At 43.1% G+C, this 144179-nt stretch overlaps 4 protein-coding genes across 4 annotated transcripts; 1 reads left to right on the top strand and 3 right to left on the bottom strand.

Moving 5' to 3' along the window:
- Positions 1 to 31031: 31031 nt before the first annotated feature.
- Positions 31032 to 99481, bottom strand: MBD9 (methyl-CPG-binding domain 9). The gene is made up of 11 exons (XM_087373458.1): positions 98240 to 99481; positions 65233 to 65830; positions 57499 to 58695; positions 56685 to 57401; positions 54631 to 54936; positions 54182 to 54517; positions 53861 to 53959; positions 53262 to 53702; positions 50414 to 53020; positions 35371 to 35612; positions 31032 to 32113 (listed from the first exon to the last, which is right to left on the bottom strand). Exons 1-10 carry the CDS (start codon positions 99064 to 99066, stop codon positions 35373 to 35375), a joined length of 7368 nt encoding a protein of 2455 aa, XP_087229584.1. The 5' UTR covers positions 99067 to 99481; the 3' UTR covers positions 31032 to 32113; positions 35371 to 35372.
- On the bottom strand, positions 72258 to 74865 carry LOC147905577 (uncharacterized). The gene is made up of 3 exons (XM_087378470.1): positions 73409 to 74865; positions 72803 to 73240; positions 72258 to 72645 (listed from the first exon to the last, which is right to left on the bottom strand). The coding sequence occupies exons 1-3, from the start codon at positions 74863 to 74865 to the stop codon at positions 72258 to 72260; spliced, it is 2283 nt and encodes a 760-aa protein (XP_087234596.1).
- LOC147905576 (uncharacterized) lies at positions 76876 to 79483 on the top strand. The gene is made up of 3 exons (XM_087378458.1): positions 76876 to 78332; positions 78501 to 78938; positions 79096 to 79483. The coding sequence occupies exons 1-3, from the start codon at positions 76876 to 76878 to the stop codon at positions 79481 to 79483; spliced, it is 2283 nt and encodes a 760-aa protein (XP_087234584.1).
- Positions 81030 to 83409, bottom strand: LOC147905575 (uncharacterized). Its single transcript, XM_087373469.1, has one exon. The coding sequence runs from the start codon at positions 83407 to 83409 to the stop codon at positions 81241 to 81243; it is 2169 nt and encodes a 722-aa protein (XP_087229595.1). The 3' UTR covers positions 81030 to 81240.
- Positions 99482 to 144179: the final 44698 nt, after the last annotated feature.

Genomic DNA, 144179 nt, shown 5'->3' with positions numbered 1-144179 from the left:
CATGCCAGTCGATGAGCCACAAGGGGAGCTAGTGTCAGATCAACAGTATGACTATTGTACACAAGGGACTGAAATGCCATTGGAACAACCTCCCCGAAGTACTACAGAATCATCAGGATGGCTACATGGGCACCACTTGTATCAACAATATCACCAAGACCTCATCACCATCTGTCATTCTCCAACATCAAGCTAGCCAAATGATCCAAATGTCAAAACTATTCACTAGCTTGGCCAAGGAAGAATATGCAAGAGAATTGGAAAGGTGGACTGCATAAAAAATTGAAGGCCAATTCCAAGTAATCACCATAGAGGTCAAGGCACTTCGGGCATAGATAGATGAGAAGGAGGTAGAAGACTTGCACATGAGCCAAGCTCTCCAAGCTAAAGAGAAGGTAGTAAGGGATGTGACCTCCAACCTCCACCAAAGTCAAACACAGCTAACTGCAGCAGTAGAAGCAACAACAATCCTACAGACCTACTATAACTCCTTGACATCTGCACATGTGCAACAGACAGAGGTAGTGGCACAAGCTCGACTCACTCTAATTCACAAAGAAGAAGAGCTCCAAGATTGCAACGACAAGCTTGAAGACATGAAACAATCTTTGGCAGTACGTGCCTTCAACATTGATGAGCTTACAAGGGAATGCAGAATCTTAAAAGACCAACTTGCTACCATTCAAGAGGCCAGCACTTCACAAGCACAAGTCTTGGACCAATGGTCCAATACCACTGAAGACATTCCTCAATAGGCAAAGATCACCTTGCAAATGAGAAAGCTTAAGGAGGCATACACAACCATCTACCATCAATACAAAGAAAAAATGAATGAGATGCACTCCCAAAAAATAATCATCTCCAAGCTTGAACTCCAATTGCTAGTGCACAACAATGAGGCATTGGAAGACAACACCAATGTTGGCTAAAGATCGAGTCATTAATTGGCCAATGATCGAATCCTACTATGGTGTAGAATGTAATATACAAGGCTCAATGGTCCGAGCACTTCAGCAGCATGAACAAATAATGCACGGCAACATTGATCGCTTCCTTTGCCAAAGTGCTATATTCTATAAAACATTGGAATTCATTCTGGAGGTCCCATGTTACCTTGATTCCCATTTGCCTCCACTCAGCTTTAATCCCAATGCAAGGGTTGATGCTTAGATTACAAGCCAGCTCTATCAAAGAGTGATCTTCTTAGAAGCACACCACATATCTTTGTTCGAGCAAATGGTGGATACAGGCTACCTGGAAACTGCACAAAAATTATATGGTGCTAAGGCTTTATAGCAGGATCGACTGGCACGACACAAGTTCCACAGCCACTGGACTAAAAGCATGGCAACCCAAGTACGTGCTTGCAATCAGCCATAACCCAAGGACGGGTAATAAAATGGATCCGGGAGTCTGCTGACTCTCTGCCAACATGGACTTATGTAGAAAGAGAATGTGTTACAACTTCCACATATGACTTCTACATGTAGAAAGAGAATGTGTTACAACTTCTACATACGACTTCTACATGTAGAAAGAGAATGTGTTACAACTTCTACATATGACTTCTACATGTAAAGAGAGAATGTGTTACAATTCCTACATGTAGAGAGAGAAGCTCTCCAACTTGTATAAATACCCCATAATGGAATGAAGCCCACACTCTTTGGGGCATTGTGTTGAGTCTACTTTGGTATTCCAAGCATTTGTCTCAAGTGTCCATGCTTCCTTGCACTCCACATCCAAAAGCATGTCCTAGCCTTACAACTCCTCCTCCCCTCTCCTCCAACCTTGCAACCCATCCTCTCCCTCTCCTCCTCCCTCCTCCTCCCTCCTTCTCCTCGTCCTCCCTCCTCTGCCTCCTCCTCTCTCCTCCTCCTCCCTCCTCCTCCTCCTCCCTCCTCTCTCTTCTTTCCCCCATGCTCTTACACCTTCTTTCTCTCCCACTCCTATGCTCCCCCTAAACCCTTTGTGGAGTAGTGCATTGAGTGAATAATGCCCCGTGAAGACAAAAATGCATCAAACTCCTTAGACATATACTCTCCCTCCCTATCTGTGTTGAGGGTGACAAGCTTGCATCTTGATTCATTCTCAACCATATTCAGCCACCTTTGAAATATAAGAAAACTTCAGATTTGGCGTTTAAGGTATATATCCAGCAATATCTTGTGAAATCATCAATGAGAGTCATGAAATATTTGTACCCTCCAATGGCATTTGTCCTCACTGGGCCACAAACATCACTGTGCACTTGTTGCAATTTCCTTTGTGAGAGTTTTGGACAATTCTTTTGAAAAGGAAACCGATGCATCTTACCCAAAAGACAACCCTCACACACATGTTTGGAAACTATGTGAGTTTGACAAGGTGATAAAGCCCCTTTTGCAAAGTGCCAGTGAGAACTATGGCATTATCATCACGAAGATCATAAACTAGGCATCTATAGCCATTAAAAATAACTCTGAAACCTGAAGTGGTAGTTACTAAAATTGAAATCAAGTTGACTTCAATTCTAGGCACAAAAAGAACATTTGTCATAGTAACAGGATGGCTTGAAATGGATGTGAGTTGCACATCTCCAATTCCTTTTACAGCATATGAAGCATTATTAGCACATGTGATAGTCCCCCCTCGAGGTGCATCAGCTAAAGAATGAAACAACTGTCTGCAAGATGTGACATGTTTGGAAGCACCAGTATCAAAGTACCAAGACTGAGCATCATTAGTAGTAAAGAATGCATTAGCTTTGGAGGGATCAAATGAGCAATGGACAGCCCATGCCCAATCATCCTGAAGAGCATGTACATGTGAAGCATCTTCTAGCTCATGGGATTCAATAGCATGAGAGGCATTAACTGTCAATCCTGCTTTCTTTTTCTCCAAAGCAATTCATTCTGAAATGTCATGTCCAGGCTTGCGACCTCCTTCTAACCTTGGATCCTCCTTTTGAACCTTGGATCCTCCTTCTAACCCTGGACTCCTTCTGAACCTTGGAACCTCCTTCTAATCATGGCCTCCTTCTAAAACTTGGAACCTCCTTCTGAACCCTGGAACCTCCTTCTAACCCTTAAACTCCTCCTAAACCCTACAAGCCCTAATGAAGGCAAAAGCCTTCTTCTTCTATTTCTTTGTACAAGAGTTCTTTTGGCTTTCACAACTGAGAAGAGGAAAACTGTTTTTAGCCTCCACCTCTGTGTGTATTCCCCCATTGTGTATGTGAGAAAGCCGCAAGTGAGACTCCGTCCCTCTCTCCCACTATCTTTACATGGTATCAGAACCTGGTTCGTGGTAAGGAGCTCAAGAAAGCAAACCAAGTTCGCGGTGTCCTAGTAAGAGGACTAGTGTTGCTTTCCTTTTTTGAGTTTGGGAGCAAATCTCTGCAGGTAGCACAGTCGGAAGTGCAAGAGTGCACTGTCTCAGATTGAGACGCCCTTCATGGTGAGGCAAGAGGGCAGTATATGCTACTTTTGAGGCCCATTTTGAAAGCAGAAGTTCTTCACGGGTAGTCAAAAAAAGGCCCTATTTTTGTTGTGTGACCACCGCTCTGCAGGTCGGTGAAAAGTTGCCACAGAAATTGCATCATATGCCTGTGCGCAGAGATATTGGGAGTTGCAGAATCATCCTTGTTGCCTGTTGATGCAAAATCGTCACTAGGAAGTGACTGTGTGGTCAAATACCACTTTTGTCAATTTTGCATATCTACCCGTGTGAGGCAAAAGCTATGTTTTTTGCAATGACAGAATAGATTGTCATTGAAAAGCTTGACAAGAACAACTTCCATGCATGGAAGTTTAGACTAACGAATTTCCTTATGGGAAAAGGCTATTGGGAGTTCATTACAAGAAATGAAGAAGAACCAGTTCTTTTTAATGTTCCCAATCAACAAGAAATGTAGGCATTTAAAGGATGGCATGAGAGAGCCAGAAAAGTTATGTACTGGCTTTCTATCAGTATTTTGGATTCTATGATTGTGCATATTCAGGATGCAAGTATACCAAAGGAGGCATGGGATACTTTGGCAAAAATGTACAGCACAAATACGCAAGCCAGGAAAATGCAACTCAAGCAGGAGTTGCACAATGTGCAGAGAGAAAATATGAGCATCAATGACTACCACATGAAGGTGAAGAAAATTGCAGATGCACTTGCTTCCATTGGGTTGCCAGTGGAAGATGATGATCTAGTTTCTGTGACCTTGAATGGTCTAGGAAAGGATTATGCACAGTTCTGGACATCCATTGCCATCTGTGAAAAATTTCTTGATTTTTAGGAGTTGTTTGCTCTTCTAATTTCTAAAGAGCTGAGAAATGGTGGTGCATCTTCTTCAGGAAAAACTTCAAAAGAAACTGTCTTCTACTCAAATGCTAGAAGAGGTAGAGGCAGAGGTAGAGGAGGTCGATCTGGAGGCCGTGGTAGAAATCAAAATATGCAGCAAACTCAAGAAAACCAGTCCTTTGGAGGAGGACGTGGTAACTCTAGAGGCAGGGGGAACCAAAGAGGTCGTGGTGGATGGCAGAGAGGCTAAAATGCAAACAACAATGTTGAATGCTACTATTTTGGTGGAATGGGTCATATGGCTAAAGACTGCTACCAAAAGCAGAATGACATTATGAATGGAAAATTGCAACAAGGCAATTATGCATCTTCTAGTAGACAGGGTGATGACAGAAATGAGCATCTGTTTATGGTGTAGCACATGACCAATTCTGTGACAAGTGCAGAAGAAAGAAATGATGTGTGGTATGTTGACTCAGGTGCGTCAAACCACATGATAGGTCATGTAGAATGGATGCAAGATGCAAGGAAAATGGAAAGACCAGGATTTGTGGAGACTGGTGATGATACTGCACATCCTATTGTGCAAATTGGTAAAATTCCTTTGTCTATGGTGTAGCACATGACCAATTCTGTGACAAGTGCAGAAGAAAGAAATGATGTGTGGTATGTTGACTCAGGTGCGTCAAACCACATGATAGGTCATGTAGAATGGATGCAAGATGCAAGGAAAATGGAAAGACCAGGATTTGTGGAGACTGGTGATGATACTGCACATCCTATTGTGCAAATTGGTAAAATGCCTTTGTCTATGCACGATGGGAAAAAGAAATACCTGTCTAATGTATTTCATGTCCCGAACATCACCAAGAACCTCATTTTTATTGGTCAAATGGTTGAGCAGGGCTTGCAGGTCAGATTTAATCCTCATGGATATTTTGTTGAGGATATGAAAAATAACGTTCGCTTGATAGCAAAAGGAAAGAAGAAGGGCAAGCTGTTTACGTTGGATGCGAACATGCCTGAATTGAGTGCAGCAATGTTTGCACATGGGACCGGTGTAGTTACAAATATTGATATCTAGCATAAACGCATTGGTCATGTTAATGTACAGTGACTTAAATCAATGCAGGCCCAAAATATTGTTGCAGGATTGCCTAAATTCAAGGTTGCAGAAATGCATAAGCTATGTGAAACCTGTCAATTTGGAAAACAAGCAAGGAAACCATTTCCTAGGCATGTTCAAGAGAGTAAGAAGCCATTGGAATTAATCCACTCTGATGTGTGGACTACTAAAGCTGCATCTATTGGAGGCTATCACTATTTTGTCACTTTTATTGATGACTACAGCAAAAAAGTTTGGGTGTATTTTATGAAATAGAAAAGTGAAGTGTTTGGGCACTTTAAAGCTTTTAAAGCTATGGTTGAAAAAGAAACAGGCCTGCAAATAAAATGCCTAAGGTCAGATGGAGGGGGAGAGTACCTCTCAAATGAGTTTGCAAGGTTCCTACAGGAGCATGGCATAAAGCAGCAATATTCATGCAGTCATACCCCACAGCAAAATGGACTTGCAGAAAGGAAAAACCCCGGGGGATTCACAAGAGGAAACTTATGATATCACGTGAGTGTACAATAGGGGGGTTTTTTTTAATGAGGCATAAGCTTATACATTAGGGGTGGGGGGATTTTTATTTTTTCCCAATATTGAATTTAAGTTAGGGGGGCCATGCCATATTTAAGAGGGGGGGACATAGTATAGGCTACCTTGGGTGAGTAGTCCAAACAAGTTTGGTTTTGTGTATGGTTTTAAATCATCATAGGGAAAGTAATCTAAATTTGCTTATTGTGTGATCTAAATGCTTGAGAAAGAATGTAGATTTAAGGAAAGGGGGGAATAATAGAATTTCAGTGGTATCTTATAAGCTTAAATAGGGGTGTTTTATCATCCTACATGGATCTTAAATAGGGGGTTTTCTTGAAGTTCATGCATGCAGGTGACGTCCCCCTTTCATGAAGAGTGAATCCCCCGGGGGAAAAACAGTCATATTGGAGAGGTATCTCAAGCCATGCTAAATGAAAAAGACCTACTAGATTATTATTGGGCTGAAGCAATTGCTACAGCAGTTTACATAATGAATGGGACTCCCACTACAACAATACATGGCATGATGCCAGAGGAGATGTATACTGGTAGGAAACCAGATATTTCTCATTTGAAAATTTTTGGTTGCATTGCCTATGTTCATGTGCCAGATGAGTTGAGGTCCAAGTTGGATCCAAAAGTTGAGAAGTGCATCTTTATTGGTTATTCTCTACAGCAGAAAGGGTATAGATGCTATAACCCTTCTACTCGTAAGTTTACAGTGGGCAGAGATGTTGTTTTTTATGAGATGAGCAGCTGGTATAAACCAGTAAATGTGATTGATGATGTAGATGCACAAAATGGTAATGCTGCACAGAATTCATAGGAGCAATCACAAAATATTAGTGGACTTGTAGTGTCCTCTAGCAGTGGTTCACATACTTCGCCATGGACAAGCAAATTGAGATCAGGAGAATCTCCGCAAAGCAATGCAGATAGTGGTATGCCGGTATCACAAAAAGGAAAAGAGAAGGTAGATCAGCCCATGTTTGATGTGAATGCAAGTCACTCTTATGTGGATGGTGAATCTAGTGGCTCAAAACAGAGCATTGATGATGAGTTGGGTATTCCTTCTGTTGTTACACCTGGAGTAAGGTAGACCAGGGATGTTTTGAGAGCAGCTGGTAGTGAGCCTATTTTGTGCAGGTCTACCAGAGTCAAGTATCCTGTGGATGGGCTGAAATATGATGGACTTACAGCCATTCACTATGCATATATGGTCAAAGTGATACAGGAACCAGAACCCACTTCTTTTGAGCAAGCCATGGGAAAAGAAAAATGGGAGAAAGCCATGGATGAAGAAATGGATGCCTTGGAAGCAAATGCTACATGGGAATTGGTGCCTTTGCCTAAAGACAAGAATGCAATTGGCTATAAGTGGGTTTATAAGGTCAAGCACAATGCAGATGGTTCTGTGAACAGATACAAGGCAAGATTAGTTGTCAAGGGGTATGCACAGACATATGGCATTGATTATGAAGAAACATTCAGTCCAGTTGCAAGGATGGCAACCATAAGAGTAGTCATTGCTATGGCTGCATCAAAGGGATGGTCTTTACATTAGATGTATGTAAAGAATGCCTTCCTGCATGCTGATTTGTAAGAAGAGGTCTTTATGGAGCAACCACCAGGTTATGTCCATGCTGTTCATCCTGAGTTTGTTTGTAGGTTGAAGAAAGCCTTGTATGGCTTGAAGCAAACACCTAGAGCATGGTCTGACAAGATAAGATAGTATCTTGTCACTATTGGCTTTTAGATTTCCAAGGCAGATTTCACACTTTATGTGAGAAAAACAGAGAAAGGTATTATGCTGCTTGTCATTTATGTTGACGATTTGATCATCACAGGTGATAGTAATGAAGATATCCTTCATGTGAAAATGCTATTGAAGCAGAAGTTTGAGATAAAGGATTTGGGAGAGCTACCTTATTTCTTGGGCATTGAGGTGATTAGATCACCAAGTGGGATACGGCTCTTGCAGAGGCAGTATGGATTGGACATGCTGTCCAAATATGGGATGATAGGCTGTAAGCCTATTTCAGTTCCTTTGGAGCAGAATGTGAAGCTGAGTGCAGATGCAGGTGAGCTTCTGGAAGACCCTACTATGTACAGACACATAGTAGGAAGTTTGATTTATATGATTATCACCAGGTTAGATTTGAGCTATGCTGTTGGATTGGTAAGTCAATTTATGCAGGCTCCAAGGAAACCACATTTGGATGCAGCTAGATGCATACTCAGGCATGTGAAGTCCACATTGCAGTATGGACTATTTTATGAGGTTGGGGTTCATACACAGTTGCATGGATACACTGATGCTGATTGGGCTGGTAGTATTTCTGATAGACGATCTACCAGTGGATATGTGTTCTCTTTTGGGAGTGCTGCAGTCACTTGGAGTAGGAAGAAACAGCCTACAGTTGCCTTGTCAAGCACAGAGGCTGAGTACAGGGGTGCAGCAATAGCTGCATGTGAGGTAGCTTGGTTGCATAAGCTACTTTATGATATGCATCAGTCTACAGATGTGCCAGTTGTCATTTATTGTGACAACATGAACAGTATACACTTGGAAAATAACCCAGTCTATCATGCTAGAACAAAGCACATTGAGGTGCATTATCACTATGTGTGGGACAAGGTTTTACTAGGTCTTATTGATCTAGTTTATGTTAGCACAGAGGATCAGTAGCTGACATATTCACGAAGGCATTGGGCACAGAGAAGCTACGCAAGTTCAGAGACCTGCTTGGTGTGCAGGAATTGGGATTGAGCTTGAGTGTTGAGATATCGAGCTCCACTCGTGATATGCCAGGGTGACCGTTGTGCATTTATGTCACCGACTTGTTAGCTGCAGATGCGGTTGGTACACCGCCCACAAATAATAGTTGGATGAAAGCTATCCTTATGTACTCTAGTTCGTGGCTCAGTTAGTATGCTACCTTAGTTAGCTGAGTTTGGTTTAAGACCCACATATAGGGTTCTTCTATTTCTTTGTACAAGAGTTCTTTTGGCTTTCACAACTAAGAAGAGGAAAATTGTTTTCAGCCTCCACCTCTGTGTGTATTCCCCCATTGTGTATGTGAGAAAGCCGCAAGTGAGACTCCTTCCCTCTCTCCCACTATCTTTACACGAAGATGTAGTAGACAAGCCAGAATGGAAAACTACTATGAATGACAAAACGGATGCTTTGTATAAGAATAATACTTAGGAATATGCGACCTTCCATGAGGAATTTTTGAACATAAATTTTTGAATGAGGCAAGCAATGTGGCCGGCAACGATGGAAAATTGATGCTGTAGCAGGGGACGATGAGAAATCGATGTTGTGGCAAGTGATGGACATTTGAACGTCGATGGATATTTTAATTAACGAACGTTCGGGAGTGGGATGGAGGGAGAGAACAAGGTTGGAAGAAATTGGGATGGGAAATGAAGTAGAAGTACAAGAGAAGGGAGTGAGAAGAAATTGGGAGGGAGCCAACTAGAAGTGTTATACTCTTAAAAAATACAACAAAGAGAAAGTGTCAGAAAGATCTCTTACTTGTGTACTATTGTCGATAGGAAGTCTTGGGAAAGAGAATGTCATGCGTGTTCAGTGAGGAAAGGATGAAAGAATGTTTACAAGAATGTTGGGTTTTTTGTTTAGGAGAATGTCGGCTCTTTTGTTTGTAGTTTAAATCCAAATCCTCTTGCACTTTTAGTTTATATTTCAAATTTAAATCTCTCGGGCAAATTTTCTCCTAAACTCTCTAGAAATTTGAATCCTTCTCATTTCTATTCTCACTTTCCTCGCCTCTTCTTTTCCCAATCTCCTTCTCCCCTAATTCATCGTCGTCGACCCCAACGATCCTAACAGGTAGAGATTTTCCTCTCTCCTCCCCTTTCTCCCCACCTGTTAATCTCCACCACTGCCTTAATCCCATAATCCCCTTTCTTCCCACCCCTTAATCGCCCAATCACCCCCCGAACTTGTGTCGAGTCTCCAAACTTCTGTCGCTCTATCCGAATCTTCATCGCAACACAATGGAAGAGAGGGGATGGGACTCGAACGAAAGGTAATAGAAGGAGGAGATGAGGGAACGTGGATCCCCTCCCCTTATTCCTTGGCGGCTGTGACTGCTGCCAGGGAATAAGGGAAAGGGGGAAGTGAATTTCCCCTCGGCCACTAGGGAATAAGGGGAAGGTGGCTATAAGGGAGGGGGGTTAGTAAGTTAGGGGCTTATAAGGGAGGGGGGTTAGTTAAGGGGAAGGGGGTTATAAGAGCGGGGGGTTAGTAAATTAAGGGGGTTATAAGGGAGGCATGTTAGTTAAGGGGAGGGGTTATAACCCCCTTCCCCTTATATAGGGAAGGGGGTTATTAAATTAATTAGTTAAGGGGAGGGATTATAGGGGAGGATGTTAGTAGATTAATTAGTTATTTAATAAGGGATAAGGGGAGGGGGGTCACTAAATTAATTAGTTAATTAATAAGGAGGGGTTATAGGGGAGGGGGTTAGTAAATTAACTAATCAATTAATTAATTAATTAGCTAATTATTTAGTTGACTAGTTACTTAACTAATTAGTTGTTAGTTAATCTAGCATAAAGTGGAGAGGGAGATGTACCATTTCACCATTTTATTTTTAATTATTTATCTTATTTTATAATTTATGTGTTTACATAATTTTTATCTCATTAGTTTGTATATCATTTTTTATTTAAATCAAAATTAATGAATTTAGTATATAAATTTTTTGTATTTTTGAATTTAAGTTTATCTTAGATAATATATTTATATTTTTAATTTTCAATTCATTTTACATTAAATGTATATTTAATTTAGTTTAAAATATTTTGCTATATATATATATATATATATATACATGAATATATATGTATATACATACATATATATATATATATAAGAGAAAAAAAATGAAGAATGTTTTTTATGTCTATCATTTCATAATTTTATTTTTAATTATTTTACCTTAGTTTATAATTTTTGTCTTTACATACTCTCTATTTCATGAGTTTGTAATTTTTATTTAATCTTTAATTTTTAATTCATTTTACATTAAATGTATATTTAATTTAGTTTAAAATGTTTTGCTAAATTAAATATACTTTAATTATATGTGAAAAGAATCAAAATTTGTTTATAACTCGTCTTGCAGGTAACCTATTAAAATGAATATGAAAATGAAATTATTTCTTGCATTTTCTTCGATTCGACGGTTGGTATAGCTTAGATTAGCATAGATTAGTTTATCCATAGAGGAGAGAACTCCAAAAGAACCAATCAAAGCCATGCTCAAAAATTCTCGACTAGTTCCTAATCGGCGTCAGTCCTACGTTCACATGCGGTTGAAATCACACTCATAACACAACCCTATGAGAAAAGTTTCAGATGATAGATGACACATCAGAGTCAGAGTTTCAGTGGACACAATGTTATTGTTAATGATGGATCATAGTTTTGTTTTTGCTCATCTCATTGTAAAGCCTTATTGACTATTATTTTTTAATTTATTTATATATATTGAGCCTTGTAAAGCCTTTGAGGCTATTTGGATCAGCCATTCAAAGGTTTTGTTAAATGGACACACACTTAATTGTATCAGTGGACACATTACAGCTTGGGCACATTATAGTATGATGGGCAAAATGCATTGTCTTTCAGGTTGGGCACATTACAATATGATAGGCAAAATGCATTGTCTTTCAGCTTAGGCACATTACAGTATGATGGGCAAATATATATTGTCTTTTAGTTTATACTTTAATGCCTTATTGGCTATTTTATTAAAGCATTGTATCTAAAGTCTTGTGAATTATTTTTCATGTAGGGTTTTCAGCTATTATGGAGCACTCTCAAGATATTAGAGCTTTTGTCTCTAGCACCACCTTACATTTCAATGGGAAAGAGTATGACCCTGGTAACTTTGAAGGGAAGTGGACTCACATGCACATGGGAAGAAAACTTTGGTTTCTCATTCAAAGAAAAACTAAGCTACATCTGAGGATGTCAAGGAAAGATATGGAGCAAAATGAGGAGCCATGGAATGCAAGCTTCTCTAAGAAAGATATAACTTCTAGCATGGTTGTGGGAATTACTATAGAACCAAAGAGCCCATACTTGGATATTTTTGTGAAGTGTTCAAAACCTAGTATTAGGGGTTATCATTTTATCTTATCAAGAGGTCTAAATAGGTTCGCAATGCCACCTCCTCCACCATCAAACTTTACAGAATTACAAACTCCATTACAGGCTCACATGGATGAATGGAGTAAATTTCCAAATGCAGAGGCAAGTAGGTTGTGTCAAAAGATTATGGTTGAGTACTTTAATACATCATCACTCAAGATAGAACCTGAATTCAGTTAAGAGCAGGGAGGGCACAAGCAGGATCAAATGGATGCTAGTTTGGTTAAGAAACAAAGAGGAGACAAGTAGGATAAGAGGGCTCCTAGTTTGGCTTAGAAGTAGCCTAGACAAGGAGCCCCACATCAAGGGTCTACACGCAAACTCTTTGAGATAGAAACAGAAGTAGATGCTACGTTCTAACTGAAAAATGAAGAAGCAACACAACCATTGCAGCCTAAAGAAATACAAAAGATAGAGAAAGAGGAAGGATGAGCCACATCCACTTTGGTGCAACCTATCAAAGGAAAAGAAAGACGCAAAATAGAAAATATTAATACTGCAAGGGCCACAGTTCCAAAGGCTAGTTTCACAAAAAGACAACATTCCTCCATTCAAAAAATATAGGTAAAAGATAAAGAGGACACAATTCCAAAGGCTACTTTGAAAGAAAGACAATGTTCCTCAGCTCACAAACTTCAGGTACAAGAGAAAGAGGAGGACAAAGAAAATATAGAGGAAGAAGAGTCAGATCAAGAGGTAGAGGAAGATCAAGATGAGCTCATGTCAATAAAGAATCTCAATTTGCATCTCAATGAGACGATCACAGAAGATGATGTCGGATATATATGGGGACAAAAGCCCTATGGTGTGAATGCTTGAGATGTGGAGTCAGCAACTATTTTTACCAATAATAGGAATCTTGATATATCTTATGCGATGCAAATATTCAAGGCTTTGGTGGATCGCAAGAAACCCATGGTCTCTAATGTAGTCTTATGCCCAATCATGTCATGTCCAAATATAGGTAGCCATGACAATGGAGTTATGTTTGAAGGACCTACCCATTTTGAGGAGACTTTTAAAAAATTCTTCACACAAAGCCTTCGACAAATTCCACATGAACAAGGTAGAGGCAAATTCCAAGAAATTTTTGAAAGAGGCAAAGAGAAATTTCTTGCCGCATTGTAAATTTGAGCCGATTGATGGTCAGCATTATGCATATGCCTGTAATGAACTTGCTAGACAAGCAAGGGACTCCAAAAGACTCACTGCAGAGAAAATGTCAAAGGTTTTTCCCTTCAATTTTTATATGGCTACAATATGCATTTTTAAGCATCCAACAAAATATTTGATTGATTCCGAAAGACTGAATCATGATATTTTTGCAAAACGTAAGATAACCTCAACATCAGAAATCCTAATGAAAGCGAGGCATCTATGGACTACACTTGGTTCTCCACCAACAAATTTGGAAAGAACTACCACAAAAGTGGATGCAGACACATTAGTCAACTGTTATACATGTTTAAGTGTAGTTGTACCAAGGGGAAGTCAAAAACGGGAAGAATCTCTCACAAGCTTCAAGGTAGCAAGAGATAGATATGTTTACTACACAAGTATAATTTTTTGACCTAAGGAGGTGTTTAAGCAAGTTGTGGCAATTTGCAGTGCATATGAGAAGGGTGAAATTACTTATGAAGGTCCTTTGTTACTATCACAAAAGTCAAAGGTTAAGAAAAAAGAGATGACAGTAAGAATGTGGAGGCTCGTGAAGTATTTTCCAAATAGCTATGTAACAATGGCAACAGAAAAACTCCTCAAGAAAGAATGGTTTTTTGGCAGGAAGGACAAAGATCATTGCATGGAGGACTGCATCAACATATACGTGAAACATGATGCACTAGATAGTCTGATTAGATATTTGCTCATAGAAAAAGATATCCCTACTGGTCAATGCAATATTGACCCTAATATTGTGAAGCATATAGCCACTTTATCCACAGCTAAGGAAACAGCATGGGTGCATAAGTGGATGAAGAATCAACAAGATGGGGCTGAAGTAGTCACCTCGTGTTGAGATATCGAGCTCCACTCATGATATGCGTGTATGACTCTAGACATTCATAGGAAGGGCCTACCTAGGATGACTTCATACCCAGGTTGCTGGGTGAAGTCCATTATGACAAATCGAATGGGGTACGTGAAGCCAAACACCTTAATATTAATACCCATTAGAACTCCCAGGGGTTCAGTAGTTATGCCATTGGCTAGCTTCACTACCAGATGGGTCGCTCAAGGGAAGGTTTCCCCCTAGTTTCCCAACATTCTTTGGTGCAAACACTTACACCTGCTCCCCCATCGAGGATGGCCTCAACCTTTTAGTTCTGGTAGGTTATGGGGATAGTTGCATTAGTGTCATCACCTTCAAAGTATTGGCCTAATTTATTGATGGGAACCTTACATAGGTTCCAGCCCTCCTCTTGTGGTTGTTTTCTTTGGGGCTAATAAGTTCTTGGTGTGGGGGTTAAAGATCAATGTGCCTTCACCCCGGTTATGTACAATACTCAAACACATATATAAATGAATAAAAAAGAAGATTAGGGTGGTTCTACACCCACCAAACTTGTGTGGTTCTCTGTCTCTCTCTCTCTCTCTCTCTCTCTCTCTCTCTCCTTCCATTCTTGCTTCCATTGAGAGCACTCTCAACTGGTATCAGAGCCCGGGTGATCTAGCCGAGTGTGCGTGAATGCTTGAAGCTCAACAGCTCTGTGGGAGGAAGGAGAAGCTCTGTCGGAAGCTTTGTGGGTGACTTTACTTGCATCCGAGTGTGCAGAGACCTTGGAGGAACCTTTGGAAAAGTCACTTTGGCTTTGCGAAGTGGTTTTGAGAGCCTGTTAAGTGGTTTCAAAGAAAAAGTCGTTTTTTGAGCTTTTCCCTGTTCCGTTCAATGACAGAGACTCTGTATTGACTTGTAGAGGCAACTATTGCTTGCTTTTGGTGTCCACTTCACTTTAGGAGCTCGGAAACACCTTCATTCTTGAATCCGGGATCATTTCATTGGAATTCTGACTCTCTGTGTCAGTTTCTGCGTTTTTTGCCCGGGTGTTGGAACTCAAGTTTAGAGTAACCATTTGCAGATCTGTCAGTTCCGGTGGACTCAGGAGGTCCTAAAACTTCTATGTTGCTCATCATTCACACTCCGGTGGAGTTTACAAACAGCTCTGTTTCCAAAAACGTTTTTCAGTTCGTGTGTTGGACCCAGTGATTGAGACCACGGTTTCCAAAACCGTCTATCCCATTGCATTCCGGACGCCCAAAAACCCTTACCTATTAGTTCTTGCACGATTCGGTGGAGAATTTTCAGAGTTATAGATCTCTGTGTATTCGATTTCGTCTCTCTGTTATGCATTTTTCATTCTAAGGTTTTGAAACCATAGATTTATGCCACATGGCAGTGGATAAGTGTTGACTCCCATTTCTCACTCATCGGTTGGGATTTTGGAGTTCTGGCAGAAGAGAGATATTTGCAGATTTGCTTGTTGAGTTCGATCATGCAATGGCGCCCATGTTTTGAGGCATCTCAGGTTCTATTTTTAGTAGCGCTCATTACCGTGGGACTATGATTTCTTGAGCATACTTTATGCAGATCACTCTGGTTGCAGTTTGAGCAGTGTGTGCTCATTCGTGGTATGCATTGGGTTGCAGTGGATGATTTATAGGCCATTTGGATGCATTGCGATCCTTATTGGATGCGCTGATAGGCCCAAATTGCCTTGTGGGATGCTATTTTTTATGGACGCTTTGCACATGAATGCTATTTTATGCTGAGGGACAACTTTGGCACATTGCAGGTGATGCACTGATAGTGCTATGCTCTCTTGGATGAGATATTATTCATGCATATGCCAGTGGACGGTGTTTATGCTTGAGTCATTTGGCACTTATTCGCATTTTCTTTTGGGCCAGATTTGCTCATATGGATGCATAGTATATGCACATGAGTCAAATGCATCTTTTGATGCTTTGAGCTTTGAATTTTGGTGATATTTCACTCTATTGTGGCATACACATTTGGGTGCACCTGGTATTTGGTGTGATTCTCTCTTGAGGCACTAGCATTTGGGATTTTGCTTTATTTGCATCATGGCATCCTCTTCCATGTCTGAAAAGGAGTTTTTCAACATTAAAAAGTTTGATGGGACAAACTTTTCTTTGTGGAAATAACAAATAAGGGATGTGCTTATTCAAAAGAAGCAGATTAAACTTTTGGCAAGGATTGAAGCTAAGCCTGCAAATATGTCTGAGGATGATTGGAATGAGTTGGATGCATTAGCAAAGTCTACTATTAGACTTCATCTTGCAGAGTCAGTTTATTTCACAGTAGTAAATGAGCAGACTATGGAATATTTAGGGAAGAAACTGTGTGCCACTTATGAGAAGGAAACTGCCTCTAATAAAGTTTACCTCATGAAGAGGTTGTTTGAGCTGTAGATGAAGGAAGGGGTCTCCACTGCTTCTCGCTTGAATGAATTCAATATTATTTTCAGCCAACTTCAGGCTCAGAAGATGAATTTTGATGCGGAGACTAAGGCAATATTTCTCTTATTTCATTGCCATCCTCATGGGATACCTTCCGTACAGCTGTCAGTAACTCTGCACCTGGTGGAGTACTGAAATTTGATGATGTTGTGGGTAGCTTGTTGGCCGAGGAGATTAGACGGAAGTCTATGGATGGCAACAAGCAGGATGCAGCCTTAAATGTGCAAAGGGGTAGATCACAATTAAGGGGGAAGTCCCAAGAAAGAGGGAAGTCACGTAGCAAATCCAGGGCACGAAACATTGAGTGTTACCATTGTGGCAAGACGGGCCATATGAAAAAGGATTGCTACAAGCTAAAAAGAGAGCAAAAGGATAAGAAAAAGAATGCAAATTGGGGTGCAAATCAAAAGGAAGAGAGTCCAAGGGAGGACAAAGGAAAAGTGAAGATCGAGGAGATCAATGCAGTCACACATGATAGTGACAATGACATTCTCTTCATGTCTAGTTTATCTGCAGAGTTGCTTACCACTTCAGATGATGCATATTCCCAGGATTGGATTTTGGATTCTGGTGCTTCATTCCATGTTACTCCCCATAGGGAATGGTTCTCCACTTATGATAGTGGAAAGACAGGTTGTGTGCATCTTGGAAATGACTATGCATGTGACATAGTGGGAGCAGGTGACATAAAGTTTTCTTTTGCAAATGGGTCTGCATTTGTTTTGAAACATGTGAGACACGTGCCTAAGCTGACGAAGAGTCTTATTTCAGTGGGTCAGCTAGATGATGCTGGTTTTCACACCACTTTTGCCTTTCAGCATTGGAAAATTCAGAAGGGCTCTATGCTTTTGGCCAGGGGTGCCAAGTGTGGGACTTTGTATCAGGGGTATTTGATCATGTTGTTGCAATAACCGAGCAGCCAAGCACTTCATTGTGGCATTGCAGGTTGGGGCACATGAGCTAGAATGGAATGAAACTCTTATACCGTTTGGGTTATGTACCGCATTTGAGTTTCTCTGATTTTGAATTTTGTGAGCATTGTCTCTATGGGAAGCAGACTAAATCAGCCCATAAAAGAAGGGGAAAGAAAGAGTTTGAAATGCTTGATTTGGTGCATTCAGACGTATGTGGTCCCATGCCTACACGGTCATTAGGCGGGGCTGAATACTTTGTGACATTCATTTATGATGCAACTACGAAAGTGTGGGCTTATGCTATAGCTTGGAAGAGTGATGTGTTCCAGGTATTTCAGAAATGGCTGGCCTTGGTTGAGAATCAGTCAAGTAGAACGCTTAAATGCCTACGGACTGACAATGGTGGAGAGTATCTCTCTCATGACTTTCAGTATTTCTATGATACACGTGGGATTAGAAGGGAGCTCATATCCCCTCATACTCCAGAGCAAAATCCAGTTGCAGAAAAGATGAATCGTACCATTCAAGAAAGGTTGCAATGCATGCTTTCCAATGCAAGTCTTTCTGGTGGTTTTTGGGTTGAGGCAATGAAGACTGCAGTGCATGTGATCAATAGATCACCTAGTAAGAGTTTGGATGGTGGTATTCGTGAAGAGGCATGGAGTGGCAAGAAGCCCTCTTACTCTCATTTGTGTATATTTGGGTGTGAGGCATATGCACATGTGCCAAAAGAGCTTCGAAAGAAGCTAGATCCTAAGTCTAGGAAATGCATCTTTCTAGGTTATGGTGAAAGTGGAGAGATGGGCTATCGTCTTTGGGATCCAGAAGCAAAGAAGATCATACGCAGCCATGATGTGGTGTTCAATGAAAAGAAGATGCATAAGGCACCCATGAGGGATGTGGAAATGAGGAGAATCACTTTCTAGGATGTGAATCCACCTACATATGTTGATAGACAGCAAGCTGTCCATGCACCAAATGTGCAAGAAATGGTACCACCAAGTACTCCCACAGGTATACAATTAAGGGTAGATGATGGATCATCCATTGGTGGAAATGATGAGCCAAATGTGGCTAATATGCAGGTGGGACAGCAAGCTGAAATGCCCTTGAGAAGATCTTCTAGAGTGTCTAGACCGCCTGATAAGTTTGTTCCAGGGGTAGACTATGTGATGCTTACTGATTGCGGGGAGCCTTCTTGCTACAAAGTGGCTATGATGAGTGAGGATAAACGCAAGTGGGAGTATGCTATGCAATCAGAGATGAGTTCATTTATGAAGAATAAGACTTGGGACTTGGTTTCTTTGCCACATGGAAAGAAAGCATTGCCATGTAAATGGGTCTACAAAATGAAGGTCACAGGTGATGATGTGCCTAGGTACAAGGCCTGTTTGGTTGCTAAAGGGTTCAAGCAAGAGAAGGGTGTGGACTTTGATGAGATATTCTCTCCGGTTGTGAAGATGACCACACTTAGATGCATGCTTGGACTAGTGGCATCAGAGGATATGGAGCTTATGCAGATGGATGTCAAGACAGCTTTCTTGCATGGGGATTTGCATGAGGAAATTTACATGGTGCAGCCGGAAGGCTTTGAAGAAAAGGGCAAAGAGCATTTAGTATGGTCTTAAGCAAGCGCCTAGATAATGGTATCAGAAGTTTGATGCTTTCATTCAGTCCCAGGGTTTTAGAAGGAGTGAAATTGCTCACTGCCTCTACACTAAAAGGGCTAAGGATAGTAGCCTGATAATCCTGGCACTATATGTGGATGATATGCTATTGGCTAGCAAGAATACTTATGAGCTAGATGCATTAAAGGCCAAGTTGCATGAGGCCTTTGATATGAAGGATTTGGGATTTGCAGGTCATATTCTTGGTATGCGCATCATGCGTGATCGGAGTAGGAAACTCCTTTGGCTTTCACAAAAAGAGTATGTTACAAAAGTATTGCAGCGCTTCAATATGGAGGGGGGGAAGGCAGTGAGTACTCCATTGCCTCCATATGTGAAACTGAGTCATACAGATAGTCCCAAATCAGATGAGGAAAGGGCCATGATGGCCAAGGTTCCTTATGCATTAGCAGTTGGGAGTCTTATGTATGCTATGATAGCTACTAGACCAGACATTGCATTTGCAGTGGGAGTTGTTAGCCGGTATATGGCTAATCCAGGAAAGAGACATTGGGAGGCAGTTAAGTGCATCATGAGGTACATGAAGGGTACTAAGGAGATGTGCATTTGCTTTGGTAAAGGAGACATGCATGTACTTGGGTACACAGATTCAGACTATGCAAGGCATGTGGATAGTAGGAGATCCACTTCTGGTTATGTGTTCACCTTTGCAGGTGGTGCAGTGTCGTGGATGTCTCATGCACAGAAGTGCGTTGCTTTGTCTACCACAGAGGCTAAGTATGTTGCAGCCACAGAGGGTTGCAAGGAGGCTATATGGCTTGATCGGCTAGTGGGAGATTTGGGGATTCATACAGGTGTACCGACATTGCATAGTGATTCCATCAGTGCTATTCAGCTAGCACGGAATCCGGTCTTTCATGCAAAGACCAAACACATTGAGGTCAGGTACCGTTTCATCAGGGAGGTACTTGAGGACAAGCGCATAGAGCTTGTCAAGGTTCATACAGATGATAACCCTGCAGATATGCTGACGAAGAGTCTACCTAGTCAGCGGTTTGAGTATTTCCTTATGCATCAGCAGTTGGGAGTCTTATGTATGCTATGATAGCTTCTAGACTAGACATTGCATTTGCAGTGGGAGTTGTTAGACGGTATATGGCTAATCCAGGAAAGAGGCATTGGGAGGCAGTTAAGTGCATCATGAGGTACATGAAGGGTACCTAGGAGATGGGCATCCCAATCACTCTTGTGAGACTGCATGGACTTGGTCAAAATGAACTTGAGAGTCTTTTTAGTAGATTTGGCTTCTCCATTGCCTCGGGCATAATAGGTTGTAGGGATGGTGTGCAGAATCTTAAATTTATCCTTTTGTAATTGCATGACCTGATGGTCCACATAGAAAATAAATGGATTCTTGAGCAAATAGTGACGCAATTTGTGCACACTGAAAATCATGCCTAGAGCTTCATGCTCAATAGTACAATAGTTAGATGTTGTGGGTGTTAACAACCAACTAACATAATACATCGAATAATCTAGTCTACCATCTGATTGTGCCAATATAATCCCTAAGATATCCAGAGGCATTAACATGCACATGAAAAATGATGTCTCGACGAGGTTGCCTCAAAATGGGTGTAGCTACCGCTCGACTTTTTAAGGTATGAAATACCTCAAACAGCACAGGAGTCCATTTAAACTTAGCATCATTCTTAGTTAAGTCATATAATGGCTTGGCAAAATCTTTTATAAAGCATTTGTAAAAACTGTGAAGCCAACAAAAGAATGTACATGAGTCAAATTTTCTAGCTCTAGCATTTGCTTCTTAAATGGCATGAATTTTACTTGGCTCGGCGGTCCAAATATTGTCTTGTGAAATCACATGCCTAAGTAAGACATTAGTTAACTCGAACACAAAAAACACTTTTAGATAGATTAAGTGAGATGCCTACTTTCCTGCAATGCTAAAACACCTTTTCCAAGAAGCATTGATGATCATTTGTCTATAGACTATATATAGAAACATTGCTATGAACTCAGTCAGATAGTCCCCGAAAGTTTCCACCATGAACCTCTGGAAGGTTGATGGTGCATTCTTTAATCCAAAAGGAATAACCCGCATTGCATAAGCACCCCACTATGTGACGAATGTAGTTTTAGATTGATCTTCTGGAGCTACCATGATTTGATTATAGCCAATGTAACCATCCATAAATGAATACATTTCATGTCCTGCAACTTGATCTAAGATCGCATCTATAAATGGGGAAATGGGTCAGTAGTTTGAGCATTAAATTTTTGGTAATCCACACATACTCGGAGTTTACCATTTTTCTTTAGCACTACCACAATGGGGAATAACCAATTACTATGATTAATAGCATAAATGAACCCTGCTTGGAGAAGTTGATCCAATTCATCTTTCTGTTGGCTCACATAACACTAAGAATCCATAAGTTGACCAAAGGGGAGTGAGCATATCAGACTGCCAACAATACAATAGTGTCATTGGGTACTACCATCAACTAGCAAGCCATCGATTGTGTCTAGTACTAAATAGCATGTTGTGGCATATTTGCAACTAACTTCCCCTAATCACCATCCTTTCCAGTGGTGAGAGGAGATGGAATGCATAGTTTGTAAACACCATGATCCACTCTTTGGCCCCAAACCACTTGTCCTGTGACAATGCAGAATCATACCCATTTGCCAGCCTTGCACAACTAATGCACTGACAACAATTGAAAGGATAGTGATGGTACAAACAAGACTTTGGAAGAATGCTTCCCCCTTTGCCAGCCAGGATGATCTCAAGCTTCCCCTCTACTGGTTCACATAATTTGGATTCAGTCTGTATCTTTGTTGCTGGATTGGTTTGGCATCTAGTACCAACAAAATTCTATGTTGACATAACTCAGGGTAGGATTCCCCGAGGATCAGTGTAATTCCAAAAAAAACATATTTCTACCTGGTGAAAAGTTCTTTGGCAACTTGAAGTTTCTCGAAAGAAAGATTGGCACTTACCACAGTAGTTGTAGGCTTGTCATTGGTGGCAAGGTTAAGTTGTTGTGTCAGCTCTGGAACTAACCGATAAGTTTCAAGTCATGTAATAGTGAGCATCTTCAGTGAAGTTTTTTGGGAACATATCTTTATGAGCTAGTGGGATTCTTCATGTTCTACCTAAGATCAGTGGCCACTTGAAAGATATCGATTTCATCGACAAGAAGGATTTGCAATTCCTTCAGGTGTGACTCCACATCTTGTTAGGCCAATAACTGTGTGGTACTTTTCGAGGATTAGTGTGCATACTTCCTTGTTGCCATCAGTTTTGATGATCATTTCCTCAAATCCCCAATCAGTAGCACCTTAGTACTCTTCGACCAAGTCCATCCCAACAAAATAAGATAGGCATTTTGCTCCATGGCAATCACACTAAGACTGACAGTGTCATGAATGCCTCCTACAAAAATAGCAACATCCTGGAGCATACCTTTGGGATCAACTGGTTGTTTATCTACCATTTACGCTTGGAAAGGAAATGGCTTGGAAGTCCTAAACTTCAGCCTTTTTGCAATGTCTTCAGAAATAATGTAAACCCTTGAATCACCATCCATGATCACACCTGGTATAGTTTATTTCTTGAATATGACAATAATTTCTAGTACTTCTTCATCCAGTACAGACATGTCAATGAGATGGAAATGGTAACCAAAGAATCTAAAAAATTCAGTTGCTCTTTAGATTCCTTGATTTGCTGAGCAAAAAATTCACAGTAATATCGGCTATGTACATCAATTCAGTAAAAGGAATATTTATGTTCATGTTTTTGGATATTTCCCATGCTCGGGCTACTTTGTGCTAGAATTTGATAGTACTTGATTCCTAGTCCACACTTTGCTCGTTAGACTTTGAAGACTCGCTTGGTTTAGTTGTTGAAAGCGATTGGCACTACTCAGATGGCATCTCGACTATTAGTGCCTTGCCCTTCAAATCTCTAGTAATTTTAGCAGCTATCTCCTTTTTTGCCTTCCAATTCATATCTTTGGTCGAAGAATCAATATCTGTAGAGGTTGCAATTGGACCCTTTGACTTGGTGATCACTTGGGCCTCCACCGTGTCTGGTAGTTTGGCTACAATCACTCAACACTCAAGATCCACTTCTTTCTGTTTCATATTAGTTTTAAGGAAGTTTGGATCTTCAGCCCAAATTGGACATTCAAAAGGTAGATGGTTCTCTCCACAACAACAACATTAGATCTTTGAAGGATCTGTATTCTTCTCTTTGTAATTCTTACCTTTGACTTTATTCTGCGTGGTGGCTTGCCACTTGTTGGCAGAGTGTCACTTGTCACCTGATTGGCAAATACTTGATGATTCTTGATATTGAACCAATAATCTGATTCATCATGCCCAAATTTAGTGCAAGTTTTGTAATATTTGGTTTTGCAATCATCTTGAGTGTGTCCATACCTAGAATACTTATTGCACTATTTCTCATCGGTACTTGGTTTCCTATGAATTCCCAGTTCCTTTAGTGCCTTCTTCAGCTCATATTTGAGCTTAGCCTTCTTAACTGGTATTCCTTCAATGTCACTATCTACATGTTTCTTCTTTGCCTTGCCCTAGAAATTCCTCATATAACTTAGCCAGATTTACTATTTTTGGCTTGCGCAATTCCACCTAGGTGCACCCCGTAATCAACCAGGCTCTCATGGACTTGTCATTTGGCACCGTAGTCAATTGATTAATAAGAGCCCACATCTGAAGCACAAGTCTTGGACGGACTCAATCTTATTTTGTTTGAGTTTTCTAAGCTTGGTGTGAACATCTTCCTCATTAATTTCATATTGAATCAATGTAGGAATGCCTTAGACATAGCATACCAATCGGGAAAATACCCAATTGGGAGACCTTTGAGCCATCTTTGTGCATTTTTTTTCCAATGTGCAATGGAAATAGTCCATTTATTCCTTGTCTATTGTGGTACCATTTATATGACACACCCACAAGAAACTTTGCAGATGATTGTATAGATCTTCAACATCGATACCTTTGAAATTTTAAAATTTTGCCTTAATATTGTGCATGGCCTTGGATTTTCCTGCCTGCTCCACGGGATCTTCCACTCAATCAACTCCACTAAATTGGGTATGCATGATGTCCACTCGAAAGAACAGGATCTCTAGGTCTCCAGCTATCATAATCACCTTCATGTGTATCAGGTGCTGACGATTGATTCATGGTTGATCCATAGGAAGAGCTTGAGGCCTTAGAAGTACTGAAGGTCGGTTAAGTGGTTCGCCTTCAGGTCGAATCGGCCTTCTATCCATATGAAGAGGAACTTGGGTGAATTTCCTTCGTTGCTATAAGTTCACCACTTCTGACTCACGGTGATATCTATCTCCATTAGGAGCATGCCTTGCTTCAATTTTGTTGGTTCTTTGACTATCTAAAGTGGCTAGTCTTCCTCGATCACGTCTTTCTCGAAGGTGTCCTTCAGGGGAATAGTCGAGTATCAAAAAAACCTATCTCTTCCTTCATTCTCAAAATCATCATGCTCATGTTGATGGCTAATTGATCCAGGTCTAAACTCTCTACAGACGAGTGCTCGAACTCTATTTGCCATGATGGACCATCACTTGCTGGTGGTTTTCTAGAATGCCTCATCCAATTACCAGTGGTTCCTCTTTTTGGGTCTGCGTAATACACAACTTTCACCCCTTGGGTAGCGAGGCCAAGTCTCTCTCCTCGTGCTCTATGCTCCTATTGTTGGATAGTTAACGGTTATTCCTGCTTCCTTTGGGAACCCAATTTTGATTCTCAAACCGCACTAGCTCTCATGGTTGGATGTAGCTACTCCTTTGACTCAAATATTCTTCATGTCTAAGCCACGCATCTGTGTCTTCTTCCCAAGCATGTATCAGACATTGGCTAAGTCGTGAATTAGTCGATTCGCTGCCTAGATGCTCTCTATAATCCACACTCTGATCTTAAGCACGTCACTAGACTGCGCTGCTCATCTGTGGTCACTCGAAGGTATTTCTTGTAATAGCTCACCGTGCCCAAGAATTGCCTCAATTCATCATTGGTTAGCATAAACCTCTCTCAATGACTGTGCACTCAATCCACTCAATTCCTATAGCTAATAACACATCAATACGCAAATTCAATTGACCCTTCCCTAGGAGAATTGCCAAATGTTGACGGTCCAATTTTTCATTCCCCTTTGGTCAACTTATGGGTGCTCAGTGTTCTATGCTCATGAAGCCTTAACCCCAATCCATGCAAAAGATGCTCACTCTTGCAGACCTCGGTGAGATTTGTGTGCAAACGTGCTCAAGTGTGATGGAGATACACATCGACAAAAACAACTCGGTGGTCAGGGTTGCTATTGAAAGGGAAACCGTATGGGTGTCAGTGTTTTGTGCTTGTGAATACTTAACCCAACCCGTGCAGTGCTCCTATGAAGATGCTCACTCTTGCAGTCCTTGGTGAGATGTGTGTGCGAATGTGCTCAAGTTTGATGCAGATAAACATCAACAAAAACAACTCGGAGGTCGGGGTTGCTATTGAAAGGGAAACCGTATGGTGATGGTGGATTAAGCGTAGAAAATAAACAGAATATGCAATATAGGCAGAATGGAAGCTAACCACACTTGTATTGTATTAAAAGAGACTCTGTTTATGATGAAGCTGCCTCGATTTGAATTGATCATTCAAGTATGCAAGCTCGTAACTTATCAAGCTAGAGAGACTTGTGAAACAACTAGGACCTTCTTTCTATTACAATGCTTTGCTACTTATTAGTCTTACTACCAGACCAACTTCTATTCCTAACACTTGCGGTCTACTAGACCACTGCTCATTATTGGGCTACCGCCCTTAGCTTTAGGATGATTCCTCCTTGGACTGAGAGTCACCACCTCAAATGTTGTTGTCACGGGAAGTTGCCAAAGATGTGCTCGCCGCTCGGCAAGGTAACCAAAGATGTGCTACCATGTTACCAACCAGGGCACCCAATAGCCAGGGTTGGGAGATAGTAGTCCAGGTTTGGGGGCTAGTTTGGCCACCCAACCTAGTCAGCTACACTAACCAGACTGACCCACCTGGGTCAAGTTAGGCTGACCTACTGGTCATCCAAATTGGCTTACATAAGTAGGCCGAATACAAGGAGCGCACCCTCATATATAGGGCCCCTTGCCCCTATTATTTCATCTTGGACTTGTAGGTCTTTCTCCACAATACATGTGAGTTTTTCTATGATCCACGGGTGTCCAAGGTGTCTTCCTCCATATCATTTTTCTTAATGTTCGAGTCTTCTTGACGTGCTCTCAGTTTGCTATTCGCATTCTACTGCACTTTCAAGTATCAAATATGGGTTCAACATGATCTACAATTCTACATCTTATAATCAATGCAAATTCTCAATCTCTCATTCTTTTGTCATAACAATGATAGAGGATAGCCAATCACTTTGGGCCATAACAGTAATTCTTTCCATAAGCAAATGGCCAACTCCTCTTTTATCTTATTAGTAGCATAGTTAATCATGTATTGGTATATGTGCGGGTATGAAAGAAGAGCTAGCTAAAGGAACTAGAATCATCTTGTTGTAGAGATTGCAACAAAATCATGAGAAGAAGTCTGTGTAGTAGAGTTGCTCAGTGTATGAATAAGCAACTTCAATCAACCAAGCCCAGATTATTATTTTTTGTTAATTGATCGTGGACTTCGTGTGAACATCATCTCACAAGATTTGATGAAAAAGATGCAATTGAAGAAGCAAAAACCATTCACTTCTTGAGTTTAAATGCTAGACTAGTGCCTTGTTATAACCAAGGGGATATTGAAGACTTGTGGATAAGTATTTAGGGTACATACTATGGGTACATACTATAGTATGCTATATGAGCTTGCTTGTGATAACCATGGAAGAAAACACTTATCCTCTATTGTTGTTATGCCCTAGCTAAAAAGGTCAAGCTATCATAAGGGATATCGACATGACGACCATCCGAAATGAGTAAAGATACCCACTAATCCTCAATAATTATTGATAATCATAGGCTAAAAGAGATCGAGTTGAAGATCATGGAAAGGAATCATGGAATTGAGAAGTTGGCCCACACAATCTATATTACCCAAAATAATGTATCCACTTGCAAAAGCAACTTTGTGGACTACCAAGATTTATTTGCATGTGAATGAACTAGATGCAAGTGTGTTCCTCTTAACATTTGTTAGCACAAAATACCATTGATACTAGCCATTGATACTAGATGGAAGTCCCAATAAGATCCCTAAATACTTATCCACAAGTCTTCAATATCCCCTTGGGTATAACAAAGCACTAGTCTACTATTTAAACTCAAGAAGTAAATGGTTTTTGCTTCTTCAATTGCATCTTTTTCATCAAATCTTGTGAGATGATCACATGAAATCCACCATCAATTATCAAAACTTTATAAGCTGGGGGTTGGCTGATTAAAGTTGCTCATTCATACACTGGGCAACTCTACTACACAGATTTTTTCTCATGATTTTGTTGCAATCTCTACAACAAGATGATTCTACTTCCTCTTGGTAGCTCTTCTTTCATACTAGCATATCAAGTCAAAACATCTATTGGTTCCCACCTTTGCTAATACAATCCACTGTTGACAATAAGATCTACTCATGTCTTTCACTATTGTTTTGAAGTAGTTACATATGCTCTTGCCATAGCTTACATTCTAATTTCATCTTCAATTAGGGAAATTCTCATTCTTAGTGCTCAATCTCAACAGCAATCACATGTGCCTCAATCGCCTTAAGCACGACCTTGCTAGTTAGTGTTGGGTGGCTAAATCTATCTAAGCCCTCAATCCTCTAACTGGCTTCCACATTTTTTCCTTTTTATAGCAACATTCCTTAGCATACCGTGCTATTTTGCCACAAAATACTCAATAGGGTCACTCAGCATTTATTAGCAGTATGATTAGACTTTGTGCACTTAGCATACCATTTTTCCCTAGGTCTAAGAGTCCTTAGGATACCCAAGTCTTGCAACACCTTGCGCGACATGATAGTAAAGCTATTTTTCATCATTTTTGGCAAGGCATTCTACTCTCATCATCAATGTTGGCCTCTTCTCCCTTAGTCTTCTTTAAGGATATCCTACCTCTTTCATGTAGCTGTGTCTTTGTTAAGGGTATGTTACCTCTCCTTCCTTTTCCTTGTCTTTTTTAAGGGTGTGCTACAATTTACCATGGTAATCACTCATTGGAGTGGCTCTTCATGGCTTTTTGTCAAGTTCAAAGTTTCCATGGACTTCAAGTCCACACAATCCACCTAGCAGCCTTGTTCTCATGTTCGTATCATGCTCTCAACAGTGTTCTCAAGACACACACTGGTGTTCTCTCTTGTTTTGTTTTGAGAACGGGTGTTCTTTCTCTTCTTCCTAGCTTTGTCGTCCTTTTTTATAGGGTCTCCCGGACTCTAGAGAAAAGACTGCGCATTCAAGACAAACGTTAGGTCCTTTCCTAGATAATTCATTAATGAAAAGAAATCTCTTAAACTCCTAGCTCTAGAATGAACATCATCATTACTATTGCCCAAGAGGGAATCTCTTCTTCAAAAATGCTAGCTCTATATGAAAATCATAAATATTGGCCAAGAGGGAAGCACGACTACTTCACCAAAATCTCTTGGCACCATGATTCAATTCTCTCAATCACTCAATTGGCACTACATGTCACGACCAACAACTATGAAATGGATAGTTTATGAAGACAAGAGGGTCACTCAAGGATAAAAGTTACACCTAGCCAAGTAAAAGTATACGACTGGTGGGACTGAAATTGCTCTACTCCTTGCATTTTAGAAAACTATTGGGACTTTGTGTTTCTCTTGCTAGACCTTCAAACAGAAAGACACCATCACCTACACAATGATGCCTGAGAGGCCAAAAAGGAGCCTACCCATATTGCATGAATACACACATCTTTACCACAAAGTAAAGAACACTAGTATGAGTGGGGTACGTGGTCAACGCATACTAGAGTACGTGGTCAACGTATGGACACTTTATTCAGCTCACTTCTATAATTATGATTAACAAGGACAAGCATGCTTACAACCTATGGATCCACCTCCACAGACACTTGACTACCAATGCCTATGTGAGGTAGGGGTGCCCATTGTCCCCCATATTTGAACCTACATTGATGAATTAGCATCCTTTGCGGACACATTAGGGTAGGAGCGCTCATCACAATCCCAAACCCTATTTTGCTATATGCAAATGATGTCTTGCTCTCATAGACAATCGAGAGTGTATGGAAGCATATAGATAATCTACAATAATCACTAATCTCAAATGGTATCTTTACTTGGGGTGCATCTTCATACGACCCAAGAAGGAGTACTACTCAAGCACACCTAAAGGACACTTTCAATCTTACTTGAGTACTTTCAAGCTTATTTTCAACATGTGCATACAAAAATCTCTCTATCCAACAAGATGAGTGATGAAGTTCAAGAGACTATAGGTCATGATGTTCTCATCATCTGGAATAAACCATCCAAGGTGGATTCAAGAGGCTATATGTCATAATGCTCACGCCCAATCTGAGATGAACCATGTACTTCAAACATCATCACTTGTACAACTTGAAGCGAGATTCAAGGTCTACATCATTGTATGTTTGCACAAACGTTCCTAGACATGAGCAAGACCATCGACTACCCAAATGATTGTTGCGCTTCACTTTTTGTTTCAAAGACCACTAGATATAGAGAGAGACTCGTGAGGCGTGTAGTCAGCTTCACTTTTTGTTTCAAAGACCACTAGATATAGAGAGAGACTTGTGAGGCATGTAGTCAAGACAGCAATAGATGCACACTCATTTCTTTCAATGGGTGCCTACGCAAAGGGGACATCTGTAATCCATAGAACCATCACATAAGTTCTAGAAACCCAAGACAACTGCAAGGACAACCTAAACACGAGCATCAACAAGGCTTCCTCAAGGCAGTATACACAATAGTTAACCAAATTTGAAGATGACAAACTCTGCCAAGCATGCACATAACAGACTTAGACGATCACATACCTTCACCTCTCTTCAAAGATGATATACTCATAAGAGGCTTGACATAAGATCTTCCAACTCTTGCTCCATATTTAGTTCACTACTAGATAAAATCTTTGTACTATTGCCAACATCAACCCACTAGTCACTCAAATGCATTATCTGGTGTAATATTTGGAGATGAGACAAGCCATATTGTTGGTTCACCCTAGCTCACAAAGATTAGAAAGGAAGACTGGCAAGAGGTAAGATCAACGACCTGGTGCACGGCATACATCGTTCGAACATGGAGAGTGGTAAAGTCCAAAGACCAATCTGTCCATTGCATTCATCATATACGAATGTGATCCATGGCTACAAACGTTTTAGACATACAAAGCCACCTCTTGTAGTTCGGTTCTTCCATTGCATGGGTTCTATGACCTAAGACAATTGCAAGGACAACCTAAGCTAGATATAGTCTCGAATGTAGTAGGGGAGCACCCATGATGCTTCCACCACACTTGTGAACCAAATTTCATGATGACAAACTTCTCGTGGGCACATACAGGCACTTACATCGATGATCATATATCTTGCATTTTTTGTCTCCAACGGATGGCAGAAGAAATCCCCCCCTCTCCCAATCTCCTCTCCTTCCCTCCATCGTGCACGTGCATGTATTGAATCCCATGCACATGGTTGCAGGAACTTTGTATACCATAATTCGCTTCAGAAAATATTCCACTTGAGACGTTTGCAAGCACCATGTCATTGCAAATCTCAAGAATGCAATGGCCAGGCCATCATTATATAGGAAATTGAAGGCAAGTATTATCTATCGGTAATCCTAGAGAGTACAAATAACAATTTAAAGATTTTAATTAAAGAATTCGAGAAGTTTCAGCATAGTATAAACAACAGAATCTGAAGGGTAAGGCGGACATTGGTCCCAGGGCATGCCAAAAACTGGTCAATTTCAACCAATTTGACTCCATTTGAGATAAATCTTGAAAAGGTTTTGGTTGCTGTTTTGCTGTGGTGGATGATTTCCACTCTTGATGCCCAGTAAAATGACCGGTTTCTTTGACTCTGTAATTCTGCCAATCAAAATTGCTGCCTCACAGCTGAATTTGGCAGTTATCTGTACATGGAAAAAATTCTCATCTGGGAAATCTTGAAGAGGTATTACTTGCTTCAGGATCAGAAGTAGCTTGCCTTCAAAAACCGAAGATCCCACTCATACTTTGACCCTTTTGGTGTCACCCAAGCATGACAGCTTACGTCATCAATAAGAGTCAGCAAAAGCCATGAGAAAATTCACTCCACAGGAGGCTTGGTGGGGACAAGACAAGTGTGAAGCAATTGAAGGTGTTTGGTTGTGTTACATATGCCATGTCTTGATGGAGCAGAGAAAGAGGCTGGAAACAAAGAAACGGAGTGCATGTTTATTGGCTTCAATGACCAATCAAAAGCATAGGTAGGGATATAATGCTTGCAGCCCATTCACATGACGATCAGAATGCCATCCACTGGAACAGTTGAGGTTTCTTGATGGGCAGCCCATCCACTGTAGTGCAGCAGAAGGAAAATGATAGAGAAAGATGAGCATGAAGACTCGAGAAGAAGAGTATGCAGTTTGAAAGGAGCTTGAAGACGGCAGCAAGCTGAAAATGATACACAGCCATTTGAAGGCTTGGAAAATTTATAACACAATACCAGCCAATAATTTTTTCCTCTGTGCTCCTGCCATAGGTGTTTCTTCGGTCTTAAATGCAACATTGCTTTCTTACTTGATAGCTGCATCAAGGGAGTACATTCTTAATGCCAAAGAGCCACGTGTGGTTTACCCTGGAAGAGATGTCCAGCTACACCATTTGTCTGTCACACACTCTGCCTTCAGCACTTGTTCAAGCAGCATGAAAGCTAGCATCAACCTGCAAAAATTCACAACAAGACATTATTGCAATTGTATGCACACCTATACATGAACCCAAACCAAAAGAGCTAGACAAGAACACAAAATACAGCTTGCCATTTCACGAAGTTCAAGCCAACAATTTCAACCGATAGTTTTACAACAAGACCAAAAAATTGGTTAGTGTGGATTGCTATTGCTAATCAAATGGCTACAATGCGAGCATGTTATTTGGTTTATGCTGTCTCCATGTGGCCCTGTCTTGTCCGGAAATACAAGCACAATTTAAAACTTCATACATTAGTAGTTAATTTGCTAATCTTTGCATAGCCAAGATTTACGCTCACTATTAGCATCCACTCTCATATTATCTCCCCTCCCTCCACTCCAATCTTGATGAAGGTATGAGTGCTTCTAAGTTGACCAAATTGCTATGTTTCAGAGTATTTGGTACGTGCAATAAATCCTGCACAATATCCTTGCAGTAGATGGATGGCATTCCAGGTCTAATTCGGTTGAAAGGGGAGTTCACATCACAGCTCATGGAAATTCAAGCCACATTACGCAGAAATCCTTAATTAACATCGACACATGCACATGCAAAGATCTTAGGCCCTAAACTCTTTGTGATACACGAGGTGGGACCATGGAGCGCGTCCGAACGTATGCCCCAAATAGTATGGGATCTAAAGGTGGTATCACTGCCTTTTCTTACACAGATATGGGTAGAGTCATTGGCCTTCCCAGACTCAAGATGTGCCGCAGTCTTTGTACACGACTCAGGTGTAGAATCTTGAGACCCAACCATGTGACACGGCCCCAAACAGCAATGACTTCTTCACAGGAGAAGTGGATATCAAGACCGAGACCCCAACACTCAATCACACCAAGTCAGTAGGAGACTGGACACGGGTCTTGCGAGCACCCGTCCCAGTCAAGGTACCATCATTGCGGCATCATGTGAAGCTGCCTCATCTCGCCCACTAGTACATCCTACAGAGAGAAGTCGAAGATGCTGACAACAGATCTCAAAGTTCTTCCAAAAACACTGCACCTCCAGATGGTTGGGACCATGTAGAGCTCAAGCAACTCATGGACGACACATGACAGGACATGATAGGAACTACTCCCAACACATAGAGTTTCTTTCCTGTAGTTCCTAGTTCACTAATAGTTTCTTGGAGACGAGATAGACACCTCTAGTTCCTCACATGGGAGATGTACTCTCATGTTGACTTCACACTGTAGGTGTGTGCACTGTAGAGCCCTATACAGGCTGAGGGCTGCACCTTAACTGAACTAACAACAGGCCCTACAATGGGCGTTGTATAGGCGAAATTCCTGAATTCGACAACTGGCCAGTCTGTGAGCCTGCCCTGCCATTGACTTGGTGGAGATTGCAACTATATTCATGCATGCGCTTAAATTTGTGGTAGAGATGCCCCTTGCCTTAGCAAAGTGTATGTAAATATGAAGTGTATGGTTAAATGAACGTGTGGCATTAGTAGCATATTGATAGGTGAGCAACCTTGAGGAGGTGGGCAGTCAATCAATGGGAGCAGCTTACACATTTACCAAGAGTTTAAGAAAAAAGACCCTCCTTTATGATGTAAGGTGGTAAAATAGGATAGAAGAATCTGGGTGTTTCAATAAAACCATCCTCTATGAACTGAAGAAAGTGATCTATGTATAACTTATGCTTTGAAGTGTAGTAGATGGCTCAATTCAAGACCAAGCTGCAAGAAGTCTGTTGTTACCTCTCTATTCTTCTCCTGCCAAAACAGGCACCTGGTTCACATATCCAAGTTGTACTGCAATAGGTGAACCATGCTTGGACTCTTGCATACCAACACCCCTTGCTCCCGTCTTGTGCAAGCTATGGCGACGAGAGCAACACCAACACAAGAAGCCTATTGTCATCTATCACCATGACCTTTGTATGTATGTGATGATTTGAAAGCCACATCCAATTGCAAAGGTGGTGCTCCAAGCTCATGTCTACAAAGTAATGTGAAATCAAGGGTTCTTTACACATGATGTAGAACGGCATTTTGACCCAGAACCTTTGTATCTTATCTCAATCTTGGGTCTCATTAGGATCAAGTGCTAGTTGCTGATGTGATTAGTGAGTCAACAAAGAGGATTTTCATATACATTTCTTCAAATTGTGTCTAGAATCAGTGGTACTTCCATCTAGCATGACTTTTGTGTTCCTAAGTGGTAGGTAGCTCTTTCCATGGAGAAGTAAACTCCAACATAATCCCCAAGTACATATGCTTGACTGGCTCTTTAGGATATACAAAGACCTTGCAGGTGGTTAAGCGTTGAAGAGCAAAACCTTGGTTTTACCAAGTTTGCCCTTTGCGTCTTTGATCACAAACATACCTACACAACCTTATTAAGGTCCACATACTCACAGGACCTGCACTATATTTTGCATCACATACCAGCTTACGCATCAGCTTTTATTTTGCCAGGGAATGATCAATGGATTGCATAACGCATCAGCTTTTATTTTGCCAGGGAATGATCAATGGATTGCATAAAGGCCTTGTCTTGCCATGTTGCCAAGGCAACCTAGAAGGATTTTCTTTTTGCATCCATTAAACTCACCAATAAGGAGACATGGATAAAAGAAATGTCATTAAAGATGTTACTTTCTTGCAGTGAAATGCACATTAGTGCTCACATCAAGCTTCAAGTGTATTGATTTTTATAAGGAAGCGTTTTTCCCCCTAATGGCAGTGGTTGAATAAAACACTCTTTGACATAGCCAAATGCATGCTGCAAGAGAGGATATTCTCCGAACCTTAGGTCGAAACTAAAAATACAGCACCTAATATCATCAATATGAGTCCTACAAAGGCCGTTAGAAATGTCACTCCACAAGAGAGCACAGGACAAGCATGAAATGCATATGAGGTAAAAGCTTGCAGAGAGGTATATTTGGTTGCATTGCATATACACACGTGCTCAGGGAGCGCAGAGAGAGCGAGGCTAGACAATACAGCAACAAAAAAGGTGTTATTGGCTTCAAACCAATCAACGCCGACAGGAGGTCTGGAGAAGTGAGTATAGATGCGATGCTTGCAGCCCCTTCACACAAGGTGGGAAGGACATTCCGCTTGCAGGATTAAGTGTTCTTGATGAGTAGCCATCTGATATCGTAGAGTGAAAGAAATGCCAAAGAAAGATCAGCATGGAGACTCTGAAAAAGAGGACATGAAGTCTGAATATGAGCTTGAAAGGGATAAACAAAAGATGATAACATGATACCTTCAGACAATCTGTGTTTTCTTTTTCCTCCCTGATTTGGCTGCCTTATCAGTATCTCCAGTCTCCAATTCTATCATCGCTTTCTTATACTTGATAGCTGCATCAAGGCAGTATATTCTCAATGCCAAAGAGCTGAGTGTGTTTATCCTTGCTCCGGCTGAAAGACATGTCCAATTACACCATGTTTCCCTCAAGTAATCTGCCTTCAGCATTTGTTCAAGCAACATAAAAGCTTGCACCAACTGCAAATCAAAAGATGTCATTATTTTCCATTACATGCAAAATTACACATCAACCAAAAGCATGCCACAAAAATAACGTGAAAATGCAGAGTTGTGACATTTCAAACAATTTCAGGTTTCCACCCCAAAATCCATCACATTAGAATTAAGCAAGACAAGCAAAGGAAAATGTGTTATTGTAGATTTCTATTTTCAAGTGTGTACAGTGCAAAACATAGATTGACAATCAATAGTTTAAAAAAATTCTAAATTAGTTACTTATTGATTTAAAGAAGTTAAAATTTTAATATTTGAAGTCCAAGGCCATGGGGATTGCCTATGCATTTGCTGGGCGTTTTTGGCATCAGTCAAAAAGGTGTCTATGGTGTGGTGATATCTAGCTAAAGAAACAATTTGATATCGACCTCATGACAGTCACCCACAAGGTTGAAAACCATGAATTCTACCATGCATAGCAGCAATTAGCTACCATGGCATCCCACTGATGACATCAGTAGCATAAACATATACCTTTGTAAGACTAGAATAAGTCCAATCATACAAATTTAGAGTTTTTGTTATTCTAAAGACCAAAAATCTACACAGAAAACAAAAGAGAAAATGAAAGAGAAGAAAAAAAAAAAGAAAGAAAGAAAGAGGTAAACAAAAACTTTTATGAAAAACAAAAGGAAGACATACTTAGCAAGCAAAGCAACACTTATGTCGTCATCAGTGCCCAAGCATAAGCAACTATATTGGGTTTCTAAAGACCCGCGGAGTCTCTTGGGCAAACCCTGTGCTTACTTAAATACGTCAAATAAACAAAAGAGAAAGAAAACAAGAAAGGAAGAAGAAAGGAAGAAGGTGACTAAGCAAAAATAAACAATCAAGTCAAGAAGCAAAATCTTCCAAAAAACTGGAATTCTCTCTCTCTCTCTCTCTCTCTCTCTCTCTCTCTCTCTCTCATTCTCATGCACTCCGGATTGCCATTGGCCAAATGCGAGTTTCCTCCCATCAGCTTAGAACTTGCCCCAGCCCACAGAGGCTTGTATGAGATCTTTTTTGATGTTGTATCACTCTGTCCCATAGACCCGCGAGGTCTTCCGAGGACGTTAATATATCATTCTTTCTTTCTCTCTTATTTAAAACATAAAAAGCTAAATGGACCCTTTAAACTTATGTATCGCTTCCTACAAAGAGACAAAATTACAATCCTAACTTAGAAAGCACAAGCATACTCAATCAAACTCTCTTTTGAAACTAAAAGAAAAACAAGCTATTCAGCTCCCCGCTTTTTGTTTTCAACTTATGTTCAATCATTCTAAACATACCTAAGGCTGATACACCATAGATAAAAGACTTCATATCTAAGAATAGTAAAGTGATCAAATTACTACATTGAGTGATAAAAGACTCCTTAGTGGTACAAAGGCAGGAAAATCTATGGAATTGGGAAGAATGACTTCATATTTTGCCAAATCAAAAATGTTTGAGTCAATGCGAGGCATTTTTATAATGTGTAAACCACTATATTCAGGTTGTTCACATTTATCATATATATCAACCTCTAATCCTATTGTAGATTGAGAAAGTCTAAAATCTAAGAAAACACAAGAATCCCCTCTTGAAGTGCAGTTCAATTCACAAGAGTCACGAGGATAGATTCCTTCTCCAAAAGCACAAGCATCTTTGTACATAAAGTCTTGAAAGTCAGGAACATTTGGTACAAATAAATCATCTATAAAACGCCTAACTTGGCTAAGCTTATGTAAAATGATAGGGCATGTATTGATAGAAATAAGACGTTGCATAAACTCAAATTCATAAGTTTGTTAAAAAGATGGCACAATTAGTGCCCATGGGGATTCCTATAATTTGTTGAAACAAAGAATCACCTATTGTGATGTAAAGATTATCTAAAAGAAAATCTATCTAAGAGCAAACATCTTCAACACTTAACTATCTTTGTGTATCTTTTCTTTTTAGAACCGATGTCATGATCTTTATTATTTAGCCACAAAAAGTCAAAGCATAAAGTTGTTTTCTTAACTTTTAGCACTTTGCATCTATCTTTGTCAAATCTCAGCTTGAAAACTTCAGCCACTAGCTTTTTGATTCTAAACTTCAGGTCTTCCAGCTCGATCTTTGTGTAAATTGTACCTTCCATGATCCATGGGAATTTATTCACGCGAAGGGAAATCTTTCCATTGGAGGCCATACTTCGTATTCATGCAAGATGCCTTCACCTCAACCCCTGTTATGAGTCTCTCGGATTGATCCAAATCTTGCCGAATTTGGGTATGTGGTGCAGAGTTGGTCAAAAGAAAACAACAATCATCTCTAGTACATTTGACTAGATAGCATTGTTTGGTTGTTGAAAGCTATGTGCATACAATTGAAGTGTCAACCCAATGCATTGGTGCTATGTTTGCTTTTTCGGGGGGAGGAGACTTTCAATGGTTATGCCTTTGATGTGGACCTTGGGCGAAATGGTGCCTCCACTTGTAAGTCTCTAAAATCGGTCCAAATCTTTCTGAGCTTGGATATGTTGTTATGGAGTTAGTTAGAAGAAAACAATAATCCTTCTTTATGATTGTTGAAAGGCTATGTGAGTACATTTGACTAGACATCATTGTCTCGTTGCCATGTGAGTACACTAGAAGTGTCAATCCAAATGGATCGAGTTTTTTTTTTCTTTTTTGGGAGGGGGAAACAATGGTTATGGCTTTGATGTTGCCTTTGAGGGAAATCTTACCTCCACTTGTGGGTCTCCAAAATTGGTCCAACTCTTGCTAAGCTTGGTTACTGAACCTACTTCATTCTTGAAGGCTAAGCTTGGGTAACTGAACCTGCTTCATTCTTGAAGGCATCATATGCCTCATCAAGAAAAAGTAGTCCTAAATACCGAGGTGTTTGCAAAGAAAGAACTTGGTAAAGATATCCACCGGATTGTCCTTTGTAGAATAATAGATAATCTAAATTTGTCATTCTCCAAACTGTTGCTTCACACAAATGATGTGATGTTGATCTCAGACATAGAAAAGGGATTACAGCTGCATGAGACATCTTTGTAAACCTTTTTCTAAAAGTCAAAACATGATGGTTTTCAGGTACATTCCAAAGATACTACAAACTTCCGATGGGACCCTTGGAGCTGTTGTTTGCTAGATCGCTAAATCTACAACGTACAGATGATGCAACAAGTTGCTGCATTAGGAGCTTCATCAACATGTTAAGCAGCCCTCATGCTATTTGGACACTATATTTTAGAATCAGCTATTGGCAGAGCTTGCTTGGACACCAGTCCATTTAAACAAGAGACTGAGAAAGCATACAGAGAAGCACATGATGGTGATTAGCAATAGTATGGTGGCTAATTATGCGCTCTTGAATGTGTGCTTGCCTATTTTTGGAGCATGGTTTGTGTGGAAAGCAAGAGTTCCTTTTTGAGTAGTGGTACTATAAATCATATCTCACAAAGATGATCTCTGTCGAGAGGCGTGACAGAACCTCTTCATTGCAATACGCCCCCCCCCCCTCCCTTGTTGGGGGCTTCAACGCGAGGACGGGTAAATATCAAGTATCACTTCTTGATTTCTCAGCTCCTGGATCATGAATTATCCTGAGGGATCTAGAATGATCAACAAGCAGTTGTTGTGCTAAGGGCTTTGTGAAGAGGTTCGCCTTGTTGTCCTATGTCTTGCAATACGTCAGCTAGATCACGTCATCGAGAACCTTCTCTCAAACATAGTGGTACTAGATCTCAATGGGCATGAAACACAGGGTTCCAGGCAAGACCAATACAACTCTGATTGTCACTGTGAATGACTCTCGGGGATGTCTGTGGGAACCCAATCTGTCCGAGCAACCGCCGAAGCCAAACTGCCTCATAAGTGGCGGAACATGCAGCACGATACTCAGCCTCAGTGGAAGACAAGGTTACTGTCGGTTGCCTCTTACTGCTCCAAGTGACAGCGGCTGAGCCAAGAGTGAAACAGTACCCAGTGGTGGAATGAAGAGTGTCTAAATCTCCTCCCCATTTGCTAGCATGCATCCCAAGGCTCCTTCTCTGCTCTAGAACCCATGGCACGCATTCCCAGGCTCGTTTTTGCTGCTATGCGGTGATTTTTGTGACTGGCATGCACCCCGAGGTGGTTTTTTGAAGCTATGTTGACTGTCGGTGCACCTCTCGAAGACCTGTTGCTGATGTTCTAGCCTTTTTCTCGTGTTTCTGGCCTCTGCACTCTGAGCCTTGCTCTTCTTTCTGTTCTCAACTCCAAGAATGTGTCTCTCTCTCATACTCTCTCTTTTCCCTTGGCTGGGAGTCATTATCTACACCCCTGGGGGCCTGGACAGAGGAGCTGGATCTTGGAATGATATCTGGATTGATAGAACAAACCTCGATTGCGAGACCCTTGAAGATAGCGAAGGATCCGCATACCAAGGCCCCAATGGTTCTTTTTAGATGTCTGCATGAAGGGACTGAGAAGACTAACAGAATAACATAGATCTAGTCTGGTATGGAGGAGCCAAATCAGGGAACCAATCAACTGGGGGTATTCGCTTGCATCTACTGGATCACTGGGGTCATACTTGGACAATTTGGTACTCGGGTCCATGGGTGAGGAAATGGCACCACAGTCTCACATATGAAAAGCCTCCAGAAGCTCCTGAGTTTAACGTTTCTGAGACACAAATTATCCTTCTGGTGGGGGCAATGCAGGAACAGAATCATCACTGCTGTCATCATCCACGGTCTCTGGAAGAAGGGGTAGATCAACATCAACTATTGAAGACAGAATATGCTCATCAAAGATAACATCCCTGCTAAGGATAATCTCCCTTTTGGAAGGGTCATACAGTCAATAACTTGCAGATTGAGAATTGTATCCGACAAAGATCGTCTACTGCTTCTTTGAAATGTGTACAAAGGCGTCAGACCCAAACACACGAAAATAGGAAACATCAAGCTTCTTGCAGAAATAAGCTTCAAAAGGAGTTGCCTTGGGAACAGCATACGTCGGAGAATGGTTCAAGATATGAACTGCCATGGCAGTGGCCTCAACCCGAAGAAGTCGAGGAGCTTCCCGGTGACCCAACATGGTCCAAGACATCTCAACCACGGTACAATTCTTTTGCTCAACAACACCTGCTTTAGATGCAGTGCCGATATTTGGCAAACTCCCCTTTGCCACACAAAACTCCTCAAATCGATGAGAACAAAATTCACCACCTTTGTCAGACCGAAGGGTTTTCACATGAAAGTTAGATTCATTCTCGACTAAGGCACACCATTTCCAAAAACGAGAATACGCTAGAGACTTGTGGTGTCAGAATTATTAATATATTCTAGGCAATGGCCAATGTAATGTAATGAGTGAGTTAGGGGCACTTTTCCCTCTTAGAGGTTTTTCCCCCTAACCACAGTCTAATCTCTAACTATGGTTAGTGATTAAATAGGATTTTGTCACTTGGACAAAAACCCTTATCTCTTTCCTTGTACTCACACTTCATTCACTTCAGTTCAGTTGACTTTAAGGAGTGAACTACGTTCAGCTCACTCTCCATCTTGCTCACTCTTGCTCTCTCGCTTTTTCTCACATTTGGTATCAGAGCACTTCCTTCCCAAACCTACTCCTTGCTCCCAGCCTCTTGCTTCAGCTCCCGCATTTCTGCTCCATCGCCAAGCTTCAGCTCTCGGACGTCCGTATAGCACCATTCTGTCCATACAGTCCGTACAACTGTACAAATTCCATACCGTGCCCGTCTCCGTTCGTACACTACGCATTCTGTCCGTACAATCCCGTATGACTGTACAGATTTTCGTACTATGCGTCAGTTTTCATCTGTACACTTTCATACGACCGTCCGTACATTTCCGTACAGTGCGCCAATTTTCGTCTGTACAGTTCCGTACGGCCGTCCATACAATTCCGTACTTTTGCGCCAATTTTGTCCGTATAGTCGATACAGAACATCCGTACGATTCCGTACAGTTCTGTACTTGCAGATTTTTTGCAAACTGAAAGTGTTCGGTGTCCGTCATTTGCAGGCTAAGTTGTGCATAAGCCATTGTTTGGCTTCGCTTTTAGAAGCAAATTTGAAGCTTTAGCAGACATTGCAGTAGATCTGCAAGTTTTGGAGAATTTTTGGGGCTTTTGCAATTGCATAGCAATCTGGCAATGAAATTTAGGGCTTTTGCAGGCAGAGTGCAATTTGTGCAACATTTGGGGCTTTCACATCATTTGCCCTCTTTTGTATGCAATTTCCTGCAAGAAGTTGGGGCTTTTGCATTTGGGTTGCAATTTTGCAGGTAAAAGAGCATTTTGGAAGTTTGCAAGCAGTTTTGGACTCAGTATGAGTCCATTTGCAAACTTTTGCCACTCTTTGCAAATTCTATTTGCAGATTTTTGGGCATTCAACAAAGCATTGAAGTGCATTTTGAGCCTTTGATAGGCTGTGATAGTACTTGTCACTGTGGGTAGATTTTTTTTGCAGATTTTACTTGGCATTTTACATCCCAGGAAGGGATTTTACTTGGTCAGTTTGCTATGTTTGTCAAGGTGCAGACACTTCGCACAAATCGAGGGGGAGAGTATATTTGAAGGAGAAAGACATCACGCATCAGCTTACAGTGAGGCTTACACCTCAACAGAATGGCAAAGTTGAGCGGAAGAATCGCACTACCATGGAGATGAATAGATGCATGCTTACAAGTAAGAAGTTGCCTCACACGTCTTGGCTTTGAAGACAATCACTCCCTATGAAACATGGCATGGGAGAAAGCCTTCAGTGGACCATTTCAGACTTTTTGGTTGTGTTGCATATGCCCATGTGCCTGTGGAGTTTAGACACAAGTTGTCAGATAAGGCACTTAAATGCATTTTTGTGGGATATAGTTCACAGAGCAAAGGCTATCGTCTCTACAATCTTGCTACACGCAAGATTTTTGTTAGTAGAGATGTTATATTCTCTGAAAATTCAGCATACACATGCTGAATTTCAGATTCCAGCTTCTTCAGATCATGTGTTTGAGGGGATGCTTCCTATAGCATTTGGTTCCCCCACTAAAACTCAGAATTTACAGCAACCTCCACCAGATCCACATGCCCCAATTCAGCCGTCGGCTGATTTTGTACCACCTCAGGGTGTGGATAAAGTTGTCAAGCAAGAAATTCAAGAGATACACGCAGCCAAAACAGTCCCGAATTGATTGCTCCAAACTCTTAGGGAGAGTAGGCTTGAGGCCCCATTGCCTGGCAGGACTCATAGTGCAGTAAGGCACGCAGGGGGGGCTCTTTCAGTTGAGACAGCTTATGCAGGGACTCTTCTTGATGAAGAGGAGCCTGACTCTTTTGAAGAAGCAAAGGATAATGTGCATTGGATGCATGCCATGCACAATGAGTTGCAGTCCATAGAGAAAAATCAGACTCGGGATGTTGTGGATTTGCCACCAGGTAAGCATGCCATTGGTACCAAGTGGGTTTTCAAGCTAAAAAGAAAGCCAGATGGACCTATTGGTAGGTACAAGACACGGCTGGTTGCCAAAGGCTATGCACAGAAGAAGGGCACAGATTATGAGGAGACTTTTGTTCCTACATCCCGGATGACCACCATACGGTCAGTTATTGCAATGGCTGCAAATTTTGTGTGGAATTCCATCAGTTGGACATAAAAACAGCTTTCCTTAATGGGGACTTGCAGGAAGAGGTTTATGTCAAGCAACCTCCTGGATTTGAACTTTCTGGCAATGCACTTCAGGTATGCAAGCTTAACAAAGCTTTATAGGGGCTGAAACAAGCCCACGTGCATGGTATGCCAAGATAGATGCATTCCTGGCAAGTAAGGGATTACACAATACTCCTACGGAAAGCACCCTCTACATCAAGAAGGATGGGGGGGATATTTTGGTCATCATTCTTTATGTAGATAACATGCTGCTCACGGGTTCAAATGAGGATATAATTGCAAATTTCAAAGCTGAGTTGAAAGCTGAATTTGACATGACAGATTTGGGCATGTTAAATTTTTATTTGGGGATCCAGTTTATACAAGACAAGCGTGGCATTGTTATGTCTCAATCCAAGTATGTGCAGAAACTCTTGGATAGGTTCAACATGCATGATTGTAAGCCTATTGTCACTCCCATGGAGCCGGGGCTGAAGCTTACTATGTATGATGCTGGTGAATCAGTGGATGTCACACTTTACACCCAGGCTGTTGGATGCCTCATATACTTGTGCAATACCAGGCCCGATATTCAATATGCAGTATCTCACGTGAGCAGATATATGCATAGCCCAAAGACAACACATTGGCAGGCTGTAAAACGCATCTTCAGATATTTGTAAGGCACAAAGTCTTTTGGCTTGATGTTTCCCAGGGGGGGTGACTTGCAGATGCATGCTTACAGTGGTTCAGATTGGGCTGGAGACTATGATACCAGGCAGTCCACTAGTGGTAATTGTTTCTTTTTGGGCAACGCTTGCATTTCTTGGCTGAGCAAGAAGCAATCTACAATGGCTACTTCCTCATGTGAAGCTGAGTACAGGGCAGCTTTCACAGCGACACTTGAGTGTGTTTGGCTACGACGTTTGTTCGCTGATCTTCGTCTCATATTGGAGGGTCCTTCTCCTATTCTCACTGATACTCTGAGTGCTATTGCAATGGTAAAGAATCCTGTGTTTCATGCTCGCACGAAGCACATTGAGGTTCATTATCATTATGTCAGAGAGAAGTTGCATGCAGGGGAGATCAGTATGATCTATGTGTCAACACATGACAATGTTGCAGGCATCTTCACCAAAGCACTTCCACGTGAGAAGTTTGAGGCATTTCGCAGTGCCCTAAACTTATCTCCTTTGGGTGATTGATCACTACCTTGTACACCACATTGGCACTGCTGGGGGGTGTTAGAATTATTAATATATTCTAGGTAGTAGCCAATGTAATATAATGAGTGAGTTAGGGGCACTTTTTCCTCTTAGAGGTTTTTCCCCCTAACCACGGTCTAATCTCTAACTACGCTTAGTGATTAGATAGGGTTTTGTCACTTAGACAAAACCCTTATCTCTTTCCTTATACTCACACTTCATTCACTTCAGTTCAGTTGACTTTAGGGAGTGAACTACCTTCAGCTCACTCTCCATCTTGCTCACTCTTGCTCTCTTGCTTTTTTTCACATGTGGGCCAAAAAATATATCCACATATACCTGCTGAAGTCATCAACCAATAGCATGAAGAGCCCCACCAAGACTGGCAACAGTCATCGGTCCACAAAGATCAACACGGACCAAACCAAAGGTAAGGAAGCCCGCTGTGAGGCCTGCTTCGGGAACGAATCCCGGTGTTTCTTTCCTCGAATACATGACCGTGGCACTGACCGTGCTTGCTGTTCAACTCGCTAGTCCAAGGATCATTTGTTCACTAGCACCACATCTGAAAGCATCAACATTCAAGTGACCAAAATGAAAGTGCCAAAGATCACCTTGAAGAGAAGACGTGATCGTGGAAAGCACGCACAGAGTGTAGATGCCATGACTAACTGTACTAATTTGTACCACTTGACCGGTAACCTTATCTCGAACTTCCACAAAGTGTTCATCAAATAATATTGTGGTTCCAAGATGGCAAGTCTCATAAACATATAATAGATTGAATCCGAGAGAGGGAACAAACAGAACTCAAGAGGAGTGCATCCCTCCTTTTCCATTGGGAATGATGTCGAGGTTGCCTGCACCAAGAGCTTTGATGACAGAGCTATCGCCAATACAGACATTACCACCGAAGATCACAAAATCCTTCAGCACAGCTAGAGAAGGGCTCATATTCCGAGATGCCCCGCTATCAACGATGAAGTCATTGGCTTAGACAGACAGAACCCCCTCTCCAATAGAGGACACAAGAGAATCAATCATTTCAATATGCACAAAAGCGGGAGTGATAGCACCAAAGGAAGAACCTGGACCTCTGGAAGAACCGGGACTTTTGTTGGTAACCCGATAAGGACACTTCCTCTAGTAATGACCTTTCTTGCCGCAATCGTTCCTCCTTCAGTGCCTCCTTCACAGCTTCAGTCCTCGTATCAGGGGTGCGACATCCTTGATTCTTGCCCAACTGTGGGGTTGCTAGAGCATCGGAGCCACCGCCATGCGGGGAACTTTGAAACCGCTCCTCTTGATCCAGCACCATAAGCACCAACTCTTCCCAAGTGAGAGTACTCATCCTGCCACTAGTGATCAATGAAGAATAAGAAGCAGAGTACTCGGACGTGAGATGAGAAAGAAAAGTAATGGACATATCTTCATATCTCCTTCCCTACCTGAAGTATCTCCTGTTGAAATTCCAAAAGCTTATTGATATGTTCCCGCATAGAAAATGACTTAGCAGGATCTAATATCCTCATCTGAACCTCAAGAGAGATCCTCTTCATAGGGGAAGTCCGGTTATAGAGGGAGGCCAGATGCTCCCAGATACTCTTTGCAGCCAACATGTGCTTTACATGATTAATAATCGAAGGAGTACAACTCAAGAAGATGAATGAACAGACCCTTGCATTGACATGGTCCCAAATCTGAGCCAGATTCTCGGCCTCCTTCTAATCCAGAATGCCAAAACTTGCATCAAGGGGATCTGGCCTTGTAAAACCTACCAGGATGAAGTCCGCCAAGCCGTAAGGCTGTAATACTGACTCCATCATAAACACCACACGCCATTATTGTTCCTGTCCAATTGACGGTCGACAGGGAACGGGGGTAAAACAGGGATCTTCAACTTGTTTTCTGCCAATTCCTGTAGAGAAGCCATGGGATAGAAGTGGAAAGAATGGGGAAGATCGAGGAGGAGGATTAAAGAAGGGAAATGAAGGACGAAAGAGAGGAGGAAGGAGAGAAGGCTGAGAGGATTCTTCCTTCGACCTCCAAGTGACTAGCCTTCACACAATCCGCTCCTTCGATATGAAACACCCTTCAAAGTAACTACCCTTCTATGTAGTCCAAAAAGCAGCCTGCACCTTCTCAGCTTCCACTACGAACAGCTCCCAAAAAGTCATCGTAGCTTGCTGATTCTCCTCTCCACAACTTAGGTCTTTTAAGCCAACCTTTGGCTCTGATACCATGTGAGAAGTGCAACGGTGTGGAGCAACAATGGAGGAAAACAGCAAACACTCACACAGGAAAACTGGGAACAAGAGACACTTGCACAAGGATCTCACAAAATACCTCCTCTACTCCTGGAAAAAAACCTCAACCAATGAGAGATCACCTGCTGATAAGATGCCAAACAAGGGAGGGAGGGGGCTCTATTATAAGGTCACCCCCTGCCCCAATAGGGTCCGACTCTGGTCTGCTGGAGAAGACCAACCAGATAGGTCGGCTGTAGCAGGCTAGTGTGAGGCCAAATGGCCCGCCAACCAGGCACACACGTGCGGCCTGGTGGCAGCCCCAAGGCAGGGTGATGGTGCCTCCAAACAGGCCTCTAGCAGGGACCTGCAGACCCCTGCACCCTCCACATCAGATGGCGGCCCCTCCAAAGCCTCGGAATAGAGGCAAACAGCCCCGCACAGGTCCATGTACATGCTGGCCTCTATGAACCCCCTCTGCCTCTCCAGGGCGGACAAACCCACAACAACGGGCTTGACACTCCCTCACATGGGCGGGCAGACCCACAACCAAGGCCCTCACTCAATGAGACAGGAGATGAACTCTAACAGGATGCACAGGTTCATCCGTGATAGATATGGCAACCTACGATAGTACACAGAAAGTAGAATCAAGTAACAAAGGTAACAAGTGAAAAGCTTGCCAAAAAACTTTAAATTTGGGTCGGAGTAGAGCCTTCGTAAAGAGATCCACTAAGTTATCCTCCGTCAGTACATAGGACAACTGTATGTCTCAAGCTGACAGTTGCTCTCGAGCATGGTGAAAGTGAACCCCTATGTGCTTGGTACGCACATGAAAGACAAGATTACACACAATGGCCAAAGCACTCTAGCTGTCCGTGTAGATGGTAGTAGAAGAGGTCTGGAAGACATCAAGATCTGCAGGTAGCTTACAGAGCCAGACACACTCCATTCCTCATGCTAGGCTGATACAATCTATAGCCTTTACTTTGTGAGCTGTAGCCCAAATATGCACTTCACTGCTTTGTCCTCCAATTCGTGTGTCAACTGAGAGGGAACATGTGCATAGGCGAAACACCCAAATACCCACATGCGTGACATCACAGGCTTCTGGCTTGTCCATGCTTCAGAGGGAGTTATTTTCTTCAATGCCCGCCTGGGTGCTGGGTGCCCTATTGAGCACAAAACTTGTTGGGCAAAGACTTACCCTACGCATCCACCTAGCCGTTTCCATCAAGCCTCGATTCTTCCACTCATTTTGCTGCGGAGTGTGACCCACCAGGGTACACACAAACCCACCTCCCCCACTCCATGAGGATATTGATAGGGTAGTTCTGGGCCTCGTCATATTGTCTCCGTATTGAGAGTCGTCGGACTAAGGGCATGCCCAGAAAGGGCCACATCTGCACTTTGTGTGAGTCCCGAGATTGAGTCAGAGGAGCATTTCGCTTTCAATGCCATCACAAACTACGATATCAGGTCACTATCACTACCTTTTTGAAATGGTCTTGGAGCCCTATCCAATTTCCTATCCTACCCAAACCAGAGAAGTTTGATGGCCTTCATCCATGAGGCTGCCCAATACATGGAGCCCTGCTTAGAGCACGTAGGGGTGATAAGGACACGCAGCCAAACCCACTCAGAGTATGATCACTGAGTTTTTCTAGCTAGACAGCACCGACCAGCAGGACCCTCAGAGACGGCAGCTGCGAGGACTTGAGTCAAAGCTAGAGACACGCCAGACTCAACACTGAGGAGCAGATCACATTATAGACCTTCCATGCTCATCAGAACGAAGAAGTGACGATGGTACTTGTCCGCCGTAGAGCTATAGCCAAGAGACCACAACGGACCAGACACGCTGACAATTGTCAGTGATCTATCACAGGTTATATGCCACCACATCAGCCTCGTCCATCGACGCCCCCCTTCCCAGCGTTGATGCCCCCACTAGCTCCCATTTCACGGGCCCAAAGAGTTCTCTCTCTATGAAGCGACGCCGTTACGTTCAAGATTATGGATTTTCCTTTGTATACGTCATGGGTGTTGATGCCTACTAGTGGCTCCATTCCTTAGCTCATTGTATTAGTGTCTTTTAGTCTCATAGACCCTTTTGTCTTCCGAAGGCTTTTAATGAACTGTCTTTCTTTCTTTCTTTCTCAAACTCTTTGCAGCTGCTTTGTGCTAGCAAGTACAATTTCTCTTTCACTCACTCTTCTCATATTGTGAGACTTTTCTCGCCCATCCCCAAGGCAGAGCCGCTGGGTCACAAGTCACTTGCAACAACCCTTTTTTGTTGTGTGCATTCAATCGCAATTCATAAACCATTTACTGATATTATTCGATGTAGTTATGGACTGTTTTTGGCTCCTAGAGCATCATCAAACACTCACACAGCTAAAATTCTGCCCAATTGTTTAATATGTTAAGCAACAGCATTCCCTTTTCTACGTCACGACTTCTTCAAAATGTAGATTTGTAACTATGCAAGTTGAATGGACCAAATCTGAAAAACATTGGCTCTGTATAAACCCAACACTAAAGGATGAGTTCATAATAGAATCTTGCTCTCAGGCCTACCAAATGCATGCACATGCAACTTCTCCTGGGAGATCTGAAACCCAAGGCTCAAGAAAGTACTTCTTTGCTCAATCTGATATTGTCGATTATGGACCACACTAGCTGCTGACCTGTAATTCAATACTTCTTATGTCCACTACCATCACAGAATTTAACAATAATCGGATTGCCGACTCTAGAATGTTTGCAAAATGCTGAGTTAACTGCAACCAAGATAAAAAAATTCAAAAGGCAGTTTTACAAATATAGCACAAAATTACTCCATACTTAGAACACTAGATTTTGAAAACGCTAAATTTAGCTGCCTTCTTGGGAAACAATGAAACACTCATATTTTCTCCCAAAATCAGCACCATAAAATCATGAAGATAATGCTGTATTAACTTCACGAAAGTTGGCATTCCACTCACAACAGTCTGAAACCTAAGTTTTAACATGCTTAACATGACATGCATGTTATGGTATCTCCAAACATGTCATTGGTACCCTGCATTTGACACAAGTTACCTACATGACAACATGAGCATATACAAACATTTTGGATTATCCAGAGATGATGGGAAGACTCCACCATGACCCATTACTAAAATTATCACTAAAGACTAAAGCTCATCAATGCAACCTTACAATTCACCCTGCTCTATAGACAGAAACACTTTCACACCATATACTAACAGCCATGACGTGGATTACACATAAAAATATTTCTTCAGTAGCCCATTTCTGATGCACTCTGAAGATGTAAAGAAGTAGCAGAAACCAACGGCCAGAACTTGCACAATATTTAGCCTATTTCTGCATGTTATAACATGGGAGGATGACAAATAAGTGAAAAAGCTAGTTATCAGCAAAGTAAAATCACAAACTCCAATCAAATATTTGGGTATTGACTTCACAAAAATCCAACCATGAAGGTTAATTCCTTGAATTCTTAAGAATAGCTAGGACACTACGCAATGGCCCTAGATTAAAATATTGTTGGCTATAGTAACAACTCCCTAGGATCAAGGGAAGCTCAAAGCGATGATGAAACCTAGCAATTTAACATGATCAAACTGAAATCCAATGGCGTTTTATCATCACACAGCACCATTATAAGAAATGGAAACAGCCACCGACTCACCTCAGAAATTGAAGCTGTTGATTTTACAAAAGACCGCCAAGCCCGCCGTCGATTGGGCTGACTTCTTGATGGCTCCAAGGCGTCTATGGACAGAACAGATTCAATGTCAAGCAAATTTGCTTTAAGCCTTTTCAAAATCCACAATTTCCTCCCAGTCAAAGGCTGTGCAGATGTTGATGCATTCACCCTCATTTGAGGACTCTGAGCATCTCTTGCAGAATGCAACTTGGTATCTTCATTCGCCACCCTTGTCGCTCCATCCACATGTATAGGAGAGCCTGGGGCAGGAACACTGCTTGAAGATAAAGTAACCTTTGAGCTATGCTTACTGTCACATAACATTGATGAATTATTTACAGCCTCTAACAATTTGTTAGATATAGGACCTGTAGGCAACCCATTCCGTTCCGCATCTTCATTAACCCTTATTACTGTGCCAAAAGCTACATTAACAGGAGTTTTGGACAAAGAACCATCATTGCTGAAAATACTGCTGGAAGAACTGTGGATCTTTGAACCAAGGTTTGTGATGTCTGATAACAGAAGGGCGTCTGAAAGTGATGATGTATGTGTCATGGTAAGAGAGGGGTCAAAGAAAGGAGAAATAGAAAGTGCAGGAGTAAAAGTGGGTCCCTTATCTGCAATGCATCCAATTTGGAGAACCCTTTCCCGAGTTGAGGTTCGGGCAGAGAAAAGTTTCACCACAGCAGAAAGGTCTGGAGGAACAAACTCTTGCTGTTTACTTTTTGCTTTCTTAATCTTTGACCGAACTGTGGCATTGCCCTCTCGCTCCTCAGCAGCAGATAAAATCAAGCTGCAGGCACCATTATTATGACTATGGAGCTCTGTAGGAGAGTCAAATGTTTCATGACAGCACGGACAGTGGCCTCTTGCTGTCCAAACCAATTCCAAGCAATCACATCGAAATAGCCTCCCCTCGCCTAAAGCCTTTTTCATTCTTCCGTGCTTACGACCATGGACCTCACTGGGTCCATCTGGCCAGCAGATTGGACCAAATTTCTTCACAAGAATAGCTGCAGCCTTTGTGTTTAATAAAATGCCAGCAGCAGATCGTGACTTTGGTAGCTGTTTCTTATCTAGTTCCCTCCCAATTCTGTGACTCCATAACGTAGACCATTTAGTAATTGCAGATTTCAAGGCCCTTTCAATGCTTAAAGTTGGCTTGAACCATCTGAGAAGCTGCTCAATACACTCATCACTTTCATATGCAATCCATTCCTGCATGCCTACCGCTGCCTTTTCATTCAACCAGGCACCTTCAGCACGTGAAATATCTGCCTCACTTACCTTACTCACGCCTAATCCAGCAGGTGGGTCCATTTCAGCACTTCCATCAAAAGTGTGGCTCCTTGAAAAATCTCTCTCAGGATATAAATTTCTGGGCTCAGAGGACTGTCCTTCAACCACTAACCAAGGGACTTTACCTGCCCAACCAAGGGCCCAGTAGACCCTTCCCAATGCATCTCTCCCAAGACACTCTCTTCGTGCGGCTGTTTTCATTATCTCTGCCTCCACTTTCTCAATCTCTGTTTCCACTGGCTCACGAACAGACAGTGCTTGAGCATCCAACAGCAGAGAATCTTCTTGCCCAATGCTCTGCTGGAAAGACGATGCCGTCAAAGGTAGCTGATACCTACCTGTTCTAGCTTCAAGATTCCTAACTTCGAAAGCACCCTGGATTCCCTTCTCATTCTCTTCAGCTGCAGGTGAATAAAATGGATCAGGCAACGATCTCATCAATGCATTATTAAGAGGACTGCCACGTACCAGAACATTAGCTTCCATATTCCCTATGCCTTTGAAAATCTCCCCTGGCAACTCTTTTGCAGCTTCTTGTGCTTGGACAGCTAGATCTTTAGCTCTGTCAGCGCAAAAAACTAATGGATCCTTCTGTTCTGTATTGCTTGATAAATTTTGATCCTTGATTTCCTCTTCTGGTTCTTTTAATATTGCGACTGCAGTGCCTGTTTGGCGCACATCTGAACCAACGTGACCCAAATTCTGCATTTCATAGATAGTATGTGGTTCTATATCTCTGTCCGCCCAACCTCTTCTCTGTCCAACCTCAAAATCTCTTTGATTCACATCTGAGAACAATGTCAGACCAGTCTCTGACTGACTGTGCAAGGACCTCTCTCTCTCCCCACCTTCGAGAGCATTGATCCTACCTCTTGTCCTTGTGAGATTTTCCTCATACCCACTCAGTTGCTTTACATGACCTGGACTTTCTTGATACTCAACAATCCCAGAACTACCAGGTTGTCCGGCCTGCAGCTTTAGATCTTCCCATGCCATCCCACTTCTGTCAGTTTCCTCCATTACTGAGCAGAAAACACTAGTTTTCAAGCTTTTGCGTCCTCGTTTCTTGGCTATAAATGCATCCTTGCTTCTAGCTTCTGCTGCATCCATTACAAGACTGTCATCCATAGCATGACCTCCTTTGCCTATACAGCTTTGTCTCTCCAATAGAAGGAGGCGCAGCTTTTGCTGTAGTTCCAATGATACCTCAATGCTCTGGTCAATGTGATCTCTTATTACTGCTGATTCCAAACCTTTGTCACACAAAAACTTTAAAAGTAGCATTCTCTGGCATGTACAGGCAACAAAACGTCTGTTAAAAATCACCCCAGAGTCCAGACTCACAAGATATTTACATGCAACAAAAAGTGTGTTAGTAACAGAAGGAAATCACCACCAACCCACAAGACAAGGTAGAATGACAAGCTAGACTAAAACCAATTTAAAAAACCAAACATTGACAAAAGGAATGAAACTCTGGCAACCAACGTCTTACAAAGATCAAAGACCAGTAAATCTGTATTCCTACCTCAGATCCAATTAAATCCCAGTAATCCCTTCCAGCCATGCTTGCCATCAACTCTGGTAGAATGCTTCCATCATCCATGGGCTTGCTTCGATGGACCTGCCTGGGAGCTGTCTTGTTTGATTCTCCAACAGCAGAGGCATGTCTACAAAATCCTTGCTCATCAGCAACACAGGACGGACAATACCAATTACCATCTGGAATCTTGGAAAGAGGGGGCTCCAAACAGTATATATGATACTCAGCATCACATGTATCACAGAGAAGGACAGTGTCATCATCCTTATCAATTCCACAAATTTTACAGACTCCCTCCTCCCAAGGAGCTTTCATAAGCTCCTCATCTGGTCCTACTTCCTTTTCGATATCATTCTTGGATTCAGATGTTAGCCTCCGGCTTGATGTTTCTTTTGCTTCCTCTTTTCTGTTAATCAACTTTATCACCTGCATGGACGTTTGTAACATTTGTAATATTAGAATGAGCATGCTGAATTAGCTGCTATTTCTCTATGGTTGCGATAGAAACAAGTGATTGGTATGGACATTGTCTCGACAGAAAGCTAAACTAATAAAAACACAGTTAACATTGTTCATCTGTATACCTTCTCTTCATACAGAGTTTCGAACCGCTGAGACATAGATTCGCCCACTTTTATCAAATCTTCTCGGTTGTGGAAAACAATGGGAACATTTCGAAAAAGCTGCAAAGAAAAACAAAAACAACACAAAAAATCACTACATTGCCAACTTTCTTTTAATAAATATTATCAGTCATCACCCTCAAAACATCTTTGCTCCAACATTTCAAAGGTGATTTTGGGATGACTGGAACACTCAAATCTCTTAACAATGTGTTTATTAATCCAACAATGTTTCATTTTTTGCATTCAAAGGGAGCTTCTAAGTTCAGATTTAAGAAAAACCTGCTGCATATCTGCTGCATATGATTCATGTGAATCCCCATATGCCCCAGCAGCCAATCTTGAGTCGATGATTCTAAAATCAAGAGGACGAGTAACCAGTGGTAGTGGTACTTCAATGTTGTCTTCTTCATTTTCAACATAGCCCAAAACCATTCCTCCGAGGGAGTTGCAGAATATACGTACGTCATCTGTAGTGATGATTTCACGCAAAATTACACGGCACCGTCGCATGACAAGAGCTGGAGTGGGAACAACATACACTACCTTCGGCTCTGCTTTTGATGGTGGTCTCTGTTTTTCATCATTTACCTGCTCCAGCACTGACAAAACAGCTCGCTGAAACAGTACAGCAATCTAAATCAGTACAAGTTCTCAAAAAGCCATGCCTGAAAGTCAACATAGCACATTTAAAGAGTTGGTTAAGCTCAGCCCTACTAACTGCATGTTACCTTGGTTGGACCTGATGCATTGCCTTTATAAACGTCTTTGCTGATTGACCATTCTAGCATCTCTCTTGCCCAATCTGGAGGATTCAATTCCAGTGCATCTCGTATACAATTCCTAATTCTTGCACCAACGTTTGTAGCAAGTTTCCGAACAGGTTCTAGAGCATTCGCCCAAGGAGGCTTCTTTGAATTGTTTCCCGGAGGCATCTCCTGTGGTTCCTTCGTGTCGAGAGCTTCTGAACCACATTTCTGGTCTGCTTTTATAAGTTGTAACCTGTGAGATACCCGCTTTTCTGCTTCTGCAAGCATCTGAACAGTAAAGCAAGTAGAAGAGAGAACAAATGAGCGAAAAGGGACAAAATGTCTAAAACTAACACTTCTTTTACATGTTCTCAACATCATTATAAAAGCCTTTGATAAACACCAGAATAACATTAATGAAATTTTAGACTCCATTTTTTCCCAAGTACATCCCAACAAATAAATGAGCCGAAAGAGAACACACTTTCCAATACAGCCATTACAAGTCAAAGAGTATAAGATTAGCAATTGTTTGCACCTACAAAGCATGAGAACATATATGTTCGAGAAACACCAGACTACCTTGATGCCGACTCCATACTATTTGCTTGTACTTCTAACCATTTCAACTAAGTTCCAACCAAGCGAAACAAAATCATTTATGTGCCAATCAGAAATGATGGATGAGAAATAGGCTTGTGGCACCTCTATTCCCACACAAGTCTGTAACTCATAATATCCAGCACATTTGCAATTAAGTTCCAACCAAGTAAAATACTATCATTTTATCAAATGACGGATGAAAAATAGGGTCATAGCACATATCAAAGATGAATCCAGGACATGCCCAAACTCGTCCTCTTAAAACACACCACAGTGTGCAGTTTCAATCTCATGATAGTCACTCATAAGAATGAAAACAATAAACTCCATCACGCATAGCAAGGACTAGCTCCTATGACATCCCCACTGACATCATCAGCGCCCAACAGTGGGTGTAGACCATAGTATAAACATACACTCTCATGCATACTCCACACACCCACACATACTTGAGCAACCATTTATACAAAGGTCTTCATACTCAGTTTCTGTCGGCACTCCAGAGGTGAAGGGCAAACTTAGCCGTGACAGAGGCTAGCACTAAAGGAGAAGGCTAATCAAAAAGTAGTCCACATTCTCTATCCCCAACAAACTCTTGACTCCTAATAGGTTATAGCACCAACAAGCTCTTAACTCCTAATATTGAGCACTCACAACTTTAGAGATTTCCACATCTCTTCCCTCCCCTGCTCCCTGAGTGTAAGTATACCAATGTCTAGATGACTTTATGACAGCTTTACATCTCACTTTTCCCAAAATGCTGAAATAATGTATAGGCAAGATAGGTGCCTTTATGGACAGAAATGAAAACACAGATGTGACTCATGTTTGGGAAATATTCAATGAAACACAGATGTGACTCATGCTCTAAGAATATTCAACATATTATGTACAGAGTTCCAAAATTGTAGCATCCTTGGAAACCCATATAAGCATGAAGCTTCTGACTTGGTTTCAATAATTCCGGTTTGAGTACAGGAAAGAATTGGGTATACTGATGGCAAAAAGGACCGTTGATGGAAAGCTCATAAATTTCCACAATATATTGAGCACAAACAAAACAGATGGTCATCGATTCAAGATAGTCTGCTCATGAAGCTTTAAATTGTTGAATTTCATCATGCAGTGGCATTATGTCATCACCAACCAACCCTATGTCTGAGCATAGAGCATGATTACTTTAGAATTCATAACATTAGACAAAGACCAACAAGCTGACCTTCTCTTTCTTTCCCGGAGGCAGAAAGCACACTTGCTATGACCAAAGTAGTTGTTAGGCATTTAATCAAAGGAAAAAGTGTCACCACACAAAATAACATAGGATTTCCAAATTGATATGAAGGGGAAAGGCAACTTCCTTAATATATAAGCAAATCCTGTTAGCCTTATAACCGAAGCAGTGATTTGACAAGGAAGTCCCAAAGAGAGTTCACCTGAGTGTCAGCCTCAATCGCCGCCACACCATCAAGGGCACCACAAAGCACCCCACCGTCTCCCTGTATGCATCGTAATATCTTCCTACGCTCCTGGACATTCATCTCAGTATTTTCTACACAATTACTCAAAGCTAACAAGCCAATGACATATCGCCTTGCTACTTCAGGCCAGGTTAGCTCATTCAAAGGGAGTAATGAGCCTGCTTGTCTCTTTGAGGCCATCCCTGATTCCCCATCCTTCTTTTCTCCATCCTTCTTTTTACCTCGCTTTGTTTCGATGTTCAAATCAGGAACACTGACAAACACCTTTTGTTGGAAATCAGACAATGCTATCTTCAATAATGAAATGTGCGAGGCAGCCGATGCCACGTTACAGAAACCTGTGGTCATAGAAGAACTATTCTTTGAGAGTCTTTTTGACTTGAACAACTGTACACCTATCTCAGAGCTCGACCCAACTTTTCGATCCTGCACCTCATTGGAGCCCTTTGTCGCCAAATCTTCTTTAGGACAAGGATCCAAAGCCTCCGATAAGTTTTTTTTCCCTTGATCAGCAAGCTTTCCAACAGTCAGAATATTTTCTTTCTTGTAATTACCATTGTCCTTTGCTACACCAAATTGCAATGGATCAGATATGCTTTCCTCTAGCTCTTCCAAAGAAGGAGGATCCTTTTGACCAAGAACTTCTGAAAAACGACATAGAAACTCCCAAATCTACAGACAGACGGAGAAAGCAGGTAAGTCTAGAATTAAAAAGAAAACAAGAAACTCCTATAACTCTACAACTAGACTTCATAAAATTACAAGTTACCTGAAGCAAATCACCAATAAATTCTGCCGGCACTTTTTGACCAATGGGCAACCCATGCGGTGGTGGAGGGCGCACTGCTTGCAATCTAGTTTTTGCAGCTCTGAGATAATTCTGCACAACAGGAATATCAAAACCAAATCGGTCTTGCCCAATCCATCCCTTCACATTAGAGCAAATTGTCTCAAAGTCATCTTGCCCACCTCCTGGCCTTCCTCTAATCAAACCTTGCACAAAATCAGGCAAACAGAACCCCAATGGACTTGACAACAAACTCTCCAAATGTTTGCATCCAAACTGAAATCCTGCTTCTCCAAATGATTTATTGAAACGTTCTAAAAACTCTACAGCAAATAATCTCCATGCTCCCAATGAGGAAGAGCTCTCCACAACTATGTTTCCAATTTTATCAGACATCAATGGTGCTTTGGTATCTAGACTCCCAGCACAGTTTTCTAGTAACGGCTGTGTTTCAGCCTCAATTCTTTTGTTTTCCATGACATCTTCCTTACTCCAGTCAACTGCACTCACATAGTCTGACTCTTTGTTGCTGGCACATTTTGCAGGCTTCGGTCCCTCCTGGTAGTCAGCTCTTTCTTGGTTTTGATGTTCTTCATACCACATTTCATTTCCTGCTGTCCATCCTAAGACCTTTGGATTAGAAGACATATAACCTGGAGTAAAGCTGCCAAGGGTCCCGAGGAGGATCCTCAGTTCATCCTCCTCATCATAGACATGCTTGTATTGCACGTCCAGCTTTTCTCCATCGAAAGATTTCGGCCTAGAAGTAATCCCCACATCTACAGCCTTGCCCCTACCTATATCTTGGCATTTTTGGTATTTCGCAACATGAACATCTGGTGCAGTATAGCAGTTTCCTGGCAAGCAGTCTTTGGAATTGAAATTATTTATTGGGAGTTTATTGATGCTTCTCTCTGGCCGATCAGTATATTCCTGTTGTCGGATGTTATTGCTGTTGCAAATATCTGAATCAACAAAGCACGGCATCCTCGTAATTCGGAATATCGGGGAAGATGGCCCACCATCTAGTACTTCAGAGATGCAGATAGAGCCAGTTACTGCATCATGCCATAGGCAACGATACCCTACAGGCCATATATTATTGTCGTCATAATATCCAGGTCGCAGTACAACAACACCCAAAGACTCAACCTTCAAGTCCATGCACTGTAACGGTAGCTGCAATCCAAAGCGCCACCAAAATGGAGGGAGCAAACGCTTGTCAGAGCTAAACCCAACAACATCATTTCAAATGCCATCTGCTGACAGGCAAATTGTTAAATCCACAAAACCTGGGAAATCAAACCGACTTACTAAAGACTTTGAGACTCAAAAATAAGCAATGCCATTAGATTAAATTCACACATTTAAAGCAAATAGAATTTGGATGATGGCTAGCATGGCCCACACAGTACATACTTTCTAGGATAAACATGTATCTTATAGTCATTCATACGTTATAAATTCGTCTCACAGAGTATTTCAAATTTTATGGTAAAGAACATGTATTTCACAGTCTACAACTTAGTTGTGAAATAGCCAGCCCATATCAACAACATATGTTGCATCTATTTCTGGACACTACAACACCCTTATACGTCAGCAGCCTCGGATAGCTTCATATAATGGCAATTTCTAAAGGCTATCTTGAAAGCTATTGTAACTCCCCACTATTATGACACCTTGTCAGTCATCAACCACTACCAAAGACGATTCCATAATTTTAACAAATTTCTCCTTGGGAGCTGCCCTGTGTCCTCCCTACGCGGACGTATTAGCTGTTTTTTTAACTGTACCCTAGACCTATTGGTCTCCCATGGACATTAATGGATTCTCACTCTCTCTCTCTCTCACTCTCTCTCTCTCTCTCTCTCTCTCTCTCTCTTGTCCCATCAGCTGAAAGCCACTGGCACTCCTAGAGAGCAGCAGACTTGCAGGTTATGCACACTAGAGGAGGTGGAGACAAAGGAGCGTCTGCCTAGTTTATTATCGGATCCGAGTATGGTACCACTGCCTCTTCCAAGAGGGGCATGGGTTTCGGCTGATTCAATTTTTTTTTCCCCAAAAGAAAAGGAACTTCTATTTATGCTTTTAAAACACCCATACAAATCAGCATAACCAACAGATGGTGCTGACCATGGAAAGAACTGGTTGCTCACCATAAAAGGGCCAACCTATTTCCTAAGAACCCAACATAAACCTAGGGAATCTCTAGAATAGGGGCTAACAACCATGGTGGCAGGCTATACAACCAGCGAATACCTCTCACAGTGAGGATATAGAAAATGCCTACATGCCAAGCCTTGCAAAAACGCTCCCACCTTTCGGCGGTCGCTCTAGAATTCAGAGTCCCTAGCTCCCAAATGGCCCAAAGGGTGTAGATGATGTCCTACCAAATGGCGAGCAAAGGGGCCACTAGAGTAGTCTGTTGTCCTCCCATCACCCAACTGCAAGGGGTAACCCAGAAATGCTGGGTAGTGATGCTAGCGAGGCTGTTGGCTAGGAGAATCTTGGCCACGATCTGGCCCTGAATCCGGAAGGCTGGAGCAGTGGGATCAAAAACGCATGCCCTCCCTCTATGAGCCACGCGGCCATCCCCTAGGTGAAGTCTCGCTCCATTCGATGAATGCTGGCCACTAACCTCAAAGCTACTGACCAGATCCGCTACGCTACATGGCAGCCACAGAGAGTAAGAGAAATCGTCTCCATCACTCCGTCCATACAGCAGCGGCATTTGCCGTCCACCCGCATCTGCTCCGCAACTTTTACCATTCAAAAGAAGTTAGAGGTCGCATGCTACTCCAAAGGCACGACTTGATACGGGAGATGACCTCTCTAGGCACCTCCTACTCTACCCAATGGCACTCCCTCGAGGGAGTCCAGGCTGCTACCTGCAACTACAGGTGGCGGCCAATACGTGTCGTGTAGGAGAAGAAAGGCACCTCCTCCACTTTGTCTGAAAGCCCCACGCAAGCGGGGCAAAACCACTGGATCCCACTGGATATCCCTAAGGGGACGGCACCCCCACAACCAGAGTCTCCAGTGTAGTCCCTTCTTGCCCCAACCATGCACAATCCAGATCCGCCACTGCCAGGTAAGTCCCTCCTCATCCCAACAGTCTCTGTCAAGCTCTGTTGTCAACAGGTCCCCCCTTGCCTACCCAGTAATACCTGCGCCAAAAGGAACCCGATCTCAATTGTTTGCTTGAGAAATTGTACCCTAGGAGGCACTCCATCCCTAGAAAACTACCCCGACCAACAATGTGGAGTCCATGTGGTGCTCAACCCCTCCCACCATGAGTCTGGTATCGTTGCATCTATCTCTACCGCCTTGGCACCTACAACTCGCATATAAGAAAGTGCCTACTCTTGTCCTCCTCATCCATAGGGAGCTGCCTCCACATCCCAAAAGATATCGCAATGCTGTTATCCACTGTGCCGAACCAATATGTGTCCGCTGACCCAAATTGCATTCATCTGAATCCCGTACCTCGGAATGCCACAAAAGTGGTTGTCTATCGAACTACTCAAGACAAGTGGGGCTGGCCCAAATAAGACCTGGAGACGAGCACTTCCAGACCCTAAAAGGCTTCTCATCAAGGGAGAGTGAGCCCTTCCCCGTGAGAGGAGCCACTGAGAAGATCCATCTATAGGACGTCTGTCAATGACCACCAGTGCGGGGAGCATTCCTGAGAAGCCCACGCTGTCACAATAGCTTCTAGGTCTCCTGGCCTGGAGTGAGTCCCCGTACCACCAACTTGCTGAAGACTCTGCTCTGTGTCTCTGGATCAATAATGCCTAGATCCCCCCTAAAACCGGCCTTCAGTAAACTAAAGGGAAATAAACTATGACTAAAGGGATATCCACATCAATTACAGCCAGCTTACATATCTTTCAGCCACTTCATTACACACCAAACCACTTAGAAATAACTTTGAAGAGAAACTAGTTGGAGGCTAGAGTGCCCCTGCTCAATGGAACCAAACACGAGACACCATGCCCCAAACACTCTGGTGCCCCTTTCGATAAATCTTTCAGCCACTTCATTACACACAAAACCACTTAAAAACATTCTTTGAAAAGAAACCGGTTGGAGGCTAGACTGCCCTTACTCAATGGAACCAAACACGAGACACCACACTAGCCCCAAACACTTTGGCACCCCTTTCGACATATCTTTCAGCCACTTCATTACACACAAAACCACTTAGAAACAACTTTGAAAAGAAACTGGTTGGAGGCTAGAGTGCCCCTGCTCAATGGAACCAAACACAAGACACCACACTGACCCCAAACACTTTGGCGCCCCTTTCGGTATTTATTTAATTCTTCAAAAGTGGAATTCTGCATTACAACAAGGGCGCACCCTTGTACCGTTCTTGCATTTTCCACTGCCAGAGCCAACACTTGGTCTCTACCTGCATCCAATTCCAATGCACCACTAATACCGGAGTGCCAGGGTCGGCATTTTCCACAACAGTGCCCAACTAAGAATGTTAAGGCATCACAACTAATTTCCAAAAATGCTCAAACAGCCTCAAGGCTTGAAATGCATCCAAACTGTCCCTCTAAGGGTCTGGCAATCCCACAATCCACTAGCCAGCCTCTAGAGTCTCAAGGCGACAATGCATCAACACACTTCTCACACTAGATACGTGACCTCAATACAGGAAGAAATCCACACACTGCCCCTCTTGCTCCAATCTAGTTACACCCTCTGGCAAGAGAGACACCACATTGGCCCCAAACACTTTTGGCGCCCCTTTCGATATATCTTTCAGCCACTTCATTACACACAAAACCACTTAGAAACATCTTTGAAAAGAAACTGGTTGAAGGCTAGACTGCTCCTGCTCAATGGAACCAAACACGAGACACCACACTGGCCCCAAACACTTTGGCACCCCTTTCGACATATCTTTCAGCCACTTCATTACACACAAAACGACTTAGAAACAACTGTGAAAAGAAACTGGTTGGAGGCTAGGGTGCCCCTGCTCAATGGAACCAAACACGAGACACCACATTGGCCCCAAACACTTTGGTGCCCCTTTCGGTATTTATTTAATTCTTCAAAAGTGGAATTCTGATGTACAACAAGGGCGCACCCTTGCACCATTCTTCTTGCATTTTCCACTGCCAGAGCCAACACTTGGTCTCTGCCTGCATCCAATTCCAATGCACCACTAGTACCCGAGTGCCAAGGTCAAAACTAAGGCATTTTCCACAACAGTGCCCAACTGAGAATGTCAAGGCATCACAACCAAATTCCAAAAATGCTCAAACAGCCTCAAGGCTTGAAATGCATCCAAACTGTCCCTCTAAGGGTCTGGCAATTCCACAATCCACTAACCAGCCTCTAGAGTCTCAGGGCGACAATTCATCAACACAGTTCTCACACTGAACAAGTGACCTCAATACAGGAAGAAATCCACACACTACCCCTCAGGCTCCAGTCTGGTTACACCCTCTGTAACTAGGTGTCTATTCACAACCTGAATGGACAAGAGGGGGCTTCCCACAGCAAAAGAGCAACAACAAGCTTCCAAAATGACCAAATGCAAGTAAAATGAAAGGGATAGGGACACGAGAACTCAAACCATCTTCAAATCACTCCAAATGGTTCCAAATCAGCTCCAGGTAGCTGAATTCATCCCGAACACCTCCAAGGGTAGCAAATCCACCAGGCAAGGGTATGCATGAGAAATGAGCAGCTAGGAGGGAGAGAGAGAACAAGCTGGAGTGAGAGAAAGATAGAGAATGCAGGAGGACCACGGGCAGGAGAGAAGGAGCATACAGAGCCCCAACAGGTAGCCAAGAGAGAGGATGCTCGTTTTTTGCATTCTGCATTGGTGTGGATGCTTCTTTAGTAGCTCCACCCTCACAACTCGTTTGTACCAGGATTTTCACAGTCTCATAGACCCATCAGTCTTGCAAAGACTTTAATAAACTTTCTTTCTTTCTTTCTTCTCAACTTTAAAACAAGTGCAGGAATGCAAAGCTGTGGAATTTGGGAATAAGAAAGTTTCTATACACCATGCTTGTACAAATAGTGATACTTTATGGGTGTCCAGCATGGTCTCCCAGGCTCTCTAGGACCTACCAGAAAAAAATAGAAACTTTACATAAAAGATTCCTCAGAGGGGAATTGGGGGATAAGAATTAGACACCCTACCCCATCCTACTAGGGAGACCGGCATGATATCTCTCGAGGGATAAAGTTAATGCCAATTCATGGCTTATTTCAACAAAGTTGAGAAGATCGATGCTAGCAAGATACCTCACAAGGTATTGGAAGCTACACAAACCACTAGAAGGCACCGAGAAGAGACGAAATGGACGGAATTATGGGGTATAACAGCTGCTGATATATCAGAAGATACATGTGAGATCAAAGAGCTTGTGACTGAAAAGATGCTAAAGAAACTATGGCAAGACCTAGCTGCAAAAATGCAGTTCTATAAACAGGAAATTAATCCAATGGATAGCTATGGGATGCAGAAATACCTTGGGGAAGACATATTCATGTTCAAAAGGCATCTGATACCTAAAATGAGAACCAGCTCACATGACCTGGAAGTGGAGAAGGGAAGGTGGACATGACCAAGGGTCCCAAGAGAAGGAATAATATGCAAAATCTGCCCCACAAGAGAGGTGCAAAATAAGCAGCATGTATTCGTAAGATGCCGGGCCTATGCACACATTAGAGAACGGTATGATGACAGCAGAGGCAGCCTGAAAAATCTATTGGAACAGCCAGCTACAAAGCTAGGAAGCTATCTAAAAGAAGTTTTTGGAGCACTATAACGAAGTACTTGGGCTAGCACACAAAGTAGCCCGACAAGTACTAACTAATAGCAGTCTAATATTTCACCGGATGTAAAATATCACTATTTGTTGATAGTGATCGGTAGTACCATAGATCCTGAAGGTCTCAAAAGGACTTTCATACAATCATATCATGTGTGTGTGTGTGTGTGTGTGTGTGTGTGTGTGTGTGTCCATAAATATATGTATATATACACATACATACATAGAAATACACACACGCACATGTATGTATATATGTATGTGTGGAGATATAAGTGTATGTATGTACGTACGTACGTATGTATGTATGTAGATATATATAACTCTAAACTTGAAGTAGCAGAATGATTAGAGGGCACGCTGATTTAAAAAATTGCACATCAAATAGAATCGTGGTCATGAAGATACTGAATTTTTGAATATTTGAGACCCATTAGAATCCATTAGAACTCATTTTAAGACAAAGGACATGGACTACCCTCTCTTTTACTTTTATTCTCTCTCTCTCTCTCTCTCTCTCTCTCTCTCTCTCTCTCTCACACACACACGTATATACATACATATATATACTGTATACATATAGACATTGTGTATGTGGATATGTGGACATGTGTGAACATCTGTATATGTAAAACATATGTCACACACACACACATAGCTCTACACGTACAAAAACACAAAAGCAGGAATGTACAGTATTAGATACGTAAAACATGCAACAACATATGTAAACATATGTATATCCTCACACACACAGACACACACTTTTCTTTTCTTTTTTCGTGAATACACACACAGACACACACACACCGAGTTCTACCATTTCAAGCATACAAAGCAGGGATAAGTCCCAACTGCTCAGTATCAGATACAAGACTTTATGCAAGCTATGACAAGGAAGGATCACCTGAATCTCCACATCAGTAGAAGGATCTGGAAATTCAGAATCCCGAGGTGTCTCACTATTTCTGCATTTTGCAAGGTCGAGAGATTCATCATCACTTTGGTCATCCTCCTCTGACAAATAAGCCTGTTTTTGGCTCCTTGCCAACTCCTTTCTTTTCCTTGATCGAGGAACAGGAGAGGACCACTCTCTAGAATTCGTGTCTCCCCTCTTCTGCTCTAGAAGGCCCAAATATCTGGCAACCTCCAGCCTAGACCGAAACTTTTGCCCATCTGGAGAATAGAATGTAACATCATAAGCTTTCCCAGAACTCATCCGCTTCTTGACGGCCACTTTCCAGTCATCTTCAAGAACCCCATGATGCTGTGACACAAGTTCCTTAAGCTTTTGCATGTGCTGCTGACAAAGCTTCTCTGAGTCCATATCTTTAGAGGAAGCCTCATTATCATCGTCCTGGTATTTGCTATGGGTGCTTAAGCTTGTTTGAGGAGAGTCTCCTTCACCTGTCTGGCCGAATTCCACAGCTTCTGCCTTCTCCACATTTAAAAAATCTGATACCTTCAGGTGTCCGTCCTCCTTCCAGCGAGAGAGAGACTTTAATCTGAAAATAAAGGCCCACTGTCATTATTATGTTAAAGAAATCAATATTTGAAAAATATCACGTACCTCCTTGTAGCCTGGAGTTAATGATTTTCAATGATAAATCTGATGAAAGCATCAGGTTTTCGCAACTTTATCATCACAACAAAAACAAATGTGCTGTGGTCATCAGATTTCAAACAAGAGTCTCACTCAAAAACTTCAAATCATAACCATGTTGCATGCTCTGAAATCTGAAAGCCAGTTGCAGCTCCCCATGCTTAAATATATGTTCACATTAAGATAGTGAGTTTCTTCATTCAAATAGACAAAGGGTCTTCCCTTCAAATCAAAACGAACCTATGTGCACTAACATGAAGGCTGATAATTGCCCCAGATCTGCACATATCGACCCCACAAAGAGGTAAGTATCCCAATTGCCAAAACCCGGCTGGGAAAATACCAATGTTTGAAGGGTGGCCCTGGCAATAATTGGAGGGGATGGTGGTTGAACGCCTAAGGCAGGGTTGTAAGGCCCTTGTGCCTCCATTCTAGTGAATCACCCTAATGTGATCATGGTGATGATCAAGTCATCTACATACACAAAGATGGCCATCAAATCTTGTTTCCGTCTTGTGCAAGATGTAGGCTCGCATCCAACAAATTACAAGTGGGACTGTGAAGTAGTTCTAGTAGCAAGCTCTCCAGGCCTGTTCAGCCCATACATAGTCTTGTGAAGGATGTCTCTCTCTTTCTAATCCAAGAAGAAAAATCCATGTGTCTGCTGCACCTAGACTTCCTCCTCCAAGTTTTCGTATGGAAAATTGCAGTCTCTCACATTCCCAATTGCCGCTAGAGCAATAATTGGGAATGCTGTTGATCACTCATTCCATGTCTTTTTCCGTCTTGTTCTCACCAATCCCAGTCTCACTGATCTAGTTACCAAGAAGGCCTCTTGACCAATTGTCTCAGGCTGAAATTCAATCTTTTAGAAGACAAGATCTATCCACACCACAATCTTCTTGCTAGAGCTACCCAATGCCTCACTCGTCTCTACACTGACTCCACTCCTTAATCCACCTCACACATCATCAATCTCACTTAAGTATACAAGGGACGCTCTCAAACAGCCAAATTCAATCTTCTAGAAGACACCATCTTTGCATACCACAATCTTCTTGCAAGAAGAGTAAAGTCCCACAGCACCTATAGCTATATTTAGCTTAACTAATAAAAGTAACCCAAACTTTCCCTTAGACGCCTACCAAATCAGTCCTTAGCCTCAAGGGTTAACTATTCATCATGTCAAGTTGAATGCATCACCAAGGGCCAAAACTGTTAGATACAAGCAAATTAGAATTAGCTCAAGACGCAACATCCTTTAAAAACGACAAACTGAAACTAGGAAATCCATAACCAATACAGTTTCTTTCTTTTTTTTTTTGCAAAAAGAGACTTCTATTAAGTATTAAAGAAAACTGTTAGAGCAAGCTCCATATGGGATACACCATGCAATGCATGAAAAGCTCAAGAGCCAAAAGAAAGGATTGGGGCTGATAGTGCCATCTCAATCTAGTAGAAACCTCTGAGAAAAAGGGAGAACCCCTCCAAACTCGAAGATATACAGTCCTCCTAAAAGAGGCTGCCCATGAAGGGCCCTGCATGCTAGCCCATATGGCTATCAAAGTGTAAACCGTGTCAGTCCAATACCCGTGAACACCTCTGATGGGTGTATCTGGGTGCCATCCAAGGCCTCTGTACATCTGGCTCTCCAAATGTGCCAAGAGGAAATGCTAGCCAAAATCTCCCAAGAGGTGTCCACTGAAGCATGAGAAGCTCTGAAGGGAGTAAGTGGTACATCATGAAGAGAGCAGGGCTCTATCACCTGTCGGCGGACCGAGAGTGCCCAAGAAGAAGGCTCACCCTCATAAAACACCTGGGGCCCAGTAAGTAATAACCATGCGACCAAGCCCCAAGTCATGAAGAAAGGGGAAGTATGAAAAATGCTGAGTATCCGAGCAACCCCTTTCCAAACAGTCCTAGCCTGACTGCAGTCCCAAAGGCAATGTCGCACTGACTCCTCTACAGAATGACAGTGAGGGCAAGTGGGATCAGCCCTAAATCGTGATCTCCACAAGTTCACTGCAATCCCTCCATGAATAGAAAGCCAAAAGAAAAGAGTGATCTTTCTATTTCTGAGGGATTTCCAAAGCCTCCTCCAGAAATTCCTACACAAATCTACGGTGATAAAGAAGCTGTCCCAGTGGGGGGCTCTTGAGGGAATCCAACCCCTACTGCTCAACTGAAATCTCCTGGCATTACCAACCATGAAACAAAAGAAGGGAATCCCCCTCTCTCGGTGCCCATGATCTATCCACTCCCACTCTCCTCGGTCCCACTACAAGCACCTGATAGGTGCACCTCCATATAACCACAACCTACCAATATAGTTTCAAAGACCACATACACTTTAATCACACAAACAATTTTAATTTTAATAGAAGATGAAAGGTCAACCGTTCAAGCTGGACTAGTTCATCCTTCGAGACAAATTGTCCCCTTCACCAAGCATTATTTTTAACCTGATTATGTGACAAGCTAACCCTAGCGGCAAAAACTAGGTGGGAAGCTCTCACACTACTCACTCCAATCTATCAACCCACAAGTGCACAATGCAATGAAAGAGAATCGATCAAATTTGGAAACATACAATATACCTAGATGAATCTAGGAACATTCCCAAACTCATCCTCTAAAAACACAACATAGTGCAGTTTCAATCTCACAAGAGTCACTCATAAGATTGAAAACCATAAACTCCATCACGCATAGTAGGGACTAGCTACTATGACATCCCCACTGACGTCATCAGCGCCCAACAGTGGGTGTAGACCATAGTATAAAAGTATGCTCTCACATATACAAAATCCACACACCCACACATACTTGAGCATCCATTTATACAAAGTCTTCGTACTGAGTTTCTGTCGACACTCCGGAGGTGAAGGGAAAACTCAGCCATGACGCAGGCTAGCACTAAAGGAGAAGGCTAGATCTGGAAACATACAACACCAAAAGATCATACTATCATCTCCACCAATACGCGAGCTTAAAGTAACAAACAACTGCTCATGCGTGCAGCCAAGTGCTCCTCAATATCTAAAGCCAAGTGCTGCAAAATACCTTCACACCGCTGGTACTTCTCTCCTCTCACATGCTCATCAAAGAGCTTCTGAGAGAGAGAGAGAGAGAGAGAGAGAGAGAGAGAGTCTATTAATGTCCACGGGAGACCAACAGTCTTTGATGCACTGAGTTCATCCGCATCTGCTTCGAATAAAACTTCACCTCTTTTGTCCACAATGTCCTCCAGCTTCTCCTCGGTCCCAATCACTATCTTCCACAGCTTCCGTGCCAACAAATGGCTTCGGATCTTGACTTTCCAGATTGGATAATTCATCCCATTGAGCTTTCCAGCTTCACCAAAATTGGGAATAAATGAAGAAGGAAGATGACTGGAGAAGGAGGAAGGAGGAATGAATCACTCAAACCTCCACCCAAGATCTCTCCAACTCTTACACACACTCAACTCAGATAGATGATCACAGATGCAACAAACACTCTCTCAGAAATAAATATGGACGGAGAGAGAAAGAGAGTATATTCATCCACCAGATGGTGGGCAGAAAAATAGCTCCAAGGGAGCAGTACAAAACACAGCAAAGTGCTAGAGAATATTGGTGGACTCTCTCTCTCACCAACTGCTCCAGATCTAAGTGCTTGGCAAACATCATCAAAGGCGAATAAAACTGGATGTAGGCGACTAGAATTGATTGAAATGTGCGATAATGGACATGCAAAGTCCATGTTGCGAGTTTCCAGTACGCGAACATGAGTTCATCAAGAACATGTGTGTGTGTGTGTCCCCCAAGCTCCACTAGGGCACCCTCGCAACCCTATGTGTGTGTACACACACACACGAACGTGCGTGCGGTACACACGTGTGTGTGGGGGGGGTGCGCGTGTGCGCATGTATATTGATATAAGTGCATCTCTCCAGTCTTGCACTGGATGCTGGAATGAATGGAGGAGTAGGCCTTTTATAGGCACTGCCCAAGCCCCTTGAGTTGACCGACCAGCAGGGTCGGTACCCTGTCTGGTGGCCGACCACATGGGCCCTAGAAAACCGACCAGGGTTGGCCTTGGTCGGTGGCCCTGGTTGGGCCGACTTGGCCAGCCACAGGCCCTTATTTAAGGGCGCCCTGGGCGGCCAGTCAATGCTGCTCCTGGTGCCTCTATGTGAGGCCTAGAGCCCCTTTATTCCTGCTGTTGCAGACTACAACCAGCCCGTGTGCTGGTTGCCTATGATGCCGGCCTGAGTCTCTCTCTCTCCCCAGCCCTCCTACCTCTCACTGCCCCTTGTCTCCTCAAATCGGGGGCTCACAAGTAGGCACAGTGAGTTTCTAACACCTCCATCCTCAGCTTACGAATGCCGTCTTCCTTGCTTTGAACACCATTCCCCCCGTGGTCTTTCAAGGTAAGAAGGAGGGCGATTTCTCATATCAAAAAAAGGCGCTCATTCGAGCAGCTAACGGGCATCAATTTATTGTCCTTTTCGATATGGGAAGTTCAAAAGATGCCATCCCCCCTCAACTTGCCAAGACAGTGGGGTGCACCTTGGTGCCTCACGAGCTTGCAGTGGACGGGTTCATGGCCGGCTTGCGCACACACATCACGCATAAGGCCATCCATTTCCCTATTTTAGTTCAGAAGGCCATGTTTACGCGGGATTTTATTTCGACTCCTTTGATGGGGTGCAACATGATCCTCGGGATTCAATGGTTCCGTGAGCATGTACCCACGCGTGATTGGCAGCAGGACACCTTCACTATTGTGGAAGGTTTACCTGAGCCCGCCGTGATACGCGACCATCGGAGCATACTAGGGATTCCATTAATCTCGCATGTTCAAGCAAGTCGCGCCACTTGCAAGGACGCCATGTGTGCACTTGTCTACGTCCAATGCCAAATCACTGCAGTTCAAGCTGCTCCTCCGATGGGACAAGCAATGGTGGATCTACTCCAAGAGTTCCAAGACATCATGCTCCGAGATGATCTGCCACCCCAGCTTCCTCCCAACCGACCGAAAGACCATCACATTAATCTACTTCCGGACTCGACACCTCCAAGTAAGTTCCCGTATCGACTTTCTAAGTCTATGGAGGGCATAGTTGCCAGACGTTTGGAAACACGTTTGCAGACGTTTGGAAAATTTTCCAAACATGTTTCGTAGCAAAATTTTGCCCAAGCGCCTGTTTTACTATACGTACACATTCCTGGGACCTAAAATGCATGATTACAGGCACTAATGGCACCCAAAACAGTGAGGAGCATAGAGGAGAACACTTCAGCAATCTTATATGTTCATACACTCAGAAGTGAGTCCAAGAAGGCGTTTTCCAACAAAGCGCGATGGCGACAGCTCCTTTGATTGTTTTGATGAAAAATAGGGCAAAAATTTGACCTTCAAAAACCACTGCCAAAAAAATGTGTTTTTTATTTCCAAACGTTTGGCAACGTTTGAAAACGTTTCAAAAAAGAAAAAACGTGTTTCATTGCAACTATGATGGAGGGGGAGCAGCAATTGTCTCAATTACTACATGCAAGGTTTATTAGACCTTCTTCTTGATGGCTTTTACAAGCTATGGAATGAATTATTGATTGCATGCAATGCAATAGGCAAGTATGGTGATAGCGCAATCATAGTTCAATGAAACGTTTCAGAACGTCGAAACGTGAAACGTTTTGAAACGTTTCAAAACGTTTCAAAATAATAGGTGAAGTTTCAAAAAACCAAATTGTATTTTTTGGGTCCAAAAAATATAAATTTTATGCATGCATACATTTGGTATGCCAAAACTGTGCAAAACTAGCTAAAAACATAGAAAAAGAGTCAAGACTTGACAGAAAGCCTATAATGGCCAATGGTAGAATAGATTATAGACTCCAGAATCCAGATTAGAAAACTCAATCAAGCCTTCAACTTTATCAACAAGCCTATAATGGCCAATGCTAGAAATTAGAATAGAGTGTAGATTACAAAGCTCAATTAAGCCTTTAAATTTTAGAAATTAGATTTCAGTTGAGTAGATACTAGAATCTAGATAGGTCGCAAAAAATCAGATTTCAGATTACAATTTACAAGCTCAAGAGTCAAGCCTTAAACTTTATCATATTTCAGTTTTCACAAGTTCAGGAATCACAACCATGGAGTCTGGACATAAATCAAGTTCTCAGTTTCACTCTTGTAAATAGTCTGCTAGTCTATAGACTAGAACCTAGATTACATAACTCAAGAGTCAAGAGTGAAGGCATCAACTTTAAATTTCAAACAAAACTAAAGTTCAAACTCTACTGAAATCTGAAAGAAAGTAGCAAGTTAATCAGCAAGAATCAAGATCTGTAGGTGCTTGGGCTGCGGGCATCTTCTCCCTGGCCCTCAGCCCCCTCCTCCTCCTCCTCCCCATCATCACTATCAGAATCTGCAGAAGTGGATGAATCCTCTTCTGATGATGAGGAGGTCTCCTGTTCTTCTGGAGCGGCTGCTATTAAAGTTGGTTCTGTTCTCCCTGCTCGTCTGCCTGCCTGAGATCGTGTGGCACGTGCCAACGATGCCCGCTCCTCAGCAATGAATGCATATGCATCATCATCCTCATGCATAGGATGAAGCATTTCATCCTCAGGGACTTGCACACGTATCTTATCAGGATCCACCTCCTGTGGACCTTCAATGGTCTTCATTCGTCGAATAAGTCGTAGATTGGCATGGACATATACAAGCCTACCATACACCAAATGAATTAACAGTAAATACATGTAGGTTGTAGCATAACTATAATTCAAATGCTAATAATGAGCTGTGTGCTGAGTGCATATATGATATAAAAGAAAATAGATATGCTGAGGCCGGAGTGCTCACACACAAAATTATGAATTACCTGTCAAGTTGTCCAGTGCCTAGTCTATTCCTTTTTTTAGTGTGTATAAGTGAGAACACACTCCAATTCCTTTCACAGGCGCTAGATGAGCAATCTTGTGAAAGGACTCGGAGGGCAATGCGCTTCAACTCCGGCGTGCCCCGACCATACTTCTCCCACCAGGTAACAGGCCTCAACTGACCATCACGGAGACATGCACGAGCTGATCCAAACTCCCCAAAGGAGTTCCTAAATGAGAGGAGTTGGTCCTCCAAAGCATCTTGCAATATTGCATCTTGATATGCACGTTCAAGGAAACCTGTCCACCCTGCAGTCAACTCAGCATCATCCGATTGGTCCTCCCTCCTCCATAGAGGATGCAAAATGTGTGCTACTGCATGAATAGGCCTATGGAACCATGTCCATCTTTTTTCCCACAAGGCCATAATCTCTTGCTCTCTGTAGGGTGCAAATGAAATATATTTAGGTTGCTGCAAACCTAGAATCTAGATTCTAGATTCTAAATACAAATGTAACATCATACATGCAATTCCTTAAAGCTGCAAATAAGAAAATTAATTGCAGCCAACAGTGAATTGAAAGCCAAGATTCCTGATTTGCATTTACCTTGTTGCATCAAGCCATGTGCACCCTTTCAATGCCTCTCCAACCTTCTCCAGGAACTCATACACGAGTCCAATTGTGCATCCTTCTCTATCAACAAGTCGAAGGGTACTGAAAAGGGGCTGCACAATCCCCACAATCTCCTCAGCTGCATGCCAAAAATCACCATCAAACACAATGTCCTCAAAGGCACGTGCCTTTGGTTTGCTGGACTTATCCCAGCTCAACCATTCCTCACTGACTACCATGCGCCTTAAGTTAGGCTTCACCTTTACCAAGCGTGACAAGACTATAAAGAGATAGGCAAAGCGGGTCTTTGAGGGCTTCAGAATCTCATGGGAGCTATGTTGCCGAAAAATTGCAAGGGCTCTATGCTTCCTCGTCAAGAAAGTCACCATGCTCCGTGCCTTGTCAACCACCGAGGAAATCCAAGGAAGCTTCCCTATGTCCTCTATAAGAAGATCCAAACTGTGGGCAGCACAGGGAGTCCAAAAGATATGCGGATAGTCACTCTCAAGTAGCGCACCCATGCGCTGACAGTTACTTGCATTATCTGTAACCACCTGTACTACATTCTGAGGCCCCACATCCTCTACTGCCTTCTTAATGTGGCTGTAAATGTACTCACCTGTATGAGATTCATTTGATGCATCTATGGATCTCAAAAACATAGTACCCACGCAAGATGATACAAGAATGTTAATGAGCGGGCGCCTCCTGGTATCTGACCACCCATCACACAAAATGGAGCACCCGTATCTAGCCCATGATGCCTTAATAGGCTGCAGCTCCTTCTCAACTTGCAAGACCTCTGCTTTCAGCTCCCGAGTGCGTAAAGTCTCTGAAGATGGAGCCCTAAATGAAGGGCCAGCCTCAGCCACTGCCTGAACGAACTCCTGAAAAGCTGGAGTACGAGCAAGGTTAAAGGAAAGGTCACACTCATAAAAGAGCTTGCGAGTTGCCCGACGAGCAGATGCAAGCAAAGTTGTGACCCAACTAGCTCGTAAAGTCCCTGGCCTGGGTGGTAACCTGGTTGAATTTGGAAACCTTGGAGGCTTCACAACTCGCACTGATGCCCGTCTAGTGGAAGCACTACCAATAGAAAAAGAAGCCCCTTGTGTAGGTGGTGAAAGTGGAGGAGGGGGTCCAGATGTCACAGATAGAACAGGACTCCTGGGAGGAGATCCAGGACGTACTAGTGTTGATGAGGCCTCAACTCGTGCCCTCTTTGACGGGCCACTTGGTGTGCCTCCCAAGGAAAGAATTACATCATCTGGAACTTCTCCTACACATGGATTCACACCCTTTCCAGTGATACCAAGAAGATGTGCCCTTACACGAGGTGCACTACCACAAAATGAGCCACCACAATGCTTACACTTCCATTGTTTCGAACCCGAAGCACCATACTGTTGCTCCACATGCACTTGCTCCCAAACAATGTCCTTTGCTCGCCCCATCTCTAAGCTATACTACCTGCAAGACAACCATAGATCCCTTTGATTATTTGTTGCTTCAAGCTTGCAAGACAAATTACAATAAATTTTGTATTGTGAATCGTGAATGTTACAAAATTTATTGTAATTTGTCTTGCAATAAATTACAATTATTTCGTGCAAGACCAACCAACTGCTTCCAATGCTCATTGCTCACAGCATCTAGCTAATAGCTAGCTAGCTGGCAATTAGTAGCATCATGCATGCAGCATGCAGCTTGCCACGCTCCAACGCAATGGACAAAAGGGGCTACATAGTACAGGCTTCTATCGTGAATCGTGATTCGTCATGCATGTAAGCAGCCAGCTGCCAGCTAATGTACCTGCGTCACGCGTCCACGATGCACTTGGGCCTCCTGGGACCTGTTCGTCGTTCAAACTTCAAAGGCGTTGGAGTAGACTGTAGAATGTGAATATCGAATCTCGATTGCTGCCTTGAGCCTTGCGTAGGGGCCAAGGCGCTTGGAGCTAGCAGCTACCTAGCGGCGCAGCCTGCGGGTGTCCTGTCGTGACTCGTGACTCGTCAAAAAGCCCCTAGCCTGCAGGTGTCGTGATTGTCGTCCAAAAGCCCCTTGCGCCGCGTCGCCGCCGTACGGGAGACGTACAAGAGATTTGCCCTTGCAAACTCTTATGTAAGCTTACCCTAGCCACGTTTCATTGAACATGAAACGTTTCGAAACGTGCTGCACATTTCGAAACGTTTCAAATTCAATGAAACGCGTTTCATTGTGACTATGGTCCATGGTTAAAGGTTATTTACCTCATGTTGAGGTCGACATGAATGAGCACGTGAAGGGAGACTATCTGAGGTGGTGTTGATTGATTGGCTCATGTGGGTGGCCCAATGCATGGGCAACGTGTGGCAAAGCAACTAGGAGGTTGTACGTGAGGCGGCATGCAGAGAAGCGTTGAGGCGGCAGTAGCGTACCTACAAAGACGACACGAGAAGCATGAAGTCCTTCCTTTTGTCTGAGCCTTCGAGGCTCTCTGAGTTTGTGTGCGTCTGAGCAGCTGCTCATTAGGGTTGATAGCAGAGTCCTTTGTATTGGCAAAAAGCCCGGTCGGGATGAGCCTTAGTAGATAGCGAGTCTGAGTTTATTGCAATAAAAGGCTTTTGTGTAAAATTCATGAGCTGAGTCGGTTGTTTATTCTTTGTTCATATAGTAAAGCAAGTCGTATGTTTTGATTTCAGCTTATTGCGCTCATAGTCACAATGAAACGCGTTTCATTGAATTTGAAACGTTTCGAAACGTGCAGCACGTTTCGAAACGTTTCATGTTCAATGAAACGTGGCTAGGGTAAGCTTACATAAGAGTTTGCAAGGGCAAATCTCTTGTACGTCTCCCGTACGGCGGCGACGCGGCGCAAGGGGCTTTTGGACGACAATCACGACACCTGCAGGCTAGGGGCTTTTTGACGAGTCACGAGTCACGACAGGACACCCGCAGGCTGCGCCGCTAGGTAGCTGCTAGCTCCAAGCGCCTTGGCCCCTACGCAAGGCTCAAGGCAGCAATCGAGATTCGATATTCACATTCTACAGTCTACTCCAACGCCTTTGAAGTTTGAACGACGAACAGGTCCCAGGAGGCCCAAGTGCATCGTGGACGCGTGACGCAGGTACATTAGCTGGCAGCTGGCTGCTTACATGCATGACGAATCACGATTCACGATAGAAGCCTGTACTATGTAGCCCCTTTTGTCCATTGCGTTGGAGCGTGGCAAGCTGCATGCTGCATGCATGATGCTACTAATTGCCAGCTAGCTAGCTATTAGCTAGATGCTGTGAGCAATGAGCATTGGAAGCAGTTGGTTGGTCTTGCACGAAATAATTGTAATTTATTGCAAGACAAATTACAATAAATTTTGTAACATTCACGATTCACAATACAAAATTTATTGTAATTTGTCTTGCAAGCTTGAAGCAACAAATAATCAAAGGGATCTATGGTTGTCTTGCAGGTAGTATAGCTTAGAGATGGGGCGAGCAAAGGACATTGTTTGGGAGCAAGTGCATGTGGAGCAACAGTATGGTGCTTCGGGTTCGAAACAATGGAAGTGTAAGCATTGTGGTGGCTCATTTTGTGGTAGTGCACCTCGTGTAAGGGCACATCTTCTTGGTATCACTGGAAAGGGTGTGAATCCATGTGTAGGAGAAGTTCCAGATGATGTAATTCTTTCCTTGGGAGGCACACCAAGTGGCCCGTCAAAGAGGGCACGAGTTGAGGCCTCATCAACACTAGTACGTCCTGGATCTCCTCCCAGGAGTCCTGTTCTATCTGTGACATCTGGACCCCCTCCTCCACTTTCACCACCTACACAAGGGGCTTCTTTTTCTATTGGTAGTGCTTCCACTAGACGGGCATCAGTGCGAGTTGTGAAGCCTCCAAGGTTTCCAAATTCAACCAGGTTACCACCCAGGCCAGGGACTTTACGAGCTAGTTGGGTCACAACTTTGCTTGCATCTGCTCGTCGGGCAACTCGCAAGCTCTTTTATGAGTGTGACCTTTCCTTTAACCTTGCTCGTACTCCAGCTTTTCAGGAGTTCGTTCAGGCAGTGGCTGAGGCTGGCCCTTCATTTAGGGCTCCATCTTCAGAGACTTTACGCACTCGGGAGCTGAAAGCAGAGGTCTTGCAAGTTGAGAAGGAGCTGCAGCCTATTAAGGCATCATGGGCTAGATACGGGTGCTCCATTTTGTGTGATGGGTGGTCAGATACCAGGAGGCGCCCGCTCATTAACATTCTTGTATCATCTTGCGTGGGTACTATGTTTTTGAGATCCATAGATGCATCAAATGAATCTCATACAGGTGAGTACATTTACAGCCACATTAAGAAGGCAGTAGAGGATGTGGGGCCTCAGAATGTAGTACAGGTGGTTACAGATAATGCAAGTAACTGTCAGCGCATGGGTGCGCTACTTGAGAGTGACTATCCGCATATCTTTTGGACTCCCTGTGCTGCCCACAGTTTGGATCTTCTTATAGAGGACATAGGGAAGCTTCCTTGGATTTCCTCGGTGGTTGACAAGGCACGGAGCATGGTGACTTTCTTGACGAGGAAGCATAGAGCCCTTGCAATTTTTCGGCAACATAGCTCCCATGAGATTCTGAAGCCCTCAAAGACCCGCTTTGCCTATCTCTTTATAGTCTTGTCACGCTTGGTAAAGGTGAAGCCTAACTTAAGGCGCATGGTAGTCAGTGAGGAATGGTTGAGCTGGGATAAGTCCAGCAAACCAAAGGCACGTGCCTTTGAGGACATTGTGTTTGATGGTGATTTTTGGCATGCAGCTGAGGAGATTGTGGGGATTGTGCAGCCCCTTTTCAGTACCCTTCGACTTGTTGATAGAGAAGGATGCACAATTGGACTCGTGTATGAGTTCCTGGAGAAGGTTGGAGAGGCATTGAAAGGGTGCACATGGCTTGATGCAACAAGGTAAATGCAAATCAGGAATCTTGGCTTTCAATTCACTGTTGGCTGCAATTAATTTTCTTATTTGCAGCTTTAAGGAATTGCATGTATGATGTTACATTTGTATTTAGAATCTAGAATCTAGATTCTAGGTTTGCAGCAACCTAAATATATTTCATTTGCACCCTACAGAGAGCAAGAGATTATGGCCTTGTGGGAAAAAAGATGGACATGGTTCCATAGGCCTATTCATGCAGTAGCACACATTTTGCATCCTCTATGGAGGAGGGAGGCCCAATCGGATGATGCTGAGTTGACTGCAGGGTGGACAGGTTTCCTTGAACGTGCATATCAAGATGCAATATTGCAAGATGCTTTGGAGGACCAACTCCTCTCATTTAGGAACTCCTTTGGGGAGTTTGGATCAGCTCGTGCATGTCTCCGTGATGGTCAGTTGAGGCCTGTTACCTGGTGGGAGAAGTATGGTCGGGGCACGCCGGAGTTGAAGCGCATTGCCCTCCGAGTCCTTTCACAAGATTGCTCATCTAGCGCCTGTGAAAGGAATTGGAGTGTGTTCTCACTTATACACACTAAAAAAAGGAATAGACTAGGCACTGGACAACTTGACAGGTAATTCATAATTTTGTGTGTGAGCACTCCGGCCTCAGCATATCTATTTTCTTTTATATCATATATGCACTCAGCACACAGCTCATTATTAGCATTTGAATTATAGTTATGCTACAACCTACATGTATTTACTGTTAATTCATTTGGTGTATGGTAGGCTTGTATATGTCCATGCCAATCTACGACTTATTCGACGAATGAAGACCATTGAAGGTCCACAGGAGGTGGATCCTGATAAGATACGTGTGCAAGTCCCTGAGGATGAAATGCTTCATCCTATGCATGAGGATGATGATGCATATGCATTCATTGCTGAGGAGCGGGCATCGTTGGCACGTGCCACACGATCTCAGGCAGGCAGACGAGCAGGGAGAACAGAACCAACTTTAATAGCAGCCGCTCCAGAAGAACAGGAGACCTCCTCATCATCAGAAGAGGATTCATCCACTTCTGCAGATTCTGATAGTGATGATGGGGAGGAGGAGGAGGAGGGGGCTGAGGGCCAGGGAGAAGATGCCCGCAGCCCAAGCACCTACAGATCTTGATTCTTGCTGATTAACTTGCTACTTTCTTTCAGATTTCAGTAGAGTTTGAACTTTAGTTTTGTTTGAAATTTAAAGTTGATGCCTTCACTCTTGACTCTTGAGTTATGTAATCTAGGTTCTAGTCTATAGACTAGCAGACTATTTACAAGAGTGAAACTGAGAACTTGATTTATGTCCAGACTCCATGGTTGTGATTCCTGAACTTGTGAAAACTGAAATATGATAAAGTTTAAGGCTTGACTCTTGAGCTTGTAAATTGTAATCTGAAATCTGATTTTTTGCGACCTATCTAGATTCTAGTATCTACTCAACTGAAATCTAATTTCTAAAATTTAAAGGCTTAATTGAGCTTTGTAATCTACACTCTATTCTAATTTCTAGCATTGGCCATTATAGGCTTGTTGATAAAGTTGAAGGCTTGATTGAGTTTTCTAATCTGGATTCTGGAGTCTATAATCTATTCTACCATTGGCCATTATAGGCTTTCTGTCAAGTCTTGACTCTTTTTCTATGTTTTTAGCTAGTTTTGCACAGTTTTGGCATACCAAATGTATGCATGCATAAAATTTATATTTTTTGGACCCAAAAAATACAATTTGGTTTTTTGAAACTTCACCTATTATTTTGAAACGTTTTGAAACGTTTCAAAACGTTTCACGTTTCGACGTTCTGAAACGTTTCATTGAACTATGCCATGGACCTTAGAGAAGCTAACTATTCTCCCATAAGGATAATCCAAAGAGAGTCCAACACTTCTTCGCCTTTTGATGCACTCATTCTATTTGTGGCAAAGAAGGATAAGTCCGCACGACTATGTGTCGACTACAAAGAACTCAACAAGCTTATAGTAAGCAACAAGTTTCCTATGCCCCGCATCGAGTACATCTTAAAACAACTCAATGGTGCAAAAATTTTCTCAAAGATTGACCTCAAGAGTGGCTACCATCAAATCCGGATTTTTTGAAGCTGACATCCCAAAGACAACTTTCCGAACAGAGCGAGCTCATTACGAGTTCGTCGTCATGCCCTTTAATTTGAAGAATGCACCACTAACATTCAACAAGATAATGTCACAGGTGTTTGCAGAGTATATTGGGAAGTGCATGTTCATCTTTCTCGATGATATCCTTATCTTTTTCGCTACAGCCGAGCAACATATTAAGAATGTGCGATGTACCCTACAGTTATTACGTGATAACCCCGTATACCTCAACACAAAGAAAAGTGAATTCGGCTTGCTGGAAATTCAGTATTTGGACTCATAGTTTTTTCCATACGTTACCATACGCATACGTCATACGAGTACGGAAGTATGATTGGAGTATGGTTCAGCCCTTGGGGCTGAAACATACGTGACCCTAGTTTTATCCAAAAAATTTCAGAAAAATATAGATTGATCATTGATCATTGTACACATTAAATTGACACAGAGGTATTAAACTGAAACTTGAAACTTGTATAATTGTATTAATTTTAAAGTCGTCAATCATGAGTCATGAGTCATGAGTCGTGAATCGCGATTCTTCATTCATGAAAGACTCCAGCCTCCAGAGACCGTAGTCATCTGGATTCTAGATTTTGATACATCATAGATGGAATCATAGATCATAGATCAATAATCAATACTACACCAAATTTCAAAAGGTCCAAAACATCACCATCAAACTTCAAAGGAAGTAGGTACACCGTATTAGTAACTACACCAAAACATGAAAGGAAAAACATCATAAAGAAAAGGCTGCCAGTGTGCCACAGCCTCAAGCTGCATCTTCATTCTCATCCTCTTGCTCATCCTCATCCTCATCATCATCTGCATCAATGCCTGCACCCTCCTCATCCTCCTCCTCCTCCTCATCACTATCATCCTCATCTGCCTCGCCATGGAACTCCAAAAGACTAGAGCTGCTTGAAGCTGCAGCAGCATCCATCGTTCCTGTAAGTGTAACAATAGGGGCTGCAATGTCTTCTCCCTCTGTATCTGCTTGCCTCGCTAGCAGCCTATCATCATCCTTCTCCTTGTTGATCATTTCTAGGGTCACTTCTATCTTCTCAAATCCCCTTTCCTTGATTTTGGAAATGAGACGCAAATTAGTATGGATGTATACTAATTTCTCGGTATTCTTTGGAAGCAGCCTATTCCTTCTTTTAGTATGGATAAGAGAGAATGTGCTCCAATTCCTCCCACAAGGAGAAGCACATGTGCCTTGCGAGAGCACTCGAAGAGCTAACCGCTGTAAATTTGGTGTGTGAGCCCCAAATGTCTCCCACCATTTCACCCCTTGGTGCATTCTCTTTTCATCCTTTGCAATCGCACGAGCAAATGTGCCTGACATGGATTTGTAAATATCCAACTCATCACATAAGGTGCCTTGGCTGTCAACATCATACTTGGTGTACCGCTCTATGGCATCCATCCACCCATCGTGCACCTCCTTGTCACTATCTGGATTTTTCTCTCTTCTCCAAATAGGATGGAGAACAAACGCTGCCGCATGCAATGGAGAATGCAACATATTCCACCTGTCAACACATAAGGCTCTAACATCAGCCAGCTTTGAGGATTCAATCCCATCAATAGTTGCCATCTTCTCGACCATCCGATCAGTGAGTTCATATACAAGTCCCATGGTAGCCCCTTCCCTATCAGCCAGGCGAAGGATCTTCAAAATAGGTGCACAAAGCTTCACAATGAGTCTTGCATCTTGCCAAAATGAAGCACCCAATATAATAGAAGACACCTGTTGTGCTTTCACAGTGCGTGACACCTTCTTCTTGCAATACTCATCACTGACAACCATGCGACGCAATCCATTGTATACCCTCTCATCCAACAAGTTTGCTAACATGATAAACATGTAAGCAAACCGTGTTTGTGCTGGCTTCACCAATTCCTTCTTGCTGAATTTTCTATACATTGCTAACACGGTGTGTTTCCGGGTAACAAATGTCACAATCATGTTAGCATGTACCAACACTGGCTTTACCCATGGAAGCTTTCCAATGTCCTCAAACAAGAGGTCAAGGCAATGGCATGTGCATCTAGTATAGAAAATGTGAGGCCACTCTTCCTCCACCAATTCTCCTGCCCGCACACAGTTAGATGCATTGTCCATACACACCTGCACCACATTTTCAGCCCCAACATCAAGAATGGCATCTTTCAGTATCCCAAAGATGTACTCCCCTGACTTATACTGCCCACTTGTGTCCACGGACTTCAAGAAGGCTGAACCATATATGCATGAGACCATAATATTGATTATAGGCCGGCGTCGAGTGTCAGACCAACCATCACAAGTTATGGTGCAGCCATATTTTTTCCACTTATCCCGAAACTGTAGCATCTCTTGATCTATGCATACTACTTCATTAGTTAGCTCCGTTGTGCGCAAAACATTGTAGGATGGAGGCTTGAAGGTAGGCCCAACTTGGCCAATGGCACGAACCATCTCCAAAAAATAAGGGCTCCTCACCTTCCAATGAGGAATATCCTCTGCAAAGAAAAAACGACGGAGAGCAATGTATGCATCCTTCCCTGCTTGTGACTCCCATGCCTTTTCCAAGGTTCCCTTTGACGTCTTCAACTTCTTTTGCTTTGGCTCATATGCACTGCCAGATGCATTTCCACTTGCAGTACCACTCACTGAGGCATCTCCCAAATCAGCCACATCTTCAACAAGCTGTTTTGCAGCAGTTTTTAGGGGCACCTTTGCCTGCAATCTTCGACAAGTATCTTTCACATTTTCAGGAGGAGCAGTACACTTGTCAACCCCCAAGCCTGTGATCCCAAGAAAATGTGCCCTTATACAGGTCGGTCCTCCATCCCATGAATGAGGGCAATATTTACATTTACAAGTGAATTGGCCCTTCCCCAAAGGCTTCAAGGCCTCTACAAATTCCCATTCTGGTCCTTTTTGTCTTCCCATTTGTAAGATCTGCAAGCTGCAAATTTGCAAAAGAGGGCATATAAATTATAAGGCAATGGGCATTGGGCAAAGGAACAATTTCCAAAGAGGGCTTGAAGTCCTTGCAGGCTGCCCTGTTAGATGGCATCAACTAAAGAGAGAGCACTTGCTGCAAAACAGGAAAAAAAAGCAGCCATTGCATTTACCTTGACACTTGGAGCAGGTAGAGCGTAGAGGCAAGCTGCGGGCTGCAACTGTACGGTGACCACTCACCTCCAAAGCAAGTATAAGAGGGCAAAGGGCTGTCTAAATAGAGGGCAGCAAGGTGCTGAAGAAGAGGGCAAACTGAAGAACTTAGAACTTAGAAGAGTGAAGGGCTGAGGGGACTCGGGAGTCGGGACTGAAGAAGAGGGCAGCACTGAGCAAGGTGCAGAAGAAGCTTAGAAGAGGGCAAAGGGCTGCAGCCTGCCTAAATAGAAGCAAACGTCAGCCTAAATAGGCTCTTGAGGCAGCAATGGTCGGTGTGCAACGGCCAGCCTGCAGGCTGCAAGCAGAGCTGAGAGCGTCGGTCGACGGTGATTCGTGAACAGTACGTACTACGTACTACGGAAGCCTTCGCAACTTGCAATATTTTCGTACGGAATCCGGATTCGAATTTCGAACATCGCAGCCCAGCAACAATATAAGGTACGCATCCCGATTTTTTAACCCCAAAAAAAGCCACGTACGGAAATCCGTACGTACGGCCGTACAGAATCCGTACGGAAAAACTGACCGTACGCGTACGGTTGCAATCATGTTTGGACTACATCATTAGTGCTCAAGGGATTCGATTGGACCCAGAGAAGATTCAAGATATCACAAGTTTGGCTGGCCCCACGATGGCTCACGAAATCCGATCCTTTGTGAGTTTGTGTCAAGCAGCTCACACATGGATGGTTTCTCGACACATGCAACCCCTCTTATAGATTTACTCAAGGGGGTAAAGACACGCACACAAAAAGTTCAAGTCACAGGCACAGCTTTGCAGACCTTCCATGAATTGCAATGGCTGGCCACGACAACACCAGTTATGAAGATCGCCCCTTAGGAGGATCCATTTCTAGTAATCACAGACCCTAGCAATGTCGCCATCGGGTCAGTTTTACAGCAAGAAGATAGGCCCGTGGCATATTACAACAGAAAGCTTAACGATGCCGAAAAGAACTATTCAGTTTATGATAGAGAGCTCCTCGGTGTCATCCAAGCATTAAAACATTGGAAGCCTTTCCTATATGGACGGACTTTCACAGTTAAGACAGATCACCAAGCCCTTAAGTGGCTTCAAACAATGCCTAGTGCGCAATGGAGCGATCGGCAACAACGGTGGAGCTAGATATTCTAGCAGTTTGGGGAATGATCAAGTTCGTTCCTGGCAAAACCAACCCCGTTGTAGTTGCAGACACTCTCAATCGGAAAGGTTCCATCCAGACTATTGAGCAGACCACCGTGCTCGAAATCTAAGGAAAGAATCTTGATAGCATGAAGACACAGTAGACGGAGTCAACAGAGTTTGGCATGCAGTTCCAGTTAGCCAAGACGCTTGCTCCACGCCATTACTCATTAGAGAACAGTTGGCTTTTCTATAAGAAAAGATTATGTGTACTCAAAGATAAACGGCGGTTGCTTCTTCATGATGCCCATGACACCCTTACCGGTGGTCACGGAGGTATCAACGGGACTTTGGAGAAGTTAGAGTACTATTTTTATTGGCCAAAGATGTGAAAGGACGTATACGGCTATCAGATATGCCAAAAGGTCAAATCTTCCCACAAGAAAGCGGCAGGCTTCCTTATGCCATTGCCAATCCCCGACGGTCCTTTTCAAGACATAGGTATGGATTTCATGGGACCACTTCTAGCATCTGCAGGTATGCGTAATACTCAATGTCTTACTATTGTTTATCGCTTTAGTAAATATTGTATGCTTATTCCTTACAAACAAACGGCCAGCGCTAAAGATGTAGCTCGTTTAATTATCAAGTATTGGTATCCCATTGGAGGGTTGCCAAAGACCATCACATCCGACAGGGGCTCCAAGTTTACGTCTAACTTTTGGCGAGGCTTATTTGATAATTTTGATACTAAGCTACAGATGTCCAACGCTTTCCATTCGCAATCGAACAGCGAGACAGAAAAATATAATGGTATGGCGTTTGATATTTTGAAAGCATATTGTCATGATGCTCAGGGAAAGTCAAAGCAGTTTCTTCCACTTGTGCAGGCCATTCTGAACGATACCTAGTCTTCGAGTATTGGTAGCACACCTTATGAAGCGGCATTTAGACGGCAGTTTACATCACTCCTCACCCAAAGGGTGTCTCCATCTCTTGAAGCCAACAAAACCACCGAATCAATGGCAGAGATTACGAAGTCCGTGAAAAGCCGCATCGCCAAAGCTCAAGCATCGTATGCGCGCCAGGCTAACAAATCAAGACGAAATGTCAAGTATAAAGAGGAACAAAGGGTGTATTTACGCATTATCAAGCAAAGATTAAAGCAGGTCGGCAAGCGATGCCCTAAGCTGTCCTTCAGGAGCTTCAGACCATTCCCTATTATTCAAAAGATCAACGATGTCTCAATGAAGTTACGCCTTCCAGACAGTTGGACTATGCACAATGTGTTTCATGTAACTTGGTTGAAGCCATATTTTGGACCTCCTCTTTCAGAGATTTTCAACGAGCAACAACCTGAAGTTCTTGATGAAGCCGAAGTTTTGCAGCCACAACAGATCCTTCTTCATAAATTCCAGCATGGGTCAGGACACAGGATCCGGGAGCTTTACACCAAGTTCCATGATCAAGGTACCCGTTAAGCAGTGTTGTTAGACGAAATTTTTTTCCAAGAGTTTCCCAAGATATTGGCAGACTACTTGGAAGCAATGAACCTACCGCCAAGTTAAGGAGGGAATGTCACATGCACCCCCGCACTTGGGTGCAAAGTGACACACTGGCTACATCGACAAGTGTGTAATAGTTCCCTAATAGAAGATTTTGTCGTATGTTGTGACCCCTTTGTGAGCCCTTGTCCAGGGACAGTCAGGCACAAGCTACGTAAGTCAATCTCTCAGCCTTAAGTCAAGTCGGAAGATCAGTCCTTGTTCACTACTACCCACTCGACAACCATAGGTAGTGTTTCCGTCTTAGGTTTAGGGATAGGTTTAGGTCCAGCCTAGGATAGGAGCCCTTCTGGGCCCCCTCAGGGCTAGAACAAGTGACGAGAATGGCAGGGGAAGGGCTGCCTTTATAGGCTACCCTGCACCCCTCCCTAGGCTGCCATTTATGGGGCCTAGGGCTGCCTTGATGGGGCCTAGTGCTACCATTTTTGGGGCCTAGGGCTGCCATTTATGGGGCCTAGGGCTACCTTTATGGGGCCAGCCAACCAGCCCCAAAAGCCCTATAAATAGGGGGCCTCCAAGCCGTCTTTCCTCATTCAGTTCCCTCCCTCCTTCAGCCTCCTACAGCTCCTCCTCAGCCCCCTCTGAACAGCCTGACACTCACCCCCAGTGGCCCTCTGACCAGTCTCAGCCTTTGGCATCAATTCAGCCCCCTAGGAAGGTGTTCACACAACGCATTAGACGGGGAGTCAAGACAACGAACGGAGTAAGGTTTTGTTAGAATTATTGGCATATTCTAGGCAGTGGCCAATGTAATCCATAAGTGAGTTAGGGGCACTTTTCCTCATTAGGAGGTTTTTCCCCCTAACCACAGTTAGTGGGTTAGTATGGTTTTGTCACTTGGACAAAACCATCTCCTCACTTGTACTCACCTTATCTCTTCTATTGCAATCCTACATTTTTGCTCTTGCTCTCACACTCTTGCTTCTTGCTTCCTCCACTCTCACATTTGGTATCAGAATAGGTTGTTCCTACATCTGCTCTCACTCTTCCACGCCGGCATCTCAAAGCTTCAGCCAATACCTCGTTGCCTGTACGACTGTATGGAAATCTATCACCATTTTGGCCGTACAGTCCTATACTCAATTGTCGTACTGTCCCGTACAGCCCGTCCATGCAGCACCGTCCGTACCAGCATTCTGTACGCCTCAACATTTCCGTACACGCTGCACAATCAGAGCCGTACCACACATGAGAGATCGCCCGTACATTCATGCAGTTCGATCGAACGCCCGTACACCGTCCGTACAGTCGTCATACAGCATCAGCCATACAGCCCGTACGGCTCCAGCTCCAGCTCCATACATTCCTACAGAAGCTCGCCCGTACAGTCCGTACAACTGTACAAAAACCACTCGCCATGCGTCCGCACACACCTGCACCATACATTCGTATGGATTTCGACGTACAGGCCGTATATGCATGTACTGTCCTTACATTTACTGTACTGTCAGTTCAGTACTTTCGTAGGAGTTTGTACTTTGACCAAGTTTTCTTTTCCTTGCAGGTTTTCCTTAGTAGGTGATTTTGGCAGGTGCACTTTGCACATAGCCATTGTCTGGCTTAGATTTTGCAGAGAATTTGGGGCATTTTATTTGTTGCAGGCATTGCAGTCAGGTTGCAGAATCTGCTCCAGAAATTTGGGGCTTTTTGGTTCTGCTTGCAATCTTGCAAACAAAATATGGGGCTTTTGTAGATAATTGTAAAATTTGGGGCTTTTGGTCGATTTGCCCTCTTTCAGTTGCAATTTCTTGCAGGAATTTGGGGCTTTTGCATTAAGGATACAATTTGGCAGTGGACAAATCATTTGGGAGCTTTGCAAGCAGTTTTGGACTCAGTTTGAGTCACATTGTAGACATTTGCCACTTTTTGCAGATATATTTTGCAGATTTTGGGCATTTGCAAAGCATTTTGGTGCATTTCAAGCCTTTGATAGACTGTGACAGCAATTGGCATTTTGGGCAGATTTTTTACAGATTCCAACTGTGCATTTTACACCCCAGGAAGGGATTGCACTTGTCTAGTTTGCTGCATTTTTTAGTTGTCTGGCAAATATGGCTCAGAACAATCCCAATGAGGTCTTTGGAGTCCTCACATAGGAGGATAAGTAGGATGGCACCAACTACTCCTTATGGAGCTTTATGGCGCGCAACATTCTAGTTGGCAGACATCTCTAGGATTATGTCAATGGAGATGAGACAAGGCCAGAAACTATGGCTACACCTGTCACTCCTACAGATGGAGGCAAGGCTAGAGGTCAAAGTGCAAGACAAGTGGTAGGAGCAACAGATGTTACTTTGGTGGCTCCCACAGCATAACAGAAAAGGTGGGATTCACGAGATGCACAGGCTCTTTTAGTTATTTCCCTTTCTATCAAGAGGTTTATCATTCCTCACATTCGGTCATGCGCAAGACATCGAGGGCAGCTTGGGATATTTTAGAGAGCATGTTTGCAGCAAGAAATGATGCCAGAGTCTCATTCCTAAAGAGAGCGCTATCTCATACACACATGGATGAGGGAGATTCCATGAATGCTCACCTCACAAAACTCCAGGATTTGAGGGAACAGTTGCTGAATATACATGAGATTATTCCGGATTCAGAGATGAATACCACCACTCTTAATTCTCTTCCGCAGTCCTATCTCGGTTTCCATACCTCACTGAATTTGTCATTGAGGGGGGGTAGCAATCCTCTCTCTTTTCACGAGTTGGTAGAACTCTTGTTGCAAGAAGAGCAAACAAGAAAGAACATGGCCACACGGACTGGTGAGCATGCCATGCTTTCAAGTTCCTAAAGGGAAAGGGCAGCAAAAGCAACATGGAAATCAGCCCACACATCAGCATAAAGCTGATTCTGGACAGCCCTCTCATAAGGCTAAAGGTGATGCAGAGAAGCCAAAGAGAGAGGGCATTTGTCACTGCAAGAAGCTGGCTCACTACATTGGTGGATGCAAGAAGCGAATAGCAAAGGAAAAGAAAAAGGATTCCGGTTTGGCTGTCTCAAATACATCAGCTCCTAATGCACATGATGGAGGCTTTGTAGAAGAGGATTATGCCTTTTTGTCTTGCATATCAGATTTTCTAGTGGCTGGTCTAGATACTACAGCCACTCTTGAGGATGACTCGTATACTTTCTTGACTTGCAGCTATGACCCTTCAAAGGATGCATGCTCTTTCAATGTCAATGAGACACTAAACACTTGGTATTTTGTAGTGGTGCTTCCAAGCACATCACTTCAAGGAAGAGTCTTTTTGCATCTCCGCATGACCACCCGCTAAAAAGGTGACATGTGCAAACAATTCTTCTTATTCAGTGTGTGGAGTGGGTGACATCATACTCACCTCCACGGATGGCACAGATTTCAGAATTACTGATGTTCTTTATGTGCCAAGTATAAAGAAGAATTTACTTTTAGTGTCCTCTCTCAATCGCAAGGAGGATTTCAGGTTATATTTAATGATGCTAAGTGTGCAGTCCGAGACAAAGAGAATGATTATGCTTTGATGTTGTCTGGCAATTTGTATCAGGGTCTTTTTCAGCCTGATATTTATGAGAAAAGATCCGATCTTGCACTTTTAGTGAGCACTCCCACTGCTACCATGCAGAATGTGGAGTTATGGCATGCCAGATATGAGCACATGAGCTATGGCAGCTTGCTAACACTTCGGAAGCACGCTATTCTACTAACTGTAGTTAGGGGTCCTAACTGTGGTTAGGGGGGGAAACCTCTAAAGAGGAAAAAGTGCCCCTAACCCAATTATTAGTCATACATTGGTCACTACCATGAATTATGGCGATACAGCTATGCCTAATAAAAAATGCATTTGATAACTTTATCATCCAACTTGGTGTGTGTCTGAGAAGGAACATGGTCATATGCCAAGCATCCAAAAGCCCTCATGTGAGAAATCTGGGGCTTATGACTTGTCCAAGCCTCATAAGGTGTGATGGTCTTCAATGCCTTTGCAGAAGATCTATTCAAAATGTAATTAGCACACATAACGGCATCAAGCCACAACTTGTTAGGCAAGTGCTTGCCTTTCAACATACACCTGGCCATCTCCATCACTGATCTATTCTTTCTCTTAGCCACGAGATTCTGTTGAAGAGTGTAAGGCACCGTGCACTAATGATGAATGCCACGTGAGACCAATTTTCAGCCCACTCTCATTCTCAGCCAAGGCAATAAAATGCTTGAAGCATGCAAAAACTTCATATTTAAATCTCAATGCGAAAATCCAAGTATACCTGGTGAAGCCATCAATGAATGTGACAAATAATAGAATCCCCCAAGAGCTACAACCCGCACGGGTCCACAAACATCACTATGAACTAAATAAAGCTTGCATGAGGCACCAACTCTCCCATCCTTGGGAAATGCAAAACGGTGCATCTTACCAAACAAACAAGGTTCACAAACATGCTTTGAAGGCATATGCATTTTGGGAAGATCAACAACCACACCATCCTTATGAAGCTTCACCAAAGCCGCCACAAATGGATATCTGCCATGGTAGAGGAATCAACAACAAAGGCATCTGCATCTTCAAGTCCAGCATCATCCAAGCATCTGTCATAGGCATCAAGTCTATACAGCCCTCTAGTCAATGTCCCAGTCAAGACCATGGTAAGGGCATGTGTAGCATCATAGACTTCACACTGAACACCATCAATGATCAAAGAGAACCTGATAGCCACAAGTAGCTATGGCTGAAATAGAGATGAGGTTCTTGCGAATGCCTGGAACATAAAGCACATTCTCTAGAGTAACAAGACCACCAGAAACAGAAGTAAGAGCAACTTGTCCAACACCTCTCACTGTACATGAAGCATTATTGGCACATGTGATTGTCCCCCCCTTAGATGCATGCTCAAGTGGGCTGAATAACTTCCTGCAAGAAGTAATGTGCTTGCTAGCACCACTATCAAAGAATTAGGCATCAAATACATCAAAAATTGTCATGCATGCATCATGAACATTAGGATTCGAGTAACATGCCACAAGAAAAGCCCAATGTTGGTGCTGTGCAAAGTTAGTTGACTCATGTCGATCATTTGGACTAAGGAACCAAATACTACAAGACCAGACTCTTTCTTCTTCTTTTCAGATGCAATTCTCTTCCTGCATTCAGAAACGTCATGCCCGGGTTTCCTGCAACAGTTGCATCTCTTCTTCTTCTTCTTATCCCCCGAAGCAGAAGCAGCATGGGAGTGACCAGCATGTGAATGAGAGGGTTTATCAACTGAAACCTTGCCTTTGACTTTGTTTTTATGCTGGGCAGCAAAGGCTTGATCACTAGCCATAGAAGCATTGCGGTTTGCACGGCTTTGTTCCTCCTGAAGTAAGAGGACAACTACCTGGTCAAAGGAATAATGGTTGGCATTGCCACCTGCAACCAACCTCAATGTAGTAGCAAAGCCTTGATAAGTCGGGAACCCATCAAGGTATTAGAAACAAGTTGAGAACCCATCAATATTAGCCAACTGCTCTTTCAAATCTCACACATTGGTAAGATAGGCATCCATATTACCACCCTCTTCAAGCTTCAAGTCCTGTAACTGCTTGCGGAGATAGGCAACCCGCGCCTCATTCCGCACTTGAAATAAGGATGTAAGCTGATCCTGAAACCGACTCGCTACTGAAAGACAGCCATTACCACTCAAAAAAAGACAGTAATTGTGCTTTCATAAGCTCTCCCTCACTCCCTCTCTCTGAAGATGCACTAGGGCCCAGGACAAAACGTCGGGCTGGACCCCCCCGAAGGTTTTTATTCATGAGAGAAAAACTGTTACAGAAGTTCAGCGTAGTGCTGTCTGGAAACCTCTACATTTCAAAACGTGAAAAATCCACTTTATTACAAGAGCTTCAAGCTCAATTCAAATTGGCAACATGCCACTTGTCTAAAATCTAAACTAAGTCCTATTACATGCCACTAAGGGCCATTCTGGAGTCTTCAAAGCTCTCGGTCACACGAACCGCCTCCTAGATGCTTGTCAGGCTCCCGTTACGCTTAGGAAAAAATAATTCTTCCTAGTACCTGCAACAATTAATTAAAGCGCACCACCATGGCACCCATTAATTGTTAGCGCTTTGCATGCAAATAACACACTGTGGACTAATTCTAGTCACGGTGGGCGTCCCCACTGAACACGTGCACATCTAAACAAATATATATATACAAATAAATATATATATTCTCTGGTTGACCGGAGTCAACACTCTTGATTATAATTAAAGAGCTTTGACCGGTCAACACTCTCTGACCGTAGTAAGCTCTGTGGTTCTCTGGTTAACCGCAGTTAACCCTCTTGGTAATAAACCAAGTCTCCTTGACCGAAGTCAGGTTTACTTGACTAGAGTCAAATATCTTTGACCATAGTCAATCCTTTGACCATTAAAATAACTCTTTGACCATGATTAACACATATAAAACTCTTTAATTATGATCAAATAAATGGTCAACTATACTTTGACTTAGGATATTTACATTGTGGTGACAGATCCCATGCTTGCTTTGCTGTCTTGCAAGACTGGATATGAGGGATAATGACCCTTTTAACTGAAAGAGCAATCAAGGCACATGCTTTGGCATCATGACCATCCCACTAAATCTGCTCCTGTGTAGGAGGCAAAGTACCTGTAGTAGAAGATGCAACTGCTCCTGAAGTAGCATTAGACCCATCAGTACGTGTAGTAACAGAGGCAATGGTTGTAGCACCAGAAGCAGCATTACGAGTAGGCCTGACCTCAGTGCCTGAAACAATGTTCGACAAATTCTTGGCAACCAAAACATGCCCCATCATGTATGCCCACATGGGGTAGTTTGTGCCATCAAGCTTGTCCTCAGTCCCAAGCATTCCAAACTTGCTGCTAGTCATGGTGCTGAAATTCAAGGCAAATGCACCAACTGGCAAGGCAAATGAGAGGAAGGCAACCTCTCAAAACCAAGTAGCAAAATTATGCTCAAGCTTCAAAGCTTTTCACTGCAAAAGACTATGTTGTCTCAAGGTGTACCTGTTGCCCAAATTCCCAAAAAGGCAACACGAGGCCTTCCGGCCTTTCCAACATGCAAATGAAGAAGAAATTGGAAAGAACCAATGCAACAAAGGCTTACCCAATGATGTAGCCTGAAAATACAACAGGGAAAAGGCTCCAAATACGAGTAGAGGGATTCACCCTTGAAGGAGAGGTGAAAATGACAACAAATGGCAATCAAAGATGCCAAGAGAGGGCTGGAAATGAGAGTTACAACAAGAGAGAGTGCTCCCATGAGGAGGAGAGCACTTGGAAATGAGAGGAGAGTGCTCCAATGGAGGGGAACTCGCAGCCCGAGACAAAGGGAAGCCAAATGCGAAGGAATGGGCTCAAGGACAGACCTCCAGATCACTTCAGCAAGCTCCAAATGTCTTCAAACAGCAGCACTCTTCACGAGACAGCAAGAAACAGCCCTGAATTGCTGGAGAGAGCTTCAAACAAGCTGGAATGAGGTCCGTACAGCATCAAAAATTGGTGTCAGCAAGTCCGTACACCTCCATACTGCATTAAATGCTCCATACAGCCACCGTACAGGCCATACAAGTCTGCAGACGCATTAAATGCACCATATAGATGCTCGTAGAGGCCATACAGCTGTACGAAATTCTGTACAGCATGCAGCTACCACACTTGTGAACCCGTACAGCAGTAAATGCTGATAAAATGCACCAATTTCTGCAAAAAGTGCTCCAAAACGTTGATTTCCCGCGCCAAATGCGAAGTTCTCGCTATGGAAGTGCTTGAAAGATATACCTTTGTAAGACTAGAATAAGTCCGATCATACAAATTTAAATTTTTTGTTGTTCTAAAGATCAGAAATCTACACAGAAAATAAAAGAGAATATGAAAGAGAAGAAAAATGAGGTAAACAAAAACTTTTATCAAAAGGAAGACATACTTACCAAGCAAAGCAACACTTATGTCCTCCTCAGTGCCCAAGCAGAAGCAGCTATACTCGTAGAGTCTCTTGAGCAAACATCCCTAAACCGCTTCAGCTCGCTGCAAATGCCTTGAGAATGAACCAACTAGTAAGAATGAGAGCTCCAAGGGCTGCCAAACAGCTTGGAAAAGCTGTCAATGGCTGAGGGAATGGATTCCCGACCTGCTCTAATACCATTGTAGGCTAGGGCAAGCAATGGAAGCTCAAGAAATGAAGGGGAGAAGACAAAAACGAGCTGCTGCAATGAATTGCTGCAACAATGAGTGGAGGCTCAAGAGAGAGCCAACATAACAGAACCCTAGGGCTAAGTGCCCTAACTGGACTTAGTGTCCTAACTGTCCTAAGTGGTACATGTAATAACTGTACCAGCTGACCTAACTAACTGTAACTAGGCCTACAAGGCACATACCAAGGAATGAGTGGCACCTATGGATAGCCCATAGAATGGCCTACATTCATGCCATTGGACTTCGAGAGTGCAGTGCCTCCACAATAACAGCCCAATCAGTCCTCAACAGGTCATGAGGATAGCAGGCAGTTCTCATGTCCAGGAGCCTATCAGAGTGCCATACCACCCGAGGATTAGGAGTTCGCAATAGTAGCATGGTGGGATGAGTGGCCTCAACAGTTCGGCTTCCAATCTTCATGATAGTACCGGTTCTCCGGAGCTTTTATTGAGCCGCCATGTTATCATAACACAGCATTCGTTCCTCAGCCTTTTGGAGCAGTACTAGACATAGTAGGCGAAGAGTTTCGAAACGGGTTTCGAGGTTTCGAAAATGTTTCGAGGCAAACCCAACATCTATAAAAACCTTTCGTGCATAATAGGGCAATTAAATATATGTTTTTCCCCAAAAACATTAAAACATTCTAGATTATTATCACTAGAAGTCCAATACTTGAAAAAACTCATGAAACATAGTGCACAAACGTTTGATGTGTCACTTAGAACTTGAAATTGGATGCTTGAAACATATTACTAAATCCCAAATCAGAAAATTAACAACACATCATGTAGATTCAAGCATGAATGGTCATATTTCAAAATTGAAAAAGATACATGGAATCATGAATCATGATTTACGTCCATGCTACACCTGGACGGGCTAAAGAAAAATGTATGGGCTGAAGGTCGCTTTCAGGATACGGGTGGCAATTTGAGACGTACGGGTGGCAAAAATGCAACCCAACACCAGATTTCCCAAAATTAGGGCAAATTGGGATTTTTTGAACATTGTGGGTTTTTTGGGGTTCCCGAAACGCGAGTTTCAGAACTGAAACGTTTCGGGCTGTCCCGAAACACGTTTCGAGCCTACTACGGTACCAGATCAATCCCAATGCCAGACTGTTATTCCCTAGTTCTTTGGGAGCACAATCAAGTTTTGCGCAGCAATTGGTGGTCATCACGATCACATTCGCTTTGCATATTCACTCAGTCCCTCAGTAGCTATCATCATCCAAAATTTAAGCAGGAGGGAATGTCACATGCACCCCTACGCTAGGGGACATGGTGACACAGTCTGACCCATATGTCGAACCCCATGACCCCATTGTGAGCCCTAGTCCAAGGAAGAGTCAGGCACGAGCTACGGGGGTCTGTTCCAAGTTCGCAAAGTCACAAGCCACAGCAGAGCAGTTCAGGTCACCAAGGCAAAGCGTTGCGAGGTATCCACCTAGCAACAAGTTCAGAAGAGGAGAATGCCACATGCACCAGGTAAAGCCCAGGTGGCAGTGACAACCGGATGCATAGTCAGCAAATCGCAGCATATCTGGCAAGCTTTGAGGGTTCCCAAGGGCAGCACACAGTGTGGCCGAAAGCAGAGGTTATGCTGTGATTTGGGCTTGTTGTAATCTGTTTTCAGTGAAATAAATAATAAAGAAATACCGCAAGGGGTGCCAGTTGTTTTGGGGCCAATCGGTGTACTGTGTCTTCGAGCAAGAGCATTCTAGCTCCCTTGTGTTTTGTTTCTCCTGTGGGTGTTTTGCCAGTGGGATAATACTTGCTAAGTTGTGATTTTACCACCCCTACTTTATCATAGGCCGGTTGCAGGGGATGTATGTCACATACACAAAAGTCAACAGACCCCCCCCCCTCGGCGGCCGAACACTGCCCCCCATCACAACCCTACCCTGCGTGCCCCACAGCCCCGCCAATGTAGCGGCTCGGTCAAGGGGACACCTCAAACCTTCAAGAGCAAAGCGTGAACCATGAATGTGTTGGGAACGTGTTGCTAGACAAAGAGCTGCATGTGAAGGGTCAAGGAGCTGCCGTCATATGAAGAAGTCCAAAGGGGTCAAGTACCTGTATCTTGTGAGCCCTGACTCTGATTGACGAGCTGTCCAAACAGGGTGGTGAACAGGTTTACGTGTGTGTCTAAAGGGCTGAGTCCAGACACTCCAAAAGGGCATACAAGGGGCAAAGGGTGGGACCAGCAGTAGGCAACAATGAGGGCATTACACGTACCTCTCAGTCTTATTGACTGAAGAGACCAACCTCCAATAGGAGTCTGAGGCTGTGGCTTTGGCTAACCTTGAGGAAGGTGTCTCCACAGCCTAGTATGGAAGATGAACTTGGAGCAAATCTACAAAGAAACTGGCTACATTTGAAAGAGCCAATTGGAGGATGATGATAGTAGGACAATATTTGGAGGAGTCATCGCATGCTGTGAGGCTTTGTTGGTATTTGCCGCTGGTTGTAGGCTATTTCAGATTCGAATATATAGCAGCCCAAGCGACACGCAATTGTAGTGGAACCAGATCCACTTCGTATACACGGTGAGCTCATGTACCTTATATGCCATTAAGTTAATGAACATCTGGAAAACTTCAGTCATTCTTTTGGCTACGGATGTAGTACGTGCAATTGGTCAATTTATACATAGTAACCTTTGTTTTGGGCCTGTACAATGCAGCCCCCCTGTCCTCTTGAAGGTGTCAAATGGGTGTTTGTACAACAATAAAATCCACATGCATTGCTTTCTGTAAAGGGTGGCAGAAATAGATTTTGTCCTCATGAGAACTTTTCTTAAACCCACACCTGGCACTATATATTTGGGCATCACTTTTCCCAATTGAAGCAAGAGGAAACATGGTGCCAGTGGGTAGTATATTATATTCAGCTCACAAGGAGGACGAGTCCATAGAGTCAGAACAGAAGTCCAAGAATACATTCAAATATTGCTGTCCATTTTGGAATAGGGCATCTTGAGTCGCAACTGCAATCAATTGCGATGCTGAGGACAAAGTACCAGGGATGGTTGTAGTGAAGACCAAAAGTAGGGTTGGCATGCTTGTGCTCCGAATTGATGCTTGGCATAGTTTGTTTATCGTAAGCCGATTTAGGCAGTACATACTGTGACCAATGCAATCAGTGGTAGGAGCTTTAGGTTCACGGCCAGGACATACAAGTTGAGTACAGTTGATTCCTGATCCCTATTTGCAACAGCAGGTAGCTCTTCAATGGTTCCTGATCTCTGCTTGCAGCTACAACTTTAATGGATTGTCAACTCCATAAAGTTGACGCAGTAACTACAATCTCTCACAGCAATCTTGGAAGGGATCAAGCCACCCGCTTCATTGAGCCTCTCAAACACCCACAATGGCAGAAATATCCCAAGTAGGGATTCAAGGATCACTCTGAGTACATCTGCTATTCGGAGTGTGCAAACGTAAAAATGAGAAGAACGTATGGGGGGAATCAATGCAGTAGGAGAGCACGACCAAAGCTGAAATGAACTATGGTGTAGTAGCCCTTTGCAGGTGAAGTCCACCTTCCATTAACGTTTTCGAGGGAACAGCTAAGGTTTAAAACAAAGCTTAGCATCTCCTTACTTTAAAACAGCATGGATTTTGGAGACACAACATAAAAAGGCGGAACTTGCAATTTTTCAATCACAGTCCAGAATCATGAAAAGACGTTTCACGTTTTGCATACTTGCCTGGGACTATAAAGATGATCTCCAGCTTCATCTGGGACACTGTTGCCAGTTCCGAACGGCTTCTTAACAGGCGTCACGTCAGATCCCACGTCCCCGTCTCTTTTCAGTCTCTTGATTCTCTCGCGTTGGCTTCCACTCAAAGAAACAGCCGTCTCAATATCGCCCGATTGCTGATTGCCAAGGTTACCATCTGCATTTCCATCTTTAGCCTCAACATCTCGCTTTGATTCAATTCTTCCTAGAGGCCATTGCTGTTTTCGCTGGGCTGCGACGCATGCCATACAAAGCCACTCATCCAGTTGACTGGCCTGATTCTCTCGAAGCTTCAGACACTTGAGATGGAAGCTCTGTTCGCACGCATCACAAATCAAGGTCTTCCTTAAAAGCTCAGGATTACCGCAACATTTACAATACAAAGGCTGCCCATCCTTTGCAGCTCCTGCCTCCCCAAGAAACTGTGGAGGCGTTCCGGCATTATCTGTCCTTAGTCGAAAAGCCAAGACCACATCCATCGTGTCTGGCTGTCTGCCAATGAACTCTTTCTGCACACTCTGCATCGCATCTTTTCCAGCGGCTTGCACCGATGCTTGACTGGAAGTATCAGACGTCTCTGTGATCAAGCGACGCATTTGCGCTACGCGAGCATTTTCAAAATTCTCTACAGAGCCACCTGATGCTACGATTCCGTGCGTGATCCTGATTGTTTGGCCTGCTTCCAAATGGTTAGCATAGTCCACCGGGTCTGCAGTCGCGCTCAAATCGATAGTCAGCCTCTCTTTCTCAGCCATATTAGGCTTGGTGTTCAAACTTCTGAGCCGAGAATTCATCGTAGACGGCTTCGAAATTTCCTTAATTCGGCCATTTCCGAATCCACGCACTGCTTCGGCCTCTGAGGCCCACACGCAAGAGCAGCCAGGGCAAGAGAACCAAAAATTCCCGCTTAGAAAGCGTGGGAGACAGCTCCTAAGCAGGAATCGCTAAGGGGGGGAGCGAAAAGGAGCCGTTTTACATGATGCGGACTGAGGGGGGGGGAATGGAAAGGGGAAGAAAGGCTGGAGAGGAGGGAAGGGAAGGGAAGCGGATCTGAGGAAGAAGAGAGGGCAGGAGGGAGGGCAAGGGAAGGAAGAGATTGAGATGCTCGAGGAAGGTGAAGTGTGAGATGATGAAGAAGAAGAAGAAGAAGATGAAGTTTTTGGCTGCCCTCGTCTCCTGTTTTCCTTGTCGTTGCTTTTTCGGCTCCTTCTCTTCTTCTTCGTCTTCTTCTTCTTCTTCTTTTCTTCTTCGTCACTAATCTCCTCCCTCCCCTTTACTCTCTAACCCTCCCTTAACCGCCCTACTTAACCTTTCCAAATTCCACTAACCCTTCTCCGGTAAGGTCATGTTTTTGGTCTCCCACTTGTCACGGGAAAGCCTAATTGATGTCGGCCCAGCTTCGAGAAGCAAATCTCATTTCCAATCCCTTTTTTATCCCCTAATTTCTATGTGATCTCCACCTTTTTGTCGCTCTTTTCCTCTCCACGTCCCAGCTTACTATTTCGCTCCCTGCTATTCCTCTCTGAACTATTGGTGGACTCCCAACTTACTCCATAGAGCAAGCCATTTGAATGACAAAAGTCATTCAACTTGTTTGAATCGGGAATCTCTCTGATTCGTCCACATGTTCAGTGAATTGGCCACATTTGGAATTTCGCCGCCCGTGCAGTTGTTGCCGGCTTACCTCAACCCTACTGAACAACTCGCCAGCATTCAGCTCCATCATGCTAAGCCCGAAATGAGTGCATTCAATCGTAGATTCTCTTGGCACATTCCTGGGCAAGCCTCTTGAATGTGTTCACCTTGTTCTTTTTCAGTCTTACTTTGTTAATACCTGTTACATTCGAAACCCTTACATAATGGCTTTCAACAAAGCGGCAAAAACGCTCGAGCTTTACTCGCACACACTGAAACCAACACTACTTTGCCTCTACTCCCTAGGTAATTTTCTAGTTTGCCTTACCATCTCCTCATTACAGTAATCCTCCCTTGTTTCACTCATTTAACCTAACTCCTCAAAGGCCTTCTTTGTGAATTTCCACATGTAATTGAGTTGGCCTGGCCTACTTTTTATGCAGATCATTTTGGAATTCTTTTACTAGGCTAAACTGCCTAACACACTAAAACAAACATTACTTTACATCTGTTTAAAAAATCTAATTTGCCTTAAACACATCCTCATTACACTAACCCTCACTTAACCGCCCTTCTTTAACTAAGCATCAATGCCATCTTTGTTCCTTCAACCTTCCACATAGCCTTAATGTTTATCAACTAGAGCATCTAACCTACATAAAGTAATGTTTACTTTACTTCTTTTCTTTTTAAGTTATATTAAAAATGTTTCATTAGGAACCCTTAAAGAATGGCTTTCAATAAATCCTGACTATAATTCCAAGTATTACTCATGCAAAAATGAAGACATTCCATGAGACTAGTATAAAGCCAAGGATCATACCCTTGCCAACCAAAGCATCTACCCTTAACCAAAGAATGTACATCCATTAATAATGCCTTTTGATAAACGACGACGATAAAATTCTAAGGGCATGGACCGCCATCAAATGATTCCTAATCATTCTAGCCTATGCAAGGGAAGGGGGACTATGTTCCCCCTCATATCGAAAAATGGGAAATTCCAGTAGTAATAGTTCGTCCACCCCGCATGAAAAATTAAGCTATTTCGTATTGTTGGTGTGAGATTAATGCAGATAAGGTAAGGCACCTAGTCAATTAATATGCCCTTGCCCTCCTATAGTCCCCCTCTTCTCTCAACTCTTCTCCTCCGCTTCCACCTTCATCCTCCTCCATCTGCTCCCCCTTCATCCTCATGTATCTCTACTCCAGCCCATCGATCTTTCTTCCTCTAATAGCTCTTCATCTTCCTGTATCTACTTCCCCTTTACTAGCCCGTCTATCTTTCTTCCTCCAGCATTGCGTCTATCTTTCTTTCTACCTTCATCCTCCTCTATCTGCTCACCCTTCATCCTCCTGTATCTACTGCCCCTCCACTAGCCCATCTGTCTTTCTTTCTCCCACAGCGCGTAGGTCTTTCTTTATGCTACGCTGACGAAAGTCTGTAGCATATCTGCCACCCAATGAAATCATTGATTCTAAAACCTGTTCGATGAGGACATATTTTCCACAAATGCAGGTAGAGCATGAGATTTCCAAGTCTTGGTATCCTCAGACATACATCTTTGAGATTAGTTGCGACTTCTCCCTATTGGATGACCTTCTATCCCTAAATCTTTCGCTTCCATTGCTTTTGTTTTAGAAACCTTGGCTTCCATTGTGCTTTACCGACAAAGGTTTTCCCTTTGCTCACTGTTGATAGCCTTTGTGAGTGGCCACCACTAGCAAATCCATGAATTGAGTAGGCACTTGGCATACAATTACAAGCAAGGGGCTTTGGGTAGGCAACTGGGCAGATAATGGTCCTGCAACACATCTAGGTGAGGCAGCCTTCCCTAGCTTCAAGGAATAGGAGGAGAGGAGGTAGATGGAAAGATGAGAAAATGCTTGGGACAGGTGTGAGAAAGGAGGGGTAGATCCAAAATGAGGCCATGAGGGAAGAGGAGGGCAGCAAGAGATTCACAGGAAGCGGGTGCTACTAGTATTGTAACGAAGCAAATGGACAGGTAGGATGAGGAGAGGTTGAGGCAGAGGGGAGACAATGAGGTGAGGGGAGGAGACAATGTTAGGCTAGTTGAGTGATGTTAGGTAAGGTTAGGTTTTTGAGGTTTGGTTATGTTAATTATAACTGTTTATGTAAGCCTATGTTAGTTAGAATCGCTTGCATTAGCTTGCGTTAATGAGAATTTATGAACTTTATGGAAGATTATGCATCATTGGCTGCTGGTGAGAGCCAAGTTGGCCAAAAGCTTCAATGTCAACCTACTCTTCACTTTATGTGGAAGCTCTCCGGAGGTATTGTAACATCTAATGTGGAAGTGTCCAGTTGCTAAAAGGGTGTGGCTAAGAGTTGAAAAGGTGGTTCGTGATTCAGGCGTAATGGCTAGATTCATCATCGGTGCTAACTGGAAGCTCACTCTCTTGAGGGACACCATTGGCTGCTTCTCTACGGTTGCAGCTACTTGGCCTTGTATTCTTTGCGCAGTATGCTATGCCATTTGGCTAGTATGCAACCGTGCAGCCTTTGGAGATAAGTCAACAGTCAATCTGAGGGAATCCCACATCGTTTAGTTAAAGCCTTTATGGTTGACCTTTCCGTGATTTTAAGTGATTCTAACGTTGTAGTGAGTGGATTTCTTGTTGAGATCAGCTCGGTCTTGCAGGGGTGACTAGAAATTTTGTGGTTGAGGTTTAGCTTTGCTCTTAGAGCATAGGCCTAGGGTTATGCCCCTTGGTGGGCCAAGTTTTGTAAGGGTCTTGTAGGGGATTGGCCCCCCCCCCCCCCGCTTCACTTTTTCTATTTTTAATAAAAGCCAACTTTTGTTTTTTTTGTTTTTAAATAATAATAAGATTTAAAGAGAAGTATGTTTTGGGCATCTAAATTTTCTTTGTAAGAAATAAAAAACTTGATGTTTGAATTATGTTGAAAGCATTAGTATTAAGAAAGTTATGAATCATGGTGCAAGGGAAGGGGGAAAACACTAAAGGAAGAAAGTTTTTGCTTTTGGGATGAATAGGGGTAGTGGGCACAAGAGGGAGATGTAACCTCTACTATTCGATTCTCAAAACTCATTCATTGGGAAGTAGTAAGGCATTTGAGTACCCTCAATTAGCAATAACAAGAGTGCACAAGTGCAGTTGGACACTACCTCCCAATATAATGTTTTTGGATACAAATCAACCCAACTCAATTAACTTTTTTTAAATTTTACATGTGGAAATTCCCAAAGGAGAATCAAACTCTCCACTAAAGCACTTGCTCTAGTTAGCAAAGCCCCCACATGCCCCATAACTTGGAGTTCAAGTTTCCTATTTGCAATTAACTTATTAATTTCACTTCAACCTTATATACTTTTTATGGAGCATATAACCTTTTACATTTATGTGTTGTCTTCTACTATTTGATACTCCATAAAGTAGCACACTTCTTGATTGAAGCCTTGTAACATGAACTCGAGCCCTAGTCCATTATCTCAGTCACTTTGTAATTGTTTGAAGCCTTGTAATACGACTCTAGCTCCGCCTATTTCCAATATCTCACCCACATTGTATATTCACTTACTTTGTTCCCAAATCTTCAATTTTCTCCTAGCATGAATTGCCTTTGTACCCCTCTAATGGCTCTATCTAATTCTTCCATTACTCATCTAGCTATTCTAGAGGCCCTTAATCAACAAATTATCCCATATATATAGCTTAATCTCAAGAGGAATGTAATGGAAAGGACATTTATTTTTCAATGCATAAATTCAATTAAATTCTTAGGTGGAGTAATTCCAATTAAGCTAAGGTTAAAGAGAGAGTTTCAAAACTTAATGCAAAGAGGGGACTCGAACTCAAGACATCCACTATTAACTCTCAAGGTGTTGGCACTAGGCTAAATGTTGTACAAAGAAGTCCAAACCTTGTGGGGTAATGTGCTAAATTTATTCTTTTAGCCTTCGTTGAAAAAAGAGCAAAACATTGACATTGTTTTTGTTATGTAAGAGACTAAAGATCAATTCACCATACTCACATTAACCATATTTTACAATATCAAAATGCAAGGTTAGGCAAGAATCCCAAGATCTATGTGCGAAACAGAGCTAAACAAAATGTTGCAATAATTTCTATCTAACATTCCTCTAGCCAAGGACAAAAAGGTGCATATTGTTCAATACAAAATGCTAGGTTAGGAGAGTCAAGAGACCCAAGGTTTATGTGCAAAGCAAAGTTTGTGAAGCTAAACCTTGTAATTATTTCAATGCAACATTTTGCCTAGCCAAGTATGAAAAGGTACAAAGATGGAAATTCCTTCGTGGGATTTAATGTAAAGCGTACATGAAGATATGCTTTAGAAAATCATAAGCATAAATGGATCTACACATTTTAGCTTGGGAATTCCTTTGTGGGTTATCAATCCTACATGAATATACTTAAAAAAATTGTAAGCACATAAGGACCTAGACATTATGAGCTTGTGTCAAAAACTTACATCCCTAAAAGCAAATGGATAACAATTATACCATTGAAACAACTCTTACATTGAGTCTACTGCCAAGGTCATCTTCACCAAATAGCCTATGCAAGGGAGGGGGAAAACAATAAAGGAAGAAGGTTTTTCCTTTTAAGATGGCCAAATGGGATGAAAGGGAAGGCTTAAAGGGTATTGGGAGCGAGGGGAGGCGTAACCTCTAGTGTTCATTTTTAAAAACTCATTCATTGGGGAATGGTGAGCCATTTGAGTACCCTCTACAAGCAATAACAAGAGTGCACATGGGCATTGCCTCTTGTCATACTGGTAAGTTGCACTTTTGGATGAAAAGAAACACAACCTACATTTTTTAAAGAATTGCAGGTGGGAATTCACAAATGAGAATCTAATTCTCCACTATAGCACTACCTCTAGGGAGGCAATGCTAACAAGAGTGCACAAGCGCACTCCGGCACTGCCTAGTGGTATCCTAATATAGTGGTAAGCTATAGAAGTCTTGTAATATGAACTCTAACCCTATTTCTATTATCTCACCCACTTTGTATATTCACGCTTCTTGATTGAAGCCTTGTTATATGAACACTAGCTCTAGCTATTTCCAATATCTCACCTACATTGTATATTCAATTATTATGTTCTCAAAGCTTCACTTTTCTCCCATGATGTTTGTCTTCATAGAACCCCTAATTACACTAACCTAATTCCTTAATTAGTCTGCTCATCTTTATTCTCCATCTACCTATTCTAAAGTCACTCAATCTCAACAAATAATCCCATATAAAATAACTTAACCTAAGCAGAAAGGTAATTGAAAAGGCCTTTATTTTTCAAGGGATAAATTCACTTGATTTCCTAGGTGGCATACCCCTTGATTTCTTAGGTGGAGTACCCTTGATTAAGCTAAGATTAAAGAGGTAGTTTTAAAACTTCATGCAAATAGGGGCTATGCACTCTCTAGATCTTACCACTAGGCTAAATGAAGATGTTGTGAAAGAAGTATAGTATAGGCATGATAATTGGGGAGAGGGGCCCCACCCTCATAAATAGAGGGAATTCTTCATTAATCACTCTAATCTTTACCCCTCCCTTGCCTTTTCACCCCTCCCCTCCTCATCTTTTCGCTAATTAATACATTTTTGAATTCTGCTCAATTGGGGAAGGTGGAGTACCCTAATCAAGGTAAACTCAAAGGGATAGCTTCAAACATTCATGCAAAGAGGAAACTTGAACTCAATACATCCAATATGCACTCTCAAGGTCTTACCATTAAGCTAAATGAAGATGTTGTGAAAGTTGTAGAGTATAGGTATGATAACAAGGGAGGGGGCCCTCCCTTAGGAAGTAGAGGGATTTCCTCATTAATAATCACTCTCATATTTACCCCTTCTCCCTAATTAATAAAATTTTGAACTCTTTTCAATGGTAGAGACCTACCCTATTAACACATCCAAAGCCTTTGAGAATTGTGTGGTGACAAACCTCATTCAATGTTAGGAGAAGGTCTAGATAGATAACTTGTCAAAAGGTTTTGAGAAACCCTTCTCATCTTAGTCCAAAACTTATGGGGTAATGTGTTAGAATTTTTTTTTTTAGCCTTCTTTGGAAAAAGAGCAAAAACACCAACAATGTTTTCATTATGTAAGAGACTAAAGATCAATTCACCATACTCATGTTAAGCATATTTTACAATATCAAAATGCAAGGTTAGGAGAGCCAAGAAACCCAAGATTTATGTGCAAAAAAATAGAGCTTGTGAGACTAAACCCTTTAATCATTTCCATCTACCATTCGTCCAGCCAAGGATGAAAAGGTGCATATTGTTCAATACCAACATGCACGGTTAGGCGAGTTAAGAAACCCAAGCTTTACGTGCAAAACAAATTTTGTGTGACTAATCCTTGCAATCTATGTAAGATTTTTCTAGCCAAGCATGAGAAAGTGCAAAAATGGAAAATCCTTTGTGGGCTATAAATCCTACATGACGATATTTTAGAAACTATAAGCATAAATGGATCTACACATTTTATGATTGGGAATTCCCTTGTGGGGTATCAACCCTACATGAAGATATCCTTTACAAATTTATAAGCATATAAGGATCTACATAGCTTGTGTCAAAAACTTACGTCCTTGAAAGCAAATGGATGGCATTGATACCACTAAAACAACTCCTACACTGAGTCTGCTACCAAGATCATAATCACCAAACCATGTTCTAGGAACCAAACCAAAAAGCGCATCATCTGGAACTCATCACCCAACCATAGGTTAGTAGTAGATGACTCAATCCCATACCACAAGACCTGACCATAGGTTAGTAGATGACTCAATCCCATACCACAAAAGTCCCACCCATGAGGGGAATCATACAACACCCAGCTCTTCTAGTGTGCCTTCCCAATGAAACTTTTTGAGAAGTAATTGAGTTTGATTTTCTTGCACACAGATGCATTGACCTAGCTCATCAGATACTATCATACCTCTAGTAGGAATCACTATATATGGCCATAGTCAATAGCCTTAATTAGCAAACAACATGCCCAAATGTGTTTCTAGACGTCCATCCAAATATATCACTCTAGTAGGAATCACTATATATGGCCATAGTTAACAGCCTTAATTATCAAACAACATGCCCTAGTGTGAGAAGAAGAAGAGGGAAGGGGGGTGAGAGGCATCCATAAAGGCAAGAGCAAGAGGAACATGAACAATACTCTTGGAAAAGAGAGAGCTTGTATTTTTCAACCTTGTAAATTTACAACTCCAAACCAAAGTCAAACTTTCAGCCTTTTATACATAGCACCTTCTGAAGGGTGGGCCAATCCTATTCCTCCTGCCATTCCCTCTATTATGTATTTTAACAAATTGCTTGGGCACATCCAGCTCTAACATATGATGGTACTCCCTATCTTTGTGTTGGCTTCTTATGGCTCCGCTCCCGTTGTTGCTTTCCCTCTCTTTGTCAATGGCATTTGTGCTATTCGATTATGATTTGTCAAGGCAATCATGGCAATATGCCATGTTACACCTTCTTTTAGTAGGCCCAAGTGCCCAAGCATGCTCGTCTTGAACAAGTGTTGAGAATGAAACTTGTGATATCCTGACCTAGGCAACTCTTTCGAAGACCTCAACAATTGCTTAAAAAACATGTGCAACTATTTTGAAACTGCCCATCACTTTGTATAGTGCTTGTTGGAAAAGACATGATATAATGCATCCCCAAACTTTGAACCCTGAATAGCCATCCCACAACTACACGTTTGGTTTAAGAGAACTCCACAACTGGCTCCTTTGGTAGCCACTATGACTCTGCTAATCCAAGTGGTTATTATGCCCCCCTTCCTATAGTTGATCCATTCATGGATCAAGAGGTGCACAGAAAGCATGTTGTTTGCATTGTTTGGACTAGGGAGTGTTGATGAAATAGCCCCACTGATAGATCCGACAAAATGGAAATTGGGGCTGTCAAAATGCATGTCGTGCATGTCCTCAAAGGTGTAGATATGGGTGTTTGGACTAGGGAGTCTTGATGAAATAGCCCCGCTGATAGATCCAACAAAATGGAAATTAGGGCTATCAAAATGTGTGTCGTGCATGTCCTCAAGGGTATAGATATGGGTGAGCATGGAGATTGTGCACACGGAGATACATGCAAATGACGTGCTTGTAGGAGGGGCCCTCATCCAGATCAATAACTATCTCATGGTGGATATTTAGTTGCAGCTCTTCCATCGTCGAAAATTGTTTGAGAACGTCCCTAAATAAAATGATCAATAGTTGAAAAATGTGGATGGAGAGAGTTTGATATGTTTTGTTCAACACTTAGCATTTTTACTTCAGTTTGGTTTGTTTTGGACCCTTATATTACTTTTCCCCAATACTTTTGGTCAAGGGTAGAGAACTTTTGATGTAAAAATTTGGCTCTTTTTGACTTTATAATATAAGCCCACATTTTTTGGGGGAAAAAAAAGTGGATGGAGGCCATGACTTGTGGATTTGGGACTTCAGCATACATGCCAACATACTGCTACATCTGAAAGGTGAGACCATATATCGTGGTGATTTTTGGGAAGTTAAAGGCCAAAAAATTGTGTATTACATTAGGGTCACTATCCTATATTTGCCAGAATATACTCCATTTCCATCTGCGGTGTAGGGGCATATAAGTAGGATGGATCTGGTAGGCTTGGCACACATTACAAGACGTTCTCTAATACTCAGGTTTCTTCAAACATGGGATCCTCTAAGCGGGTTATAGACCACCATTTGCATCCGTGAGGGGGCACAGCTTGGGGATTTGGATCCGCATACCCTCCTCAGGTCGTTGGTTTATTAGATGCCTTCCCCTTCTTGAATGTCTTTGCGATGAATGTGTTAGGGCTCATACTTTCATAAGGTCGACCACCATGAGATCAAAACTTTGTAGTTTGCCCTACCACAGGCTTGGTGAGGTCCTTGAAGGGCCTACAGTTATGCAAAATGCAGTAGCACTTGGGGTCGTCAGGAGGAATCTCTTTGAGCTAGTCATGCCCTTCACTTGGAAAGTGGTCCGTCTTTGTGGAGGGTTAGTCATATGGAGGAGGCTTCGTAGGCACAAAGGCTAGCCATCGTAAAATGGTGGTGTGGACCTGTTCTAGAGTAAATTTGTTTGGTAGGTCGTGAGTGTCTTGGAGGCATCTCTGATGACCCAATGTGTGTGTTTGTGGAGGACTGTGAGGCAGATGATTGCTTAAATGGGGAGGAGGTGGTGGTGGGGTTGGGGAAATTTAGGTAAGTACTAAGACGAGAAGAAGGCGGGTGGTTAATATTTGTGGAGGGGCTTGGCAAGTGAGAAGTATTGGGATGGGCCATGGAGTTGAAAATGGCTATAGCCATATCAGCTTCTTCCTCGCTATTAGTCTAGGATAGGCAACATGCTTGGTTTCAAAATGGCTAAAACCTTCCTCAATCATGCGCTCTATGGCTTCCAGAATTTTATCATATAAGACAAGAATGCCAGTCGGGTGGTATTGGGTAACCCCGTTGGCCAAAAGATATTGATAGATTCTTTGCGCTTCCTCCCTATTGTGTTCTTGCAAACATTCGACCACAAAATGTGGAGTGCAAGCCCATGTTGGGAGGTAATGGGGCTTAGAGAGTTCAAGGATTTTGGATTCCGTGAGAAAAAGGGAGAATTTGATAATACACCTACATCAACTATGAAAATTTAGGAGAATAGGATGAAGGGTTAGGTGTTGGATATCAATGCTAAAGAATGCCATAGACAAAATAGGATACATGTGAAGGGAATGGCGGCGCATTACATAACAAAATGTAGGTTGGGTGGCACTACTCCCTTTTTAAAAGAAGGTTCTTATGGTACTACCAAGCTTGATGTCATAGTGGAATCCACAATGGAGCCGAGACTTAAGGATTCTCCTTTGGGAAACCATTGGAGCTCGCCAATTGCTTTCGCTTCCGACTTGCCTTGTGATGTAGCACGTTCTTGTGTCTCTATCCCTTTTTAGGAGAAGTTTCCTATGGGATTACCACAGTTGTTGACGACGTTCTCCCTTGTAACATAAGGATTTGAGGGCATAGTGATGTCATTTGTGACCTTGCTAGAGTGATATTTTATTTCAATGGGTGAGCAATAGGTTGAATCCATAGTGATGTCATCTGTGACCTTATTAGAGTGATCTTTTCTTTCAATGGGTGAGCAATAGGTTCGTGTGGGGCTACCTCCTTCTTGGAGGCAGGTTCTTGTGGGTCTATTGTTGCCCTACCACTTGATGAAGCTAGAGATTGCATTGTGTCTTCTAGTCTCCATTCATAATGTTGTGGGGGGCTAGATTCTTGTGCCTTAGGATGGTTGATGGAAGTTAGAGTAGCCTATGGTGGGTCTTGGGTACCCAGATATAAGCATTAGCTTTTAGTAGCCCTTACGTTTTAGTAATCGTTTAGGAATCCACCTTGGGTCGACGTAAGGACAGGAGCAAAGGTGCATGTTGACGCCCTCTGTCTCGGTTTTTGATAGTGTTGGATTGGTGAAGACCCTTTGGAGCCCACCAATGATCTTCCTTGTGTCGGCTGTGCTACTGACTCGAAGAGGCAAAGGCTTTGACCATTGATGTTGTGGACATAATGGCCGGTGATGGCTTTGTCTTTCCTCTGGGAGACTTAGTGGGTGTGGTGGTGACATCCTTAAAGGATGGAAGCATTGTTTAGTACTAGCTTTCCCATTTGGAGTAATGGCTATGGCATGGGTGGTGGATGACGAAGGCTCAACCTTGCTTGGTGGGTTTCTGGTTTTCTTGCAGATCTGGGTGGATGATGTGTGGACTTATATGTTGGGGAGATATTTGAATCCATGACTCCCAAACAAAGTGGAGTCACATATGTGCGACTGTTGCTTGTCAACATTGCTTTTCATCCTCGCTAGTCAATCCAACAATTGAGGCCCATCACCATGTTCTGCCAAGTATTACCTATTTGTCAATAGTGCCTGCAAGCATCACATAGAAGCGGGTTGCCACACTATGGTTATTCACTGAGACTTGCACCTCCATGTATAAAATCATGAGTGTGCCTTGACCATTTACAACTCATACAAGTACAAGAGTGGGTTCACTAGTTACCTTTGATATTAATTGGTCGTTGTATACTTTGTGGGAGATCAAGTTATGGCTCACCTTGGGGTCCATAAAAGCTTCGACGGAGTGGATCATTTCCTTGTAGACTTGAAAATCAACTAGAAACCTAGCAGGGGAAATGGTTAGGTCTTCCAGAGGGTCTTAGCCCTTCTACTATCGTGTTACAAATCGTTATTAGCCCTAGTTGCTCCATTTTCACTTAGTGGGCCAAGGCCTCCTCTATTGCCTACCTCTTCATGTGGGAAACCTCTTTTTTGAGTTCTTTTTCTTGATGGATGGCCTATAAGGTTTGGAGGGTCAGAGGGACATAGTAGTGTTTAAGCTTGTTCTCATTAATGAAACTATCCATTTCGACCCCATCGAGGGTCGCAAAGTAGCATGACCCTTGTAGTGTGATCTCCAGAACCTGATACAAACCCATTCCATGATATATAAGCTTTCACTTAGTGTTCCTTACACTGTATAATAGCACAACGTCACCTTCACCAAGGTCCTTATTCTTTAGTGCCGTATGCTACCCTAAGCCTTGTTTCATCAAGCTTCTTGAGCTCAATCAGCCTCTCAACGATGGTCTCTTTAGATATTCTATCTCAAGCTCCACCCTTAGGCTTAACACTATGAACTCCAGGGGCATCACTACTTCTATCCCAAACCTGAGGCTAAAGGTGTGCAATTGGTTGCAACTTTGTATGCAGTATGGTATGTCCATAATGCAATGGTGAGTTTGTGTCCCTAGCCACTCTGGCTAGCCTCTATCATGTAGGTCATTGTGAAGCATAAAGTTTTATTAGAGCTTTTGGCTTGGCCGTTTGCTTTGGGATAGTACAGAGTGTATATTCTATGGATTATTAGGAAATCACTTATTAGGATGTGAATCGCCTCATTGATGAATTGAGTCCCTTGGTCTCTCACAATATCCAATGGGAGGCTAAAGCATGTTATGACATTCTCATTAAGGAATCTAGGCATCACTTGAGCGTCAGCCTTCCTAGTTGTCTTGGGCTATGCCCACTTTGTGATGCTAGGATAATGTATTGGGGTTATGTTCCTTTCGTTTTGCTGGATTGATAGGTCCTATGAAATCGATGCCACATTTTTCAAAGGGTTGGTCTGTAAGAACTCCTATAAGAGGCATATAGTCTTTCTTGTGAGGTATGAAGCTCTTTGGTAGGGGTCATATTGCTTGGTGAATTTGATTGTGCCTATAAAGAGAATGAGCCACCATAATTTGACTTGTAGCACCTTACAGGCTGTGAGCTCTCCTCTGAAGTGTCCTCCTACAATGCTTGAGTGTGCTTCTTCTAATACCTTAACAAATTTTTCCTCATGGATGCAACAGTGTATTATGCCATCCTTACCCATTCGGAGCCCATCCAGTATAATTGGCTGGCTATTAATTGATATGGTGCTATGTCCTTGATCAATTTTTGGCCCTTATCTTTGTTAAGGGCCCTATCCTGTGGAAACCCATTGGCCAAAAAATGACCAACCTCCTGAGCCCATTTCGGGATTAGGTCTACAAGCAATAGCAAGGCATCTAGAAGATCTTGTTAGCCCTAATTGTAAGCTCTCCATTGGGAATCCCATACATGTGGTCCACTTGTGATACCTTGTGAAGTGTCCTCCTACAATGCCTGAATGGGCTTCATCCAACACTTCAAACAATTCGTCCTCATGAACATAGCGGCACATTATGCCATCCTTACCCATTTGGCATAATTGGCTGGCTATTAACTGATAAGGTGTTGCATCCTTGATAAGCTTTATGGCCCTATCTTTGTTAAGGGCCCTGCCCTATAAAAACCCATTGGTCAAAAAATGATCAACCTTTTGAGCCCATTCCGGTATTAGGTCTACAAGGAATATTGGGGCATCTGGGAGATCATTGTCCACACCAGTTTTGTAGGCATTTGAAATTTGGGACATATGGTCTACCATAAAATGTGTGCATCCCTTGCAAGCTACCAATTTGAAATCAAATTCTAGTAGGATAACCATCCACCGCTTGATGCGTCCGATCATGTAAGGCTTGTTTACTAGACAAAGAAGCCCCTGGTGGTCCATGAAGAACACGCAATTGGTCTAGCAAGTAGTGGTAGAACTTCTATGGCATAGACCATTGCAAGGCCTTCCCTCTCCATAGTTGTATAATTCATTTCTACATCATTTATTTGGTGTCTTACAAAGTATATAGGATAGTCCAGGTTATACTCTCCTTGATATGCCAACACACACCCTATTGCAATCTTGGAAGCATCGATATGCACATGGAATACTAGATTCTAGTTTGGTGCTCACAAGATAGGGGTGCAAGCTAGGATGACTTTAAGAGTTTTATAGGAGGTTTGGAAGGCCTCCATCTAGTTGAATATGATCAAGAGCTTGTATAAAGGGCAAGCAATATTGGCATAGCTATAGACAAATCTTTGATAATAGCCTGTTTGCCATACATACCCTTTCCATTTGTAGGGGGTGGTAGCTCTAAGATGAGTTGGATCTTCTTTAATCTGTGGAAATCTCATTTTTGGGTACAAGATGGCCTAATATTACCCCATGTTTAACCCAAAATTGGCACTTAAGAGGATTGAGGAAAATCCCTATAGAGGTGACACCTCTCAAAAACTAGTCTAAGGTATTTGAGGTATTCATGCCATGTGGAATGTATGCATAGATCATCCAAGAATACCTCTATGAACATCACTCTTAAAGCATAGACTCCCACGAGTGCTATTTGATGCTAATCTATCACTGCTATGGACAACTGGTTGTACCGAGGGAAACCATCCAAGAAGCTATAACTTCCTTTCTTGTGACTCTCTGTGGAGGTGATCCAAAGAGCAAAATTTCTCACCAGATCATGCTCTTTGCACTGGGAACCTCAGATGCTCCATGAATGGCAATGGATAGTGATCTTTACACATAGCAGCATTGACCTTTTCTAGATGGACATATACTCTAATTTTGTCGAAACCGTCGTGATACCTTTGGGGTAGCCAAAGAATTAAAAAAGTTCCAAAACCTCAATTCAGCCTGAATGTGCTCAACTAGAGGCATCCCACATGCACTTGAGGTCTGGAAGAATTCTACCAAGGGAGCCCATACCAAAAGAGAGTGCTTCGAGCTATGCTCAACCCACCTTCTGCTCTAGCTGGGGATCCGAAAGATCGATCCCTAGCCTCCAGTTGTCAGTAGGTCCCCGACCAAAAACTCTATCTAGCTCCGATGAAACAGAGAGCTTGGACGAAGTGATGCAAGACCCCTCTGGTCCAAGGGCATCTAAGGCCCCCTTCACAAGTATAGCTTCTCCTAACTCGCCTGCACCTTCGGTTGCATCCAGGCTTAGAGGAACATTCTCCAACATGTTGGACGCTTAGGCCGAATAGAGTTGGCAGACATGGAGAACCCCTTCGTCAGCATGTCTAGAGGGAGGGAAGGTCAGCACCATCCACCTTCGAAACCACAGACCGAGATAGAAACCACCTTCACTGATCCAGGACCCTCTGTCTATGCAAGACCTTCCCAGTGGAAACACATGGATGATGAAGATCCATGGATGAGGGAATTCCAAAGGCAAGACCCTAGCCGAGGGGATACTAGCCTCCAAGAAGAACTCGACTCAAACGAAGAATGGTCGTGCCCATTTCCAATGCACATTGAAGTTAAAGAAAGAAGGACGTTGCTTCATATGCGAGGAGTGGGGCCACACTCAAAATGATTGTCCTAAGTGCAAGAACAAGATGCAAGTGTCGGGAGCGAAGCTCCATGTGGGACAAGGTACCAAAGCTAAGGAAGCTAATCAAGTTTTGATGACAGGTATTTCTGTAAATGTCATTTCCTGCCCACTTTCTTGTAATTGCACTTTTAATAATTCGTTATTTGGCCCCCATGACCTTTTTCAAGTTTATGGAGAAGTAAGGGACCAAAGAATTCACATTCTCTTTGACTCGGGCAGCTCTCACAATTTTGTTAATTACAAACTTGTGCAGAGGATGGGGCTGTCCATGATACCTAGTGATCACACCTATGAGGTGCAGCTTCTAGCTGGGATTCAGCTGCTCTTACGTGCTATGTCATGCACTTGGAACATGTGGACTTGTTAATCGAAATAGAGTGGTTTAAAACCCACGATATTCAGATTGGATGGAAAGAGCATACACTCTCTTTTGTGGATAAGGACACACAATTTTGTATTCAATGTGATAATATTCCCTCTTCTCAGGGACCTATTATATCTATGATGGAGCTTCGGATGGGGAATACCTAGACCATATATTTGATCTCATAGATGGATCCCACATCGATGAGTTTTTGTATTTCCTCCCTCACAATCATTACGTACCTCTGCTTGAGAACATAGGCATGTAAGCAAGTGGATCATTTTGCATGTCAAGTTCTTGTGGGATTAGCTCCAATTGATCCATTGTATTAACGGTACAGATGTCAATGTATTGGGGTTTGTCCTCTGAAAGTTCATCCCACATTGGTTCCATTGTGGAATGTTGAAATTCTTTTAGTGATGATGCCCTTTTTGTACATTGGTAGTTTGTTGATGAAGTGGTGACCTTTGAGTTTTACCTTGAAAAATTGCCCAATAATCTTCAAAATTGATATAGAACTGTTGCATTTAAATGATTGAACCTATTGGTGATGAACGCAAACAATTTTGATATGATTTGTTGAAGTTATGGTGATTTTTTCTTCAAACCAAACCTTAAATCGGTATAATAATTGGCCTTGTCCAAAATCAGGTCAAGTGTATTAGAAAATTGACACAAAACATAGCCTTCAGTGGTGAAATTTGGGCTTCAACAGGGTCCAATTTGGCCTTCAAATGACCAAGAAATAGTGCTCTAAAGTAAGGGGAAAAATAGTCAATTTTTGAATAAGGGCCTCCTTTAAAAAAGAAGAAGAAGACCTAATTGAACCTAATCTATTTTGGTTAGTTTGACTAACCTAAGGGTTAGTTAGTCCTACCTAATCTCTCTCTCTCTCTCTCTCTCTCTCTCTCTCTCTCCCTCTCTCTCTCACTCGCTCCCGCTGTGTGTGTGTCTCTCTCTCTCTCTCTTTGTGTCTCTCTCTCTATGTCTATCTCTGTCTCTGTCTCTGTCTCTCTCTGTCTCTATCTGTCTGTTTGTCTATCTGTTTGTGTGTGTGTGTGTGTGTGTGTCTCTCTCTCTCTCGCTTCTCTCCCCTATATCTCTCTCTTCTCCTATGTGGCGGCCCATGGATGCTTTGTCGATAACATGCGACAGGTTGGGCATGGTAGAGGGGATCGATCGTGGTAGCGAGGGCATGTGCAGTGGTGGCAGTTTAACGATGGCAGTGTGGCGATGGCATGGGCCACCTGGTGGTAGCGATGGTGAGGGCTCGAGTGTCGCACTGTGGGTGCAAGCGTTGAGGCATGCTTTGCCTAAGGTGTGTTGCAACATGGGTGCGGCGCCAAGGTGAGGGCATCAAGGCACATTACCCCAGAGGTTCAAGTGCCAAGGCAGAAGCATTGAGGCATGTTGTGCCACAAGCAGCACTAAGGTGCATACCATTGAGGCATGTGGTGCCTAGGTGCCAATGCATGGACGTGCGCGCTCAAGGCATGACGCCAACGTACGGGCGCCAACATGTAGGTCATCACCCAAAGTGTGGGATCATGTGAGGGGAGGGGGGAAGAGAGAGGGGGGGTTTAGAGAGAGATGGTAGAGAGAGGATTAGAGAGGAGACATGGTGGGGTGGAGAGAGGATGGAGGGGGACGAGGGGTCGTGGAGTAAGGATGGTTGGTGGTGGAGAGACAAAAAGGGGTGGGAAAGAGAGGAAAGTAAGGATGGGTGGTAAAGGAAGGGGGGTGTGGAGAGAGAAATGGGGTGGGAAAGAGAGGCAAGTGAGTATGGGCGGTAGAGGCAGGGGGTTATGGAGAGAGAAAGGGGGTGGAAGAGAGAGGAAAGTAAGGATGGGTGCTGGTGAAGACAGGAAGGGGTGTGTGGAGAAATGGAGTGGGAGAGTGAGAGAGATGAGCGGTGGGGAGATAGAGTGAGTGGAGAGGTTTAGAGAGAGAGTGTGGAGGTGAGGGAGGAGAAGAGAGAGAGAGTGGCAGAGTTTAGAGAGAGAGTATGGGGGTGGGGAGAGAATCAATGGGGAGGGGGTTATGGAAGAGGGGTGGTAAAGAGGGGAAGGGGGTGGTAGAGAGAGGAATGGGGGTGGTGGAGGGGGGAATGGGATGGTAGGGAGGTGGTGTAGATGGAGGGAATGGAAGATGGTGGGCAAAGAGTGGGTGGTGGAGGTGGTGGAGATGGAGGGGCAGGTGGTGGAGAGGGACAAAAAAAGAGCTAGTGGAAAAGGGGATGTAGATCATGGAATGTGGAGAAGGAGGTGGTGGAGCTAGAGGGGGGTTTAGCTTAGAGCTAGCTCGAGCATGGGAAAAATTCAAGAGCATGCAAGTCAGCTTGACATTTGCTGAGTTAATGTGGATAGCTCCATATTGTCAAGATTTCTTTACCCAATAGATCAAAGAGGCATCTGAGAAACCAAAAGAGATAGATTCTTTAGCCACTATACCTATTATTGAGACTCCAATAGTTGATGAGGAAGTACCAGTGATCACCATCAAAGTTAAGAAACAACCTATACCAGAATTGATACTTGATGGTGGTTTTGGAGTGAACATCATATCTAGAGAAATTGCTAAGAGGTTGGAGTTTAAGTCCTACAAACCATCACCTTTTCGAGTACATATGGCAGATCAATGACCAATTGACCCAAAAGGTATGTTATAGGATGTTGTTATCTCTAAATGTGGAATCTATTATATAGTCAGTTTTATTATGATTGCTTTGGAGTAGCATGCCTATCCAATACTATTGGGACAACCTTGGCTTAAAAGTGCAAAATTACTCCACGATTGGGACTCAAAAAAGATGATCATTAAAACAAATAGTCACGATGTATGCATTCCTACAAATCCTCGAAAGGTCCTATTTAGTTGACCAAAGAATTTGGAGGTTACAGATTTGTTTCCTTAAGATGCTGAATCACACTGATGGAATTACAAATCCTACTTGTGGTGGGTGAGATTGATATTTTTGAAGTAGCTACAGATATCAAACAAAACCTGAAAGTTGAGTAGATTGCTAAGCAAAAAGATCTCCTTTCAAGTAGCTTCAATTAAGATATTGAAGGCGAATGAGAGCTAGCTGAAGAGCCAAAGACTACTCCAAGACTTAGTACGGAGCAGTTAGTACCAAAGCCAACACAATAACTAAATCTCAAAACAGAAGATAAGCTGGCAATGGTAGAGGTAAGTGCCAATCTTTCTTTTAAAAAACTAAGCGTTACAAAGGGCTTATTTATTGGGTATAAGGATGCTTTTTTCTGGAATTACACTGATCTTTCCTCTTGAGTTGTGTCAACATAAGATACCTTTGGTGCTAGATGCCAAACCGATTCGACAACAGAGGTATAGGATGAATCCCAACTATGCTAAATAGGTAAAAGCCAAGTTGGATCAACTTTTGCATGTTGGTTTTATCTATGCTAGTAGTGATTGGTTATTTCCTATTGTAGTTGTGCCTAAGAAAAATGGTAAACTTCTACATGGACTATCAGAATTTGAATGGAGAGACAGTCCCTGATCCGTTTCCAATACCCTTCATTGATGGAATCTTGGACCAAGTTGTAGGACATGAGATGTACTCATTTATGGATGGTTACAATGGCTATAATCAAATCATTGTGGCTCTAGAAGATCAGTCTAACACTGTGGTTATAATCAAATCACTATGGCTCCAGAAGATTAGTCTAAAACTACCTTTATCATAGAATGGGGTGCTTATGCAACCCGAGTAATGCTCTTTGGAATAAGAAATGCCCCATCAACCTTCCAGAAGTTTATGGTAGAAACTTTCTGAGATTATCTCACTAAATTCATTGCCATTCACTTAGATGATTTTTGTGTTTACTTTAGACAGATCATCTTGGTTATCTAGAAAAGGTCTTTTTGAGATGCACAATAAGTGGGTAGTTCACTCAACCTGGCTAAATGTGTATTCTATGTCCAAGTGGGGATATTGCTCGATCATGTCATTTCTCAAGATGGTAATACAAACTAAGCCAGGTAAGACTCAAGTCATACAACAAATGCTTGAGCCTCAAAATCTAACTCAATTGCATTCTTTTGTGGGGTTTATCAGCTTCTATTGCTGCTTTATCAAAGATTTTGCCAAGATTGTAGCTCCATTGAATGAGTTTACAAAGAAAGATGCCAAGCTTGAATGGACTACTAAGCTAACTATGGTTTTCCATGATCTTATGAGTCGAGAAATGGCTACTCCTGGGATGTTATTTTCCATGTCCATGTAGATGCCTTCTAAGTATGCCTTAGGCATTATTTTGGCTTAGCCAAATGGTCGGCTAGATTATCCCAAATATTATGCTAATGAGTTGTTGATGCCTATTGAGTCCAACTATAGCACCACTAAGCGAGAAGCTTTGGAAATGATATTCAGTGTGCAAAAACTAAGGCATTATTTACTCGACAACCCTTTTTGTTTTATGTGGATCATCTAGCATTACTTTATATGATCAATAGAACTGTTATTATTAAAGGGTGCCTTGTGCATTGGATGCTTCTTCTTCAAGATTCTGACTCACAAACTTGGGAAAATCCATGTGGGAGATAACTATTTATCTAGACTTCCTACACCCAAGGTTAATCAAGGAGTCACTAGTGAACTTTTGGATGCTGAACTCTTTGCAGTTGATTATTGTGAGCATGAATATGCCAAGTTGATGGATCATTTGTCTAATGGTACATTTCTTGATACAATGACTCATGACAGGCGTAAACAACTGACCTTGAAGGCTTGGAAATACATTTTGATTAGTGGACACCTCTATTGCTAGTGTGTAGATGGAGTTCTTGAAGATGGATTATGCCACACGAGTGAGCAATTCTTTTGTAGGAAGTGCACTTGGGTCCTTCAGGAGGACATTTCCAAGGGGAGTTAACTTCCCTTAAAAGTATTATAGGTGGGAAACCTTGTTCAAGGATGCTTAAACTAAGTTTATGCACTATGATGCCTATCAATGCATTGGATGATTATTGCCAAATCAATGTATGCCATTGCAACCTACTCATCCTTGAGAGGCTTTTTGAAGATGGGGTTTGGATTTTGTTGGCCCTTTCAAACCTCATAAAATAAATACATAATTGTAGCTATTGACTATGCTACTAAGTGGGATGAAGCCAAAGCACTCTAAGATGCTCGTCTTAGAACACTACTAAGTTCATTTTTGAAAATATGATGTGTAGATATGGATGCCCTTTGTAGCTTGTTAGTGATCAAGGTACAAATTTCCTTGATGACATGGTGCAGTTGCTCAAGACCGAATTCAAAATCATGCATACAGTCTCCACTACTTATCATCCTCATGGAAATGGTGAAGCTGAGTCCACAAACAAAACACTTAAGCTTATCCTCACAAAAATAGTGCAATAATCCAAGAATGAATGGGATAGCAAACTTCAAATTATGCTTTATGGGCATATAGAATTGCTTATAAGGTCACTACAAATCTTACTCCTTTTGGTATGGGTGGAAGTAGTCGTTCCCTTAGAATTTATTATTCCCAATCTTGGTATTGCTACCAAGCATCACTTGGATGAGTTAGAAGTAATCAAGGGGCAATTGCATCAACTAAGCCACTTGGATGAGTTACGGATCCATTGTAGCCTGGTCACAGTAGGTGATATAGTGCAAAAGAAAGTCATGGCATGATAGGCATGTTATGCCTAAGAATTTGAAGAAGGGTATGCTTGTATTACTATAAAATGATACGTTGGGACCTCTTAAAACAAATTTCAAATTGGGATGGAATGGTTCCTACCGGGGTTAACTGAAGTTTTGTCCAATGGGATCGTTAGACTTGAAGATTTGCAAGGGAATGTATTACCCAAATTGTATAATGGGAGTAAGGTAGTGCCATACTGAGTAGCAAGTCCCTCGATCAGGAAAGACTCAAATACAGATTACTCAGTTGACAATGCCTTGGTGAATTTTATGCCAATAAGAGTGCTAATTAGTTGTTTAGTGGATAGTGGAAGAGATGCATTGCATGCCGACATGTGGCAATGTAAATGTTATGGGCACGTTAATGCAATGTCCAAGAAAGGGAGACTCTACACTATCATGCAGCTAGTCATTTGGCGGGATATCCAATTTTAGATTCTTTTTGGCTACATTGGGTTGGGGGTTTCCGTCATCATCTCCAATTGCTTTTACAACTTCCTATTGCTCTCATATCTCCGTTGCTTGCAATAACTTCTTTGTTGCCATTGCACCTAATGGTTACTACATTTACCACTCTCCTTCTTGATCATCCCTATGTGTTATTAGCTTCTATGCAGATGTGCCAATTGTTAGTTAGGTCAACCCAATCAGGTGGTAGGTCTGTTAGGGCTAACTCAGCATGGTGTTGAATTCAGAGCTAACCTTGCGTGGTCCAATAGAAATAGTTTTTTGATTTGTTTTTTAAGATTCTTTTAAATTTTTTGATTTCTATGTAGGGTCTTCTAGGCTGGGGGGATGCCACACTACCTATGCTACCTTGGGAAGCAAAGAAACAACAAAAAACAACACATTTACGAGCACATTAGGAGGCATTTAAAAATTATTATTATCTTGTCACTTCAAACCACTTTGAAATTCACCAACATCATCTTTTAGTGTTTTTATTTGCATTTGACAGTGTAAATTCCTTAGCAATCACCTCAAGTACCTTTTCCTATGATTTGACAACTAAAAACACTTGAAAATCAATTAGAAATTAACTTTAGTTAGTTGGCAGACTAACTGTTATAGTTACATAAACTAGATTAGGTTAAGGACCAATTATAGTAACTGAGTCCAAACTAACTAGTAGTTAGTGCACAACCCTAGTTAGGTCAAAGGTCTAGGACCATTCACACTTGGCCGTAAAGACAAAAGGGTCCCTAAAACCCCCTAACTTTGAGGGTCCATATCTTGCCCGTTTGGGACCCGAATTGGACCCAGATTGAGAACCACAACTTCACACACAGGACCATTGAGCTATGGGAACTTTTTCTAGCCAATCCCACACCATTTAGGCATCCATAAAACACGTGAATTTGCACCCCCGTGTGGGTACCTTTTTTGCACTAATTCGCTCATAAGATTCTGCCAAGACCTCCGATTGATAATCTGTCTGCACTGGCACATTTTCCCACTCATGTGGAACAATCCTAGGCATGTTTTTAACATGATAGTCCCTACAACACTAATGCATATCTAACCCCCCTAACAATTTTGACTCCTTTTTTGGGAGCCCGTATCAAATTTTTATTTAAAGACCAAATTGCACCTGGATTGGACCCAAATTTCATGCATGTAAAGATCTATTGTAAATTAAGTTTTTCAAAGTGTTTAATGATAAACTTTGGGCTCCGGTAATCGCCCCATGTAGGCACTAATTTTGACCGACCGCTTGCTTATTTTTGACCATTTTCGAGTCCACGAAGGTCAAAATCATAATCGGACTTTGTAGTCATATGCACCCACCTGAAAGTAAAAAATAGGACTTGTTTATGCACCTCAGATTTGGATGAAGACTAGCCCCTTCATACCTTTGCGAGCTTTCTTCAGCCCTCGACGCTCTTCAAGAATTCAACCTCTCACCATCGACAAGCAGCATGGAGGAAATCACAATTGAAAAAGCAATAAGTAGTGACGATCAAAGTCCTTCAGAACACATTAAAGAATGACACAACTACAACAACAACAACAATGGCAGATGATACTTTGGTAAATTGGAAATGCCAACATCATCAAACTTCAGTACTCCACCAGGTGCAGAGTTACTGATAGCTGTACGGAAGGTATCCCATGAGGATGGCAATGAACATAAGAGAAATATTGCCTTAGTCTCTGCATCAAAATTCATCTTCTGAGCCTGAAGCTGGCTGAAAATCATCTGCAGCTCAAACAACCTCTTCATGAGGTAAACTTTATTAGAGGCAGTTTCCTTCTCATAAGTGGCACACAATTTCTTCCACAAATCTTCCATAGTCTACTCATTTACTACTGTGAAATAAACTGACTCTGCAAGATGAAGTCTAAGAGTAGACTTTGCTAATGCATCCAACTCATTCCAATCATCCTTAAACATATCTGCAGGCTTCGCTTCAATCCTTGCCAAGGGTTTAATCTGCTTTTTTTGAATAAGCACATCCCTTATCTGTTCTTTCCACAAAGAAAAGTTTGTCCCATCAAACTGCTTAATGCTAAAAAACTCCTTTTCAGACATGGAAGAGGATGCCATGATGCAAATGAAACAAAATCCCAAATGCTAGTACTTGTAAAAGAGAAATCACACCAAATACTAGGTGCACCCAATATGTTTGCTTTAATGAAGGATAGTGTCACCAAAACTCAAGGCTCAAAGCATCAAAATGCATCTAACTCATGCATATACTATGCATCCATATGAGCAAATCTGGCCCAGAAGAAAATGTCAACCCACAATGACAAAACAATGGCAGATATAATGCCAATAAGAGCCAAATTTCTCAAGCATAAACACCGTCCATGGGCATAAGCATCAATAATGTCGCATCCAAAAGATCATAGCACAACTTGTGCATCCATTGCAATATGTCAAAGCTATCCCTGAGCATAAAATAGCATCTGTGTGCTAAACGTCCATCAATAAAGCATCCCACAAGGCAATCTGGGCCTATCAGTGCATCCAACAAGGATCACAATGCATCCAAATGGCTTGTAAAGCATCCAACCCAATGCAAACCACCAATGTGCGCACATGGCTTAAATTGCAACCAGAGTGATCTCCATAAGGTATATCGAAGAAATCATGACCTTACGGCAATGACCGCTAGTGAAGTAGAACCTTGGATGTCTCAAAACATGGGCATCACTGCATAATCGAACTCAGCAAGACAATCTGCATTCTTCTACCACAACTCCAAAATCTCATCCAAGGATGGAGTAAGAGCCAGTCAACCCTTGCATTTACTTGCAAAAATAAACCTTAGGAAACTTAACCTTAGCCAAAATGTCACATGGCAATCAATGAGAAGGTCTTGGAAACTTTGAGAAATTTCCTTCAAAGAGACGATGGAAAAACACAGAGAATCACAACTCCTTCGATTCTTCACGGAATGGCAAGCAGATTTGCAGACATATGTTTCAGGCAGTCTTGGATCCAACGGGATAGATAGCTCTACAAATGGAGGCCCGGATGTTGAGATTCCACTCACTCAGGAAATGGCAAAATGAAGAAGTCGGAGTAGACAGAGATTCACCACAGCTTCAAAAGTTCACAGAACCAGAAGCAGCTTCTCAAGTAAAAGTTTTGGACCACTTTGGACCCACTGGAATTGTTAGAATTGCAAATGGTGGCCTGGATATGGAGATCCAACACACGAAATCCTTGTAGGAAATGAATTTCTTCACTTTTTGCAGGAGCTGTAACTTTTCACTGAAAACTCGGATGACAGAGATGTTCGAATTGAAAATGTAGCTCTCAATTTGATCTACAACTTCCTTGAAGACTTCAAGTCGAAATTCTATCTCAAGTTCCAGATATTTGTGCCACTACATATGTGTGTCTAAGAAGATTTGCTTATATGCTGCGCCTTCAACTTTGCAACCCAGTAAAACAAATGCCCAATAGGATTTTGCCCCTTTCTCTCCAATTGCTATAGCAGCTCCAAAATTTTTAGCTCCTCTTGCTGAACAAAGACCTTTGGGATGCACCACTCTCTCTCCGAGCAAGAGGCTGCATCGGGCTCCTCATGCTACTGCCAGGCTCTACTGCCAAGCTCTGATACCAGTTGTGAGGACACAACAGAAGCTGAGAGGGTGAGAGGAAGCTTGAGAGACACAAGTTTTGGTGGGCACAGAAAACCCTAATATTCTATTTCATCCATATATATATGTGTGTACATAACTGGGGTTAAGGTATAGTGGCCTTTAACCCCCACATCCTCACCATTGACGACCATTTGCCCAACCTCAACTTCAATCCAAATCAATAGATAGATGCTCAAACAACAAGTCGCCTCTTTCAAAGGGCCATATCTCTTCAAGGGCATTATGTGTGTTTGTTTGAAGAAATGGTTGACACTGGCTTCTTAAAAACTGAGCAAGCAATCTATGGTGCTCATGGATTACAAGGAAAAGATTGACAAGAAGCTCGCTCCATTTATCACTGCCACCATCTTTACCATACTCATTGGGTAAAGAAAACTACATCACAACATCGTCTGCAGACCCAACCATAACTTGAGGACGAGTAATCAAGTCGGTCCAGGGGAGTTGTTAACCCTGTGGCAACAAGGGCCAGATGTGCAGTCGAGGACAACAACTATGAGAGCATTGTGTGTGTAGAGTAGCGGCAAAGCTCCGCTTGTAATATCTTGAGCTTGAAAGATGGTACAATAAATCTTAAAGGATGAGGATAGCCAAAATCCTCTCTAGAAAAGATCCAATCATACTTGCAACGTCAAGATCTAGAGAGAGAAAAACTAAAAGCTTACACTTTCGGAGGTCCCTCCACTTTGTGTAGAGACCCAAAAAATCCCTCCACTTTGTGTAGAGCCCCAAAAGGTCCCCCCAATTTGTGTAGAGACCCAAAAAGTCCCTCCACTTTGTGTAGAGACCCAAAAGGTCCCCCCACTTTGTGTAGAGACCCAAAAGGTCCCCAAAAGTGGAGGGACTCCTGTCCAAAAGGTCTCCTACAAAAGAGGTCCCACCACAGAGGTACCTACAGATTGTGTAGAGACCAACATGTATAAATATCTCTCAATGGAATGAAGCTCCCACTCTTTGGGATTCAGTGTTCAAGCTCACTATTGTGTTCATGTGATTGATCTAAATTGTGCCCATGCTCTCTTACACTATCGTGTTCTAGCATGCCCTTACCCTTGCACTCTCTAACCTTGAACTCCCTCCTCCTCCTCCTTCCTCCCTCTTCCTCCCTCCTTCTCCTCCTCCTCCCTCATCCTTCTCCTCCATCTCCTCCTCCTCCCTCCTCCTCCTCCTCCTTCCTCCTTCTCCTCCCATCTCTTTCTCCTTCCTCTTCCTTCCTCCCTTTTCCTCCTCCTCCTCCGTTCTCCTCCTCTTCCCTCCTCCTCCCTCCTCCTCCTCCTCCTTCCTCGCTCCCTTCTCCTCCCTCCTCCTCCTCCTCCCTTCTCCTCCTCCTCCCTCCTCCTCCCTCCTCCTCCTCCTCCCTCCTTCCTCCTCAACCCTTACCCCTCGAATCCGCGAAGGAGACTAGCTCTCCACTCCTCAACCTTGGCTTCCTCCTAAACCTTGCAACCCCCTCTGAACCGTGGAACTTCTAGTTAACTCTCTCAACCCTGTCCCCCTTTCTAACCTTGAAATCCCCTTCTAAACCCTTGAACTACTATGCGGGCAAGAGTCTCCATCAATCATTATAATCAAGCCCTCTTTCTCATTCATGCACGCATGAGATCTACTTTCCATGCTTTAGCCTACACCTCTCACTGGAACACGACCCGAGGACCTATGCTACACTTGTGAACACCTATGCTACAATGAGCAACGACATGATTGTAGGTGACCAACACACTCGGAACCTCCATTTGGGTAAAATAGAGACAACAAAGTGTAAAAAGCATTGCACCTACCAAGGACAAGGATTCAAGGAAACTCTTAGGCAATTTCATCTGAAGAGGTTTCCTTCCCAAACTCCCATCAACATAATCACCTTGTTTGTTCCAATAAGTGCAGCCCTATATTTCCATTTTCTTTTTATTTCCACTTTCCATATGCTGTGCTGAAACTAATATTTTAAAGGCCAAATAACTTCCTGTGGTTCAAGTTCAGTGAAACATACAAAGAGTGGATGATATCCCATGTGGAATTCACATTGAAACACATGGTTTTTCCAAGTAAGCACATAAATGCAAAATAAATTGCTACACTAACATGCAAGAAGCAACTTGATTCATTCTTGATGTTTCCATGGTATCATAGTGGTCATTTGCATGAGCTAGCTCAAGTGCATCACATACTTTGCACGTTGCACTTTCTTAGACACCTGGCTCTTTTAGTGCACATGGATTGGATTCATCGTACTTAATTCCCCCAAAACAAATATAGCATGAGCTAGCTCAAGTGCATCATATACTTTACACATTGCTTGCCTAGACAACTACAATTGTCTAGCTCTTTAGTGCACATGAGTTGGATTAGTTTTAATTAATTCCTCCAAAACAACTTTAGCATGTGTTTAAATCTTGTGTTGCATTCCCATTCATTCTCTCATGGTGAATTAGCAAATAAATGTATCACCCAAGGTATAGTTGTAAACTCAAGCACTTAGATAATGAGACTCATAGAAAATGCATATTGTTTAGATTGATGGTCCAAAAGCTACCCCTTAATGTATGGTTATTGTGTCAATGTACTCAGATCTAGTTCATGTTGTGAACTTCCCTATGACAAGAATTTAAGAGGAATTGTACCACCTATCATTTGAGATTAGAGGCAAGTCACCACAGCTTGCCTTTTCATATGTAACACATTTATTACTATTGCTTCTTGCTTCTTACACATTTTTGGATTATTCATTTGCAAATTGATACCTATTTTTTGTAAACAAGGATAGGAATAATTATTTAGAAAAGGGTAAGGCCTAGTGCCACAAGTGCAAATCCGATGGAACCAGTATTGTAACATTCCAAATCATGAAAAGATTCCAACCAAGAGTGGTATGTAAGATGGGAGCCAAGATATCCCAAGTCTAGGGGAGCACTTGGTAGTGAGAGGTGCACCTAGGTTGAGGAGGAAAGATATGCAAGGTTGAGATGAGCATTTGATGAAGAGAGACACGTTTGACCAAGGAAGGCTACTAACCTCAAGTGACCATGAGTGTTTTCTTGAGTATTGGCATTTAGAACAGTTGATATTCTCATAACTAAGATAGCATGAATTGTTATTGCACATGAATGAAAAAAGAGAAAAGCTCATGAGATATAGGCACATTTAAAAAAACTCTATTATGATTATCAACTATACTTGATGTGTGCAAATTACCTTGTTTGCACTTGTCCCTTCCTTAGACCTTCATATAGCACCATTTAAGATGTCAAGAGATAAGCCACCTCATGATGATAGAGCTAGAAGAGTAGGAAAGAGAACTTTGATATAAAAGGATGAGCATGACTAAGAGAAGTGTGCCTGTGCAATCCATGAACATTATGAGTAGATGCAAATTATTGCCAATACAACCCCTTCAATGCTTGCTAGACATAATCCAATGCACCTCACAGTGGACTGATCCAAGGGCTTGCAATGGAAGGACATCAAAATATGGATGTCCAAGGAGGACGTGTTGACCATCTAACCAATAGATGTAGAGGCAAAGGTAAATCATTTTGAATATGAGGGAAGCCAAAGAAAGAAAAGCCTCTTGGCATCCAGCTCAATTGTTTGAGCGACATGGCCGATGAAAGATTAGTCGCATCACTACATGCACTTGGAAATCCAAGCACAAGTGTCAAGCACACTATATTTACATAAATATGTATTGGAAAGGACATCATGACACATATGTCCCTCTATATCAAAGATGTTATTTTGGCACTTTGTGAAAGGGCTCCCCATAGATTTCTCTTCAAACAGCAAAACATGTAAGGCCACGCATAGATGTCATGAGAACATAAGGGATGCTCTCTGATGCATTGGTGGAAGCATGAGAGACAATGGAGGAGCCATTGTTATAGAGGCTTTGTGAAATGAAAACAAAGAACAATTTGAAGAGATTTAGTAGTAGAAGAACACTATGATAGATGAAGTGGCATGCAAAATTTGATTTCAACTCTCCATGCATAGTTAGCAAGCTTAATTGAACATGTGTTCACATGTGGAATTTGTTCATGGATCTTCATGCATAGTCAGCAAAAGCTTAATTGAACACGTGGTAAAAATAAGAGTGCATGGAACACAAAAGCCATGTGGTTAAAATAACATGACTCTCCATTCATAGTTAGCAAGCTTAATTGAACACATAGTCAGTGAGCTTAATTGAACACATGGTTAAAATAAGAGTGCATGGAACCTAGTGCCACATTCTAAGGGGCACACGTGGTTAAAATAAGAGTGCATAGAACACAAATCCACATTCCAATGGGCACAATAACATGATATAGAGAATACAGTATGCCACTACCTTGCAAATCAATTGTGACGTATGCAATCGCTTCCTGAAGGTAGCGAGACACACTTTTATGTCTATTTTGTCAAGTAGTTTTTGATGTATTTACTGTATTCTATATCACACCTTGCAGGCATAGGTTTTGTCTTACCTATTTATTGTCAGCCATGCAAGAAAGAAGGTTGTATCCACATTTTCAAAGCGAGTTTCCAACTTCTTTCTATATGGTTTTTGGGATTTATGATTTGATGGCCTTGCAACAGCTTTAAGATTTTGTGCATAGCAAGCTCTTGTATCTTTCATTTGCCATCGCCTAAATAGTGCTTTTGTTAGCCTCGAGTCCTGAGCCATTTGAGGCTCAAAACCTAGAGTAGCGAGGCTGATCTTGAGCTACTTGTGGCTTGACCCCCGTGAGGCAAATAACCACTTGATGTATTTGTGGCAATTTGTGGCTTGAACCTATGACCGGCTTCAACATCGATCAATGGAAGCGGAGCATCGAGGGCAAGATGGTAACCTGCTCTTGTGTGCTTTGGATGTGCGCGCCACCAGTCATTGAAGAACTGGGTGATGAATTGCATGAGGGGGTGCATCTCTAGGATTCTGTAGAGGTGGAGGTGGGAGCATTCAAGCTACTACTTCCAATGGTGCATGAGGCCACTATTCGGCAGTTCTTAGAATGACTATAGGTCGGGTATCCAATGTACATCTCTAGGTGAGGAGGAGGGAGGAGTTTGAGGAACCTCATCATCTTCAATCGGCATTGGCTCCTTCTTTGCTATCTTTGTGGGCACTGTATCGGTGGATACAAAATTGGCTTACTTAAGTAGCGTATTGAGGGCCTCTTCTAGAAGGTCAACCGGAGTGGTAAATGAGATGGACAAGGGGGACCTATGCTGTGTGGTGGTGGTGTTAGAGGCATTGGAAGAGTATTTAGGCATATTTGTGTGAGGAAGGGGTTAGGTGGCTTGTTGGGTGGGCTAGGCAGGATCTAGGGGAGGTGGTTGTGGAAGCTCAGCAGGGGGCCGAAAGAATTAAATACTATAATGGCTTCTTGGCCTTTTTCCTCAACAACTTCCTCGAGATATGCTACATGGATTGTTTCAAAATTGCTCACCAAGGACTCAATGAGTCTTGGAGAGCTTGTAGCACTTGGCTATAGAGGATTATTATGCTGAGGGGATGGTAGGCGGTGGATTGGTAAGCCACAAGATGCCCTTGCATTTGTATTGTGGAGGCTCGATCGTAGGTTTGCATCCAATTAATGCAAGCTTGTAGACTATCTGGAGTGCAGGCCCATGGGTTGAGCTCCTTGGGCTTTGCTAATTGCATCACATCATCGTCCATAGGATAATTTGTGGACTTTGTGGATGATGTAGCACCATGCTTGGAAATTAGGCAAAATTGGATGGGCAGTGAGAGTTTGGAGGTCAGAGGGGAGAAGGAGAGAGAGGCTAGATGGTTGAAGGTATAAGGAGAAATAAGACATGGCGAGAATGGGGTGGCAATGGTCGAGATTACGGTGGAGGATGGTTTGGAGGGCATTAGGAGGGAGTGGGGCAGTGAGGTCGAGGTGGAAAATGAGATTTTGTGTGCAGAGTGCATTGAAGTGCATTTGGAGTGTTTGGAGGATAGTGCGTGGGGTGAGTGTGTAGGTGGCTAATTGTGCAGAGACCTCCTTGTACATTTGAAATTCCTACTACTGATGGTCTTCAACCCTGAGTCTTTTGGGTGGTCAGGGATACGTAGCCACTTGTTCTATTTCTGCATGGACACGGTCAGTGCTCATTCCTATGCCAAGAGATCTTGCAATGTCTAGATTTAGCATTCGTAGCCTCCTTGAGCTTCGTGATTGACAACTCTAGCTCCTCAGCTTTTGTGAGTGACATCTCTAGCTCCTCATCTTTTGTGCAGCACTTCTCCGCTTGATCTAGGGTCAGTTGCCTTGTGGCTTGAGCGGCGACCATTAGGGTGTGGCTATCACGCGCAGTGAGGTATGCCTGGAGGAGAGTCACAGAGAGTTGCAAGGCCTATTCTTGCCACCTTTGCAGAATTGATTGTGCCAATTATGGCAGTTGTGCCATTTCCTCAAATAAATTCTTCTCCATTTGGTCAGCACGGGAGAGCTGCTCTACTATCATGTGGTTGTAACCACTTGGTGCCCAATAATCAGGCACGCTGCAAAACTGTATGGTCTTTGTAAGGCTTGCCCATGGAGAAGAAGAGGAGCCGGTGATGAAGGAGGTGGTCTCCTGAGAATGGGACGTGGCTGAGGCCAAGACCTGGGGTGCATCGGGGGTTGATGGGATAGCTTGAGCTCCTAGTTAGAGGCCAATGATGACTGTCTCGTCACCTGGGAGGACATCCACCATGATGGGCTCCTTCTGTGTACACTTTTGCCTTTGTCTTGAGGATCTGATTGCTCGAGGTGTAACTAACTACATAGGAATGCCTGCAGAGCTGGTGATCCTCATACTATGCGAGCAACTGACTTGGGTCAAGTTGCATGGGACGACTGGCCAGAGTGGCATTGGGCTCTATTTTTGCTCGCTTGGCTTCTTCTGATCTATTGGTACCGATCTTGTGTGGCTAACTTGTTGGCCAACCCATAGCCAATAGGTGGATGCTGCTACTGCATATGATAGAGGATTGGCATGTAGATCATTGGGTTGCTGATGACTTCTCCATGTGTTTTGAGGTCCTCCCGCATCTAATTATAGAAGTAATCAGCCCAGTTCACGACTTGTGGTTTTGCCAGCCTCAACAAGATGTTTGGCACGACTGACTAATGGTATTCTTGTGATTAACTTGTGTCAACCATTCGAGGGCCCATGCTGGCTTTTCCATTTTTGGCATGATAATCTCTAAGAAATGGATGCACCCCTTGCTCTTTTTGTGGTCGTACTGGTAGATTGTGCTGAGGGCCTTGGGCATCTTCTTCTTCATCACTAAGTACTTGTTGCCGATGATCGGCAGGCCTAAGGCAGCTTGCACCATGTCCATGTTGAGGTGGTAGAAGTGGGGAGTGTCTCCAAGAGTGCCCACATTTGTGTTGGAGTTATAGGCCTGGAGGAACTCTCCCAAGAGCCTCATATCCAAGTGACAAGGAAGGCAATTTGCCACGGATCCCAATCTTGTCACTACGAGTGCATGCTAAACTATCGGCTCCTTTAGTTCTTGATACGCCATTGCGGTGTGGTAGTGGAGGGTGTAGTCGTGACCCTTGTATGCATAATGGGAGTTGCTAGCACATGCATCGAGTTGTTGGAGCCATGCCTCTCCAAGCGGCTAGTGTGTTTGTGAGTGCACAACTTTGTACTCCCCTTGTGTGGGGGCCGGGGTGCACTTTCTTGATGTCCTTGAGGGGGGCATGCCTATTGTTGTCAGTACCTCTTGGGTGACCTGTTGCATAGAGATCTCTTTCTCTGCTTGTAAATCTTCAGCAAGGAAGTCGAAGGGCATATGGGGATCGTGGCCAAGGGCATGCTTTGTGACTCAGAGGGACTAGTGGCTTGCGGGATAGGGGGTTGGGGGTGGAGGCCAAGCTCTAGCTCAAACTAAAAAAATTCCTTCTCTGGATCCATTGGGAAAAAGGAGGGCAATTGAGTGATGAGGGAATCGGTGAAAGAGGAGGAGCTTGAGGACATGTACTGAGTGCTAGATTGCTATGTGGAAGAGGGCTGGGGGCTGAGAAATTTCTAACAGAATTTTGACAGAGTTTAGGGGTAAATGCTATGGCGATGACCCGAGGGGGATAGGACTCCTTTATATAGAATTTGCTATCCCCATGGTCGGGGGAATGGCCTAAGGCGACGGTCAGTAGGATACTGGGATGGCAATGATCGGCAAGATATTAGGATGATGACAGTCAATGGGATAGTGGGATGGTGATGATTAGAGGGATAGTGAAAAGGTGATGACCGACAAGATATTGGGATGGTGACGGTCAGTGGGATACTGGGATGGCGATGGTCGATGGGATATTGGGATGGTGACAGTCGGCATGATAGCTATCTGAGGGAAGTAAAGCAAGGTGATGAAGAAGGGGAAAGGTGGGAAGGAGAGAAAGAGAGGGGAAAGGGTTCATGGTTGTGTATGTGAGGTGTATAGGTGAGGTGTGGGGAGGACTATGAGGTTAGTGTGCAAGAATAGAAAAAATGCAAAAGGGACATACTAGCCCTACTCACCTAGTGCTGACTATGCATACATGTGGGTGTATGTGCAAGGAAGTGATTTGTGGGCTACAGAAAATTGAGATGGCGACGGTCGGTGGGATATTGGGATGGCAACGGTCGGCATGATATTGGGATGGCAATGGTTGATATGATAGCTATCTGAGGAAAGTAAAGCAAGGTGATGAAGAAGGGGAAAGGTGGAAAGGAGAGAAAGAGAGGGGAAAGGGTTAGTGGTTGTGTATGTGAGGTGTACAAGTGAAGCGTGGGGAGGACTATGAGGTTAGTGTGCAAGAATACAAAAAATGCAAAAGGGATGTACTAGCCCTACTCACCTAGTGCTGACCATGCATACATGTGGGTGTATGTGCAAGGAAGTGACTTGTGGGCTGCGGGTGCATTGGGGTAATATGCCTACCATACAAACTCACCTAGACTTGGACTCGATGATCATGTGGAATGCAGTGTTGATGAATGTCATGTTGCCGCATCATGTCTTAACAGCCATGTAGAGCATGTGTCTAGCTTGTGTCTCACCCTGGATGCCAGAGGTACACTAGCATGGTGATGATTCCTTGCGAGATGACCCTTGGTCGCAAGATAAGTGAGTTCTTGTGTGATTGCCCTCAACGTAGACAGTTGCTCTTGCGAGTCGAGCGGCGGCGCCATCGGTGATGGTATGATCAAAACAATCTTTGATGGTTCTCCTTCGGATTTGGAGGAAGGTTCTTATGTAACTCCCCTCATTATAGGGGTCGGTTCTTGTGTTGTCCTAGGTGATTCTCGTGTTGAGTTGTACAATTCTTGGTACAAGGGCAGTTTGAGACTCTAGGGCTTGGTTGTTGCAGCTGGTCTGATGGTAGGTTCTTGTGGTACTACATCCAAGGTTGACACAGGTTCTTGTGTTTCTACCTTCGGAACCCTTGGAGTAGTTTGGGACTTGAACTTTGGTACCCAGATGACTTGCTTGCCATTGTAACTATCTTGGTCTTCCAAGATCTTGGTCACAACCCAACGCTTGGGCGGATGCTGCGGCAGTTAAGGGGGTGGATTAGGGCTTGGGAGTCGAGGTGAGAATGGCATCATGTTCTGGGGTTGCCTTCAACAGAGACGTCCTCAGAGTGATTAGGGATCCATGGCCTACTTGGATCTTTTTTGGTTGTCGGTTGCTGTTGAAGTAGCATTGAGTGTAGAGAATAGCGTCTTGTACTTGCTATTCATGGCTTTCCTGAGTGGGGGATAGTAGTGGCAGAGTAATGGGCAATTGCACCTAGTTGCCGCCGCAGTTGGTCCTATGCTCTCTTCGGGGTCGGACTTTCTTTAGAGGGTCGGTGTTTGGCGGGTTGTGGAGCTTTAGATTCATTCTCCCATAGAACTTCCTTGATTTGGGTTGGTGAGGGTGCAACAGAAGGAGCAGAGCATGGTTCACAAAGAGGAATTACCACAGCTCTACCACCATTCATGAGGGAAGCTATTCTGGCCCTCTAGTTGATTTGATGGTTCACGGCATAACACCAGGTCCTTCCCAATATGATATGTTCGTCAGTTGTTTCTATGGGGAGAACATAAAAGCGGATTTCTATTTCCTAGTGAACAACCATTAGACTCAAGTCCAGAAAACCCAAGGTACTTAAAAGTTGGCCATTGATAGAGTGTATCGAAGTGACGGTGAGGTTTAGGGGTACTTGTAGCTTTTCCCATACCTTGTGGGAGATGAAGTTGTAGCTCGCTCCCGCATCCACGAGTGCTCGAATGCGCAAGCTCGGACTCTATAAGTGAACATGCAACCTAGTTGGTTCTACCTTTAGTTCATCCATCAATCCTGGGTGTTCAAGCCTTGCCTTAAGCAATGCCATTTGCTTACGCTATCTAAGCTTGGCGTTATGTGCCCTGGCTTCTTTGATCACCTGGCGTTTCATCTGGGCTACCTCAGCCTTGAGTTATTTTTCTCTATGGATGGCTTGAAGGGTAGGTAGGGTGAGTGGTCTGTAATATCTCTTCAATTTGCTCCTGTTAAGGTAGCCTTCCATTTCTACTCCATCAAGGGTGCCTATTTGGCACGCTCCTTGTGGAGTGATCTCTACAACAGGGTAGGGACCCATGTCTTGGTACTTGAGCTTGCACTCGGTATTGCAGATGCTGTAGAGGAGTGCAAGACCACCCTCTACAAGGCCTTTGTTCTTGAGGTTGCAGTTGAACCACTTTTTGCATTAGGCCCTCTCCACATGGTTGCATACAACCTTGTCTCATCTAGCTTTTCAAGGTCAATAAAGCATTTTGCGAAGGCATTTTCAGTGAGACTTTCTTTGACAATAAGTCGAAGGCTAGGCACTACAAATTTCCATTGGCATCACCACATCCACTCCAAAGGCTAGGTTGAAGGGGGTGCAGTTCGTGGCCACCTTGTAGGATTTTTTGTAGGCCCATAGGGTTGCGATGAGCTTATGCTCCCAGTCAGTACGACTATCCTCTACTGTGCAAGTTATGATCTTACAACAAGTTTTATTCGAGCTCTCAGCTAGGCCATTCACCCTAGGATAGTATCGCGTTGACTTCCTATGTATAATCGTGAATTCGCTAGTCAGGATTGCTATAGCTTCATTGAGGAAATGAGTTCCTCGATCCCTGACTAGCTCTAAAGGACATCTGAACCGCATGATAACTTGCTCATATAAGAATTTAGGAGTGGATCTAGCATCTACCTTCATGGTGGCTCTCCCCTCTACCCACTTGGTGATGTAATCTGTGTGGCCAAGATAATGTATCTAGCCCCAATTCCTTTAGCCGCTGGCCTTATAGGTCCAATAAAATCTATGCCCCATTTCTCAAAGAGCTGATCAGTTAATATTTCGACTAAGGGCATCATGTCCACCTTATGTGGGATTTGCACACACTGGTAGGGGTCGCACCACTTGATAAATTCAGCTGCATTTCTAAAGAGAGTTGGCCACCAAAGACCAGCCTGGAACACCTTACGTGCTGTAACATCAGTGAAAAAATGCCCTCCCACAATTCCAAAGTGGGCTTTTTCAAGCACCTCGATGTATTTGTGCTCGTACATACATCTACACATGATGTTGTCCTTGCCCATGCAGTATAGTTGGCCTACAACTAGCTGATATGGTGCTAAGTCCTTAACGAGTTTGCGGGCTCTATCCTTCTTGAGAGCTTGGCCTAGGAGTAAGCCATTGGCCAAGTAGTGATCGATCTCGGTGGCCCATTTAGGTATGATGTCAATGAGGAAGAGGGAAGCATCGGGGAGGTCATCTTTGACTCTCGTAGGGGCTTTGCCATTTGGTATTCTCAAGAGGTGGTCAGCTAGGACATGGGTCTTCCCTTTACATATAGCAACTATGAAGTCAAACTCCAAGAGGATTGGCATCCACCTAGTGATGCATCCCATCATGCATGGCTTGTTGACCAAGTATAGCATGACTTGGTGGTCCACAAAGAAGACGAACTTGTTGGCCAACCAATAATGCCTGAACTTCTTGACTGCATAGACCAGACCCTCCCTCTTTTTTGTTGTGTAGTTGACCTCGGCCTCATTTAGTTGTGTTGACTCGCAAAGTACACCGGGTAGTTTAGGTTATGCTCCCTTGGTTGGGCTAACACACACCCGATAGCGAAATTGGAGGCATCTATATGAACATGGAATATTAGATTCTAGTCTAGTGCTCTCAACACTGGTGTAGTTTTCGAAGGATTTTTGGCATTCCTTGGTCCAATCAAATAATACTAAGTTCTAACAATTTATATAATGGATGGGCTATGTTCACGTAGAATAAGATGAACCTCCTATAGGAGCCCATGTAGCCAGTCAATCGCTGTACTCCCTTGGTGTTGTGGGGGGTGGTAGTTCCAAGATGAGTTTGATTTTGTTGTGGTCCATGGAGATACCATTCCGGGACACTATGTGGCCAAGAATTATGCTATGCTTAACCCAAAATTGGCACTTAAGGGAGTTTAGGGATATATGGTACAACCAACACTTTTCCAGGACAGCCTTAGGTATTGCAGGTGATCATCCCACATCAAGCTCACACATATGTCATCCAAGAAGACTTCCACAAAGTCCCTTAAGTACTTTAATACAGTGATCATCATTCGTTTTGGAAGGTGGCAGGTGCATTGGTTAACCCAAATATCATTACTCTAGCTGCATACACACCCCATTCAGTTGCAAAGGCTATTTTATGTTGATCCTGTAGAGTGATGGACACTTGATTGTATCCAAGAATCTATCTAGGAAGCTATAGGCTTCCTTTCTAGATACCCTTTCCAGGACATGTTCCGTGAATGGCAAGGGGTAGTGGTCGCACCTAGTGGCAGCATTAACTTTTTTCAACTCTATCTATACTCGAATCTTTCCGTTCTTCTTCAAGACTATCAAGATGGGTGACACCCAGTCGGTATGCTCGATCTCATAGGTGAATCCCACATCTATGAGTTTTTGGATTTCCTCCCTCACTATGAGTGCGTATTTGGGATTCATAGGGTAGGGATGTTGACGTATTGGCCTAGCATCATCCATCATGGGTATCATGTGCTATGCAACTTCAGTGACGGGCACCCCTTTCATATCGGTGTATTTCCAAGCCATACAATCCTTGTATTCTCATAGGAGAGCTATGAGAGCATTCTCCTCATTGGGGGAGAGGTCATCGGCGATGAATATAGATTGGGGGTCTCCTTGACCGCGGCTGGTGGGCCATCATATCCTTGGGAGCACCTATCTTCCCGAGATCTCTTAGCATTTTGGTATAAGATCTTGTGATCCTCGATCATGTAGGCCTTGTAGTGGGTTGGTACCTGTCATAGATTGTCCTTTTATCCACCTTCCTCTTCTATTTCTTTAGAAACTGTGGTCCTCTTGGCCTTAGTTGAGCTTTTGGATAACGAGAGTTCTGAAGGGAGTCTTTCATGGCACTTACAGAGCCAACCAGGGAGGTTACCTTGCTCACCTTGGCTCCCCAATTGGAAGAGAACTCATGGTGGGCAGTAGTGGCACCAACGTATGCTAGCCAGTGGAGGTCTAATTTGACCCTTACTATCCCTTTGCTCACCTCGTGGGGTTTGACCATGTTAAACATTCTAAGGGGAGCCTCTAGGGTCATTTTCTCGAGCTCGAGGGTTGTAATTTGGAACCCTATTCTCTCTGGAACATCAATGTTGGCCAGGATGTGCATCCAATTCTGAGAAAATTCCAGCTTGGGAAGAGGTGCATACCAAAATCCATTAGACTCTTTCTCATTCTCTTCCCTCTCACAGTGATGGAACAACTTCAGGGATGTTGTTCGAATGGTTGTGTCAGATTCCGCGATGAATAGGTGTCCTGACAGGGCCTTGTATGTGTGCAAGTCCACTCACATGATTTGTTCCTTGTGCCATAGATAGATGTTATCAGTACGCCAGTCATGTGTGAGAGCTCAGACATTTGTAAGAAGGGTCTGCCTAGGATGGCTTCATATCCTGGCTGTTGGGTGAAGTCCATGACTATGAACCTGATGGGGTACGTGAATCCAAATACTTTGATGTTATTATGAGTGAGGAATCCCAAGGATTCTATAGTTTCGCCATCAGCCAACTTCACCACTAGATGGGTTTGCTCGAGCACAGGTTTTCCCCACTTTACCTAGCATTCCTTGGTACAGACACTCACTCCCACTCCCCCATCCAAGATGGCATCAACCTTTTGGTGCTGATAGGTTATGGGGATAGCCACGTTTGTGTCATCACCTTCGAAGTATTGGCCTAGCTTATTGATCATGGGAACCTTAGGTAAGCTTTGCCCCTCCTCTGGCAGTTGGTTGGCCTTAGGGCTAGTAGGGCCTAGGGGAAGGAATTGTCCATTCATCTAGTTGGATAGGTCTCGCCAAAGGATGGGATTCCCTCTCAACAGAGAGGCGATCGGCATTTTTACCTTGGTTGAGAGGAAGGCAGCAAACCCAGCACTATCGTGGGGTTCTTGTGAGGACTTGCTTCCCACTGATAGCTAGTCCTCAAGACCATAAAGGTCTCCTTCTTCCTATAGATTTTGCAATACTGGGTCCTCTTGGAACATTCACTGCATCAAATCTGGAGCCTTTGACTTATCAAAGCTGAAACGTTCCTCTTCTTCTACCCTTTCCATCACCTTGAGCACCTTTTCTCCTCGATGGTTAGTCAGGTGGGCTGGGTGGATGGTATCTGACCCTCTGCTTGCCTTGAGTCTATGCTCAAACTTTTCCTAGCACTGCTGTACCAAGTTTTGAGCCTCTACTACATATTGTTTCTCTAGGACTGGGTCCGGATAGGTTTCCTTATATTTGGGTGGGGGTGCAAGGACTTGCACCTGCACTAGCTTGTGTACATCCGAGCTTGGAGGTACTTTTGGGTACCCTAGATGGAAGCACGTCCTGAGGTAGAGGAGGTGGAGAGGGTGGCTGTCTCCTCATCAGAACCATCTTGAATGAGCAGCTTGTTGGGCCCATCACCTACTCGTATGGCTTTCTTGGACCAAGTTTGCTGATGTTGAGAAACTTCAGAGCCTTGTAGTAGGGGCCCTCTATCCTTCCTTCTCATTTCCCTACCCATGGCTTTGGCTTGCATCCTTGTGATGACCTTTAAGGGTACCGCAGCCACCTGGCCTTGTTTGATACTTAGAAAGTTAAGGCTGGTGCTCTTAGGTGAGGTGACTGGGGTTGCTGGTCTTCTCAAGGGATAGTCTTTGAACAAATGCTCAATTTCGTATCCCACATGCAAGGGTGTAGGGCCTGTCGTGGGAGAAGCAGCTAGGGTAAGATCCCTATAGGGGCATTCCTTTAAGAAATGTGGTCCCTAACACTTGAAGCATGACATCGGAGGGTTCAAAGTACCTTTGTAGGGACACTCACTTGCCCTGTGTGGGCCCTAGCAAGTATAGCATTGGATTAGGGGCCTTCAAGCAATAGAATTTATGTCTCTGGCCCTTGCATTTAAGGGAGTAGTCTAGAACATGGGGACTTGCTGATCCTCTTGCAGGAGGTAGTGACTTAGGGTGCCACTTCCTTCCTTGTAGGGGTAGTAGTCGAGGGGTCCATGGTCTGGATCCATCTTCTCCCTATCATTGGGCACTTCCTCTACCAATACTTGATTGACATGAGCTATACGGGGTAGGGGAGGTTGAGGACCCAGTATGGGCGATGGTAACGGAGCTTGTTGTGCTCTGTACTGGCCTGAACTAGCCAAAGGGGCACCTTATGCATTTATAGGATTAGGCGGAGCCATTAGGGCTAATGGGGGTCTCGCTTGATTCATAGGTTGGGGAAGGGACCTTGCAAATCGGCATTGGGAGGTATCGTGGTTCCTCCATCTATGATAGTGTGCACAGTACAGGGTTGGCCTTGCCCTAAGGTAGCGGGGACACTCATTGGAGGGATGGTTGCCACCATTACAGATCCCGCACCAGACATTATCTCTCCGTGGAAACAAGTGGGGGTTGCTTGGCGCCTCCTTGGAGGTACTGGACCTCCACTATTGGCCAAGTTGATTTAAAAAATTTGAGGCTAGCTCACTCATATCTAAGTCCTTGGGCTCGTTGATCTCCTTCTTGGTCGTCTCCACACTGGAAGACCTGACCGATGGTGATACTTCTGATGGGGTCAAGGTTTTATCCGAGCTAGCCTTGTCCATCATATTATCACTTATACAGATAGCCACCTGCTACATAGTTTGAAGGAGGTAGGATTCATAACCATCAGGTGGTCATGCAGCTTTGGGTTTGCTTACCTGATGAGGAAGTGGGGCAACAATCATTTGTCGCTCATCCGCTCGTATGGTTTGCAATGGGAATTGATGTGCTTGATTCTAGATATGTCATCCTGAAGGGATCCCTTGTCATTCTGCTTCACCTCATATAACTGATTAATCGGGCTCCATTTATGTCCACTAGGGGTGAACACTACAATTTCTCTGTCTCCCAATTGACTTTTTCTTTCGAGGTGAGAGCCCTATACCATTGGCTTACTTTGCCATCTAGACTGAGACCAAACGCATTAGCCATTTCTAGATCTCTGAGAGCTCCAAAGGCTTCACATTTTTTCTCAAATCGCCCCACGTGGGAGATCGGGTCTCCTTCCCCAAGGAATTTGGTCATCAACTTGGAGATGGCTATGGGTTGGCTCCTTGAGGAATTCATGATCCTCACCATTTGGAGGCGGCGCCACTGTGGGCATAACGGGACATAGGGCTGGCCTTAAGCCTGGATGGTGGTGGAATCCATTAAGTTGCTAGTACCGGCATTGTGGTGGATGCACCAAGGCCTACATTCATTGGAGCAACAGATGTGAGTGGAAATGGTTGGACTCCTAGAGGGGGTGGGTCATGGGGCATTGGCATGGAGGTTCCTTGCATTGGCTGATAGGGTGGAGCTTGTGGTCATAGTTGGCGAAGGTTGGTGGCACCAAGAATGTTGGGAGTTCATAATATGCCCCTCCTTGGGAGCCTCTTGCATCCTCCCGGTTAGGGTCTTGTCCCCGAAAGTCCCTCATCCATGGATCTTCATCATCTAGGCGTTCCCTAGTTCCTTGCAAAAGATGTGATCCCCGGGTCCACAAAGTTGGTTTCAGTCCCTGTGTGCATTTCAAGAGCTGGTTGTTGCTGACCTTCCCTTCCCCCAGACATGTTGGCGAAGGGGTTCTCCATGTCTGCGGATCAGACCTAATGATCTCTTGGAGCTCTTGCATCGTGTTGTTGGTGGTTGTATTTTGTGGCTTATTTGCTAGAGCTGTCTCGAACATGAAACCAACGATGCCCACCTCCATTCTACCACAACAAAAAATATAACAAAGAAGGTGGGGGACCCAAGTTGCCATAGCATTGCAAAAATGTTGCATTTTAGCTTGTGTTTGTAGTCTATAGATGTGCGCAACTAGACAAAGTCTTTGTAACCTATTTGAAATTTTAGGACCTGCTCAATGTTGGTATCATGAAAGACCAATTCTGCTCACAAATCAAACCCTTGTTGTAGTTGCTCTTTCCACATATGTACCCAACAAGCTGAAAGAACTTGCTGGACAAGGACCTTCATCATCTTAAAAAACAAGTTCTCAAAAGAGAGAGCAAATTGGCGATCTTCGCTTCGTAGCTCCCACTTGACAATGTCTTGGTATGTTCGATCAACAAATGTACTGTACATTCTGCAATCACCATAAAATAGTGTGGGGAACCCAAGTTCCTCACAATCCCTATCGTAAAAAAGGCTGAGTGGGGAGAATCCTTCAAATGGGGCAACTCGTCTTTGTAGTCTATCACTTACTGGGCTCTGTATATGCTGTGCACAAACATGTCTGTTGCTTCGCAATCATCTGCTGAGTCTTTATTTGTTGCCACATTGGCTGGCCTTGGCTTATTTCATCAGGCGCTTGCAAATTGTCGATGTGTTATTTCCACATAGTGTTAATAGCGATGTTGTTCTCCTTGTAAAGTGTGCTTCTTAACAATTCCAGGAGCACGCGCATTGTGAGGGTTGGGACGAACCAACCCACTGAGATAGTTAAGACTGTAATGTAGGTGCCTCTTGATTGCAACAACCACCATTGCATTGTCTTGATAAAGCACGGCAAGATCGTCTGAGCATAGTCCACATCCGCAAATACGTTGACAACACTACCGTGCAACTCGAAATGGCCTTCGTACGTCAACTCACAGATCTGCACAGGAAGCCGCTTGCGTGACACAAGTGGATGGCTCATGCTTGCATTGCTCTCACAAGGAGTAGCTTGGAGTGGAGGCTTCATCAGCATTCCTTCAAGATCCCCATGACACATGAGTCATTGTCAAGACTACACACTTTTGGCACCATTGTTGGGGAGTTCAAGATATGCTTTTGCATTGCATTTGCTTTCTTTCATAATCTACCCATTGCACATGGCTTCAAGCTTAACTTGGAGCTTTGTTAGTGGAGTTGTAGGGGAGGTATGAGGAAGGAAGTGTGAGTTCAATGGAAAAGAGACAGAAAACTATTATTTTATGTTGAAGAGCATTTTTGAGTTTAGGAAGCTTCTTTTTGAGGTTTGTTAGTGTTTTGAAATGATAGTAACATAGTTTCTCATATTGCTATGTGTATGTTGTCAAATCTCACAAAAAACAACCAAGAATGAAGAATCAAGCTGAAAATCAAAGTTGTTTTATGTGTTGGCAGTCACCCCTCAAGAAATCTCTCATTTTTGCACTCAAATGTTGTTTTTCTTTCATGTTTTCTGCATTGAGTAGGTAGACTAGGTAGTATAGCATCCCCCTAGCACAAAAAACCATGAAGAGAAACTCCAAATCTATCAAAAATCATCAAAAATCAGTCAACATAGCGCATTCCTATCCCCATGGGTCGATGGCTTAGCGTTATCCCGTCGACCGTTGCGATAGCCCTATCCCATCGGTCAAACTCTGTTGACCCATGGCCATAGCGCCTATCCCCATGACCTAACTTCTGACCACAGTCCAACCCGCTGCCCTAATTAATGCGTGTCATAATTAGCGATCCTGTCGGACTAACAGTCATTGACTCGTGGCCTTAGCACTACTCGCACGATCATCGCCATCGTCCTACTCCCATGACCATTGCCATACTCGTATCCCACCGACCGTCACCTTTAGTTATCCCCAAGCTCGTTGCCATATTCGTATCCCATCGATCAAGATATCCCGCCGATTGGCGTGTTAAGCTCATCCCCACGACCGTCACCATCATCTTATCCGTGCACCCATGGCCATACCATTATCCCACTGACCTTGTTATCCCTCTATGCATAGTCTTAGCTCATCCCTACGA

The sequence above is a fragment of the Dipteris shenzhenensis genome, chromosome 1, assembly GCF_047967505.1.
Source record: "Dipteris shenzhenensis isolate YYH24624 ecotype China chromosome 1, Dip_SZ_1.0, whole genome shotgun sequence".
In the NCBI taxonomy this organism is placed as follows: domain Eukaryota; kingdom Viridiplantae; phylum Streptophyta; class Polypodiopsida; order Gleicheniales; family Dipteridaceae; genus Dipteris; species Dipteris shenzhenensis.
The sequence above is the reverse complement of the archived record's forward strand: the minus strand, read 5'-3'. Positions and strand labels throughout refer to the sequence as shown.

What these genes read in the sequence shown, in the direction of transcription:
- LOC147905577 (XM_087378470.1), bottom strand. Translation starts at nt 74,865, where the DNA reads ATGGGGCGAGCAAAGGACATTGTTTGGGAGCAAGTGCATGTGGAGCAA. An exon ending in ACATGGCTTGATGCAACAAG is followed by an intron (nt 73,241 to 73,408) that starts GTAAATGCAAAT and finishes TGCACCCTACAG; the next exon opens with AGAGCAAGAGATTATGGCCT. An exon ending in GGCACTGGACAACTTGACAG is followed by an intron (nt 72,646 to 72,802) that starts GTAATTCATAAT and finishes GGTGTATGGTAG; the next exon opens with GCTTGTATATGTCCATGCCA.
- LOC147905576 (XM_087378458.1), top strand. Translation starts at nt 76,876, where the DNA reads ATGGGGCGAGCAAAGGACATTGTTTGGGAGCAAGTGCATGTGGAGCAA. An exon ending in ACATGGCTTGATGCAACAAG is followed by an intron (nt 78,333 to 78,500) that starts GTAAATGCAAAT and finishes TGCACCCTACAG; the next exon opens with AGAGCAAGAGATTATGGCCT. An exon ending in GGCACTGGACAACTTGACAG is followed by an intron (nt 78,939 to 79,095) that starts GTAATTCATAAT and finishes GGTGTATGGTAG; the next exon opens with GCTTGTATATGTCCATGCCA.
- LOC147905575 (XM_087373469.1), bottom strand. Translation starts at nt 83,409, where the DNA reads ATGGGAAGACAAAAAGGACCAGAATGGGAATTTGTAGAGGCCTTGAAG.
- MBD9 (XM_087373458.1), bottom strand. Translation starts at nt 99,066, where the DNA reads ATGAATTCTCGGCTCAGAAGTTTGAACACCAAGCCTAATATGGCTGAG. An exon ending in GATCATCTTTATAGTCCCAG is followed by an intron (nt 65,831 to 98,239) that starts GCAAGTATGCAA and finishes CTTTATTTTCAG; the next exon opens with ATTAAAGTCTCTCTCTCGCT. An exon ending in GGGATTTAATTGGATCTGAG is followed by an intron (nt 53,021 to 53,261) that starts GTAGGAATACAG and finishes TGTACATGCCAG; the next exon opens with AGAATGCTACTTTTAAAGTT.